Here is a 144,179-nt window from a genome sequence, read left to right as displayed (position 1 = left end):
GAGATAGAAGAAAAATACCCATAAAGGGATAATTCATAAAGCTTCTGTCTACAACTGATGGGTTCCAGAAAAAAAAAAGTAAAAATGGATGGCACATGTGTGGCCAAGGATTAGATGAGAAAATATGTCCCGTGGCTGAGGAAAGATTTAATGATTCACATTGAAATGGTCTCTGAGAGCCAGACAGGGAGAATGATGTCTACATTGTCCATATCACTAGAGAATTTTAATGTGCTAAAGACTTAGAGAAGATCCTAAAATAAAAGCCCAGTGAGAACAGTTATACGTTAACAACAAAGCAATGAGAACCAGATTGGAATCAGGCTTCTCATGAGCAACATGAGATGCTAAAAGGTAATTCCATGCCGTCCATTCATGTGCTTCACAATAAATGAGGGTATTGATTGTGTGACCTCTATTTGCTGAGCCACAACAGTCCAGACACAAAAATAAGACCATAATTGTAGTGACAAAATTGTTTTTTTTTGGGGGGGGTGGTTTTAAAACTTGAGCAGAACTCTAACTATGCTTCAATTTCCTCCCAAATATTTTAGGATTTCCCCAGTGTGACCTGCAAATTAGTCATCTTGGACCTTTCCTGTGCACACCACTTTGAGGTTTTTTGGTACTGCCAGCCAGTGTCTGCTAGAAGGCCCACCTTTGATGAGTATCTGAGTGAGGCAGGAAGTCAGAGCACCTAACTGTACAGGGTACAGCAACAGAGTGACTGGACTGAAGTTCCAGTCACATCACACACCAGAGTGTAAGCCTTGACCTCTCTAGGGCTCGATTTTAGCATCAGTAACTTGTAGACAATGATAGTATTTATTCCAGTGTTTTTGTGATGACAAAATGTGATAATTCCATTTCAGAATTCAGCACAGTAGTTCTGAATAAATAGTACTCAGTAGAGTTTCAGTGTATTATCAGAAACAAAACAAAATCTCACAGGACTGTCACCAACACCTGCCAGTGTACACCGCAGCCTCCTCAGAGCACTGTTGCCCATCAGCACTGCAGCCGCGGTTGCCCTAGGTAACATTTCACTCAAGTGAGCAGTCAGTGCGATTCTCTTGATTTATGACTCCACTTAAGTTCTACTTTGAGCACCCATTTGGAGTGGTGATAGAAACTGAGTAAATTTCTGACTGAGCCGTGCTCCCACTTCCCAAGTGACACGCATATTTTCAGAGGATTATATATAGTCTCAGTAATGTCTAGAGGTGGAAGGAGGTGACTCCTACACTTTGGTTCCTCCACTGTAATATGCTTTGGTTTCTTGGGGACCTTAGTCATCAGGGAAGCCAACTGCTGGGTGTCCCTGACTCCCAACCTAAGTCTTCCAGACCCAGCTCTCTTCCTGATGCCCCCTCACCTCTCTGAAATCTGCCAGGGCTGGGTCTGGTCCTTCACCATCACTACCCTCTTAGTGAGGGTGGGGAGATCATTCCATGGATGACGTGGCCTTCCAGGCAGCAATCACAGATCACTTGTTTCTCAATCTTGGAATAGGCCCAGAAGCCCTCTGTTCCCACAATACTTCTGAATCTGGATCGTTTTGTCTGCTTTCTCTCCTCCTTAGGGCTCTGGCTGAGAGTTAAGAGAATACTGCCCCCTTTTGGAGCAGTGCACCAGCATCTGCCTCTACAGCTTTCTTTTCTGACTCCTTGTTCTTCTCTGGGAGAAATGTTATCTCATTTTTGGAAGAGGGGAAGGAGGAGCCTGAGTCAGGCATCTTGTGCTCTCTTTCCTTGGACACACTTGAGGGCTTAGGGAGGAAGAAGGGGAAAGCATGCCAATGATATTGCAGAGAAGGGCAAAGAAATGCAAGGATCAAGACAGTATTTTAAAAAGTCAAAATGTTATTTACCATAATCTTGATAAATCACGGAATTATCCCAGATAACACTGAGAATTTACTAGAAGCCAAGCATTTCTCAGAGCACTTTCTGTGCATTAACTATTAAATCATCAGAAAAATATTGCTTGGGTAGAATTATTTACTCAGTGACTTCTTTTTGGATGGTGAGTGGTTATTCCCTTGACACTACCAAATCATCAAAACAATACTACCTATCAAGTAGTATTTATTCCTGTTACCCAGTTGAAAAAATAAAGACTTGGACAAGTTCAAGTAACTTGCTTAGGGTCAGTGGTGTGTTCACTGGGAAGCTGGAAGTGAGGCTTACACAGAGTGGCATTAGGGCATGGGCGCCCACCAACCTTTCACCTGTCTCTCCTGGAACATGAACCAAACATCTGCAGGGGTTTCCTGAAGTTTCTTATTGTGACACCAGGTATGAGTCTGTGCATGTGGATTAGGGGACAGTCTGAGAAGCAGAAGCATTCACAATCATTCCTGTCTTTCCTCCCCCAGGCACATGCATTGTCCCTGAAGTCAATGTGCCTATAGCACTCCCTCTTGCTTGGGATGCAGTTATCTCTTACCACTAGGTAAGTGACTAACAGTATTATCCCGAGGCCCTGTCCTCTGCCCTCTATACATCTCTGTCAGATAGCCATGGTATGTATTTAGAAAGTAAAACACGGCCTATTAGAAAATGCAACTTCAGAGCTGCATATAGTGGTGCATGCCTGTAATTCCATCGCTCTGGGAACACGAGGCAGCAGGATCGCAAGCTCTAGCCCAGTGTGGGCAAGATAGCAACTTATTGAGATTCTGTCTCAAAAATTAAAAAAAGGGCTGGGTATGTGGCTCAGTGTAAAGGTCCTGGGTTCAATCCTTATTATTGCAATCAATCAATAAATAAGAAAGTTAAAAAAAAAAAGAAAATGCAAGTGTAGCTTAAACCACAGCTCTCTTGTTGTAGCTGGGAGACTGGCAAAAATTTGTCATCTCTAAGCCTTAGTAGTTTCATCTCTAAAATGGGATTAAAACCTACATCATAGGGTCATTTGATACATGAAGTTCTTAGCAAAGTCACAGGCACATGAAAAACAAATGATATTTATTTGACTCCTTTCACCTATGATGAACATGTAGGTGCATTCTAACCTGCAGTAGCATAAACAAATTACTCTGTAAAACCCTCTGTTTGAGGTCCCTTGTACTGGGGCCAGTACCATTGCCTGAATGAGTCATTCTTGGTAAAGTTTTTTTTTTCTCTTAAAAACAATGACTGCTCCGTTTAAGTTCATATCTATTAATTATAATTAGAGTAAAGTCAATTTTCACTGGAACTAAATGAGCATATAAACTTAAATTAGTGTGTGTAATAATAATGCTAGTGACTATTATTTGTACACTACTCACCATGGGCCAGCTACTGTGCTAAGGTTGAGTTCATCTTCATGGTCTTGTCATCAAAGAAATCTTGCATTCATTTTAGAAGAGGTGACCCAGGTTTAGAGAAGCTAAGTATCTTGCTCAAAATTACAAAGCCACAACTTGGCAGAGTTGGACTTTGAACCATGGTTTATCCTTTGGAACCCAAAGCCTATGATCTTTTTCACTACTTTAAAATAAAAGTAATAACAATGGAGCATAAGTAGAAAACTTAGTCTCACTACTTTTTTTGCTTTCCAACAAATTCCATGCATATTAATCTAAGTCACATGACACATTAAATCCTACAATATAAATGCAATTGACATAAAATAGAACTAGTCTTAATAGAACTGTTTTTAAGACCAAGGATAAGAAAGTCTCATGAAAATTTTCTATTATCTAAGCATGTACAGTGTGTTTTGGAGAAGGACACTTAGAGCAAATTATTGAAATCTGATTTAAGTCTTCCATGAATATATTTCCTGGGCCTCTCCAGCATGGTGATAAGAGATAGTTCCCAGTTGACATCTAAATTAAAAAGTCAAATTTTCTAATTTGAATATTTCTTGTTGATCTATTTCTTCATTGGTGTTTGTTATAGTATCTAGTAGTATGCATTCATTGGGCCAATTTTCTCAAGGCTTTAGTTAGTAAATTTCCTGGGGTGGAGATTGGCAGGGGGGTGGAGGTTGGCAGGGGGTTGGAAATTAAAAAATGAATAAAGCAGACTCAACAGATAAGCAATGCCTCACTGTACAAAAAATTTTATGGCTTTTAGAAAGAATAGAATCCCTTGGCCACATCCTTTTATAGACCTGATTAACAAGAAATTTTCTCCGGGGAGATGGAGCATGAAAATTGCTGCCCCTTAGAATCAGTTGTCTGAGTTTGATATTTACATTTGATTTTCCATTGTTATCATCATTATTATTTCCATTTTAACTTACGCATTCCAACCATGGCATATGCCTCTAGGTTCAAGAGGAAGGAAAAATTCAATTTTAGTGTTTGTCTTATTTGCACTTTACTTGAAGCAATTTGGTTTACCACATGGAGTGAATAAAGCTGTCGTGTTATTTTTTTTTTCAAAAAGAACACAATAACTATAATGGACCATGCATTCATTATTGAGTAGATTATTTCTTTTCTTTCACTGAAAGACATAAAAGAAAGGATCATTTCAAATTGAATTGTGTCTGGTGATTCACAATGCACATTTTCAATCTCAGCATAAAACAAGTACCAGCTTTCCTGCTAGTGTTTTCCAAACATATACCTTTTTTTAGGGACTATCACTCAGAATTAAAAGGAATCGTATGTTTTTTTCTTTGCTCCTACGTACTAATTTTTATAGGGAAATATAAATTAAAATATAATCTGATATATTCTGTACAGGCACAAATTCCCTATGATGAATATGATCATTATGTATAGCAAAAGAGTACCAATAAAATTAATTAAATGTGTGTGTGTGTGTGTGTGTGTGTGTAATCTTTAACTTCCAGAAATTATTCTCTATATTGAATTCTTGGCTTTCTGTCTTTCTTGAGGTCCTTGAGTTCTCCCTTCTTCCTTTTCTTCCCCTTTTCATATTATCTCCTATAATTTTCTCCTAACATCTAGCTATTGTCAAGTCTTTTCTTATATGTTAGAGATCTTAGTTGTGTTCACACCAGGATTCAGACATGCATGAACTTGTCTGGAGGTTCATTGTGGGGAGCCTTCAGAGCTTTTTGGAATCAACCATTCAAGATCTCTCTAGGAAATAGCTCATAAAAGAAAGGAGAGTTGAGAGGAATATCCTTCTTTCATGACAGTGGGACATGATTAGAGCACAGGGTCATTTGGGTAACAATGTGATCTTTCAGATCATTTTTTATTCAGTCCCCTTATGGTGGAGATTCTGATTAAAATTTTTAATTTTAACTATTTTAACAAAAATCTTTAGACATTGAATGTACAGTGAAGACATATTTTGTAACCTAGGTAACCAATAATAATAATAATTAACATTTTTCTGGGCTCTTTCTAATAGTTAAACATTTAGGTACCATAATTATTGTAACTATCATCACAATGCCTATATAAAACTGTCATTATTTTTTCCATTCTATACATGAGGAAAGTGAGGTTTAGAGGGAATATGTAACTTATTTGTGAACACACAGCTAAAAATGTGGCAGATCCAGGATTCTAACACAAACCTCTCTTGATCTACAATACATACTTTTGACCACATTGCAATACAGTACTTTTTTCCATCAAGACATAGTGAAGCTCACTGGCACATGGTAGAAATTGTGGGCTGAAAAGTCATTTGCATCTACAGTGGAGATGGGAGAGTAAAGGACATTAATGCCACTCAGAATGGGTCACCAATCCCGTGGCTTCTCTGCAACTTCTCAGCTGCTAAACAAGAGAGGAGGAAAGTGCCTCCTGACAGATGGTACTCTCCAAGATGATAATAAAAGTGAAAAGACTTTAGAGTTCCCCAGGACAATTAGGGAGAGACTCAAAGGCTACAGGGTTCTCATGGAGTCCAGTTTTATGACACTATTTTAAACCTCATGCTAGTTAGGCCAAGGAAACCAGTTATGCAAAGAACCCTTCAAATCAGGACTTGGCTTGTAATAAAACAAAGAAAGTGGCCCTCTGCTTCCATCTTTTGATGCCTTTTAATTTCATTTTGTAACTTAGAGAAGTGAAAACAGAGTGTGAAAACAATTTTGGATTGCTCTGTTTTCTTCTCTCTGAACTTGCTTTGGAACAGGACACACTTTTGCCTCTTTTCTTGCCCTAACCTTATGAATTATTCAAAATCAAATGCCAAGTACAAGCCCTTTTCCAAATGAGAAAATGTTGTCATTGAGCCTATTTGGGACTTACTATGTACAAGAACATTTAGCAAGGTGATGGGGCAGTCCAACATGCCTAAGTCATGGTTTCTGCTCTTAGCTTCCTTCTCACACGAGACAAAATTAAATAGAAATAAATAGAGGGAAAGTAAGAAAATGTACTGATGTTTTCAGCATTGAGTGCCACAATTGTATGGGGGCTTTGCCCATCTTCTTTATCAATCTTGTGTGAATAGATGTATTTTTGGGGAGGTGCTTTTCACACTATTCTTTATGGCCTTTCCTCTATATTCCTTCATTTATTTCATCCTTCCTAGGCTTTCTCTATAGTCACTTTCTCTCTCCCTTTCCAAATAAATCCTTTCTCAGACACCCACTGAAATTACTGATCTCCTCAGAACCACCTTTAAATCAAGCCACTAACAGCATGTTCTTGCCAACTATTACTCTTACAGCCATCTGTCTTCTTGTCTGCTCAGAAGAGTCCAAAAGTGTTTCTAGATCTTTAACAATCTTTAAGCCACAAGGGGAAAATGCATTTAAACTTGTTAATAAGACCACAGACTAAGGGCAAAGAACTGATCAACTTTTATGTACCCAATTATGGCTTTAGATGTCAACAGTGCACCAGGGGGTTCTTAATGAGTTATGTGAGAGAAGTCTTTGAAATGGTTTGGCCTTTTCTCTCCTTTATAACCTGCTATCTATCCTACTCTGTTGGAATGAGCAGCTATAAACTACAGATGAGAGCTGCAGCAATAAGAGAAAAGCTTCGTGATAGTGGGGACTTGGCTGTTGTCCATGTTATTCACTGTTCTAGCTGCACCACCAAAACATAGTAAAGAAAGCGAGACAGAGACACAAGGAGTTAGACATTAGACCTAGCTTGTACTAGATGATCTCTGAGGTGCCTTCTGGCTGAGGTTTTATGGTCTACTAAAAATGAAGAGAATTTAATTTTGAAAAATTACATTAAAGTAATCAGGTCGCACTATTTCCTAAGCCATTCTTTCTGTATATACAAATTGCCATACAATAGTGTTAAGGCTGATACTGAGATCAAGTAAGAGAGAAAAGAATCAAGGCAATGGAAAGAATTTCAAAAGGCCTTTTATTTTATCTTCTGTTGGCAACTAAATCATCCCATAAAAGGATATAAGATGATATAATGGAAAGATTGCAGGCTTTGGAGTCAGAGGGTTTGAATTCCTGTTTTGCCATTCACTAACTGCATGACCTTGGACAATTTAACATCTTGGAGTCTCTGTTTCTCTTTTTTTAAAAAAAGCATACATACCGTAAGAAGCTTTCTCAGAGGTTGGTGTGCCCAGAACAGACTACACACGGAGAGACCTCAGAAAAATGTCACTTCCATTTATGCTCAGAATGCTGTATGCACATAATTGAATATTGTAAAAAATATGCTTTCATTCCTTTTAGATATAAACATATTTCATGTTTCTTATCCTCATAATATACAAATTTTATAATTCTGCTGAGGTGAAACATTTTTTACTTATTTTTTCTAATGTTTTATGTACTGCTAGCTAGAATATCAGCTGAAAAATATTACCACTGCCAAATCCCTATTTGTCCATTAACTCTTCATAAATTTAAAGATCATTATCAAATCCCTTGTGTGCCTGCTGTAAAACCTAACACCCACTTTGCCTCATTTGCCGGAGATTTTTAAGGAAAATAATTTCTTTAAACACTTAGTGCACTTTTGGGTCTTAACCTGTTCAAAGATGAGGCCTTGTTTTCCTTTTGGCAAAGCAGAACTTAAAACATTAATAGGAATTCTAACTATGGATGTTATATATCAAAGCCAGAGGAAAACAAAGTATATATTATCGCCTTCTACTAAATGAAAGTTAGACTCCTTTGAAAGACTTTTAAGTTTAAAATAGTTGTTACTCAGCCAATTGACTTGTAAGGTAATTGGAGACAGAGTAATCTCTCCCCTAATGTGAAGTGACTAAAAACAGAGGGTTGTAAGGTAAACCCCTTCAGGCCAAAGAGTAAGTCTTAATCTGTGGTGATTCTAAGGGACCAGTCATGTCTGGCACCCAGTGTGAGCCTGAATTCTCTATTGAGCAGATTTAAAATAGGAGCTATCATCCTCATAAAAACTACAGAACTAACCAGGAATCTTCTCAAATAGAAAACCAGATAATATAAAAGTTAAAATCTAATAAAATTAATATTATAATTATTTTGAAACTATTCTGTTAGTTTTCTAAGAAGAATGTTGCCCTTTTAAAGCAAAGAATGCCACTTTATTTTCTAAAAACCATTTAAAAATTATTTCAAGCACCATTAGTTCTAGCACAGAAGTCATTGTCTCTTTCCTGGCTCTGATAAGAATAGTCAATAAGAAGATTTATTTTTTAAAAAGTTATTTTTCTATGTAAAACAGGCTCATTTCTACATGGTTTTGCCTTTAGTAGATAGTGCCTTTCTATGACTTTGACTTTTTGAGGGAGGGTACTTAGGATTGAGCCCAGGGCCTTGTACATGCTAATCACATACTCTACCACCAAGCTACACCTCAAGCTTGGGCAAATTTTTTATTATCTCTAAATCTCAGGTTTTCAATTTGTAGTTTGGACACTTTAGTAAGTACCTTAAAACATTTTTGAGAGGACAGAATAAGATTGGTATGATTTAGAGCTAATGTCTCATGTTTTCAGAGGAAGGGCTTGCTCAGAAGAGGCATGTTGCTATAGACATGACCTGGAATGGTATATTCTCACCCTGATTACTTTCTTATTCCTCCCTCTCTCAGCTTCCTGGCTGCATGGGGTGAGCAGCTTTCTTCTGCCATGATCTTCCACCATGCCATTTCATCCTCGGACACAGAAAACTATAGACTAAACCCATTAAAACCATGAATCAAAATAGACCTCTCTTTTTAAGTTGTAGGTGTCTTATTTTTCCCAGCAACAGGAAAGCTGGTTAATACATGATGATCCACTTTAGTGCAACGTCTGTTGCTTGATACTCAATCAACATCCATTATCATCATCATCATTAGTAGTAGCAAATGTTAATTAACTTTGTACATTTCTATAGAGAAAAATTCTAAAAACACTTAGATATCAACAAAAAGTACTCATGGGAGCATCACCTAATGTTCTGCCTCTGAATATATTATTTTTATTTTTTTATTTTTTTTATTTTTATTTTTTTATAGGAATTAGTTTTTTTTGGATTAAATTCTTTTATTGGTACATTGTAGGCATAAAACACAATTACATTTCTCATTGGGAATTGTACCTTTACATAAAGCATCTTGGTTCTTATTTTTTCCCCATTCCTAGCCCTCCCTTCACACCCTCCACCCTTCCCTATTTACAAAGACTATTTCCATTTTTTCCATTTCTCATCATTTTTCCTTTCCCTTCTTTCCTTTCCCCTGCCCCTCCCACTATCCCTACCCATTTGGACCTTTTCTTCCTATTTTACATATAGATTATTCATTCTAATCATTGGTACATTTTAGGTATACAATATAATGACATTCATCATTGGAAATCTGCACCTTTACATGATCTCTCTTGGTTCTTATTTTTCACCCTTGCCCAGTCCTCCCTTCAACCCCTCCAGTCCTCCCTATTTACAAAGATTTTGTTCCTATTTTTCCGTTTTCTCATATTAATCCCATTCCCTTCTATCCTTTCCCCTAGCCCTCCCACTTCCTTCCCCCTTGCCCCTTTTCTTCCTATTTCACATGACCTATTATACATTTAGTCCTTATTTACACTTTCAGTATCTCACACCACAGAAACTATTCAGTATTTGCACATGTGTGTCCTATTTATTTCACTTAAGAGTATCGCCTCAATGTGCATCCACTTAGCTATAAATGTCTCTAATTTCTCATTTTTTATGGCTGAGTAGTACTCCATTTTATTAAAAAATCCACATTTTCTTTATCCAGTCTCCAGTTGATGGGCATTTGGGCTGTTTCCAAGTTTTAGCTATTACAAACTGTGCTGCTATGAACATGGGTGCACATATATCACTGTGGTATGATTCTTTTAATTCTTTGGGGAAGATCCCCAGCAGTGGAATAGTGGGGTCAAATGGGACTTCCAGTCCTAGTTCTTTGAGGTATCTCCAAACTGATTTCCACAGTGCTTGCACCAGTCTACACTCCCACCAGCAGTGGAGCAGGGTTCCTCTTTCCCCACAGCACCACCAGCATTTGTTATTGGTTGATTTCATGATAGCAGCCATTCTTTCTGGAGTGAAGTGGAATCTCAGTGTTGTTTTCATTTGCATCTCTTGAATGACCAGTGATGTTGAATATTTTTTCATGTATTTATTTGCTGTTTCTACTTCTTAGTCTGAGAAATGTCTGTTCATTTCAGATGCCCATTTTTGGATTGGGTCTTTAAATTTGGGAGGTCTGATCTTTTTAAGTTCTTTATAGATTCAAGATAGTAGATCTGTGTCTGAGGAAGAGCAGGTGAAGATTTTTTCCCACATTGTGGGTTGTCTCTTCACGCTGCTGGTGGTTTCTCTTGCTGTGCAGAAGCCTTTTAATAAGAAGAGACCCCATTTGTTGATTGTTTGTGCTAGTTAATGGGCAACTGGGGTTTTGTTCATAAAATCTTTTCCTACACCGATGTCTTCAAGGGTTCTACCTAACCTGTGTTCCAACTGGTTCAGAGTTTCTATTTTAATATTTAGATCTTTAATCCATTTTGATTTTAGTTTAGTGCATGGTGAGAGATACAGGTCTAGTTTTAATCTTTGGCAAGTTGAAGCCCAATTTTTCCAGCACTATTTATTAAAGAGGCTATCTTTCCTCCAGTGAGGGTGTTTGGCTCCTTTGTCGAAGATGAGATGGCTGAGTGTGTCAGGCATTGTTTCTGCATCTTCTAATCTGTTCCATTGGTCCTCAAGTCTCTTTCTTTGCCAGTACCATGCTGTTTTTATCACAGTAGCTTTGTAGTAGAGTTGCAGGCTGGGCATTGTTTTACCCCCTGCCATGTCTCTGTTACCTAGAATTGCTTTTGCTATTCTAGGTCTCTTCTTGTTCCAAACGGATTTTTGGATTGTTTTGTCAACTTCTATGAAGTATGCTACTGGGATCTCAATTGGAATTGCATTAAATCTATAGAGCAGTTTTGGAAGTATGGCCATTTTCACTATATTACTCCTTCCTACCCAGGAGCAGGGGATGTCTGTCCATTTTCTGATATCATCTTCAATCTCTCTTTTCAGAGTGCCATAGTTTTCGGAGAAGAAGTCTTTGATTTCTTTCATTAGGATGATTCCTAGGTATTTCAGTTTTTTGGATGCTATTGTGGAAGGAATTATTTGCCCTATTTCTCTCTCAGTGAGTCTGTCATTTGTGTAGAGGAAAGCTATTGATTTTTGTGTGTTGACCTTGTAACCAGCTACTTGACTGAATTTGGTTATTAAGTCTAGAAGACTTTTGGTGGAGTTCTTTGGGTCTTCTATATAGAGTATCATGTCATCTGCAAATAATGACAATTTGACTTCTTCATTACCTATCTTTATTCCTTTTGTTGCTTTCTGTTGTCGAATTGCCATGGCTAATGTTTCCAGAACTATATTGAACAAGAGTGGTGATAGTGGACATCCTTGTCTTGTTCCTGATTTGAGTGTGAAGGATTTCAGTTTTTGACCATTTAGTATGGTATTGGCTGTTGGTTTTTCATCAATGGCTTCTATCAGTTTGAGGTAGAGACCATCTATTTCAATTTTCTGTAGGGTTTTTAACATAAATGCTTGATGGATTTTGTCAAATGCTTTTTCTGCATCTGTGGAGATAATCATACAGTTTTTGTCCTTGGTTCTATTGATATAGTGTATTACATTGATTGATTTTTGTATATTGAACCATCCCTGCATCCCTGGGATGAATCCCACTTGATCAGGGTGTATGATCTTCTTGATGATCTTCTGCATTCTGTTTGCCATTATCTTATTAAGGATTTTTGCATCATGTTCATTAGTGAGATTGGCCTATAGTTCTCCTTTTCGGTTGGGTTTTTCTCTGCTCAAGGATCAAGGTGATACTTGCTTCCAGGAATGAATTTGGGAGTATTGCTTCCTTTTCAATTTCATTGAAGAGTTTAAACGGTAGTGGCAGCAGTTCCTCTCTAAATGTCTTGTAGAATTCAGCAGTGAAGCCATCAGGGCCTGGGCTTTTCTTAGTTGATAAGTTTTTGATTACATTTTCAATTTCATTGGTTGATATTGGGTTGTTCAGAATTTGTAAGTCTTCTTCGTTCAACTTTGGTAATTCATATGTATCTAGGAATCTGTCCATTTCTTCTGTATGGTCCATTTTATTGGTGTTTAGGTTCTGGAAGTAGGTCTTGATGATCCTCTGGATTTCTGCTGGGTCTGTTGTCATTTCACCCTTTTCATTCCTAATTACATGCATTTGGGCCTTTTCTTTCCTTTTTCTGAAAAGGTTGGCTAAGGGTTTGTCAATTTTGTTGATTCTTTTGAAGAACCAACTCTTGGCTTCATTGATTTTTTGTATTGTTCTCTTAGTCTCCATTGCATTGATTTTTCCTCTCATCTTTATAATTTCCTCCCTTGTATGAGCTTTGAGGTTGTCCTGCTCTTCTTTTTGTAGAAGCTTGAGCTTCAGCATCAGGTTGTTTAATTGGGCTCCTTCTGTTTTCCTAATATGTGTATTCACTGCTAGGAATTTCCCTCGTAAGACTGCTTCCATTTTGTCCCATAGATTCCGATATGTTGTATTGTCATTGTCATTTAATTGAAGGAACCCTCTGATTTCTTCTTTAATTTCCTCTGTGACCCATTGGTTATTCAGAAGTGTGTTGTTCAATTTCCATATGTTTATGAAATTTTTTGAATTTCTTTTGCTATGAATCTCCAATTTCATCTCACTATAGTCTGATAATGTACAGGGGATAACTTCAATTCCTTTGCCCTTACTTAAACATGTTCTATGTGTGAGTATGTGGCCTATTTTGGAGAATGACCCATGTATAGCTGAGAAGAATGTGTATTCTGATTTTGTGGGGTGAAAGACTCTGTAAACATCTGTTAAGTTCATTTGTTCAAGAGTTTGATTGAGTTCTAGTATTCATTACTTATTTTTAGTCTAGTTGATCTATCTATGTGTGACAGTGGGATGTTGAGGTCCCCCACTACAATTGTATTAGTGCATATATGACTTTTCATGTCTGTTAGTATTTGTTTTATATAGCTGGGTGCACTAGTGTTTGGTGCATAGATATTTATGATTGTCATCTCTTCCTCTTGGATTCTTCCCTTTACAAGGATGTAGTGTCCTTCATCTCTCTTAATCAGTGTTGGTTTGAAATCTACTTGATCTGCCAAGAGGATACCTACTCCTGCTTTTTTTTGGGTTCCTGTCACATGGAGTATTGTTTTCCACACTTTAACTTTCAGTCTATGAGTTTCCTTTTGAATTAAGTGTGTTTCTTGTATGCAGCATATTGTTGGATTTTGCTTCTTGACCCATTCTGCCAGTCTATTTCTTTTGATTGGTGAATTGAGACCATTAACGTTGATGGTTATAACTGAAATGTATTGACTTGTCATTGCCATGACTTTTTCTTTTTGTTGGGTTCTCCCCCTTTACATTTAATTTCTTGTCATGCCAGATGGGTTCATTCTGCTTTGCTTCCTGGGGTTGTGATCCTCAATGTCTGTTCCTAGGATATTGGGTAAAATTCCTTGGAGTACTGGTTTGGTATTCACAAAGTTCCTACTGTGCTCTTTGTCATGAAAGCATCTTATTTCTCCATCCATTTTGAAAGATAGGTTTGCAGGGTACATCAATCTGGGTTGGAGGATGTTTTCTTTTAGGGCTTGTCACTCCAAGCTCTTCTTGCCTTGATGGTTTGTGTTGAGAAGTCTGCTGTGATTCTGCTGGGCTTTCCTTTGTATGTGATTTGTTTCTTTTCTCTGACTGCTTGGAGAACTTTGTTCTTCTGTTGTGTTTCTGGAATCTTAACAATTATATGCCTATGTGTAGATTTTTTTTGATCAAGTCTATTTGGAGTCCTATATGCCTCACTTATCTGTATGTCAAGTTCTTTTCCCCTGCTTGGGAAGTTTTCTGCCATTATTTCTGTGAAGAGATTTTTTATGTCATCTCCACTCTCTCCTGTTTCTTCATTGAGCCCAATCAGTCTTATGTTATTCTTCTTTGTATCATCTAGCAGCTGCTGTATTGATTTCTCATGTTCCCTTATAATTTTGAAGCAATTTTTCTTTTCCTGGTCACAAATTGCAATCTTATCTTCTATATCTGAAATTCTGTCCTCACATTGGCTCATTCTGCTGTGTACACTTTCAATGGAGTTTTTCATGTCCTGGAAATCTATTTGCATCTGTTTTATTGATTCCATTTGTTTCTTATGTTGGGATTCCTTCATGTTCCTGAGCTCCTCTCTAGATTTATTAATCATGTCTTGCACTAGGGACACAATTTCTCCTGTTATCTGAGAAATTATTTCTGATTTCATTTTTTCCAGATCCCCTTTTGTTGCCAGTTCAGTGGGTCCAGGTGGTTGAGTATCAGAGTGTTCCATCTCATTTCCTTTTGGGTTGCTGTAGGTGATCTGGAAGTCTGGTTTTGAAACTTATTTATGTTTTCTCATTTCGACTGGGGCGGGGGACTGTTAGTGCCTGCACGGATTACCTCCTCTGAGCTGGGTGAGGTGGGACAAGGGCGGGGAGCAGCAGTAAGGTTGGTGACCCAAAAGCCCCTTCCTGTGGGCCAGGAGCAGCGAGACAGAAGGTGGCCCAAAAGCCCTTTCCTCTGGGCTGGGAGCAGTGGGAGGGATGGTGACCAGGAAGCCCCTTCCTCTGGACCAGGATCAGTGGGACGATGGCTCAGAAGCCCCTACCTCTGGGCCGGGAATAGTGGGATTCAGTACCTTGGTCTGGTGGTCTGGTGTCCTGTGCATCTTTGTCGTGTGGAACCAGGTGGCTGCCTGTCTACAGTGGGGTGAATCGGTGTCTTCTGCATGACTCAGGACCTCATTAGGGCATGCACAGACCTGCCTGTCTGCAGCAGGCTGATTCTTCGTGTTGGAAAAATATCTCTCCTTTTGTGTTCTGCCTCTGAATATTTTAGGTGGCATGGTAGTCGGATGATAATTCTTATTCATTAACAATATGGTTAGTGATTTAATGTGAGCTTCAAATAAATCTGAAACTTTAACTGAAATAAATTATTGCTTTCATAGAGCAATTATAAATGGAAGTAGGAGTATGAATACTGAAGGTCATTGGGAGCTTTCTCAAAATATAAAGCCCTCTCTTACAACTTTAATACATCTAATGAGAAGTTATGAAAATAGAAATAAGAGTTTGAAAAATATTCACCTTTGGCTACAATATGCCCTCTTTTCCATTCTGATACTAATTTGTTGTTAATAAGATTGATGATTGAAATATATTTTAAAGAAGATTAGCAAGTTTTGAGAGTTAAAATTTTTTTAAAAAGTTGAAGTAGACAAAAACAAAAAAATAGAAAACAATTTTGAAAGTTATTTATTTATCCTTTCACTTTGAAAATGAGGACCCTGGATCAAAATTGTGTGGGGTCATACAGCTGATTAGTTATGGGGCTTGAGCCAGGTGTGATTTCCTCTCTACTATACCTAACTCCTTATAACTCTACAAAACATAACGCCAATGGTTGATTGACCAAGTCTGAGTCCATGTCACCTAGAGAAATTGGACTATTTTGTTGTAATTTACTGGTGAATTGTGAAAATCTTATCATGTCCTTCTTGGCTGTTCATCTTTGGCGCATATTATGTCACAACCATGTATTGATTTTGTTAACTCAAAGTGGGGACAATTAGCTTAATTAATTATTTAATAAACCATTGTATTTTGTAGTGCCATGAAACCTGGGCACAAACATGGGTCTACTATAGTTTTCTCTCCTCTGAATTGCAATTCATTCTTATGACCACCAATGGGACTTGGCTCCACAGCTCTCAAAAGATCCTGAGGTTTTCTCAAGAACTATGTTTCATCTTTACAGCTTCAGACATTTTATTTAAAAATTGCATCATCTTTTAGATATAGAGAATTGATTACTGTTGAATATTAATAGAGACCCAGGTTCCATTTTCTCCAAGGGTTGTGAAAGGCTATTGTTTAATTATAGTTGTTCTATTGGCAGAAATATGCACCCCTTGTGATGGTTGGATAACTGCAGCAGTCTCAGAACATGCATCTTCTCATGTTTAGATATAACACCAAAGATAACCAATCTGTCTTCCAAAATTTCTAAGAATTTTTTCAAGGAATGTCAGTGGTGCTGATTTGGTCACATGTCTGTCTGTGACAAATTTCTATGAACAGGGGACTATGAAGCTTTGCATGACTTATCCTGACTCAGATACCAGTACTATCCCTAGGCTAGGTTTGAAGACAGCTGCATCAGGACCACATATAGTAAGAGCAGCAAGTGATGGATCTCCATTAGCAATTCAAAATGGACTGGTTTCTGATTAGCCAAAAACTAACAAATGTCTACTTCTCTAGGGAAAGTCAATGAGCCATGGGATGAAAGAATAACAAAACTGAAACTCTTTACTTGGAAAAATGAGGGCTCAGAAACACCTAATGGAAATAAATAAAACTAAACATTGTATAATTGTATATAAATGAACATCAGTACCTCAAATATTAGAAGACCACCACCATTCAAACTTTGAAAGCTATTTTAGTAGTGGTAATTACTTCTTACAGAAAAGGCAATATCTTTATAAGATTTACTTCTACCAAGAGGCCATAGTTCTAAAAATTACACTTAATTAAAAAGACTCAGGAGAGGAGCAGAAGCCCAAAAAAGGTGACGGTGGAGGTGCCATTAGAGCCAAGTTAAAATATTCTCTTTGAAATGTGAAATGCTCCCCTTGACATATCTGCTGTAGTGGACAAAGATTCCCTTGGTAAATAATTTCTGAAAACAAATATCCAATTATTGACTGAAGGCAGCACAAGGAAATATTTGATGGGCTTGTAAAAAATTCAGAGCTTAATATCATGCTGGTGGTTCTACCTAAAATTCAATTAAAGTGGCCCATTTGATGATTCAGCAGCTACACCAAGTAGTAACAATTTCTGGATGCATTGGGATGGATAAGTTTGGGGAGATCCTGAAGAAAAAAGCTGCCAAAGCCCACATGGGTGCTGCTCATTACTATGAGCAGAAAAGAACTTGTGCTGCAACATCACTGGTGGCAACAGTTCACTTATAACAAAATCTTTCTGCTGCCAATTATTATAAAAAGAAAAATCATCTTGATTTGGAGAAAAACTGGACTTCAGTAGAGAAAAGACAGTTTGTTTTGTAACAGGCATTTTTCTTACACTTTCTGTAGAAGCAGTGTTAAAAGTGGCTTACTTCGTTTCTGAAAACAACAGGGTTTTTGCTTTAAATCTGTTTGCACCGTGGACTAGCCAGTTATAGGAGGACTCACTGTTGAAAGTTGTCATATGTTGATGTACTTTTTGGAAATGAGATTGAAAGTGCTACTCTCTCTAGACAGCAAGGCTTGGAGACTTTAAGAAGTAGCTTCAAAGACACAAGTCCCCCCAAAGTAAATTCAAATAGGCAGCAAATCATTATCTTCCCCCAAGAAAGAAATGAAATACAATGGCTACAGAAAGTGCAGTCTTGTGCTCTTCAGTCAAGATCAGAAATTATCGACACAAATGCAACTAGAGATTTATTTGTTAGAGATTTTTCTGTTTCAAATGGTCTATGATGAGCTTCTGACTGAATGCATTTGTGGCTGGCCACTATGCAGCAAGTGTCACAACTAGATAGACTGGCAGCATCTTACCTGAGACCTGAGAAGCCAGACTTCCTGCATAGGACAACAGAACTCCTGAGGCCAGGAGTACAGAACTGCCATGGTTGCCACCTGAATATTCCCACACTGATAAAGAAGAAAATTACCTGCCATCTCTTCTTACTATTATAAGGGTCATTCATTCTTCTTTGAGGGTACAATAATGCCCATAGAATCTTTAGTCTCTCACTTGGTACCTCAGAAATGCCAATTAAACAGGAATATACTATTCCAATAGAAAATTCTAAAATTTCATTTTTAATTTGCAACGTACATGTATTTAGTAAATCAATCAGTTTTTCTACATTCCACTTTGAATGCAGATGTAACTTAGTATAACAAATTTTTAAAAAGAAATTAATACTTCTGGGACTGGTGGCATATGCCTGTAGTCTCAGCTACTTGGAAGGCTAAGACTCTGAGAAGGCTGTGTGCTAACATTCAGCCTGGGCAACGTAGTGAGACCCTATCAAGGAAGGAAGGAAGAAAGAAGACAGAGGTGGGGGTAGAGGGGAAAAGTAAGAAAAACAAAACAAAGAAATTAATCCTCACAAATGAAATTCAGCACACACATGCATAAATGTACCACATATATATTATAAATGGTCAAATAAAGTACAGTAATATTTATCTCACCAAGTTATTAGAAGTGATCTCAGTGTATAATGAAACATTGAATAAATTTTAAAGACTTCAATTGTGATTATTCCATTACCTATGAGTTTGAATAATTAAATAATTTCTCAAATATTAAGTTATATTACAATATTTGAATCATGGCATTCTTTTCATTTATGGCACTCTGTAATTTGACCCAAATAAAAACACTTCATATCGGAAAAGAACGTTCATGGCAGAAAGCCTCAGTTAGTACTGAAGAGAGAGGAGAAAGCATCAAGTTGTACGTCGGAGCTCAGAACAGCCAAGCTCCCAGGCCTCCCTTTGAAAGTCGAGCTAACTGACCCTGTGGAGCAAACCATGCTCTGCTGAGGCTGGGGAGTCCACCAGTCCTGTGAAGCTATTCAATGTAATCAGCGCAGTGGAAATGTTCTTACATGAAGTTTTAAATCCCTGAAAGAGCTCAGGGATTAAACAAAGCAGAGAAATGTAACCAGACTATAATGAAAAAGAAAATGGTTTTCATTGCTTTTTGCCCACATCCAACAGGCAAAAGAAAAATGTGGTTCTGATCTGCATGAGTGAACCAAAAGGGGAAAAAAAATTTCAAAATTCAAGGGAAATTTGCTAGAAACTAAAAACAAACCAAACAAAATGATTGTTTACCAGAGGTATTTATATTCAATTTTATTTTTAAATTTATAATTTAATAATATAAATGTTATTAAAGTATATCATTATGTATATAGAAAGGATTAAATATTATATATTGTTATACATAATTGATTATTTGATAACTAAGGGAACTTTTGCTTCCTTTACACCTGGCTTTCCTGAAACAAAAATTCATAAAGTCTCTGAATCATTTACTGTGGTTTGTTTCATCAAAAAAGCTAGAAATTCTTATGAGTGTAAATGTGTCCTTTGAGAAGGCTTTTGTTCTCTTTTCTTTTTCCTAGGGTATTACTGTGCTTTCTTGGTAATTGAGCCACTAAGGAATAATGAAAGAATGATCTACTTTAAGGATTTGTGGCTCATTATAGGCACTGAGGGACAAAGTTGCAGCAAAAAGTCACAGTGAGATTTGGTTTTTCTTCATGTTCTGTCACAAATAAGACTAGAAACTACATGGAACAAAACTTTCCTTTGTAGGTTATGCAAAAAGAAAAAGCATAGATAATATGTATTTACAGCACACAAAATGTTTTCAGGGACATCAGGCATGGTTGTAAATTTTGCTGACACATTTTAAAATAAGATACTTTAAAAAAATTGACCATTTCTAGAAGTTCAGTATCTATAAACCCAAGATACTTTTTTAAAAACTGGGTTGGGGGGTCAGAGTGGGGGAAGCTGCTTAATTTGTTTTTTACCTCTGTCTATTGACAATGATCAAACATATGACAACGTGAGTAAAGCTAGGAAGGTCTTTGCTCATTCACTTATTATTTAATGTGATATTTTGTGCTCCAGAAATATAACACCAGACAAGATAAAGTCTTTGCCCAGTGGGAAGTCCAGCGGGAAGGCAGAAATTAAATTATGATGGTGATAAGTGACAAAAGTAGAAACAGGAGTGTGACTGAAGTGTCCCACTGGGTACCAAACTGCTCTGAGGTGAAAGCAATAGCACTGGGACTCATCTGGAAGAAAGAGGTAAGTGAAGAGGTGAAGGTGGTGAGGGAACAGACTCCTGACAGGAAGGAACAGGGCAACACTGTAAGCGGAGGCAACTGCTTCTCTGAAGGCTCCAGGACGAGGATGGGGTGAGAGCAGGGTCTGGAGTGGAGACAGAAGCAGGGGCAGAACCCTTGAGTCCTGAAGGCTTAAGGATCTTAATCTTTATAAACCAAGAATAATCGACATTCATGGGAGAGGTTTTGAAAATTACATACCTTTGTCATATATGTTTTTCATATAATACTTATATAATATTTATAAACTTTATATGTGTTTATATTTGTACTGAAGAAAGGAGAGCTTTACATATATATTTATATATTAGTTTGAGGAATCAACCTGGAAGGTATACACAGCAGAGATATAGGAGGACCCTTTGGGTATTTATTACTGTAATTCAGAAAGTAGACAGTGGTGATTCTGCATATCAGTGATAGCAAAGATGATAGAAATAGGAGAACTTGAAAGATATTTGGGAGGCAGAGTCAAGGATATATTGGGAAGAGTAAACGAGGTACAGTGAGAAATGACTCCCCTGTGTCTAGACTGGATGGGAAGGTGGGAGGAGAGTTCTTGACATGGGGACTATCGAGAGCAGAGGATGCTTTAGGAGAAAGATTAAGTTCAGTTCTGGAAATATCATTTGTGTTATATCCAAGTGGAGATAAGGATTTAGCAGTTAATCACTTGGGTCTGGAATGCAGAGGCAAAGTCTAAACTAGATATACTTGCAAGTTCAATAAACACAAAGTTTTACCAGTCACTAAGCCCTTTGTAAATACTGAATTATTTAATCTTCCTAACAATTCTCTGAGGCAAGTACAATTGTTAAATTTATTTGTATTTTTAAATTTTATTTTATTTATTTTATAAGAAAACTGACACTCAGAATTATTAAAATCTTCTAGGGAGGCATATAAAGCCAGGAGTCAAACCAAGGTAGTCTGTCTCCAGACTCTACACTACTTTTTTATACTAAGGATTGAACCCAGGGCCGTCACACTGAGCTGGATCCCTACCCTTCCTTTTGCTTTTTATTTGTCAGACAAAGTCTCACTAAGTTGCTAAGTTGCCTAGGATGGACTTGAACTTGAGATCCTCTGTCTCAGCTTCTTGAGTAGCTAGGATTACAGGCAATGCAACCATGCCTAGTTCAGATTCCACTCTCTGAAACACTAGGCTGCCAGACTACATAGGATCTCAATGAGTGCAGATGAGTTTGCCCAAGGAGAGGCAAGAGAGTAGGACCCTAATGAATTTAGTAGAGCAGAGAGAACTAGCAGAGGGGACTTACCACTTTCATATAATTCATAAGAGTCACTTGCCTCCAAAATGTCTGTCCAGCAAGGCTGCCACACTTTCAGGTCAGCAGAGCCTATGGAAGAGTCAGATCATTCATCTCCATTTCTCTGGACACCTTTACTACCTGGCTCTGTCTCAGAGATTTATCCTGTCTGAAAACCCAGAACAGACCTACCATACCACTCTCCAGGCTCTGAAAAGCTGGCTAACTCTTTTGCCAATAGCTTGACTTGTATTATTTTTAGTGAAATATCATGTAACAAGCTGCCCCTGAAATATATCCAACCCAGAATGCTGGCAAGAAAAAGATTTTAAAAAAGAAGAAGAAGAAAGCTTGAGGTGGAAAGAGACAGTAGAAAAGGAGAAGGAAGTTGGGGATTTAGCTCAGTGGTTCCAGTGCCTGCCTCACAAGTGCAAAGTCCTGAGTTTTATCCCAGGTACAAAAAAAAAAAAAAGGGAGAAGGAATAGTGGAAAAGCAAAGACTAAAAAAATAGAAACAAAAATAATTGAGGAAAGACCCTGATCTTTTAAGTGAGAAAGCTGAAAAATCACTAACACATTTCAGTCCATCTTAATCTCAAGGAACTTCAACCTACCTGTGACTGCATCTTTTTAAAATAAGGAAATGCCCAGTAGAATTTCATTATGGAATTTCATCAGAAAACAGTGTGTGAAGTGGTAGTCAGGGGCACAGGTGCAGGGACCAGTGACTTATGTGTGGGTTCTGGCTCTGTCACATGTTAATTGTGTGACTTTTGGAGCCCACTCATCAGTGGCTTCAGATTCCCTGTCTGTAAAATGAGTATGATGATAATGATGATAATGTCGCCTTCAGATAGATCTTATGAACAATTGAAATGGCCTCTGACACATGGTATAGCAACTACTCAAGAAACTTTTGTTAATTGTCTGAAATCACTATCAATATGGTGCTTTCATAGCATGTTGCTAAAGGGATCTGAAAAGACTCAGCACTTCTTACTATAATAATAATAAGAAGATTAAAGGAAGATTTTTAAAATTTAATTTGAACTTTGCCTCTTTGTTGAAAAAATTTGGTATTTGTCATAGGGATTTGATTTGATTCAGTGTTGGAATGTGGATCAGCATCTCTGTAAATCTGCTGACTTTCTGTTTGATGTTGGAGCTTGAAGCCACAAAGCAGACTGGCAAGAAGGAAAGATGGATGCTATGTAAGGAGAATAACAACAGCTTGTCACCCACAGGGTCTAGAGCCCACCCACAAGGTCAGATCTTGAGACCTCTGACGACTGTCTTGCAGAAGTGGAGCCCCTTACTCTGGAGCCCAATACACACATGGCCCAGGAATCAGGCAAGCTGAAGAAGACCCAAGAGAAAATGAGCAGCCAGAGACCTTTCTGCTGCCTTATGACAGTGAGCTGAGCTAGAAGACAGAAAAAAACATGCACAACCTACAAAATGATTACTTCCTTGCTCTCCCTTCACACATCCCACTAGAATCCATTTTGTGACCTCTCCCAACTGGAAGAGAACAGGAAAGGAATTCTGAGAAACACTTTGCAGTGTAGGTCATTGGTGGTGAACCTATGGCACATGTGCCACAGTAGACTGTATCGTTGAAAGCTCCAAAAGGTTCGTCATCACTGGCCTAGGTGATTGTTGACATGTTACAAAGCCACCAACTGCTATTACCAGTCTTTGCTAAACTGATCCTACACACAGCACTGTGTCAACTGCTTTATATGCCTTATTTCATCTCTTTCATCACAGCCCCACAAGCCTACCCATCTGTTGCAGTTGAGTAAACTGACCAAGAGAATTCTATCCTGAGCCACTCAGCCAAGGTCAGATTTGTGAGATTTATTCATAAATGTTGAAGCATACAGCTAAGTTTTGGAATCAGTGTTTGTATTAACCAGTTTTCTATCTCATTAGAATTGTCCTCCCAATAGCTCAGATAGTAATTCCAACAGATAATCATCCTTCAATTTTTATCATTGCTCTTGTTAAAAATAATACGGCAGATGTACCTAATGATAATATTACACTCTTAAAATCTTATGAAAATAGAATACTTTTTAAAGGCAATGCTTATATATAAATATTATTCTCTGAAAAAATTAAATAGACAATGCCAAGTAGAATTATTCCTTATGGTCAAATTATTTTTTCAAAAGGTATAAATTAATTTTAGTTGCATTCTAAATGGAAACCATAATGAGTGTGCCATCATTTTATATGTGAGCATGTAATTTACATCAATTTGCACTAAACATAATCAGAATTTAAGTGAAAATCATCAGTATCTCCTAGAGTAACCAATGTCTGTGAAACTGAGATTCCTGCAGGCAAACATGGATGCCACTCATCCAAAAAAAATCCCAAATCTAGTAGTTATAAGCTAATTATAAAGAAAATATGGGATAATTGTTGAGTAAAATATTGATTTTCCTGTAGATTATAGCTACGTCTTATAGACATCATGTAAAATGTAGCTCCCTGAAGTCACCAGAGAGTGAAGGGATCAGGCAAACTCATCAGTGGTTCATGCTTATCGGAAAGGACTTGTAGAGAGCTTCCATTTTGTACTTTTGCCCTGAGAACAGGTAGAGCCACTGGGGAGTCAGAGACAGTAGGGGCATTAGTGGAGGAAATGTAATCTTTTTATCCTAGGAACCCAGAAGACTGAATTTGAGGAAACCAGTCACTTGGGAATTGGGAGAGTGGAAGAATGTGAGGGAAAGAACCAGAGTGAGAACCTCTAAATTCTGTCCACTTTTATTCTCAGTAATTCTTGAACCACATATGTGCAAACCAGACTAGTAGATCCAAAGGAGTAGGGGAAGTGGGAGGGGAAGGGGAAAGGAAAGAAGAGAAAGGAAAAATTATGAGAAAAGAAAAAAATGGAAACAAAGTCTATGTAAATAGGGAAGGGTGGAGGGGTGAAGGGCGCACAGGTAATGGGGGAAAAAATAAGAACCAAGATATATCATGTACAGGTACAAGCACCCAATGATAAATTTAAATGTATTGTATACCTAAAATGTACCCATAAAAGAATTTAAGCAAAAAAATGCTAGTAATGACAAATAATATGAATTGAATTTGGAGATGCTACCGAAGAAATGGAGTTTTCAACAGTACTGAGAATATGAAAGGGAAAATGTAATGAAAGTAATATTGAAAGAGCTTCTCAAAATGGAGTCAGAGACCATATCAAAAAGGACTTATCCACAGTTTCAGCTGCAGCCTGCAGTGTGAGCTTTGGCCACCTCTACCCTTTGAAGTGCAGGTATCTACAACAACCTAAACTACCCTACCTGGACAATTACATTGTGCCCAGAGGCCCAAGGTGTATCTCAAGAAGTTATCAAGTCTTGTTTTATGGACATTTCCATTCTGTTCATATATTTTGCTTTTAATGTTCATTAGACATGTAGCCCCTGTTCCCTCCCAGTGTATAATCTCCACCGTTCTTGCTTTTCTTGGAACACTAATTCAGAGATACCTGAGCTTGTGTCTCCCGAATGGCTAGTCCAAAAATGCCAAAATAAAGCCATTTTTTCTCACAATTTCTGAGTTTGGTTTGCTTAGCAGTACAAACCAAGACAAAAAAATCTTTTCTAAAGCAAAATAACATTTATCAGAGCAAAGCATCAGAAGCCAGGCACTACAACATAACATTCACATACTCTGATTATGTCCCTATTATCTGAAAAATGAAGAACCAGGATTATACTCTTAAGAAAAACTAACAAATAAAATAAAATTAACTTTAAAATAATCCCAATATTGACCAAGTAGACAATGATTTTATAGTTACTATCTTGCCTCTGCAATGAAGTTTTATTTAAAAGTTCAAAATAAAAGAAGGAATTGGATAGAAAAATTAAATCAATAAAGAATCAAATATAAATACTAAAACTGAACAATAATATTGAAAATAAAAAAATATTAACAGATGAGCTTAAAAGTATGGCAGACCAGAGACCAGAATATGGCATCCCAAAATATGTTTCTTTGGCATAAGGACTCTTGAGCTGAAGTCAGTTAAGAAGCAGACTAGGAAGGGTCTCTGCCTGCCCCCGATTTAGTTAAATGCAAGGTGTAAATTTACAAATAAAAACACGTTCCATTTCTCCTGTCTACCTGAAGAACAAAGATTAACTGTTGAAATTCTGGGTTTGCTTTGCATTTTTAAGGCATAGTCAGGAGCTGGAATGGAGTTAGTGAAGATCTGAGTGGTAGCCCTGATGGCAGAACACTTGCCAGGGGCAAGATGTTGTAGCGCTGTGTTCACATAAAGAGCAGGTTTTATTTGGAAATGGAAAGCCATTGTAGACTTTCCAGGAAAGGTTTGATAATGCCCCAATTGATGTTTATAATGGTACATAGTTCTATTAGACTAGCTCAAAATTGAGGAGGGCTAGAAATTTGTGTATGACAAACTAGTGCAAACCACGTGCAGGGAAGGTGGAGAAAAACCTCTAAGTCTGTACTGAAGCTTGAATTTAGAAATGTGGTCTAAATGTGGAATTCAAATAAATCCTACCAAACCTCTTAGATTCACTCACATTCTCCCTCCTGCATGAAGTCTTTCTTTTCTTACTACTACATTCAGAGTAATTTATTACCTGTGAAATCCTCACCATCTCTGATCATTTATAGAGCTGACTTTATTACTGTCTTATAATGAAATGACTTTCATATCAGTGTCATCCTAAACTGTGTCTGGTTTCAGCAGGAAATTGTACAATGATCAATTAGTGATGTCTGCCGTGGGTGAAGAGACTGTGATGTATACTACCACCCTATCGCTTGTTTTCTGAACACTGTTACATGTTGTGCAAATGTTATCTTATTGCATTCCTAAACAACTCTCTGAAATAGATATTTTCTCCATTTTGCAGACAAGAAACCAAGTTTCTGAGAGTATGTAAAAGTTTCTCAGAGTCGCACCCTCTAGAAACCATGCAATTGGGTTTCAAAATCTGAACTTCTCTCAGAACACTATCATCTCTTTATTTACCTTTTAAAGACTACTCAGGCTTGCCCAGTTCCTGGGAAGTGCTTGGCACAAAATATGTTCCTAATAAATGCTTCTTACAGAGTTAACAAAGGAGAGATATGCCAAATTGGCATGAAGGAGTCTAAAGTAGGGAAGTTTGTTTGTTTTTTTCTTAAGAAAGATTTCAAGCTGAGGATAAATCTGACTCATCATGTCAGAAATTTTTAAAAGACAGCAATGTTTGAAAATTAAGTATGTATTAGTCTGTAGTTCAGAGTACATTGTGACTAGATAAACTGTCCTTCAATGATTAATTATCGTCTGCAGTACACAAAATATAGCAATATAAAAAGTCATATGATAATCAATCTACAATTTTTTCATGGGTGAAAAATGTCATCAAATGAATATTTGACCATATAAACTCACTGGCTTCAAATTCTTTATTGAGTTATCATGCATATTGTTTTAACCAGAGTTCTCCAAAGAGACAAAACCACTAGGATAGACACAGAGACATATGACTAGAGATTAATTAGGAGAATTGGCTCATGTTTTTATGAAGGCTGAGAAGTCCCTAACAAATTTGAAACAAAGGAATCTAGTAGCATTACTGAATCCAAGTCTGAAGGGCTCAGAACCAGGGAAATGAATGGACTCTAAGGCCAAGGTCAAAGGCTTGGGAGCCCGCTGGGGGTAGGCATTGTGCAAGTCCCAGAATCCAAAGGCCTGAGAATATGGAGTTCTGATGTCTATGGGCAGGAGAAGGGTATTCCAACTCTAGAAGCCAGAGGGGCAGAATTTCCCCTTCCTCCACTCTTTGTTCCATCTGGGATGCCAGTTCATGGAATGATGTCTGTTTACACTGAAGGTGGGACTTTCCCACTCAGTCCACTAACTCACATACCAGTCTCCCTGGAAACACTCTCTCAGACATACCTAGGACAGACAGCCCAATCATTCTAATCACATGCCAGACCACCCAGCCAGCAGAAGAGCGGTGGACTCAGTGCCTCTGAGGCACTGAGAATAATTCATGCTGTGCCAGCTATCTGGGTACCCCTTAACTCAACCGAACCATCGCACATACCAAAGTCCACAGTTCAGCCCTAAATGTTCTCCATGATCTGATAAATGTATAGTCCATCCCTAAACTCACCCATCTGATTAGGTTCCCTTCAGTCACACTAAGTCACTTAAAGCTTTTATACATATCATGAAGCTTTACATCTCTTTGACTTCATATGCATTATTGTCTATCTCCAAATGGATTTTTATCTTTCTCTATTCTTCAACACTAACTTAAAGCCTCATCTCTTATTGAAACTGCTTTTCAATCCCTTGAGCCAGTTAAGAGTCCCTCATCAAGGCATCTTTTTCATTTTAACAGTTTGTGGCATTTTCACTCTCTTCTAACCATGAGCTTTTTCAAACACAGATCATGTGTTATTTTTTAACTATATTACCAGACATATTACCTGTTTAATAAATTTCAATCAAAGCTTAATAATTTTTGTAATTAATTAATATTATTTGGTAGTGAGAGACACCTGAGTACAAAGGAGGTAAGGAAAAGATCACTATTTGTGGTTAGTATGGGGCTTGGAGAAGTCAACTTTTCTATGAGATAAGGTAGTGTGTCTCCAAGTTTATATTACTCAACCTGGTATAGAATACAGTGTTTATCAAATGACATTTCTTTGCTTTACTTGTTTGTATTTGTTGGTGGGGATTTTTTTGTTACTTGATGAGTCATGATGAATAAAAAATATACAAAACTAATATAAATCACTTTCAGCATGGCTAAGAAAAATATTTCATATGCAATATCCATTCTCATTGTCTTCTTCCTATGTATTCTTGAATAATGCCAGGATAACTTTGAAATTTCCACTTAGTGGAACCACAGATGGAAATGACCTGGGTCACTGAGTCACTGCTTGGAAGAGAGCTACTGTAGCGCTGCCCCATTGGAAACATTCTCAGAGGATAGGAAGGAGTTGAGATTTGAGGGTTATTTATTATTTATAGGAAATTATGCCACTGTGCTTGACTCATTATTCTTATATGAGATTCTGTAGACATTAGAAAATGAAACTTTGAGGACTTAAGGGAAAATCATTCAATTAAGTAGCACTTATCTAATTTTCTCACTAACATGTTCACAAAAGAGGAATAGGAAGTTGCAAAGGAAAACACTTCAGAATAGAACAGCGGCCCACGAAGAGGAGGCTGGGTGTGGGGTACATGTGTAGCAGGAGGCATGACTATAGAGTGGTGCTGAGTGAGTCTCTACTTTATTTTTGGGCCTGTGTATCCAGAGAGATCAGAAATGAGTCTTGCTTGGCTCTTTATTGAGCATATGATAAAGCCAGAAAAAAGTAAAAAAGTATATGTGACAGGGAAAGGGGATTCTTCTTGGAATATTAGGCACCTACCTCTTCTCATCACACGTCCCTCTCCTAACCTTCCCTACTTCCAGTTCCTGTTTTTCTCCCTGTAAATAATGGCATTTCTTCTGCTAAAGTCACACTCTGTTTGCAGTTAAATAGTAGACAAAGTTGAATTCTAGAGCTATGGTTCTTGGTAAACAAGAAAACAGAGCAAATCAGTGTTTGAGTGAATGTGTTTATACTAACAAAATGAGCTAAAGCCAGTCATTTTAGGAATGACTTTCCTATGAGACTATAGAGGACATTTGATTCAACTCTGTTTCACTTGGTGGATCTTAAAATAGAATGTGACAAAACAGGATAATGCAAAGCTGAATGGGTATAATAGGAACGTGGGAATTACTGGGTATGATCAGACTCATGTCTTTGTGCCAGTAGGGGGCCCAGAGGCATAAATCAATTCTTATGAATTCACCTCTAAATGTTAGTGCAGAGGACATCTCTTAGGGTGACCTCATTCTGTGTGATTCGCTCTTATTAAGGAAAAGCTCTGTGGCAGCCATGAAAATGTACTTCTCAGTTCTCCTGCTAAGAGAGAAATAATTGATAGATGGCCTCAGCTGCTGCGCTCTGAGTTCATCTCAACATTCATACCTAAGGCCGTCCTGTCCGTGGGCTGGTCTCAGGCAATGACTGAGCATGGCAGGGACATTAAGGTAGGTTCATTCTTACAAGGTTTCAGAATCTTCTCACGAGTGACTTTGGCTCCCATTGAATTGACCAAAAGTTTGTTAGTGCTGCAATCTTACATCCTGCCATCCCAAACCTGCTTCTTTTCTTCTCTTTTTCTCACAGGGGTTAGACTTGCATCGTGATATCCTTTATTCCTCCCCTTTATCTTTCCCTGGTGTTTTCACCTGTAAATCTCTTGCATGTTTAATGTCTTGGTATCTGCATCTTAGGAGATAGAAACAAATACAAGCTTGCCTCTACAGGTAGAGTTCTAAAAACCAAGTCTGCGTTGGAAGATCTACCACTATTGCCATGGAAATAGAAGACTGACCCATGTGGCACCATCAGATACTCAGTCCCAGGAATTTGGGTATGGAGGAGACACCTAGTGACTAAAGTCCATGCAGCTTGGTTATGTTCAAGACCTCCTTGAAGAAAATATCTGTGGGCTTTGAATGTCCCTGAAGCTGATTTTTTTCCTACCTTCTATTCCTATAGCTTTATTTTTAGCTATTTCTTTATAAATTTTGAATCTCCAATTTCTTTCCACTGTATTCTTTTTGTTCCCTTTTGTGTATGCTAGGCAGAGTTAATTTCTGATGCTTACAATCAGACAAATCTGAACTGTTATAATGAGGTGCAGCCCCAAGTTTTCGTAAGTATTTTATGATGCTGCAAACTTTATCCAGACCCTCTCTTAATTCTGTTGTGTATCAGGCCTCTGATGATATTTCTGTGCTATTGAGTTTTGTCTTCTGCATGCAATAGGCTTTATTTTTAAATTGTGGATTTTTTCATGGTACCAAAAATAAGTCTAAAACTCCTAAATTAAAACTAAAAAGCCAAAGTCACTGAGAAGATATTTTAATAAGAAGTTACAGAAAAGGATTTGCCCTGTATCACTGCTAATCTTCCCACTTGATGAAAAGCCTCAGAAACTCTAAAATGGAGAACTTATCTTATGTGAAATAGGAAAGTCAGAGTAAGACTATCAAAAGCAATTCATTAACTTCTATCTGAATCTTAGAGAGGAGATTCTTATCAATGAATGTTGAACTGTTAACAAATAAAAAATTTCTTAGATAATTGAGGGACAAACCCAAATACTGCAAGGAGACACAAGATGAAGCAAAAATAAAAGAAAATGCCTTGAAGATTACATTCTTTGAAAACACTTTGCACCTGCCTTCAGCACTCTGACTACCTTGAGATATATATGCCTGTGAGGATTGGATTCATGGATATGCAAAGACAAAATGTTAGTAAATCCCATCAGTCATTCATTATCAAGTTAGGAATTAGAATCAGAGGTGGAATTGGAACTCTATGGAGTTCAAGGAAATCCCTGAGAGAACCCATGTGACAAAAATAGCTCATTCTACCTCTGAAGGTATAGTTGCTGATGTGCTAGTAGTATCATGAAAAAGATTTGCATTTCTTCACTCTGTTTTCTAAATGATTTAGAAACTTATGGTATAATTTATAAAATTCTTGAAAAATCTTTTTTTAGTTGAAAACCACCCCTTTGACCAAATTTTGTGGGAAAAAGCAAACATTGTTGTAGGCATAATGTACACTCAAAGACATGGAGCTTTGTCAAAGAATATGGCTGCAATTTTCAATCAAAAGAATTATGCTAGCAGCTGAGAATCTATTTGGCCTTTAGAGTTTCCTCAAGAGTTCAAAAGCATGTTTTTGAACATCAAAACAGCTCATTGTTCCAGTGTGTAACAGGTAAAATCCACATATATGTAACTCATATATGTTCCGCAGTATGGAGCCCCAGAGCCCTCCCAGGATAAGTTCAAATGCCTTCACTTGGTTTGGAAACACAGAAGAGGACAAGTGATTAGTCATCTGCTTAATCTCCAATGACAAAAGTAAGGAGCACAATTTTATTTCAGGTCTGACATACTTCTGTCATAATCTTTTTTGGAAGCAGAGGAACGATGGTAATCACGCTGTGAGACATTCTCTCCTATAGGCTTTCAGTAGAGACTAAAGCATACTTTTTCCTCAGAGGCTCAGTGACATATTTTCCTCCACAGAGGATCTGGAGCCAGATGCGAACTCATCTGGTCTATGTGTCACAGGTACGTCAGCCTTTACTCTATCATGATTTCTAAAGTTACATCATTTTGACAGGTAATTCTAAATTGCAAAGATCCTGTTCCCCACTTGTTTGATTATGAGAATTCTTAATTTCTACCTGAACCTGTTTCAGTGAATTCTAGCGATGAGTCCAGCCTGGTTTATATGTATCATGTTAGTCTACACCATTGATTTTTTTTTCCTCCCTTATGGGTATCTTCAGTAGCTTAATATCCTCCTCCCTAGTGGGCTCTATAGTTTCTTCTTTCAATCTTCTGTTAACAACTACCTGAACAAAAACAAAACAAAATTGTTCTAAAGACAAGCAATAATTTATAACCCACTTAAAGACACATTAAATCTAGAATGAGATCCACACAGTAACAAAGGAGCTAGTGTTCAAAGTGTTTCTTGAACATACACAATGTAATTTAATTTATGTAGTCCTTATTACAGCACTAGAGTCGTGTACTTTTATTAACATACATTTACAGAACAAATGGAGACACAGAGAGGTTCAAGAAATCTTCAGAGTCACAGCAGTTAGTATGTGGTAGAGCTGCGACCCGAGCCCACCCAGTCTAGTTTCAAAAGCTTGGATTCTTCATTGTGGTGTTACATTTCCTTTCTACCTTCTAATTAACAAAACAGGATCTGCAAAGAAGCACTTTTGTCATTGTTAAAATAACATTCTGGGGCCGGGGATTTAGCTCAGTGGTTCTGCTGCCTGCATCACAAGTGTGAGGTTTCGAGTTTGATCCCTGTTACCAAAAAAAAAAAAAAAAATCTGCATTATCTTTTCACTTTCTGGCACCTTGGAGCTCAAAGGTTCTACACTCTTAAAAGGGTCCAGAGTGCATATTCCACATGCAAATTTTATTGAAATATATGTATATTTCAAGGGAACCCACAAGGATGCTCTAGCTCTTGTGAAATGTAAATGATTCTGTTCAAAATTCTGAAATTACAATGTTATATTTCTGTTTTCTTGTTCTTATTTGGTTTTGTTTGTTGCTTGTTTATCAGTTTTACCTGTGAAGAAAATGAATGACTTTTCCCTGTGATAAAGCTCCTGTTTCATAAGACTTCCCTACTCACATGCCAGCGGACTTGGTTTCAGGCTGTCTACTTTTGTTTTGTTTTTAGATGGATATTTTACTGTTTCCCAACCTGGCCTCAAACTCCTGGGCTCAAGAGATCTTCCTGTCTCAGCCACTTGCAAACTAGGACTACAGATATGTACCACCATGCTTGGCTTAATCTCAGGTTCTCAAATATCCCTTTTTGACAATCCTTCTATGGTGAATAATGTTCAAGATCCATGTGTGCAGCCAGTGATAGGATCATGAAAGCACACTTTCTTGAGGAGCACCTCTTTTCCTGGTTTATCTCTACCTCTCTGAGCTTCTTCATTTTATCTTCCATTCCAGGATTTCATTCATAGTGTGCCTCTCTTCCCATTCTGAGCTTGTCCATCCCTTCAAATGGAAATAATATAGAAATATTAACCAAACTTAGGTCTTCAGTTTTAATTTCTTCCCTGAATTATTGTCCTATAAACTAACCTACGTACATCTCTGCTTGGACACCCCAAAGTCACCCTGAATTAAAAAAAAACAACACACCTCCAGGAATGGTTTAGCCCTTTCTTTGCCTGGAATTATCTCCCACTAGGTGTCTGGGGCTTTTCCTCTGAGCCTTTCCTGACAATCCTCTTAAAAATAGCAACATACTGTCTTTCACTTTCTACTAGAACATAAGTTCTATCAAAGCAAGCCCTGTTCTGTTCTGTACTTTATCCTTAACATCCTGGAACATGTTTGTAGGTTCTTAATATTTGTTCAAAAGAAGGAAAGAAGAGCAGGAGGGAGGGAAGGAGAAAGGGGAAGGGGAGGGAAGGGCAGGGAGGAAGGACCCAGCTCCAGACTAAATGTACTCAACAGTCTGTTCTTGATTTAATGAATAGTCAAGATTCCTAGAGTAACAGTTTCTATTGTTGCCACTGCCTGCCTCTAGAGTTAGGAAATAAACAGCCTATCTCCAGCCCACATAAAACACAGATGCCTCCCAAACCACAAGTTTGCCCTGGAAACTTGTTAAAATCATGCTAGCTGCCTATGTTGTTACTTTTTACAGATCTATTCACACGGGGTAATTTAATTGTTGTAGAATAAGCGAACAATTCTAAGGAAGCAAACAAAAAACAAATATATGATGCTTTCCAATTTAATAGTGGAAAATATGAGCATTTTTAAAAAGTTCACATAAAATGGGAAGTAAAGGCGTTTAAAGCTTCAGACCATCCAGCATCTGATACTATCCAGCATCTGATACTACCAGTTTCATGGAAGATAGAAAATGCTCCAAAATGGATGATGAATGGATATCCATGAAGTATGTCATATTAAAACATTCAAAAGATTCAGAAAGCAAGAGTGTGAATTTGTTACCTTGCAAGGTTGTCCAAAAATAAAAGCAAACCTTCACTTCTGGATAACAAAGTAATGATGAGGCATATCAGTGCTTTTAAATTTGTCAGTCTCCTGTTGGCTCAGCAGGGCCAAGTGAGTGGAAAAGGCCACAAAAAGAAGGGTGGAGACTGCTATCAAGTGTCTTGATATTTGTGTTAGTCATCTTTCCACTGGTGTGACAAAACACCTGGGGAAATCAACCTAAAGAAGCTTTATTTTAGCTGATAGCTTTAGAGATGTCAGTCCATGGTTAATTGGTTATGTTGCTTTTGGCCTGAGGTGAGGTGGAAATTCATGGCAGGAAGAATGTGGCAGAGCAAAGCTGCTCACCCCCATGGCAGCCAGGAAGCACAGAGAAGGAAAGGGCACAGAAACAAAATATACCCTTCAGGGGCACACTCCAAAGATCTATTTTCTCTAGCTGGGCCTCACCTCCTAAATTTCTACCAGCTTCCAATAGTCCATTAAATTGTGGGCCCCTAAATGGATTAAACCATTCATGAGGTCAGAGCCCTCATGATCCAATCACATCCCAAAGACTTCACTTGTAAACACTGCTGCACTGGGGACCAAATCTTCAACACATAAGCATCTGGAGACCATTGTGGATCAAAGCATAATAATATCCAAGTGATTAACAAGCCACTTACTGTGCTATAAGCTCGACAGTTTTTTCTCACACTTCTGTTTTGTTTTTCATATAAATCTGTTATCCCTGCCTTCTGCTTCTTTAATCAGTGCTCATTTTTTAGAATTCTACCTTAGGGAAACATAAAAAAATCAATCATTTATAGGTATCTGCAATCATTTAAATGTGTCCCACCTCCAACACTCAGGCACTGAAACTTAACAGACAATGTGATGATATTAAGAGGTGGGGCTTTTAAGAGATGATTATGTCCTGGGGGCTTCTCTCTTATAAATGATATGAAGGCCCTTATAAAATTGGCTCTCCTGCCCCTCTGCCTTTTTCTGAGTGAAGACATACTTTTCCTCCTGCAGGAGGACACTGTAACAAGGCACCATCTTGGAAGCAGAGAGCAGCCCTCACCAAACAACCAAACTTAATCCCTTGATCTTGGACTTCCAAGCCATTGTGGGAAAATCAGTGCCATTTTTTATAGATTACCAGGGCTCATAACATTTTGCTACAGCAACACAAATGGATTAAGATAGTACACCAAAGCAACTTAGCGACTTCATTGTCCAAAAACTGGGGGAAGAAGTTTACAACAGTGGTCTCTCACTAATTAGATTATTTTAAAAATTTAAAATCTATTCCATATGACTTAGCCTAACTTTAATTTTATTTTCCTAGTGTTGTCCAGGAAACAATTATGTCTTGTTATGGTACCCAAATCAATTCTGAGTTCTTTTCTTCCTCTCCCATGTTTTGGGAGGCTCCCCTGTGACTGCATCACTAGGGTCTTTTGCCTTCTGCTTCCTATTGTGGTTAGTCAGTGAGAGGCACCAGCGGGAGATCAAAAAGTGGGAGAGGAAAGTAAACAGGGTATTTCTTCTTAGCCTTCCTGCTGTTCTAGGATCTAGGTAGTGGCCACAAGCTTCCATGAGTGCAAATCCTTTTGCAGTTCCAGCTTTGCTCCTGCCCTCTTCTGGACTACAGATGGGAATGAAGCCTCACAGTTGGCTGTCACTTGCTGACACACTATTCCTCATTGATTCTCTTGAGTCTTCATCCACCTATGCAATAGTTTCTTCCATAAATTATATTTAGTTAAAGCTTACTGAGTGAGCCTTCTGACTGGTACATCATGTTAAAAGAGTTTTATTTTTATTCCAAGTATACCAAGAAACCATTGAAATATTTTAAACTTGAATTTCAAAATTATAATTGTGGCTACGGTTCAGAGAAAGAAGAAAGTAGACACAGGTTGATCAATTGGGAAATTACTGCAGTGGTACAGAAAAGAAATTCTGATGACTTAACTAAGATATTGGTACAGGTAAAGATAGATGAATCAAAAGATGTTTGAACATAAAATCATCAGAACTTAGTCATGGATTCAATACAGAGAGAGGGAAGTTGGTGAGAGATTGAGATGACAAAACTAACTCCTTGTGTTTTACTTTTCGACATACCCTGGGATAAGAAATAAAACATTGGAAGACCACTATTTTATGTCTAGATTTCATGATTTTGATTTGGGGCATGTTGATGTTATCTTTAAGATATCTAAGTATGCAAATAAATTCCCAAGTCTAACAACATAGAGAAGAAGTGTAGAGTGGAGTTAGGAACTGAGATTGGAGTTAGTTAACCCTGTCAGTTATGATCCCTAAGAATAAGAATTGCTTTCAGTGTCTTAGATAGACACTGGAGTCTTCTGCGGAGACTCTTTAGGAATCCTAAAATTGAACACAAAGGAACACATACAGAAAGTCAATCTGCCAGTTCATTTTTACTGCATATATAGTGTGCAAACATCTTAATATGAACATTAAAAATATAAAATGCTAAAAGAAATATGGTTTTTCATTAGCCTAGTCTAATGCAAAATGTCTTAATGCCTTATGGAGGGAATGCATGCTTAGTGAACAAAGTGATATACTTATGTTCTCAAAAACAGATGTTTTTATTCTAAAGTGCAAGGAGTTTATATTGCACAGTTAAGTGAAGTTGTCATGGCAACTAGTGAAGACTGACTGCTGTCATAATTTTTGCTAGATTATGTTCTAGAAGAATGGCCTAGGTTCCCATTCACCTCGCCTACATTTAATTCAAACATAAAACTCCTTCTTGATCCAGAGTCCATTCTTCAGGGATTTCCAGGGATACTTTCCTGGATTCTTATTGCTGTGTCCTCTAAGAATACTCACTGGATCTGACCAGGATATAGGATCTCATGTCTATCCATCCTATAATTAAAATGCCCAAATCTGAACACATAGAACAAAAATACCCAGTTTTGTAAAGGCAATCATGCTGAGTTATCTTTTGGTACAACAAAATCATTGTTTTAGTTCTAAGTGTAGTATATGTGCATATATATATACTGAAACATCTTGTAATCCTCTCTGAGATTTTCTATTCTATTCTTAGTTTTTAAAAATGCTGACTTTGGCCCACAAGCTTGATTCATAAACCAATCTTGTATGACAAAAACATTCTTCTAAAATTCTTTTCCCCCACCATATCATAATTCTCTGTTTCACTATTAATGCATCCTGCAACTCTCACAGTGACTTAGGCACTGTTATAGACTTTTGCTAGTTTTCACTGAGAGCCACTAGGTGAAAGTAGGAGGGAGAATGGCGGGTAACCTACGGACTGAGTGAGGCTCTGTGCAATGATGGATGCATGGACATGTGCGTGCGTGCGTGTGTGTGTGTGTGTGTGTGTGTGTGTCTCAAACCACAGCAGTTATTTGTGATGCTTTACCTGCACTGAGAAGTTGAACCCTAAAATGATTTTGTAATTATGTCACTCATGCCCATGTAGGAGAAATTCTTGGTTAGACGTCATTATAAGAGGAGTTGTGCTTTTTGCTGAGTAGTTGCTGTTTTTAACTTAAGAACATGGTGCTTTGTGAAGAGGTCAGGGGCCTCATTTTTTTTGGCTACTGAGAACTTCAAGCTGAATACAAATGTTTCCTTCATTTCTAGATCCAAGTTCCATTCTCCTGCTTATTTCCCATTCATGTGCCCTCTATATGCTATTATACATTTTGCATATCTTTGGAAGTTGCCATAGTTTTCTTTCCTGGAACATTATAAGCTATAAAGGAATAAGGAGTATAAATGAAAATGAGGAAAACCTGCAATGTGGTGGTAAAGAACAATGAAGTCTGCAATAAAGATGCCTAAGTTCAATTCCTGACTTTTTCTCTCACTGGTGGGCTCCTGAATGGCAGTTTATTACCTGACCTCTTTAATTAAGTGTTGCTTTCCTTATTTATTAAATAAAAGAAATAAGACCTTTGTTAAAGAGTTATTATGAAGATTGTCAGATAGTGCAATGAGGAATTAGTTTGTTATATGTAGTAAATGCTCAATTAATGTTAGGTACTTTTGTAAAAACAAATGTCTTTGGGCCAGTATGTATTTCTGCATATGTCTTCACACACATGTACTGGTCTACAAGCACACAACCTGAAAAATAATTAACAGATCTTTATTGATCCAAAGCTTATGGAATGTATAAACTAATGGTGTTTTTGTGACATCCTAGTGTCTTTAAGAAGATTTACATGAAATTTTTGCCAATTATGTGGTTGTATTAGTTTGCTTAAGCTTCCATAGCAGAATACTACAGACTGGATAGTTTAGCTGGGGATTTAGCACAGTGGTTCTGCCACCTGCCTTGCAAGCGCAAGGACCCGAGTTCGATCCCTGGTACCAAAAACCAAACAAACAAACAGACTGGATAGTTTTTGTTTTTTGGGTTATTTTGGTACCGGGGATCGAACTCAGGTCCTTCTGCTTGCAAGGCAGGCAGCGGAAACAGTGAGCTAAATCCCTGGCCCCAGACTGGATAGTTTAAAAACAGAAGTTTAAACAACTTGAAGTTAGAAGTCCAAGGTCAAGGTATCAGGAGAGTTAGTGTTGGGTGAGACTTCTCTTCTTGATTCCCAGGCAGCTGCCTTCTTGCAGTATCCTCACTTGGCCTCTGCTTAGTGCATGTACAAGAGGGAGATTGGTGGCATCTTTTCCTCTACTTATAAGGGCACCAGTCCTATTGCACAGGGACCTCACCCTTCTGATCTCATTTACCCCCTTAATGGACCTATGAAATAATGTGAAAATATATGATGAATGTTTAAGTTTGAAAAATTTATTGCAGTATAAGTCACATTGCCATTAGCCCTCTCAACTGAAACACATGTATCTCACCATCCTTGCCACTTTCTGAAGCTGTTCTGGAAATCTGCTTTTGTGAGTATCTTTATTAGATGTGGCCAAAATACAGTGAATGCTGCTGCTGAATACCAAGGTTGGAAAACATCATGGTGTGTTTTCATTTACCCTCTGCACCACATCCAGCACCTTTTCATTCCTTGCTCTCCCCAAAGTCAAAATGACCACAAAAGGTACATGTTTTGAATCAGTTTACAATACTGAGGCAGTCATGACAGGGCAACTAAAACCACTCATAAAAGAGGACTTCCAAAAATGCTTCAGAAAATGACAGGAATGATGGGATAAGAGTATTCCGGGAGAGGGGGAGTATTTTGAGAGGGATTAATGGCAATGTGTATTTTACTACTAATAAACTTTCTTAAATTTAAACATTTACCACTGTAATTTTTTTTTATCATATCTCCAAATACAGTCACACAAGGGTTTAGGGCTTTAACTTATGAATTTTGGTAGAGAAGATACAATTTAATCACTAAGAGTAGTCATTGTTAAAAAGGAATACAGGAATTATCAAAAAGAGAGAATAAAATCCAAATGACTGAAAAATGCGATTTTTCTAGTGTGGACGATAGAGAAAAATTGTCACCTAGGAAAAGCTGCCATCTACCAGAACAAACCAGAGAAAGGCAGGCTGAGTATTGACACTGCTGCAGAGGCTATGCCGAAAACACCTTGGCTATCTCAGACTGCAGAATCAGCACTTCAGAAACGTGAACTCAGCCAAGGCATTTCATGAGAAGAGACATTTTCCCACGACTTATATAACTGCTTCTATTCAGGCTGCAAATGCCATGGGAACAATTTCTTAATGGCTCAGCTTGGCTTAGGACCAGTAAAGTGTTTAGTATAGCCTCCAACAGCCCTACCTTGTCATTTTCTCTTGATCATTCATCATTAACAAGAGCCTTTTTTAAAGATTTTATTTGTAACACTCTTCAGGTAACACCCTTTAGGTGAAATTGTAATGGTGTCTCTGAGCTGGTAATCTACCAAAGTCTTAAAAAACTACATAGGGTTGTGTGAGCATGTGCATGTGTAAGTAAGGGGTGTTAAAATCAATCGTGTTTGTTATAAGAAAATCTTAAAACCAAATCATCTCAATATAAAAGCAATATGAAAAATCTGATTTCAAAATCTTGATATTCAAACCTTGTGTGAAATCAAGCTAAAATAAGACAAATGACCAAATCTTTTTTTACAGAAATATGACATAACAATTTAGCTAATTCTTTCTGCCTTTACCAATGATAAAATAATAGAAGATAATAAAATACATTATATGCATGTATGAAAATGTCACAATGAAATTCATTATTCTGTAAAATTAATGCAAGCTCATAAAAAGAAAATATGAAAATTTATTGAATATAGTTTCTATTAAATGTTAAAGAAAACATGAAAAAAAGACAGAGAAATAGGAAGTAGGGAGAAGTTCTAATAATTCCCCAAATTATTTATTTGGTTTCAAAAATGTTTTAATATATATGCTAATTTGTTGCATTTATACCACTAGGTCCTCTTGGTTCATTAAAAAGAAAGTTTTGTGCTATTATCTATTCATTTCTGTTTTGTAAGAGTTTTTATGTCTATGACTTGTACTCTAATATTTTGACACTCTTTTAAGATTATGGTACACAGTATAATAACTACTGTTATTCTTTAATTAATGTGTTATGAAATTTTGCTTTACTTTTGCAATAGAAGTAAGAAGACTTAAAAAATATTTTCTTTGTTAATGTCTACTTGTACTATATTGAAATAAAGTTTTTAAAATAAAAAAAGAAAATGTGAAGATGAAGATGGAGTAGGAAGAAAGAAAAATGAGAAAGAGAAAGGGAAGAAGAGAAACTGGAAGGGGAGGAGGATAAAGCTAAAAATAGGGAGAAACAAAAAGAGGAGTAAGGAGAAGCAGATGATGGGGACTGGAGAAGGAGAGAGAGGAAGGAGAGCACACAAAGGAGGCAAAGAAGAGAGAGAAAGGGGTGGGGGCTCCAGGGTGGCAAAAGAGCTGTGGGCAAGGATCCGATGGTGGTCTGGGTTCTAGGTCCAGGTGTGGGCTTTAAACTTAGGGTCTTTGAAATTATGTGAAATTTTGACACTTCTTGGGGCTCTGATATTTTTCTCTGTATAATTACATGCTATTTTATATCAGTGGTTTTAAAAGTTTGTTGTAGTTGTGGGTTTTTTGTTATTGTTCTTTTCTTTTCGTTTTTAGCAAACAAGAGGTAATAGATACCCACTGTGAAATTCAAATGAAGCAGAGTCCAGAGGTTCACTGTCTTGGGCAGCTACTTACTTGAAGGGACCCTGGAGGGGAGGTGCAGAATCTAATGTTTAAGCATTTTTCAAATCAACTCTGCCTTTATTATAATCTCTACCTACTGTAACATGAAGTCGTGCACTGGTGCTATTCACAGAACCCACACAATATGCCTATTTTCTGGGTGGCTGTGCCTATAAGAAATCCTTTCAGGGCTTCAAGAACCGAGATCTCTTTAACTGGAATCAACCCCTTCAATGCTGATCTTAACTCTCTAAGAAACAGGAAGGTTACAATGCAATTTCAAATGTTTCCCAAAATGTTAACACATTAATATCTATAGACTAGATTTAAAATACCCTGAGCATGGCAGATCCTCTTTGTCATCAGACATGGTGGCAAAGCCACAGTTCAGACTGCTCAGTACCAACTCTCTGCCACAGCACAGTCTGACTCACCATGCTATAGAAGACCCACACTGCAAAATCTGGCCTGAAATTATTGCTGAAATAGCCTCAGGAACCATTCCACTACCACCATCATGCATATGTGCAGCCTCTGAGCTGCTCAATCTGAATTCAGCAGACTGCAAAGAGAAGCCTGCCTAAGAATCCTGTAACCCAAACCTCAGTCTAGGGGCCAAACCATTTAGCTCACTGGCAGCAAACAGTTCAGAAAATGAACTAAATTTAGAACGTCAAAGTAAGCACTGAAGTTCTTTCCTTGGTGTGCGGGTCCAAAGAGCTATTCTGGACATCATGGGATTAAACAAAACAATGTAACCAACAAGCAGCTGTGGCCAAAGTGAATTCAGGCTTGGAAATGAGCGAGACTCAGATTCTCCATAGATTTGTCTGCAGCTGCCACTTACTGGCAAGTGACAGAGCAGGTTGTATCCATCCACACACATTTTTGGATCACTTCAGGACTTGCTGCATTTGGCAACTCTTGTTCACAGAGTCGGAAAGGAAATGATCTACTTTGACTACTATTTTTTTTTAACCACATCAAACTAAAATCTTGTTCTCCAAACATTTTTTTCCCAGCACAAGGTGTTTTCAAATAAAAAACAATTATATGAAGTCTACCATCAGACCAAAGAAGCCATAGTAAACACTTTATATATTTAAACAACCTGCTTGCATTTCTCTTTTGCATGGAAAACAACTCACTGACTTCAAGTATTTGTCCCCTGCAGCCATAACATGGAGCAGTTGCAAAGGCACTCAGAGTTTGCAGGCAAATTCCAGTATTGCAGAAAACCCCACAGAAAAAAGGTGGTTCCCCAAGATAAGGCAGCAGAACTAACTTTCACATGAAAGGTCTTTACTGTCGGCTGGAATTATATAATCTTAATTCAGTCAATATTATTTTTTACATCCCACTTGGATCCAAAGTTTTGATTAGCAGCTATCTCAGTCTTTGATTAATTTAAAAATGGTAAAACAATTTTTCTTCATACCAAATGTAATATGTCAGATTGTATCTTTCAAAAACATGAGACTCAGGAAGGAACAATAACAAAAAAAGAATCCTTGAGGGTGAAAATATTGGTAAGTACTGAGAAATTATTCTAAGGAAGCAAATGAGGAAAATGTAGCTGTAAGAAAAATTCTCCCATCCCTGCTTGTGAAGAAGAGAATTTTAAAGCAACCTGAAATATCAGTAATAGGGGTTATTAATAAATTATAGTATACCTATAGAATGTAAATATTAAGCAATCACTGAAAGATGCTTCAGATGTGAATTTATTAAAATGGAAAAGAATGTTCATAATGTATTGCTAACTGAAAACTAACAGATTATAAAACAGTTTAATGGATCCTAAAGAGGATTTACCTTCAGGTGGTAGATTTGTGTGTATTTTATAATTGCCATTTGATTGCCTATGATTTCTAATTTTTTAATGTTGCTTTGGTAACATGGAAAAAATTCAGGAGAAAAGATGAATTTAAAAAACCAGGTATGGGGGCCAGGGATTTAGCTCAGTGGTTTCGCCGCCTGCTGCACAAGCACGAGAACCCGAGTTTGATTCCCAGTACCAAAAAAAACCAGGTATGTCTGGTGTGAAGGCACATGTCTATAATCCCAGCACTCAGGAAGCAGAGGCAGGAAGACCACTGTGAGTATGAGATCAGCCTGGGCTACATATAGAGTTCAAGGCCAGTGAAACTATGCAGTGAAATCCCCTTCCCCTAAAAATAAAAACAAATAAATAAATTAATTAAATATAATTGCCAAGGCCAGTAGAGGAAGGAAAGTCATGATTCTGGAAAGCACATTAATTTAGGGTCACCAAAAATGCAAATAAAATAGCATTGTGGAGCTATTCAGTAAATTCGAGAAAATACAAAAGAACTTAATCTGAGAACTCCATGCCTTTGCTCAACTGATCTAGAATTTCTCCCCCTCAGCCTACTTCTATTTTCCTATGCCTGCATCTTTCTCCTATTTATCAAGTCCATATTTTAAAAATTGTCCTAATTTCTGTAATTATATTCCAGATCGTATCATGCCTTTTTTAAAGCAACCACATTCAATTTTGTCAGGTTTTGTTTCTAGCTTTTTCTATTTCCTTCCTTTATTACCCAAGTACTTTGAAAAGCTTTTGTCCATAGGAAATATCTTTATGGTTTTGATTTTATCTGTGTAGCTTATTCTCCTTGGATGTCACCAGCATATGAAACATAAGTAGCCCCATTACACAGTAGGAATTCAATAAACACCTGTCATAATTGTCCATGTGACCTCTTCCTTTTTTTACCCAACTTTAAATTCTTCTGAGATAAGTCATAGCCTACTTAGCTTCACATCTCCTTTATGACCTTATGATAATGTAAGGACACAATAAAAACTCAATAAATGTTGGTGAACAAAATGAGTGACCAAATTATGATTACTGACTCTGTGTGCTTCTGTGTTTACTAGACAATTCTAAGACATTTCTGTTTCCTGTTATCTCTGCAGTTCTCGATGGCAGCAATTAGCTCCGCAGTGGATATGTAGCAATGTAAGAAGACTTTTTTACATAATGTCATAATGTCAAGGTTAAGAAACCATGCTTTCACTCTTTATGCCCATCTAAAAGCTTTCAGCACTTTACACACATTTTTACTCTTTCACTTTTATCGCCCCCAACACACACATATGAAAGTATATCTAAGATTAAGGCAAGATACCTACAAAACTATCTGGGTCCAGTTTTGTCACCTGTTTACTGATGGATAAGATCTGCTATAATACCTTTTAGGGTTAGTGAGAGGGCAAAATAAAAGAATAAATCTTCAATTGCTTTTAGAAACAGATGGAATAGATTAACAAGCTCTGCCAAAATACATGCTGAGGGGGAAATGGGATACTTAGTAGAACATGAATCTTACTCACTCACCAATAAACACATTTATTTTCTACCCTGAGTCATCCAATCAGCATTCCTTAAACACTATCCTATAGAATTAAAAATGCTACTGGGTGTTCTATAGAAAGAAATCACACAATTTTACAATATGAAGGTAAAATTATAATCATTTCTGGACTCTTGGCAACTAGAAATATTTTTATTAAGCTGGGGAAACGCTTTTTATTATTTCTCTATATGAACATGAGCCAAACTTGCAGAAATGTGGCTGAGCTAAACCCATAACTTATTACCTGTGCTTATGTAATTAGACAGTGATCATTTCTGTGGAAGACTTTACTGAAATCTTATTTATATGAACTCTGCCTCCTTTGGTTTGGCTGCCAATATCTAAGGCTCACATTCTTCATCTATGCATCACATATGTTGAGAGCTCAAATCCAAGAAACTGCCCAAAGAAAACATAAGTGTTCTAAAGGAAGAGATTCTCAGAACTTTAGAATTTAGATCTTAAACAGATCATATGAATGTTAAAAGGGTAAGCAATTGTTTTAAAACAAACAGGGTAAGTTCATTCTTTGGTCAGGCTCCAAAGTGTGGACTCGATCTGTCAGGATGGTCTCAAATGTGCATGAGTGTGTATCAAAGAGCCAAAATCCCAGTTACTCTGGGATCCCAGTGCACTGGGATTCTATGTACATGCTTAAGAGATTTGTTTCACATTGTCTTTCCCAGTTTTTTTCCTCAATTTATGGGAAGGAATTACAAATTGGGTCACTGTGTGAATAAGAGCACTTTGGGGAGCTCTGGGGTAAGAGTGACAGTTTTTAAATACCTCTGAAAACACAAAATACCAAGCACACTTACAACAATTTCAAGTCAAATGAGTAGCATGTGAATTCACGGCCTCCCCCTGTGTTCAGTGAATATTTATAGATTGATTTTTATGTAAATATAGCAAGAGTAAGGTATTGTGTTAGAAGCAAAAGAATAAGGAAGAGTTTGCAATCTCTCTGGGAAGACACATAGATGCATGAAAATGTCATCTGAGATATGTCAACAGACAATGAATAAGATATATCAACTAAACCCAATTTCTATAGGTGGGAAAAAAGAATAGTATGAGAGTTGGAGAAACAGGAGAAAGATTCATGGTCAATAAAAGACTTGGCTTTGCCCTTGAGTAAAACATAGGTTTTAGTCAAGTGGAAAGGAAAGAGAAGAAAAATATTGCTTAAGAGGAATACTAATGAGAGAGAAGATGCAGAAGTGGAAATTAATTCATGCATTAGTTATTATGTCTAAGATGCTATGTTAACCTCATGGATACAAAACTGAATTTTAACTACACACTGTAGCCTTGTAGAATGCACAGTTTACTTAGCACAATTACAAATATCAGTACCACAATGTAATGATCTACAAAGTGAAGCACAAACCCTCCAGAGGAAGTACAAGATGATCTCATGGGGTACAAAATAAAATTTTTAAATAATATCGATTTTCAAGTTTATCATTTCTAATTACCATGTTTTATATGTGCAAAAATGAAGTACTATAAAATATGTTTAGGTAATTAAAAATAATGATTTTAGGGATTTTAGGGAAGCTCAAAAATATTTGCCGATAATAGTGTAACATTAAAAACTACTGGACTGCTGTAATTCTGTACATGCTACACAGGAAGTGGAAACAAATTCACTGGAAATCCTGACTCCTGAGGTGGGAGAATATCCATATGGTACTGCCAGATGGAGTGAGGAAGGAGAGGAGGAGAGTGGTGGGAGATAGGCTAAATAGGGTAGATTTGGGGGTTCACTTGGGAGGTCATGAGCAGCTTAATCTCTCAAAATCAGGAAGGCCTTAGAGGTGAGGTGTGGCTGCTAAATCAGGCTGCCTTGCAGACAGGGCAAAGGCGGGCAAAGTCTCACTCAAACACTCTTCAAGAATTGTAGCTGGAGAAGAACTAGCCTGTAAAAAGATCAATATCATCTTTTTTTACAAGTTTGCTGATTTTAAACCAAATGTAAATGTTTCACCCTTTACAAAAAGTTAAATATTAATAGTTCATACCCTTTTGAAACTTATATCAACAAACTGTAATCTTTTCTGGTCAAGAAAGAAAACTTCCATTAAGAAACCACCTAAGTCTGAAATCCTCCAGCCTGTTTCTTCCAAATTAGCCATTTGTGAATAGAAGACACTGCCATGGTTAAATCACCCCTGCAGCCTACCAAAGTCCTCTGTACTTTCCAGAGCAAAGATTACAGACACATTAATGCTCAATCTTCATACTCAGTTTAGCTACTAGTATTCTCCAATGGAATGCCGAGTCCCTTTCTCCTCTGCTTTATCTTTAATATGCCTGTGGGTGAAAACTAATTCACAAAATACTGCACTCAAGCCTAGAAGAAGCACTGCCAAATACCTTTATTTTGTTACCACGGATTATGAAAAGTGTTGGGAATCAACCCTGGAGACAGAAGTACAGCCCATAGCTGGAGATGCCACAGGATAGTGTCACACAGTTTTAGTGATTTTTTTTTTTTTTGTGGTACCGGGGATTGAAAGTTATAGTGATTTTATGTTGCACTAATCCTGTTGAGTGTGAGGACACAGAGAAATCAGAGTCACTTGCAGCTACTTGTTTGCTCACCTGATAGTGTATTAAGTACATGTTATTCATTGTGCAGTTTTTTAATTTCAACCAGAACCTACAAGCCTCATAAACACAACTAGAATACAGACTATCATTAAGACATCTATTTACCTGCCACTTTTACAAAGGAATTCTATTGGTTGCTAGCAAGGAAAAGAAATTCCTCTGAAAGCTTTAGGTTTCTAATTAGCTTTGGCCTCAGAAGCAAAATGTCAACAAAAAGGGGGGGAAAACCCCAAATTATTCTACAATGAACCTTTGACTTTTCATGGACTTCCATAAAAAGAAAATATTTACTAGGATCAAATTAAGAGTAATACAGTCTTAATTGTCATCATAACAGGTGTAAAAAAAAAAAACTTGTGCTGAGAAATCCTGGAATTCTGCTGAGATTCTTCTCCACCACACCACCCTCTCGCATTAGCAGAGATTTCTGTAAGAATAGAAGTGGATTAAGAAAATAAGAAAAATATGTAAATTTCTGATTGCTTTTACTATTTTTTCCTCAGCAATAAGACTTTGAAAGAGCCATTTATGCTGTTCCTCAATTCAAATATAATTATTCATTTATCATCTGTAGAAATATATTGAATGCCTTTTTCTAAGTGAGAATGTGGGAACCCATTATTGTGTCTCTAAGAGAGCTGGAACCTCTAGTAATGTACTAGAACAATCAAAATTATATTTAATCAAATGAATGCTCATCTAGAGAAGTTCTTAATTCTGCATTAGAACACATGGTAAGTAAGTTACAGGCTAGACTTTGTCACTTTTCTTAGTGGGGCTTGGATACTATAATTTCTTTTTTGTTCCATTCTCTGAGCAATTTCTTAGACTATTAGATGAACATTTAGATATAGGGCTACAACTCTCGAAACCACTTTTACAATTACTAGCTATTTTGTAAGCATCATAATTTACATTTATTAGGACGAATAGATAGATAAATTTAAGGATGCGAGTTGAGATAGATGAGAAAATTCTAGGAGAAGTAAGATAGTTTGTATACTTCTCAGCAAATTAACACCCATAAACTCACTGTGCACTTATGAATGATTTTGATTGGTGATGAGATATTCCATAAAATTTGTCTCGCGATAAAAAAATGTCTAGTTCACAAGAAAAATATTTAAAATATAGAATAGTTTAACTTTTCTAAAAACATATTCCTAAATAACACAATATGGGCCATTTTATTATAACTGGTATGTATATATATATATGTATGTATAACTGGTATATATATACATATATATTTCTTTTGTAGCTTTGGTGAAGGAAAATGTAATGTCTTTTCAGCTACAAAATGAAAAAAAAAATCAATGCAGGCTATTAATAGAAAGTATGTCCTGTAGTTGGAATCTATGAGCTGGAAATATTTTTAGAAATAACCCTGCCTAAAAGCCAACCCAATGCAGGAAGAGTAAAACATCATAGGCAGACAGTTATCTTGTCTGTCTACACCTACCAGGGATCAAGAAATGTCTTAAAAGGAGCTCACTCGTGGAACAGTCTCAACTGTTGCAAAAACTTTCCTTTTAGTGAAATATGTATCCCTATAACTTCTTGGTTATCTACTAGGTTACCTGACCTGTGAAACTATTTTTTAAGGAACCAAATGTTCTCTACCTATTAGATAAGAGGACAATAAGAAGATGGGAAAATAAAGATTCTGGACATCAAAGTTATGATGCAAAAGCATTCAAATCCTTGTATGGCATGCTGAATCCAGCACTATGACATTTAGCAGGGATAAATGCAAAGCTCTAACACAATTCAATGCACTAATTGAGTAAGAAGTGATGAAAGAGACCGAGTTGGCAGACACATATGAAAAAAAGAAAACTGCTTCTTTTTTCATTCAGACTTCAAATACTGAGATTGTACCTAATTGAAAATAATTAATAAGAAACTAGATATGAATTAGTAGTATGACATGGCTGATAAAGTTTGAACAACCTTACCTTAATATTAAGATAAATATAACTTTCTTGAGTGAAATTATCATTTTTCTTTATATCTGCGTCAAAACACATCCTTCAACTCTGCCTTACAAAGTCTTTGGAAAGAATGAATGTGTCCAGAAGTGATTAGGATTGTTAAGGATCTGAAAACTCTATCAGCTAAGAAGAGGAAACTGTGGTCAAAAAAGTCTAAAGATTGTGCTATGAAAGAAGAGTTGACCTCAGAAGAAAAGAACAAAGGACACACGAAAACTACAGGAGTCAGATATCAACTCACTGTAAGTGAGGTCATTCCAACACAGAGAATTGATGCTGCTTCATCAAGCATGAGTGGTCTCCAAGAGTAGGGGTGCTCATGCACTATCAGCTATCCTTTGACGGAAATGTGCTACAGAAAGACCAGGGTTGAAAGACAATCAAATATTTACAAATATTTTGTATTTGCCAGCTCCCAGTATTCACTAAATAAAACAGATACCAGTGTTACACACCCAGACTTGCTATTTAATTGGAAAAGTGTTGGTCCAAAGAATCTTTGGGGAAAATTTGGCAAATATAACTTATAAAACACTTTGGGTTCTTTTTAACACATCTGATTCTTGATTCAGCCTTTACTGTATGTCTATCATATTTTGGGTACTCAGCTGTCCTTTGAAGAATAACTTACACCAACAAATTAATTGAATCTCATGATATCAACCACTAGATATCAATTTCACTGCCAATGCCTTGGTTCAGGTCCTTACCCTTTATTTCATTAACGGTTTCAGTGGTATTGTAAATGGTTTTCCCTTCCTGTCTCCTTCTAATAGCCTTCCTTTTTTCTGCCATCACTGTACTTCTAAAATATTCTCAACTTCAAAATTCCCCAGTTTCTCTCTATTATCTATAAGACAAAACTCAGACTCTTCATCAAGGCTTGAAAAGTCACTCTTAATCCAGTTTGGGCACACCCCTTAGACTCTTGTTCCATTGCTCCACTACCTATATATGTAAGGGCACCCAACTGAACAGTTTGCCTTTTTCTTTGTGGTCCATGTTATCCTTTTGTGTAGGTCATACAAACCTATGCAGCTTCCTCCTGGTTATTCTGGAATGCTACTCTCAATTTGTTCCCCTTGAAACACAGATGCCACATTGTAAGATGCTCAAGCCATGTGAAGAGGCCACAGTGGAGCTGCCACCAACAGTCCTGGCTAAGCTCAGCCCAGGTGCCAAACTTGTTAATGAAGGAGGTGCCTAATGATTCTGGCCCTACATGTCTAATGTTGCTATCCATTTGAATCTTCTCAGCTGAGTTTCCAGACTTTAACCTACACCTGCTGTGGCCTATCTGAACTCCTAGTCTACAGAGTCAATGAACATAATAAAAATGATTGCTGTTTTGCACCAGTAAGTTTGAGGTAGTGTGTTACACAACAACAGATAATTGAAAAGACCTGTTATAATATAGTTTAGCCATAATGATATGGAATATTGAACTCTAGGATGCTTTTCTATATATTTCATTTTTTACCTCTTAATTATAGTGCTTTCCATAGTGTTGTAGTCCTTGGTTTCTTGGAGAATATATTTCACTTGTCTTTGCCCAGTGCCTAGAACACAGATGATTTTCAATAAATAATGTTGATGGAATCCCTTAGGCTTCTCTGTACCCACTTGCTACTGTGTCTCAACCATCCAATGGGACTTTCCTCCACATGATCTTTTGTGGATGATAGTTTGTTTATTAAACTTTTATATAGTTGTCCAAAGATCACTTTTGCCCCTCTAAATAAGTTCTTCAGCAGCTTCAGAAGTTCACCCAGCCCCTTGCAGAAGTCAGTGTAGCCTACCTCCTTCCTTGTAAGCTCTAAATACTTGGGGAAAGCATGGCACAGATTATAAGAAAAGCCATGGATCCACATCCAATCCTATAAAAAGAAGTGGAGGAGAGAGATTCACCTGAACACCAACTAGTCAGGAATCATGCTAGGTCTCCACATGGTATCTGCTTTAATCTTCTCAGCAACCCTGTAGAACAGACATTTCAATTTCCACTTTAGCTGAGAATCGGTGAAGTTCAGTGATACACACTGGGTCACTTGACTGGTAATTGGCCGAATTATGAATCAACCCAAGCCTGCTTACTCCAAAGCCAAGACTTTTCCCATTCTTTCTGAGAGATGGTTTCAGTCCAGAGACACATTAATTCATGAGATGTATTCATGATGGATATGATTGCACAAGTCAAATTTTATTTCAATGACTTTAATAACCAAAAGGGTTATCCTCTGATAAAAATGCAAAATACCTAAAATAACACAATAAATACAATCAATCATTAAACTTCCAGATGTATGTGTTTAAAGGAGGGGAGGTCTTCCTGGGGAGGGGGACCAGAGAAAGGAGGTCAGAGTGTGCTGAAGGCCTTCAGGAGAGGAAAGAGCTGTCACAAGGTGAGGTCAAAGGCAAGTTGCAGAAGGGAATGCCTGGGTGCTAAGACAAAGGGCCTTCTCCCAGAATTTTAGGTGAGGTTATGTCCTCAGGGAGATCAGAGGGTCTGAGACACCCTTTTGTATAATATAGAGAGGAAGCTAAAACTTCTTTTACCTCTGAGCAGAGAAGATTTAAATATTGTTAAAGCAAACCTATATAGGAAGAAATATACCAAAATGAAACTTCATTGGTGGGATTCCAATTTTCAATTTTCATTAATGTTAACTTTTTATCATTCTTTATAATTATATCTGAATTGATTTTTTCATGGTTGTCAAAAGATTCATGTACAGCAAAATTGATTCAGGATCAATTTCTATTTCTTTTTCATTAGATCAATATATTTCAGTGAAGGTCAATTGATTAATATTTTTTAGAAAGAAATAAGGCCTATTCCCCCTGGCATCATTGATCTATATCTCAGCCGATGAATTAACAAATACCAGTCTCTGCTTTTCGTTTCAAGTGAGTCCCTGATCTTGGGCCAAGCTGCCACAATGATGCCATTGGAAAATCAAATAAGTGTATTTTGGCAATCTATAGTGTGTCTAGCATTCTCTACTTACATTTTCTTTCTAGGTTGTCTTATGAGCATGTCCATGACAGATTAGGAAACAAGATAATGTGTTTGAAATACGGTTTCCTAAGCAAGAACTTTAGAGATTACTCAATATGAGCTGGTTATACATAATCAGTGGATTTTCCTCTAAGTCAGGACTCATTCCTCATTCCTTTCTAGATTCTTCTGAGTTGAAGCTATCGTTATACTAATGCCTTTCCCAGAACTTGTTCTGTGAGTGAAGGAAAATGAATTATCCACTTTAAGAAACATACACATATTCACACTAAAACTGAAGAATTATTTTACATGCAACATAAAATGTATTAGAAGACAAGAACTGCTGTGCTAAGCCATCCAGGTGGAGCCATACCAGCAGTCAGGACTCAACTCTGCTCTTCGATACATTTCCCAGTCACACAGCTATGAGAATCTTATGATAGGAATTTTGGTCCAAGGAAAGAGAATTTTATTTCACCTATTTTGTTTTATATTATCCTACCGCTCCACAAAAATACATAAAGCTTCCTTTATGGCATAAAGACTACCAGTCTCTGGAGGTGGGGCAGCAGGTAAAATAATCTGGTCTTCTGTTTGTATGGAACTTACGTTCCAGTGAGAGAACCAGACAATAAGAGAAATCAGTGAATGAATTAACAATACAGTTACAGATCTACAGATCGTGGTCATTGCTGTGAAGCAGATAGGCAGGGTAATGGGATAGAGAGTAGTTGAGGAGGATGGGTCTCTATTTCATACAATGATCAGAGAAGACGCCTCTGGGATGACAATTGAATTGGCCCTGGTTGTGAAGAAAAACACAGCCACATGAAGAACCAGAAAGCACTCTGGCCTGAGGCTGGAAAGTGCAAAGACCCTTAGTCAGAATAAGCCAGAACATTTTTCAGATGCTGTTAGGATAGGAGAGAAAACTTCAAAAATACATGAAATAAAAAAATCAAGAAAACTCACTGTAAAAATAGATTAATCTACAATCATTGTTAGAGATGTTAAAACATAAAAGTTCACCTTAAAAGGTAGTAAGGACATATGTTATCAGTTAGTAAGGACTTATGTTATCAGTTTCTGTAAGACAGGTAGCTGAGTGGTTCTACCTCAGGAGCTCTCACTAGATTGCCTTCCAGTTACCAACTGATGGCTTGTCCGGGTGGAAGATCTGCTGCCCTCCTATGTCCTCAGCTCCTCATGCGCTATAAGCAAGAAGCATGCACATGGATTTGTCTATAAGGTTGCTTCCGTGTCTTTGGGACATGATGACTGGTCCCCTAGAGTGAAGGATCTAAAGCGAGGAGGAAGCCAAAATGTCTTTATCTCTTCTCTTGCAAGTCACACATTGTCACTTCGAATGTATTCTGTTCATTAGAAGTGAGTCACTAAGTCCAGCTCACACTCAAAAAGAGGAAAGGAAAGATCAAAAGAATCTGTGGCCATTTTTTCAAAACACCACAAATATGTTAATTTCAAAACATGCTAGTGAGACATCCAAGAAAGCAGTAGGAAGTTACCAGTCTGAAATCAAGAGAAAGAGGTCAGGGCTGGACAGACAAATTTGAAGGTTTCCATCACAAATTATGTTAGATGGTAGGAGACTGGATGAGATCATGGAGAGAGAGAGTATATTAAAGGAAAGAAGGGTCGAGGCCTGAGCCCTGGGCTCCTCTAGCTCTCAGAGAGTAATCAATGATAACATTTATTGGGCACTTTTTCTTTCCTTCAGCATTGTTGTAAGTACTTCACACATCTTTTGTCCTAATAGTAGAGGCTATTATTAGGGAATCATCATTCCTTATTTGTAGTTGGAGAAATTGAGGCATAGAGAAACTCATTTTTCCAGTCTTGCAGGTAATTAATGAAGAGCCAAGTACTGTTCTGTTCGTCAGGTACTGAAGATATTATGGTGATGAAAATGGTTAAAAGAAATTCCTGCCCTCTGTAGTTTACCTTCCAGTGAGAGAGACAGATCATAAGATAAATAAATAAAATACATCATAGGCAAAATAATGATAAATAGGTGAAAGATGAGGGGAGGGGAGAAATAAAGTTTATGTGGAGAGGATATGGAAGTCATTTTAGGAAGGCAGCTCAGAAAAGATTAGACAGAAAGATGACATTTCTGTAAAACCCTCAAGTGAGGGATGAGCCTTGCAGATAACAGGGGAATAGCTTTCCAGGCAGAAAGATATCACTAAAGGCTGTGGGACAAAAATATGCTCGGCATGGGAAAGAGTAGCAAAGAGGCCACAGTGGTAGAAGAGGAGGAAGCAAGTAGAGTATCTGGAAAGGACAGAGAGAGCAGGGTTAGAACAGGTAGGGTCTTGCAGATATAGAGTGAACTTTGACTTTTATGCAAAGTGAGATGGAGAAATGTGGGAAAGTTCCTAAGCAGAGGATTTGCATGTTTTGACTTAGGGGTTAAATGGCTCATTCTGGCTGCTGGGTAACCTTCCACTATAGGGAGACAAGAATAGAAATAACCCAATCAGGAAGCTGTTACAATCATCTAGATAGTACTTGACACTGACTTGGCCTGGTTTGTAACAGTGCCTTGATAAGATTGATTGGACTCTGGAAATATTTTCAAGGTGGAGCCAGCAGGATGTACAGATGAATTGGAGGAAGGGTATAAGAGAGAAAAAGAAGGTTGACGACAAGAGTTTTGAAGTTCCTTGAGTTTCAAGGAAATTGGAAGTAATCAGAGCGTATTTTATAGAACTTAAAGCCATAAGACTTTAAATAAGACCACCAAGACTGCAAATACAGTAAGAAAAGGGCTAAGGTTCATGTGCTAATCTCAGGACATATCTAGAATCTATTTTTAAATTTAATTTTATTGGTACATTTTAGGTATACAATATAATGATATTCATCTTGGAAATTTGCACCTTCACATAGTCTCTCTTGGTTCCTATTTTGTCCCCATTTCCCTGCCCTCCCTTCAACCCCTCCATCCCTCCCTATTTACAAAGACTTTGTTTCCAGTTTTTCATTTTCTCACATTAATTCCATTCCCTTCTTTCCTTTCCCCTACCCCTCTCAATTCCCCTTCCCCTTTGCCCCTTTTCTTCCTATTTCACATTATCTATGTAGTCCTTATTTACAATTTCAGTTTCTCACACTAGAGAAACTATTCAATATTTACACATGTGTGTCTTATTTATGTCACTTGAGAGGATCACCTCAATGTGCATACATTAAGCAATAAATGTCTCTAATTTCTCATTTTTTATGGCTGAATAGTACTCTATTTTGTTTATTTTTTTAATTTTTTAATTTTTTATTTTTTTTGTGTTAAATTCTTTTATTGGTACATTGTAGGTATACAACACAATTACATTTCTCATTGGGAATTGTACCTTTACATAATGCATCTTGGTTCTTATTTTTTACCCATTCCTAGCCCTCCCTTTACCCCCTCCACCCTTCCCTGTTTACAAAGACTTTATTCCCATTTTTTCCATTTCTCATCATTTTTTAGCTTCCCTTGTTTCCTTTCCCCTACCCCTCCCACTGCCCCTACCCCTTTGAACCTTTTCTTCCTATTTTACGTTATCAATTATTCATTCTAATCATTGGTACATTTTAGGTATACAATATAATGACATTCATCATTGGAAATTTGCACCTTTACATAGTCTCTCTTGGTTCTTATTTTTCACCCTTGCCCAGCCCTCCCTTCAACCTCTCCAGTCCTCCCTATTTACAAAGATTTTGTTCCTATTTTTCCATTTTCTCATATTAATCCCATTCCCTTCTATCCTTTCCCCTAGCCCTCCCACTTCCTTCCCCTTTGCCCCTTTTCTTCCTATTTCACATTACCTATTATACATTTAGTCCTTATTTACACTTTCAGTTTCTCACACCAGAGAAACTATTCGGGATTTACACATGTGTGTCTTATTTATTTCACTTAAGAGTATCGCCTCAATGTGCATCCACTTAGCTATAAATGTCTCTAATTTCTCATTTTTTATGGCTGAGTAGTACTCCATTTTATAAAAAAACCACATTTTCTTTATTCAGTCTCCAGTTGATGGGCATTTGGGCTGTTTCCAAGTTTTAACTATTACAAACTGCACTGCTATGAGCATGGGTACACATATATGACTGTGGTATGATTCTTTTAATTCTTTGGGGAAGATCCCCAGCAGTGGAATAGTGGGGTCAAATGGGACTTCCAGTCCTAGTTCTTTGAGGTATCTCCAAACTGATTTCCACAGTGCTTGCACCAGTCTACACTCCCACCAGCAGTGGAGCAGGGTTCCTCTTTCCCCACCGCCGCGCCAGCATTTGTTATTGGTTGATTTCATGATAGCAGCCATTCTTTCTGGAGTGAAGTGGAATCTCAGTGTTGTTTTCATTTGCATCTCTCCAATGACCAGTGATGTTGAATATTTTTTCATGTATTTATTTGCTATTTCTACTTCTTTGTCAGAGAAATGTCTGTTCATTTCAGATGCCCATTTTTGGATTGGGTCTTTAAATTTGGGAGGTCTGATCTTTTTAAGTTCTTTATAGATTCGAGATAGTAGACCTTTGTCTGAGGAAGAGCAGGTGAAGATTTTTTCCCACATTGTGGGTTGTCTCTTCACACTGCTGGTGGTTTCTCTTGCTGTGTAGAAGCCTTTTAATAAGAAGAGATCCCATTTGTTGATTGTTTGTGCTAGTTCATGGGCAACTGGGGTTTTGTTCATAAAATCTTTTCCTACACCAATGTCTTCAAGGGTTCTACCTAACCTCTGTTCCAACTGGTTCAGAGTTTCTATTTTAATATTTAGATCTTTAATCCATTTTGATTTTAGTTTAGTGCATGTTGAGAGATACAGGTCTAGTTTTAATCTTTGGCAAGTTGAAGCCCAATTTTTCCAGCACCATTTATTAAAGAGGCTATCTTTTCTCCAGTGAGGGTGTTTGGCTCCTTTGTCAAAGATGAGATGGCTGAGTGTGTCTGGCTTTGTTTCTGCATCTAGATTTATTAATCATGTCTTGCACCATGAGCAAAATCTCTGCTGTTATCTGAGTAATTATTTCGGATTTCATTTTTCCCAGATCCTCTTTTGTTGCCAGTTCAGAGAGTCCAGTTGGTTGAGTATCAGATTGTTCCATCTCGTTTCCCTTTAGCGTTGCTGTAGGTGATCCAGAAGTCTGTTTTTGAGACTTTTTTTACATGTCTTCTCATTTCCATGGGGGGGTGGGGGGGTGGGGTGCTTCTGGCACCCACGTGGCTCACCTTCTCTGCCCTAGGAGCTTGGAATGGTGGTGGGGGAGCTTCCTTCCAGGTGCTGGGACAGGCTCAGCTTCTCTGCCCTAGGAGCTTGGAATTGTGGTAGGGGAGCTTCCTTCCAGGTGCTGGGACCAGCTCCTGATATTTTTGTTTTTTGACTAACCTCTCCCAACCCCCTGGTCTCTAGCCCTTGGTACCTACCATTTTGCTCTCTACTTTGCGAGTTCAACTTTTCTTCACTCCACTTACAGGTCAGACTATGTAATATTCTGTGGCTGGCTTATTTCACTTCACATAATGTCCTCCTGTTTCATCTATTTCCCAAAGAGTAAGATTTCTTTAATTTTCTTAAATGATGAGTAGTATTCCATTATGCATATCTGCCACATTTTTTTTTAACCATTCATCCAATGATGGACATTTAGATTGAATCTGCATATTGGCCCTTGTGTGAATAATGCTGCAATGAATGTGGGAGTGCAGATATCTCTTTCATTTCCTTTGGAGATATATATATATATATATCCCCAGGATAACTGGATCATATTTCCTTAATAGGATGAGGTCATTAGATGGGCAGAGGAGGGAAGTGTGAGATGTTGGAGGGGAAAGGAGGCAGGATGAAATAGCTGTCTTACAGAATAGGCAAGCGCACTTAGACTATGGACACAGCATGATTCCTAGCCATCTATCCATCCTTAAATGCCCATTTGAGGCTGGTTAGCTAGAATTTAAAGTGAAAGCTATCAATTTACAATTAAAGCAGTCAACTTGGTTCTGTAATTTTGTTCAGCAAGTAGCTACTGAGAAGCTGAGGAGTGTCTCATCAGGCAGATCTACAAGTATACTGGGCTCCAGCTATGAAAAGTATCCCCTCTAGTACCAAAGAAGGGTGACAGAAAGGGGGCCAGAGGGGGACACTGTGTTATTCTGACTGCTGATCCCTTCAAATGAGTTTCTATTTCAAGAGCCTTTATGTCAATAGTGCTTAATTCAATCAACTTCTTACAGGTTGAAGAAATTGGAAATCTAAGTGTGTGTGTGTATTGAGACAAGTTTTCATCCAAAGTTCAGACCAATGGGCTAAAGGCATTATAAAGCAAGAGAAGATGGCTTATCTTTCTATTCCAAAAGACAGTTATGACCTTGCAGGACAAATTCTTTGACTTGAACCCTGTTTATTTGGATTTTATCAGGATCTACTAGTTGCTTGTTTAAGGATCTCTCCCTTCCACAAGTCATCATTTGTTGGACTGGCTACAGAATTGTTCCTGCTGGTTTTGAGACCAGTTCTGACCTTATTGCAAGGAGATTTCAGGAGCTCTATTGTCTTAGTTACTTTTCTTGTTGCTGAGACAAAAATACCTGACAACCAAAGTTAAAGAAGGAAAGGTTTATTTGGCTCACAGTTTATAGAGGTTTCCGTTCATGGTTAGCTGGTTCCAAGACAGGGTGGCATGGCAGAGGAGAAACAATTCATGGTAGCCAGAGAGCAGCAAAGCAGAAAGCTCTGTCTATAGACTATGTTCCCTTAATTTTTACCCTCATAGAGTTTTGTATAAAGTTGATGGTTTATAAGAAATAATTTCATACATAATGATGATGTTCTGCTTAGACAATTATATATTATAAGGAAGACATATTTCTAGACCTAATGACCTCTGTAACCTGAAATAAAAATGCTCCCAACACCAAATATGCATTTCTTGCAGAACAGAGGGAGCTGATTGCTTGTATTTTCTAAAGAGAAAAATTGTAGGGCAATAAAATTATTCCATTCATCATATTAGTGGGTATTTAACCTGACTTGGGAAAGGAGATGAGGTCTGAGGCGTGAAAAATACTGTTTACAGTATTTTGAATAATGATTCATTCAACAATCGCGGTTCCTTTTCTCCTTGATAGAAAGCAACAGAGATGAAAAAATTCTACCCTTGCCAGACTTGCAAAGGATGCCATCCAGACAATATGGAGGAGGTGGAGGGGAAAAGAGCTCAGCTCTCTCCTAATGCTTCAGCTTACAATCTTGGTGGTGATTGGAGTAGAAATTCACTACACATCTGCATTCCAGCAACCCACTCCCACGTTTAAACTGCTATTCCCTCGTGCCTGTTACTAAATATAGCTCCTGTGATTCCTACTGACAGGAGAGCTCCTGCTGCTACACCAGGAGCTGAATCTTCACTTCACACACTCCTAATATGGTCAGCCCTGCAGCCAGCAGCCTGGGAGCCAAAGCCTCCTCCTGCCTCCCAAGGTTAACCCTTTGGTGTAGGAAAGAGGGAAACCAGAATGACGGCTGATAGTTACAGAGCCTCTGATTACAAATAAAAACAAGTGAACCTGCCATGATGGAGAAACCAGGACGCAATCCACTCTCCAAATAGAAGTGTTTACAGCATGTGAACGTGAGATCAAGGAAGCTGGGCAATGTGAACTGCCTGAACCCCACAGGTCACTGAACTGAAACAGGAAATCAGAAGAAAGGCAAGGGAGAAAAAACATTCTTGGGAGGGGGAAAAGACAGCATAAACAAGAACAGGAAGGGGAATGCAGGTATGTGCTGGCCCCTCCCAACAGCCTGTATGGCTGCTGTCTGCTGGCAACTTCTACCCTCAATAAGGAAGAGAACAGGCCCAAGCAAAGGGCAGAGAATGGTTTCAAGATGCTTTCCTGCTTTTGGGAGACCACCATCCCAAACTCTGGGACATTTTGTGTTTCAGAGGATCTATCAAGGGGCAGAGCACTGTGGATTTTGCTATAATATTAAGGACAAGCCAGTCAGTAGTTAGACAGTGAATGCACCTAATAATTCGGTACTGCGGGGACGAAATACTCAAAGCTCTTCTTTCCTTTGGAGTAAAGAAAACCCCTGTGGCAGCTCTCCCATAAGAGGCTCTCAAGATGGGTGAGTTCTTTTTGGAGACAGGTGATGTGTAATAAAAGGAGGTGAGGTTCCAACATGTTAATGATCATCATGCTGGTTATTCGCAGTGTCCCACAGGCCTCCACACTTTGGGCTCTGTGCCTAAGGAAGTTGGGAAGAGTAAGGGCTCTTATAATCAGCATCAAGTATTCATTTTCCCAAGGGTTCAAATGTGAGAGCTCTAGAATGTGGTTCTGGTCCTGCTCCTTAAGGCTGCCACCAAGGGCTGAGCCCTTTTGAAGCCATACACTCTAAAACCTGCTTTCTGTATTTTTTGATCAAAGTCAGAGTTCAGAAGAAACACATTAGAAGGGGTTCCAAATTAGAAATGAGCCTGTGGTTGGGGATTATTTGTGACAAAAGGTGTAGACCAAAACTCTGCTAGCTATTATTTTCTGCCTAGTGAAATCTGGTTGCATATGTGATGTGAATTTTCCCACTGTTCTGATCCATCCAGCTATGGGTCAGCTCTACCTTATCACTGCCTCTCTGAGAGGGGAAGGACCACACCTATGAGTCCACAAGGGTTTTTCTTGGACAGGTAGGTGGCGCTCATACAAGCCTCAGGTTGTAGATTGATATTTTTGCTGAGAGCTGTGGAAGAAAGTTCTCTTCCCACACAGGGGAGAGACTTTTTGGGCTCTGCCTGGATAATGAGTAAAGGATAAAAGTTGACGACCTGAAGTTTTGGACTGCCTTCCACCTGGCTCCCTGGCCTTTCCTACCCTCTACCATCTCTGCACTCTTTCTTTTCTTCCTGAAAACCCAGGCCAGACCTTTCCAGTTCATAGCCTGCCTAAATTTCTCTGTGTTCCCAGATGAGGAAGGCAAGATCTCCCCACTCCCTAACCCCTCCAGAACTATCTTTTCATTTCCATCATTGTTGTCGTAAACTTTTATGTGGGATCTCAGTTCCTTCAGAGCCTTTGCTGTTGCTTCAAAAGAACCCTATTAGTAAATTAATGAAACAAACCTCTAATGAATTATTTTTCTCTTTTGTTTTTTGGACCTAGCAATCCTAATTCTCCTTGTATCAATGCAGAAGCCTCAAACAACTACTGAAAGTGTCAAGAAATGTCAGAAAGAAAGAGAAGCATTAAATTAATATATAAGATTCTATCTTGTATCAGTTGACCAATCTAGTAGACTGTATTATAAAAGGGATAACTGGGATCCAATTGGCAGAACAGCAAAAGAAAGTTAAAAGCATCACTTCATTTTCAATAAAGCTTAGATAAAAAGTGTTTTGCCAGAAAGCTCATATTTGTAAGCCAATTAAAAAAAAAAGAGGCAGGGAATACTTCTTGTGAGTTCGTCCAGCATACTTCACCTCAACTCTACATGCTGACCCCAGTGTGCCTGTCTCACATCCCCTTCTCCCAGAGCTGGGGGAGATGCCTACAACAACAAAAGTTGATATTACTTGGGTGCTTTGCATCTCAGTAATACCAAGCCATAAACAAATGTAAAACATCAACCTATCTGGTAGTAATGCAAAGAAGAGGAGGAGAAAGAGGAAGAGGAGGAAGAAGAAGGAGGAGGAGAAAGGAGGAGGGGAGAAGAAGACATACAATGATTTCAGTTTCTGTTCTTTAGTTGAACCTTCTTTGTTCAGCATTTGACCACTATCTTGATGGCATTTTTTTGTTTTTGTACTGGGCATCGAACTCAGGGCCTTGTGCTTGCCAGGCAGGTGCTGCATTACAAAGCTACATACCCAGCCCATGATGGGATTTTTTTATAGCTTCTGAAACCATAGGTCATTAGCTTTTAGGTGGAAATATCTACATTGGATTCTCACCTGCCTGAGTTTAACTTAACTTCTGATGACTTAGGGAGTGAAGGAAGAAGGTACTAGCTGTATTTAATTTGGAATGGGCTGAAGATGTATTTTTCTGGGTAGAAACCCTCTCTTCAAGGTTGATCACTTCAAATTTCAAGAGCTACAGATGAAGGATGACATGCTTCCTGTGCCATAGTAAGGCCTTGAGGCTCTCAATGAAACATCACTTAATATTCAAGGGGTTTCTTTCATATGTGCCTTGCTTAGCCTCTGGCTACGGAGATGGTTAGCTGAAGGTTTTTATGAACCATCGCAACGAACAGAACCATAAATCTCAAGTCTAATTAGGAATGCTATTCAGTTTTAAGATGAGCTGACACACTCTTTGTAGGTCTTTGAGTTAGTAAAGCCAGTGGATCAATATCAGCTGAAAGGCTGTTTCTTTCTGTTCACACATGGAACCCAACAAAGGAAAGAATTCTTCCTAGGAAACAGCGGAGAGACCTATTTCTTCCAAAGTGGGCAAATATGTAGACAATGACCATTTTTCACAATAAACATTAGTCAAACTGTTTCTTTTTTAAAGCATAGATTTATTGGGTGAGTTTGTGTGAATGTGTGCATTTGGCAATGTTCTCGAAGGTTGTTCTTTTTTCATGAGAGGGAAAAAATATGTCTCACCAAAGGCCAAGAAAACTATTTTAGCTAAGAGAAGAGCTGCACTGGGTTGTAATGTAACCCAGAAAATAACTGTAGCCAGAGCCAGAAAACACTGTCACTAGAGAGGCCTTGGTAAGAACCAGCCTGTGATAAGGGCCCCCTAGATGGCTGCACTTCTATTTTTATGACCTCTACTGCAAGAAAATGACCTTAAGATAACCTTCAAGTCCTAAATTTCTCTCTGAAAGAAAATATTAGGAGGGAATAAGAAAATTATGGAAAGGCCCTAAAGATTGAAAGGGAAATTCTCTTGAATTTACTTAGAGAGAAAATAATCAAATTCTTTTAAAATTATCTTTTATCTCACAGTACAAAAGAGGAAGTACTAGACACATAGTCAGACCAAGCTTTCACAAGCCAGTTGCTGAAATAGGTTAAATTAAAAGCCATCGATTTAATTAGGTCACCTCAGCACTTTGATCAGGGAACCATTTACCAAATGTGACACCGTTCAATATTTGGCTGTTACAGTGGAGGAAGAAAAGAAGAATCAATTGTAGAAACTGCCATGGATGTGCATATAGGCAAAGCATCCAACAGGTGGGTAATAGGCATGGGCACCATGTCCATGATTTCCATTTTCTCACCTTGGATTGCTTTCCCTTTCCTGTTCTGCACCCTAGGGGCAAACTGTCCCATGCTTCCAGCTTCTGGTTGGGTCTGGCATTTGTGCAGGCAGAAGAGAGCTGCCTGGGTCTTTCTTCTCTATTCTGCCCCTTACTGCCACCCCTTCTGTTTGGCACAATGACATTCACTTAAATCACTGCCTCCATGACTCCAGTCCTCAGTGGGTTCTGGGAATGCAATTTTCCTTGCCCTTGTCCTTCAGCTGGGCCAGTGATAATGGCTTTCTGCTTGTGCTAATCCCTGAATGTCTCTCCATGCTCTTTGCTCCCTTCACTCTACCACACCTCTTACAACAGACCCTTCCTTACATTTTCTGCACTTAAACTTCTCCAGCTGAACTCCTTTTCTGGCCGAGACACTGACCCAAATAGTTTTGAGTATGTTTTCATAAAAAATACTATAACTCTATTCCAAGGCAAATGGCTACAGTATGCCATTAGGCCTTTATTTAAATTAAATGCCTTAATGTGGAAAATAATGTTGAGGTGGGATAGAAGAAATATAGCTAGGAAGACAGGAGGGAAGGAAATTGAGTTTTTAAAAATGGTACTTTAAAGAAAAACTGCAGGTTCAGAACACAACCTTGGTTTATTTACTTTTTTCCTTTCTCCCAGAACAGCAAACCTGGGTGGCTCCCTTTCAGCTGTGCAAAGGTCCCCTTCACTTGAAAATGGTCCTCTTTCACTCATGAATGGACCACCCTTTTGGGATTTCCCATAGGACTAGACCATTATCTCACTAGGGGTAGGCCATCCTCTCCCTCCCTCTAAGACTAAAGATAAGACTATAGATTATAGAATTCTACCAATTTCCACCTTCCAAAACACATGAGATTCCCAGTTCCTAACTGTACTGTGCCTCATTCCTTTGAGTACCTTCACTCCGCCCTTGAGTGCATCCTATATCTACCTCTAATAAATCCTTCTCACGCCTCTTTTACTGATGCATCTTGAAAATTTTTTTTCCTTGAAGGGAATCAGTGAACCTGTATAATTTTTTTTTGTTGGTGGTGGTGGTGGTTTTTTTGAGACAGGGTCTTGCTATGTAGTACAGGCTGTTCTTGAACTCACTGTGTAGTCTAGGCTGGCTTCAAATTCAAGGCAATCCTCCTGACCCAGCCTCCTGAGTGCTGGGATTATAGGCATCCTCCACCAGGCCCAGGTCTGCAACTTAAATTTTTATTTCTCTTTTAAAAATGTTATTGGTAGATTTAGATATATACCTTGATAACATTCATCATAAGGAATTTGTATGTGTATGTGATATATCCTGCTTCTTTTTTCCCATTCCTCTCCATCCCCCCCTTCCCCTTCTTGTTTACAAAAGCTTTGTTTTTATTTTTTTCCTTCTATTCTTTTTTTTTGTCCCTTTTTCGGTTTTCTTCTCCCCCCTCCCTTGTTCCCTTTCTCATTTGAACATTTTCTTCCCATTTCCCAATAATTATTATGCATTTTGGCCCTTATTTAGATTTTCGGGTTCTCACATCAGAGAAACAACACGATATTGAAACATGTGTGTCTGCTTTATTTCACTTAAGAGTATGGTCTCAAGGTGCATCCATTTAGCTAGGCATGTCTCAAACGTATCCTTCTTTGTGGCAAAGTAGTACTCCATCATATATAAAAAAAACCACACATCTTCTTTATCCACTCATCGGTGATGAGCATTTGGGGTGTTTCCAAGATTTAGCTATTACAAACTGTCACTATATATATGGGTGTGCATATATTGCCATAGTAAGATGCTTTTAACTCTTTCAGGAAGATAGCAAGAAGGGAAATGGCTGGGTCAAATGGAACCTCTAGTTTTAGCTTTTTGAGAAATCTCCACATTGATTTCCATGGTGGTTGCATCAGTCTACACTCCAACCAACAGTGAAGAAGGATTCCTTTTCCCCTAATTCCCTGCCAGCATTTGTTATTGGTTGATTTTTTAATAATAGCCATTCTGGAGTAAGATATAATCTTAGCATTGTTTTAATTTGCATCTCTCAAATTATCAGTGATGTTGAATGTTTTTTATTGCTGTTTCTACTTCATCTGAGAAGTGTGTATTCATTTCAGATGCCAATTTTTGGACTGGGTCTTTAAATTTGGGAGGTATGAGGGGTTTTTTTACTTCTTTATATATTCCAGATATTAGTCTTTTGTCTGAGGAACAGCTGGCAAAAATTTTTTCCCACACTGTGGGTTGTCTCTTCACTCTGTTGGTGGTTTCTTTTGTTGTGCAAAAGCTTTTTAATAAGATGAGATCCCAGTTGTTGTTTCTTTGTGATATTTCCTGTGCAATTCAGGTTTTGCCTAAACCTATATCTTCAAAAGTTTACCTATTTTATCTTCCAAGAGACTTAGTGTCTCTTTTAATATTTAGATCTTTGACCCATTTTGATTTTAGTTCAGTGCATGAAGAAAGATATGGATCTAGTAATCTTTGTCATGTGAAAAGCCAGTTTTTCCGGCACCATTTATGAAAGAGGCCATCTTTCTTCCAACGAAGGTACTTAGCTCCTTGTCAAAGATAAGGCAGAAGAGTATATTTGGAGTTGTTTCTGCATCTTCTAATCTGTTCCAAGAAGACCTAATGCTGCGACTTCTCAAACTCTTTAAGGAAATTGAAAGGGGAGCAGTACTGCCAAATTAATTCTTGGAATCAGGCATTACTCTGATACTAAAACCAGAAAAAAAGAGAATCTCAGGCCAATCTCCCTAATGAACATAGAGGCAAAAATCCTCAATATACTGTCAAACAGAACTCACCAAATCATCAAGAAAGTTATACATTGTGGCCAAGAAGGATTTATCCCAGGGATGCAGGGATGGTTCAACATATGCAAATCAATAAATGTAATACACTATAATAATAGAGTCAAAGACAAAAACCATGTGATCATCTCAATAGATTCAGAAAAAGCATTTGACAAAGTCCAACATCCCATTCATGATAAAAACTCTACAGAAAATTGGAATAGATGGGTTTTTATCTCAATCTGATGAAAGCCATCTATGACAAACTAACAGCCAACCTCATACTAAATGAACAATAACTGAAAGATTTTAAAATCAAGAACAAGACAAGGTTGTCAACTATCACCACTGTTATTCAATATAGTTCTGGAAACATTAGCCAGAGCAGTTAGACAAGAGAAATAAATAAAAGGAATAAGTATAGGAAAGGAAGAAGTTAAATTATCATTATTTGTGAATGATGATAATCTACATAGAAGACCCCAAAACTCCACCAAAAGACTTCTAGATTTAATAATCAAATTCAGTAGTGTAGCTGGATACAAAGTAAACGCTCAGAAATCAATAGCATTCCTGTACATAAATAACAACTCACTGAGAGAGAAATTAGGGAAACAACTTTCACAATAGCATTCAAAAAAATGAAACACTTAGGAAGCATTCTAACGAAGGAAGTAAAAGACCTTTATATTGAAAATCACAATACTCTGAAAAAAGATGTAGAGGATATCAGGAAATGGATGTCAGAAATGTTCTTGTGTAGGAAGCACCAATATAGTGAAAATGGCCATACTTCCAAAATTCTTATACAGATTTAACGCAATCTCAATCAAATTACCAATAGCATACCTCACAGAATTGGAGAAAACAGTCCTAAAATTCATTTGGAAGTAGAAAAATCCTAGGGGAAAAAAAGCAATTCTGGACAACAAAGGCAAGGGAGGGGGTATCACAATCCCTGACTTGAAATTATACTACAAAGCTATTGTGATAAAAACAGCATGGTACTGCAAACATATTTTAACAGGTTGTGTTAAATTCCTTATTTCAGCCTTGGGACCCTCAGACCCAGCCCAGTTACAATGCGATATTAGTACAGAACTCAGACTGAAAGTGCATTGTTTGCTTTAATTATTTTCAATGGGAGCCTGCTTTCTTCATATACTCATTATGGGGATCTGGGCCAGAGCCCCCAGATAGTCAAGATAAAATGTATATTTTACTGGGGACCCAACCAGAAGGTACAAAACAGCAGAGATTAGCTATAGTAAAATTTATGATTGGGTTTAAGAAAGCTTATGGTTTTAGAAATAGTCCCCCAAAGGACCATTTACAAAGAAATAGAAATTTTGCATTTATTTTCTTCCCTGGCTTTGAGAAAGTTGTCAAGATAAGAGAAACACAAAAGACAGACAGGAGAAGAGGGGAGGAGAGCAGAAAAGGGGCTAGGAGGGTTAAAAAGAGAGAGAAGCACTAATTCTTCCCTAAATTTCAACCAGAGCTAAATAAATTTTCTGTCTTAGAAAGCTGAGTAATTTTCCTTGCAGGATTAATGCCAAGAATTTTGCTTTGAAAAAAGTGCCAGCCTACATATATATTTAATTTATAACTCGGGACTCAGAGCCCTGAACACCCAATTCAAAATGTTTCCTCTTACACTCCCCCTCCACCCTAACCCCTGCCTTTTGGCTGGCTTTATTTTTCCCCCAAGCCAGTTGGCACCAGCCATGGTGTCCATGTGTTTGTGCACTGTTGCTCTTGCCCTCTGGAACACAGCTCCTGGGGGCCAAGTGTGTTGTGACTGATTCACCCTCACCTGTGCCAGGTAGAGATGGACTTCAAGAAGTCTGAGCAGGGGAATGGCAAAGCCTGAAGCCTGGATGAGTGATTTCCCCCTCAAAGGCAGATGATGAGTAGCATTGACCAAACAGCTGTGGTCACTTTTTTCCCCCCAGGAAGTCTGAATCAAAGACACTTACTTATTCAAAAGTAATTCTCTCCTAAAATGACTTTTTGTGAAAACCTGTTTCAGGGCTTGATTCTCACTTTGTTAGTGGCATGGAGAATGAAGAGTCTATTTTCTCTTCCTTGATGTCAGGTTTTCTTCGTACAAAAATAAGAAACAAAGGTTCCAGATGGAGAGGCTCACATTGTCGGCAGATTTAGAAAAACTCCCCTGGAATCTGTATGGGTGATGCAGTTTGGTGCAGACTGACAAGTGAGTAATCTCCCATCTTATCACTTTAATTTCAGGCTTCAGAGATGCCCGGCTCTGTTTTCAAAGAGTTTTATTAAAAATTTGTGAGGAGGGAAAAGAAGTCTCTGTGTGCCTGTCTGGTTTCATTATCTCTGACAGAACGCACAAATAGAGCAGAGCCAACCAAGGGCTGGAGATGGCCAATCACGGAGCTGGATGAAGCGAAGGCCACTCAGCCTCCTGGTCCTGGCCACAGATGTCCTATCTGTCGGGATAGATCCTGAATGTGATCCTGAATCTCAGGACATAACGTAATGTGTATTTCTCAGTCACTCAACCATCAGCATCCTAGCCACAAGATGCACACCTATTAATCCCCAACTTTTAACGAGTTCCACTTTCTACAACTTCTTGTTCCTAGCACTAGCAAAACTTCATTCTCTGATCATCTTTCCTGCACCACCAATCAAGCATCAGGCTGCTGACAGTTTCTCAGCTTGCTTTGATACACAGTTGGGATCCAGCATTCCAAGAAGGCGTTCTGGTTGCAAATCAGACACTGTTTGAATGGTGCAGGGCCTCATCATATTCCTAAAGGCAGGGATTTTCAGCTGATAGCACAGCTGAAATGACCACTGCTTGGAAAGGGCAGATGGGCTCTCCTGTCCCATCAGGAGGAACAGCAGGTCATGTGACGGAGGTCCATTCAGCCAGACAATCTACCCCCTCCCATCGTAGTTTTCTCGTTGCTGAGAGGGGTGTCCACCCCAAAGAGTGGACCTGCTGAAAGATGTCACATGGAATTTTGTAAGGAGCTGGGATGGAAAAAAGGGGTGGGAGGGAGTATGCTGGAGATATAGAATAGGCAATCTGGAATGGAAAGTCAAAAGTAAAGAGCCCAGACCAGCCATCTGGATTCAAACCCAGATTACTTACTGGCTCCACCCCAAGCTTCTCAACCCTGGGGAAATGTTAGGATCAACTAAGAGCTTTTTAAAAATATTGATGCCTGGGCATAACCTCCGGAATGATAAAAATAGAGTCAAATCAGAATCTCTGCTACCACCTTAAAGTTCTAGTAGAATGTGTGAAGTTGCATGAGTTGGTATATACAAAAGTAGGGAAAAATCTTAAAAGCAGAAAATGCCAAGCTGATTTTACAGGATGTGTTTCTGTGGTTCCCCTGACACCATACTCTGGCCCTGAGAGGTATGAGATTGACTTTGCCAAAATCCAAGTGCTCTCAGCTGAAGACAAAGTTAGAGCTGGGGTGACCCTGGGCAGGGAGGGCCACCCTCACACTCCTCAGGCTCCAGGGTTCCACAGCTGCCTTGGGCTCTGTGGAAACTCCCAGTACTTTCAAGACAATAGAAAATACCTTGCCTTAGTCCTAGAAGCATTGTTCTCTGATTCTTCCTTATGATTACACCTACCACTGATGATAAGATTTCCCCTTTCCTTCCACCAAACCCTTCTACCTATCTAAGAACTTTGTCACTATCTAACCTTACTTGCTGTCTTACTCACAAGAAAAAAGAAGGGGGTTATGTTTTAGGGTCTGTGTTGAACTTGGCAATGATACTGACCTTCCTCAAGGAATCTGTCCTGTCCAGTAAGGTTGTTCAGAGCACTATCTGTGTGGCTATGGGTGACAGCCCTGACCCAAGGACCTTCGGGAGGCTGTGGACTAGATAAGCATGCCACAGGCAGGAAAATGCCAGTGACGGAATTAATAAACACACACACACACACACACACACACACACACACACACACAGAGTGGCTATCAGCTTGGCAAAGAAAGAAAAACAGCAGCAAGAAAAAAAACAGCAGAATGACCCATTTTAACCTAGACAGGGATCAAATGGCTCCATGTAAACTGTGATTTTCACTGCTTCTTTCTCAGCCCTAGAAATTATGCTTTTCTTTGAAGAGCTGATGTAGCAGTCCAAATGATACATTCAGTACTGGAAGACAGTGTTCTGTTTCTCTGTAGGATGGTAGTAGACTGGATACACAGCCTAGTGTCTAATTCTCAAGTTATATAATTAGTAATTGTACATCACACAGTTTTTTCAATGCCCTGCTACAAGATAGCATCTTACAGGAGGCAAAGCTGAAGTTGTTCTGGAAGTTTAAAATGTTTCAGTGCAAGGGCTTTTTTAGCCCCAAGTCATTGTTATTTGTTTACTTCATTTTTTTTATCAGTATTTGATAACAGCTAAGAGAATATTGCTCTAGAAGCTTGGGAGTTGGAGAATGGGAGGAAGGAGGGTAATGGCATTGAGGTTGAGTCTCAGAACTACAGCTCTTTTCAGCTCCTGAGAAACCTTTCTAAAAGGTATTTTCTTCAGAAAACACTTAGTGATTAAATTTTCTGTCTCTAATTTTCAGGAGACCCCAGTATATGTCACAGTCTGCTGTTTAGTGAATAGCCTTGTGAAGGGCAGGGCAGGCCAAATGAGAAAAGAGACCAAATTACATTAGTTAGAAGGCACTAAATCAGTAACAGGGTAAGCCAGCCAATTCCCTTTTCTCCTTTTGGTCCTTCAGTTATGTAATTATTATTTCTTCTCCTCAGGCCCAATATACCTTTTCCCAAAACATGTAATCTTGCAGCTCACTTAATAAGGCTGTGGCTCAGATCTCTAATCTTCCTGAAAGCTGGTTTAGCTAACTGACCACTTTAGGAGACTCACATGTATGCCACTGCAGGTCATAATTAGGAACAGACCTGGGCCCAGACTGGAGTCTGTTTTCAAATGTTACTTCCCATGAACACAGGGAAATTCCTCCTTTGGCAAAAGTCATCTTGGCAAAGCTAACGGTTGAGCTATTGTTTTCTTAAGAGGCATTTTATCTCCTCTCTGGCAAGGAAGAAGGAGTCTCTATCAGAGAGGACTGTCAGGCCCCTCCCTTCACTCCCCCCACCCCAGACTGGAACTTGCTGTCCACCTCTTCCCTGCTGAGGCTGCCCTTTCTCTTCAGCAACACAGAAGGGGAAAACAGTATCTACTCACATGTCTTTGAGAGTTAGAAAAGCAGTGTTGGCAACTGCAACCAAAATGGGCAGTCTGCATCTAACGGTGCAGCCTGGCCTCACACGAGAGAATTCAGGCCAATTCTCATGTTTCCGAAACACCTCTGGGAGCCAAGTGCTTGGCCTCTCAGACCAAAGAGGCAAACACTGCAGTTCTCAACTCTAGGCAGCTTTTAAACGGCTCTTATGAGTGTTTTGGTTACATAAGACCAGCACTTCACAGATCTCTCCTCCCTTCTTGGTCTAGTCTCTGAGATTTTGGGCTATGCACAAAAGACTCCATCCTCTAGCTCTGTCAGTGGATGTGATCTGGGCCTAAATGCTGAATAATGGTCATTAACATTTAATAGCACCAAGCAATGTACAAGTTGCTTTTACATCCACTGTAAAATGAGGAAGAGATGAATGTAAAATTATGTGATTTTTAAGAGGCTCAAGTGACCTGCCATTGCTGAGGAAAAGGAAAATTGGAACTCTCCGTGGGTGTCATAGGGTGAGCTGCACTTTCTTGAAGAAATTTCCAAACATCTATACTTAGAACCACATTCCTTCCGGATTTTCTAAAGCAGTTCGAACTTCTATTAATTTCTTCTTGTTACCATAATACTATCATACTTGTCATAGCATTACCTTGTATCTGGTTTAAGCGAGCATAATTAAAACTTACAGCTATTTTTAGTCCTGGCCTCTTAAACATAAAATGAGAGGTCCTAGGTCATTCTCAATTACTGAGGATGCACATATACTATAAAAAATGCTACTTCAAGGTTATAAAAGTTGTGATGATTCACATATCAGCAGTTAACAATGTAATAGTTACCTCTCCACCAGTGCCATGTAATAGAACTGTGCTATGGACATGAAACTGATATAATTGTGTGGGTACACACACATATACACAGACACCTTTGGATGATGTGGTTAGTTGTTGAACCAGAAGCGTTAAGATATGTAAACATCTTTTGGTCCTTTCCTTGCAACTCCTTATTTCTGGCTAAAAGTTCATCCAGAGATCACATTACATCTCTGTAGGAGAGAAGGCTTAGGACAGAGATGCCAAATGCCCTCTGGCCTCCAAGTAGGAAGCCTTGGGGTGAATGCTAATAATCCACCCCAAAGATTAGCCCCAGTCCTGAGTCAGCTGTCCTGCCTACAAGGACAAGCACATTCACAGGAAGAGGGGCCTAAGCTCTGTAGTTTTCCAGCCTTGCTTTGGGGCTCACGGTCAGGAAGAGCTGGGGAAACTCCGGCAGCCTGGAAACAATTTTCAGGCTGAAATATTTTTAAAACTAACTGTAGAGTTGTTGGATCTCCCAACAGGAGAGCCTTTCCAAGGTAGCTTTAAAGGGAGCAGCATGTAAAACTCCAACAGAGTTGGCTTTCAAAAGCACCCTGCCTTCCCACCTGCCATTGATGTGGGCTTCCTGTGGCAGACAAGACAGCCAACTGCTGGCTTCGGAGAGAACTGAAGTATTTCCCAATCCCACTTGAAGAACATTTGTTACAGGCAAAATGAGATCTCGCAGAGCCATCATGGATTTTTTTACATATTAAAGTATTTATTCCACTCAACTCCAGAGAAGATTTTATTTTTTCCCTCTTTTTTGCGGATAAACAAACTGAGGCTTAAAAACCAGCTCTGCACAAGATGTTAATTGTAAATTTGAGGGAGGTTCTATTTTTTGTTTTTTGTTTTGGTTTTGGTGTTTGAGACAGGGTCTCTCTGTGTAATTCAGGCTGGCCCCAAACTCACAGAGATCCTCCAGCCTCAGCCTCCCAAGTGCTGAGATTATAGGTGTGTTCCACCATGCCCAGCTTGTGGAGGTTTTTAAACACAGCCATGGGAAGTTTTATTTATAAATGTATCAGAATTTGCAATCTGTGTCTCACAGGCCCTATTCTTGAGAATTATGAAGTTATGGAAAAGAGCTTTCCTACTGAAACAAAGACAAAGCATATAATATGGCAAGAGGTTAGAGATAAGATGTAGCCATTCATGTAGAGTGGACCCTTGACTTACAACCTCGATTTGTTCCTGAAGGCTGGTTGTAACTCATGTTGGTCAGTGAAGGGTCAGGCTCCTCTACACAGCCCTCAAAATCTCTCTCCTTATACAGGCAGATCTGAGGGTCCTTAGAGAGACATTGGCCCAGGATTTCTCAAATAACCTACATAGGAAAGGATGTTGTAATGTTCCTTCCAGAGCTCTGTAAGGGTTAAATCTATCCTAGACCATCTGGAAGCACAAGTGACCAGCATTCAGGTCATAACTCAAGACTTTGTTAGTTAAGTTGAAACTAAAATTCCAGTCCTAACCCAAGTTGTTCATATGTCAGGCCAGTTGTAACTCAGGGCCCACTGTATGCTCCTTCTCTTCCATCACCCCTCCACAAAAGCAGGCTTCCTGCACTATCTTGTCTCCATTGTGAATGCAGCACTCTGCTTGTCAACAGCTGTCCAGGGTATGGGTCACTTTATTAGGCAAAGCCTTGGGCCAACTGTACAACTTACCCCTAACCTCATGTTTATTTTAGTAATTAATACATGAAGTGGAAAGTACAGGATACTGAGGTTTAAGTACTGCTTCAGATGGACTGCAGAAGATATCATCAAATAGTCTGAATAATGAACATGGCATTGACCATGCAGCCTGTGTCTGAGCTTTCACACATCTGCCTGTTCATGACATTGAGGGGCAAAAATATGGCCATTAACGATGATAATGGCTTTTATAGAGCACTCATTACATGCCACACACAATGTTAATTTTTTTCTTTTACATATTAAACTTTTTATGCTGCTCGGCTCCTGAGAAGTTGCCATTTTTCCCCTTCTTTTTGCAAGTAAACAAACTGAAGCTTAAAAAGGACAAGTGATTTATCCAAGGTCACACAGCTTGCATCAGTGAATTTAGGCTTCAGATTGACTCTAACTCGAAAGACCAAGATGACACAAAGAGAAATGTGTGCCGAAATTCTCATATGCACCCATTCCTGTCATTCCAGACGTAACATAGTCTTCATAACATAACATAGTTTTCATAATCCCACTAAGACTGCAAATTCCTTGAGGTCAAAGACTGAGTTTTCTACTTTGTGTTTTTCAAAGTACCTGGTACATCAATTTGCACAAAACAGGCAATTAATAAACGTATACATTAATAAGTCTAAAAGAGGTGCATACAATTAGTAATTACCAAATAAGTTTTTTAAAATGAGCCTATTTTTTTTCAAAAACAAAAAAGGATGAAGAATTTTCTTCCTTGTTTCCCAGAGTATGCATCATTTTTAAAGGGCAAATTCCAGGTCTATTTCAAGCTCCAAAGGAAGGGCATATCGCAGTCAGGTTAATTAACTTTCGAAATAACTATGTTGAAAATGAGGAGGACAGTGGAAGTCACCAACAGAATCCTAAATGTGTCAGTGAGCAATGATTCCCACAGAGCTCCAATGTAAATCAAGCTTGGCTCCCCAAATGCCCAGATTCATACAACTACAGAGGCTTGTCCCTTTAATCCTCTCATGCTCTCCCTGGGGCTTATAAACCTCTCCAAGTAACTAGAGGGTCGGAGCCACTCAGCCCTGCTGCACATGTGAGCAGAAGAGGGCTGTGTTTAATCAGAAGTGAGTAAAATAAGTCACAAAATCCCTTAAGCAAAGACCCTAGGGCAGAAATGCAAGAGATCAAGGTACCTGAAAGTTTATGGATTCCAATCAGGTTGGAAAAGCATAGCCTCAAAGAAAGCCTAGTGTTAAGAGCCATGCTATTTTCCTCCCAAAAGGGGTGTGTTCTTTACACTGCACCTTTTTGAGAAGTGAGGCCCACATATATGCACATAGGTGCACCTGGGTCCAAATACCCTGACAGTACTCAAGTCCCTCTTTCCATCCTTATCCAAGTACACAGCTGCAATTCTCCCAGCAGGCCTGGGTTCCTGCCCTGCATCTCTCTTCCTGTGGGAGGAAAATAATATCAATACATTAAGATGAATACTAAGGCTGTCTTCTAATAATTCAACAATACCTGTCACCTAGATTTTGGTCTTCTTCATTCATATACATTAGTAATATGTATCGTCTTTTAAGACATATTCCTACAAAAGAGGGATTTTTCTTTTAATATTTGTCTGGGACCATGTCTGACTACAATCTGTAGCCAAAGGCTACAGCCTTTGAATATTGTGTTGCTCCCAGACCTGTGTTCAATTCAGCAGAGCCACAGTCAGCAGTAGTGCTCAACTGTCCTCATGGCCCAGGAGAGGGAGGGCCAACATGGATCCCAGGCTTCTTCCACTGAAACATGAAACACTGCCATGAGTGGCCTGGCACTGTGTCTGCTGCTTTAAAAATGAAAGTTATTTGCTTCTAATTCTAGTTACCATGTGTTGGTAACCTTTACTCCTATCCATATGTCAACTTGAAACTATCACCGTAGACTTTGGGTCTCCCTGAATTTTTATGACAGACCAGCTATCAGCTTCTCAGAATGGTTTGAATCACAAGGGCCATTGTCTCAAGCCGCTCCTCACCACAAGCATAACCAACTTTGTTAAATGGCTACAGTTGTGTGCCCCTTCCAGAGTTCCACGGTGAGGGGCAAGAAAGGTCAGAAATTAAAATGTAAGGACTTAATAAACCCACAGATTTTATTATAACCTTTGGACTATAACTGGGTAGCTTGAAAAAAACTGTGCACGCTATCAAAGAAAGAAAATGGAAAAAACAAAATAGAATTTGCTTAATATTTTTGGATAACAATGATACAGCAGAAAAGGGAAAACCTTACTTAAGAAGTTGTAAACCTATGAAAATTTAAAAACTTCTGAGGATAGGTAATATTTTATAACACTATCTCCAAGAGGAAATGAAATGCTAAGCAATATAATAATGACATGTGTTGGATATCAATATTGCAGATCTAGATATAAAGCAGGATTCAATTACAAATATTCAGTTCTGGTAGTAGGCATCATAGTCAGAGCCATGGAAGACATTTTTGAAATTTAGTGTCCACATAGATAAAAGCTCCTCATTGTCTAGCCAGTTGCTCATACTTCTTCTTCATTATTTTTGGTTTCCAAGAAAATTATCAAAATATGAGTTTGCTTTTTATTTTAGTTAGGGTTCTTTAAAGAGATAGTCCAACAGGATATATATAGAGAGATATATAAGAAGGGAATGAGCTCATTTGGTGATGAAGGCCAAGAAGTGCTACAACAGGCTGTCTGTAAGCTCAAGAACCAAGGAAGCTCGTAGCATGCCTCAGCCCAAGTCTGAAGTCTTCAGAACAAAGAAGCTGATGGTATAATTCTCATTCTGAAGTCCTCAAAATTCTGGTTTCCTCTAGTGCAAATGTTGGAGTGCAAAGGCTGGGGAACCCGGAGCTCTGGTATCCAAGAACAGGGAAAGCATGGCAGCCGGGCTGTAGAAGAAAGAGCAAGAAGTCATCTTTCCACTTAGTAGGGCTACTAGCTGATCAATTGCTGTCTGCCTACACAGATGGCGATCTTCCCTATTTAGTCACATGCCAATCTCCTCTGGAAACACCTTCATGGACATGCCTGGGGCAGCTCAGTCTTTCTAATCAAATGCCAGCTACTCAAGTTTCCTTTTCAACAGGAGAGATGGGCTTGATGCGTGCTGAAGCATTGAGAATAATTTATGCTTTACCAGCTATCTGGGTGTCCCTTGATTTAGTCAAGTTAACATGCAAAATCAACCATCCTACTCTGGCACAATGGAAGGTGGGACCTCAGGAGCCTAGATTTGATGGGACAGGATTGGGAGAAAGGAGGAGCTAAACCAATTTATCCTTCATGGGCAGCTGAAGAGTCGGAGGTGTAATGTGGAAAGGAGATGCAATATTCCTGTGTGATTCATCTGCCCTGGTGCAGAGGGGTCCACAGAGACATCCAGAAATCAGATAACAACAAAACTTCACAGGAAGTGGCCCCACATTTCTAAGCATAAAGCAAAACAGTAAAACATAGAATTTTGTAGAGCATTTGCTAGGCTCTGTGCTAAGAGCTTCACAGATGTTATTTTGCGGAATCCTCAAAACCAGCCAATAAGACATTATCATTTTACTACATGGATAAACTTACATTTGGAAATGATACCATCACTCTCATTTGTCAAGAAGGAATATGGAAAATAGCTGTTGTTTTTTTTTCTAGGGAGTCTTATTCTTTAACCTCCATCCTACCCCTTCCTTACTGAATACCTGCTATTGTTGGGCCAGAGTGCTGAAGGAAGGCCCAGTCAGGCAAGATTCCCAAAGAAAAAGAACATGCCTGTAGCAGACATTACAAAGCAGGAACCAAACTTTAATTTCCAGCACATAACCTATAGTAGTTTTTTTATCAGCTTACTAAGACAAAACATTCTGGGCAATCTTGCAGGCAGTGTGTTCAGGTATGGTTGTCTATGCTGATTCATTAATATATAATGAAGCTCCATCATGCGCCTGCACTAAATGATGAGATTATGTCCTCAGGTGCTCTCAGGCACCCTGAGATGCCTGGACTTTGACACATTTCCCAGTAGCCTCCTACAGATACAGAGACAAAAATAGATACTATTATTCGTAGTTAATTGTGGTAATTTATTGACCTTTGGTTGTTTAGGAACTTAGACTTTGACTAATCAACATTTGACATCTCTCAACTGTAATTATCAATGTAAAAGGGGATATAACTTAAAAATTCCCAGACAAATGAAAAGGAATTATGTGGTTTAAAAGATCAGGGAGAAGTGCTCTTTCCTTCCAAAAGTGAATCAAAAAGCATATAGCACCAATTGTTACTCAAAACCACCATATTACCAAGAAGAGAATTTACTTTAGGTTGAACTATTCTTTGTAGATGGCTATGCAGAAAGACAGAAAGGACCTACGACATTGATGACATAATTATTAGGATGAATAAAACATGAGGCTACCTTGCCTCTAGACTCCATTTCATTTGAATCCACAAATATCCTCACCATTTAAATACCTATTAATATATACCCTAGAAGTCTAAGTCAGAGAGGGAAAAGAGAACCAATCAGAACCCCCAGAGGTGATCTCAGGCATGTGCGGGAATCCTAAACTGGCCTTTTCATAGATGAGAAAGGCAAAGTCCACCAAGGTTAAGCAACTTGCCTTAGGTCACACAGTTGGCACTTGATAAGGCTGGAACTTGTACCTAGGACTGTCTGACATCAAAGCTCAGATGCTTCCCAGTACATTCAATGGAAACATTGGCCAGCAGTGGAAGGTATGTAGATCATATTGCAGTCACATGTAAAAGTGAGGCAAGGAATTCCCAGAGGGTAAAGTCTGATAAGTAATCTGGTTGTCAGAGCAGAACAAGTGTGGCAGCAAGGAACTTATATCATGGTCGGGAACAGCCCCTTTGTCCCTAGGCCAGAGTGGCAGGAGAAGAGAAATGCTGACTCATAGGGCAATCCCCAGCACATTTGAGCCTGGGTAAAAGGTGAAAGCGTGACTTTCAGGCTCTCCCTGCAGGTGTGTGAGAGGCTCCTGGCAACTTGTCTGCCTGGTCAGGACAGCTCAGCCACCAATGAGGAGAATGTACAACAGCTCAACTGAAAGTTTTGAGAAGACAGAAGATGGTAAAATAAAATGAAATAAAATAAAATCAAGGAAATAAAACAGGAAGAGAAGAATCCACAGATACTAGGAACACGATCACTATACATATAACAAAGTGAGTTCATCTGGATCAGCCAGTGCTATACAAGATTTTAGTATCTCTGTCTAGTGAATATTAAAAAATTAGTACATGTTTGTTATATATAATGAATAATTTATCTCAATGCCTAATAAATTTTTATACATAAAATAATATTTTCCAAAAAGTGCTTACCAATCTGTCTTGAGCGCTTGCTCAAAATTTACACTTGTATCTGAAAACTCAAAATTTGGTGATACCTGACTACATTTCTCAGTCTCCACCTGTTCCAGAGCAAGCACACTTGGCTGCCTGACACAGAACCCTGAACTATTTTGAGGGCTGCCACTGACGGTTTTCTCTCAAATGATGTGGTATACAAACTTGCCTGATTCTGCTGGCCCTTTTCCACAATTCATCTAAGCCTTTTTTCTTTTATTTTTTAAGAGTAGGAAAAATTTATTGAGAGAAAGAAAGCTTCTGTCTAAGAGAGACAGAAGGGGAACTGGAAAGTGGGTTGCCCGCCCACTCAACTTCTCAAAGGTGTTTTATAGGACAAAGCCATGAGGTGAGGTGGATTCAAGGTGGGACAAAACTATAGCCAACTAGTAAGATTATAAGTACAGTCACTTAGGTAATATTTGATCCAATGAGAAATCACAAGGTGGACAAAACTATGAGCAACTATATGTGTACCCATGTTCATAGCGGCACAGTTTGTAATAGCTAAAACTTGGAAACAGCCCAAATGCCCATCAACTGGAAACTGGATAAAGAAAATTTGTTGTTTTTTTAAATAAAATGGAGTACTACTCAGTCATAGAGAATTAGAAATTAGAGACATTTATAGCTAAATGGATGCACACTGAGTGATACTCTTCAGTGAAATAAATGGGACAGACATGTGTAATACTGAATAGTTTCTCTGGTGTGAGAAACTGAAAGTGTAAATAAGGATCAAAAGGTATAATAGGCAATGTGAAATAGGAAGAAAAGGGGCAAAGGGGAAGGGGAAGTAAATGAGGTTGGGGAAAGGAAAGAAGGGAGTGGAATTAATACGAGAAAAAAGAAAAAATGGAAACAAACTCTCTAAAAAGGGAGGAGTGAAGGGGTTGAAGGGAGGGCAGGGGAATGGGGAAAAATAATAACCAAGGTATATTACGTAAAGGTACACATAATAGGTGTTTCAAGATATTTAATTAATCAACATTTACTTGGCACTTACTATTTGACAGAATTGCTCTGCTTCACCAGCAATTCACAGAGCAGTTTAGGTCAAGGAACACTTTAGAGAGGAGGATACTGAGGTTCATGGGTGGTGATTAATTTTCTGAAGTACACATATCTTGTTAGAAGCAGAGTTGGGATTATGCTTCAGTCTGGCTCTGTAATCTGAGCTCTTTCTTGCTCCATTTACTGAAAAATAAATGAACACTTGATAGTTGTATTCTCTGTGTCAATACTTCAAATATGTGAGGTGGCTGCTGAATTTCTAAACAATAAATTTCCAAGTCCTCCAAAAGCTCAAGCCATATCATACTTTAATAGACAAAGCAAGAGAGAATACAGTTTTAGAGTATGTTTTAGTTACTTTTCTCATTGCTGAGACAAAATACCTGACACCCAAAGTTAAAGGAGGAAAGGTATATTTCAGCTTACAGTTTGTAGAAGTTTCAGTCCATAATTGGCTGGCTCCAAAGCAAGGTAGCATGTCAGAGGGGTGTTACAGAGGAGGAAAAGTCCATGGAAAAGCAGGGCAGGCAGAAGGCAGCCAGGAGTGACATAGCAAAGCAGAATTTTCTTTTCCTCATAGTCCATTCAGGCTACCTGCATTTTGGGTGGTATGATCCATACTCAGGATGGGCTACCCTTAATCCCAGCATCACGTCCTTAATTTCAGCATCAGATATATTAATCCAGCCACCTTCAAAACTCCCCACCTATGACTGCATGAGGCCTTGGGGGAACATCTAGATGCAAGCCATAACTCAGTACTTTCTATTTTTTTCTACCTAATCGCACTTATTTCCAGATACCACCAGGATGGTAAGGTATTTGAAAACCACTTACTATCAAGAGAGATTGAAGAATCTAGACATTTGCAACCTAGAGAAAAAAAACCAAAACATAGATGTTTTGTATGATATTCACAAATTCAGAGAGAGCAAAAAAAATTCTTTTTCACGTACCTAAGTCTTTGGAATGGTAAAAAAACCCCACACACTTTCTAGAAGATTCAAGAAATTATCTGTGTTAGGCAGGGCCCTTCAAAAAGTAGATGCCAAGATGGAATTATATATGCCAGGTCTTCATGGGGAAAATGCAAATGTGGATAGAAATAGGAAGAGAGCTAGGAAGGCTTGAAGAGTAGTCAGACCCGATGCAACTCTGAAAAAGTGAAGAAAAAAGCAAAGCGTTTGGGTAGAAATGTTTTATACTGTCCAGTTGCAGTAGAGTCTTAGGAAAATCTTTTAGCTAAAATCAGCTAACATGGCTGTTGTGTTTCTCAGAAACTAGTCTGAGTTAATAACCCTTAGGGATCACAAACTTGGGGATAAATTTGAAAGTGCAGCATCAATTGTGCAGGTATAATAGGAAGTGTTCTGGGTACATTTTCATGACAGCTACTTCTCACAACTCATTGATCCATTATTAAATCAATTCTTGTAAAAGGGGATTAAGGGCACTGATTGGCTGAGGCCTGGATTCTCAGATCAATCACTCTGGCAAAGAGTATGGGATTTCTCAGAGCCCCATTAAGTCCATTATCTGGGTCAGTTCCCCTGCAACGTGTGGGCTGTGGCAGAGGAAAGGCTGATACCTAAATAAACATGTAGGCATCCTTAGGAAAGTTAGAAGGAAATCTATCTGATAGAATCCAATCTGTCTGGCAGCAAAACCTATGCTTGTTTCTCTGTAATACATCATCTCTTAAAATCTGTGGTGATCAAGGTTTGAAAAGTCATAGTTTTGGGGGTGGGAGGATGCGAATCAAATTCTATGCTACTGAAGGCATCTTGTTATTTATGACATATGTGTTGCCAGCTGTCTTAGTTACTTTTCTCTCATTGCTGAGACAAAATACTTGACACTGAAAATTAAAGAGGAAAGAGTTTATTTAGCTCACAGTCTGTAGAGGTTTCAGTCCATAATCAGCTGGCAGAGTGGCACGTGGCAGAGGGGTGTCACAGAGGAGAAACAGTTCATGGTGCCCACATGGTGATAGCGATACAACAAGGGACCTTAACGGTGTCTTCCTGCCCTTTTTATCTTATCCAAACTACCTGGAGGGTGGTGCCAAACCAATCAGTGTACTAGTTTAGTAATCATACACACTTACTCCCAATGCCACACACTGTAGATTCAGCCACCTCTGAAAAAGCCCTATGACCACATGAGCTTTGGAGGGATATTTAGACACAAACCATAATACCAGCCTAGTTTTAAATCATTGCATAAGTTGTTGATGAACTGACGTGTTCTAGTAGAAATATAATAATTATAAGTGCTAATAATTACTGAGCAATACTCACATGCAGACATTGTGCTGTATATGTATATACATTGAATGCCCTAAACACACTATTTAGATTGTCTAGGACACTAAAGGCTGGGGGGGGGGGGTTAAGAAACTTCCCTGAGAACACAGGTAGGTAAGTGACTGATTGATTGTAAAATTATAACATTTCTTCTTCCTTCCATTTTTACCATGACTATCTCCTCTCCAGGTTGGTCCAATAAAGCTTTTCGGGTTTTTTTCAGGACATATTCTCTTGTAGGTGAGAATGAGAGAGGCTTGTGTTCCTCTAGGCACTATACTGTGGCACTTCACCAACACTAGCTTGAGATGACAAGTGAAGCTTGAGGCTGGCATGATGACAACTGGAATGGAGGGTTGTCCACAATGGCCAGTAATTGCAGGTAGCCAAATACAGTGCAGAGGTTTGGAATTACAGCATTTGATTGACTTTAAAGAGAACTATTTAATGTATCCACTTTGGTTGCCTAGTTTTGTGCTGATACACACACACACACACACACATCAAGATCATGTATGTTAGGGAGCCAATAGAAAGACAGACAAGGACTAAAATGATGAGGGACATGGAGAGACTGTCAAAGGTGATTCCAATGACAACCAAGTTGATTACAGTAATCTTTACTGTGGATGTGGCCTTCTTTAAAGAATACAAATTGACAATGCTGATAAATGAAGGGGTGATTGTGTTTTGAAAAGCCATAATGAATGTACAAAAGCATTCACTGTAAGAATCCCATCAATATCATTTAAATGCATTTAAAATGAAATTCATTACATATAATATCATTTACTGTGTTTTAAAGAGTAAAACCATGGTTAAGAGCTGTTCATATGCATGTTCTTTGAATAAATATAATTAAGATAAGATTGATAAAAATCTAATTTCATCTATCTATATGTAATATGCATGAAGGTTTTACTATCTTCAAGGCACTTTACTACTTTATTTTAATACATTGACTGTGTAGATCTGGAATGATGCACAGATTCTGTACTCCTACCAAGTTCCTACACAACACTGAGTAGCAAAGTTTTCTAGAAACTCAAGCAGGAACTAAAAATGATAATACATTGAGTCTCATGGCCCCAAACCACTGCATCATGAGACTGCAGAGGTTGCCACCACCAGCTAGTGAGCAGGTCTACCCTACCATGAGTATTACCGTGAGCACTAGCTGCTACAGTATCTTGGCTTCCACTGCTACAGCTGGCCACTGGGTGCTGTAGTCCCCATGCCCATTTGCAGAATTTGATCCATTCTTTAACCCTTGGTTGGCCAAGCCAAGGTAGCACACCAGCACTTTATTCCCTGGAGAGTTCAGAAGAACTGATATGCTCCTTTCTGCTTCTGTAATGAAAGACAGACCCTGCTTCCCCCATGACTTACTGCAGGAGAAATTTCTCATACCTAGGAAAAAATATCAGCAGCTGGACAGTAAAAAAACAATAAAAGTGTACTATATGAATTATGTGAGCTTATATATAAAATATTACTTAATGATGTATCCCACTTTTATATGATCCACTAGGCAAATTCCCAGGAGCCTGGGCAGCCACAAGACTTTTGCTTTGATCACACCATACTTTTCCCCAACTTCAATGGGAGAAAGGGCTCTCTCATGTTACTTGCAGTGTTCATTTGACCCATTTTTTATTTGCAGTATAAAACATTCCACATTCCAATTTTCATTTTGCTTTATCTTATTTTCCTTTGAACTACAAAGTTTTCTTGTTTGAGGATGTTTTTCTCTAAATTTAGTTTATGAGAGCCAATGAATTCCCAAGGTGTTTAGTTCATTCTCATGATGAAATTTCCAGGGAAATTTCTCCAATATTAAAAAGTAAAGGTAAATCTTATGTTGTGGTTAAGAAGAATGAGAAATGTCAACGTATACCCGTTTGTTTTCCTTCTAGAATCACTATCCCCAACCAAACTCTAAGGTGGATTTCATTAAAATGTGATATTTATCTTTCCAAAGTGAATTTGTCTTCCTGTGATAATAGATAAATGTCACAATTTGCTGCAAAAAAGTGGATATAGGAAAAGATAAATGATAATTTTTAATGAAAATCATTATTTGAAAATAATGCCTTTCTTAAACATAAAATAATCTCATAGAGACCCAAAATGATGTGATAATTCAAATAAAACAAATTTCTGCTGGAGTCTTACCCTGGTAGTAGAATGTGTCCTCAGCATACGTGAGGCCCGAGGTTCGATCCCCTGCACCACAAAAATAAATTCTAAATGTCCTGTAAGAAGACTTTGGACTAAATGCTCATCGAAACATTGCAACATAGACTCCATTTCCACTTTGTTTTCCATTGCTAATCAGTGAAGGGAAGGAATGATGTATACATTTCTTACCTGAGAAGTGAAGGCAGTAGGTTTAGAATTTGTGGGATTAGACAAGGAAAAGAGACCCAGGAAAATCAGTCATTTGATTCAATTTCCCACTTTTTTTAACAGATGTCGGCACAAACCATCATCAGAAGGGTGCAATTGGAGGAATGAGCAGGAATTCTCAGGGGCTTGATTCAGATCAAGTGTCACACATAGCACAGACAGAGAAGGTATGTTTACTTCTTGCTCCTAGACAAACAATAAGTACTTATCTAACATAATTTAGAAACTAATTATAGTGCACTTCAACAGTTCCTTCACAAATATATCAAATTGGAAATGGATTGGTTGGGGTTCAGTTCAGGACCTGATTTTAATTCTGATTCTGATATTCATTCCTCATCTAGGAATCAAAGTATTAGAGTAAACAATAATATTTTATTTTCCTTTACCGTCATGTAAGTCTAAAGATCAAAATAATTCTGTCTACAACATGCTCTGTTAGTGGAATTAGGAAAAGACCTTAGAGATTTTGAGAATTAAAAAAATGTTTAACAAATTCCTGAAGAAAATGGCAAATACAGAGAAGTCTTCAGCAGGTAGTTAATAAGAGGAACTCTAGTGAAAATACCCTGCTGCTATTTCCCCCATTGCCTGGGGCTGTGAATGGAGGGAGATACCTTGACATAATCATTTGCTGATTCATTCTCAGCAGCTAATATCTATTCATTGAGTAGCTTTACTCTGAACGAGATAGTTAAACCCACCAGGAGGTGAAAAAATTTTCTGGTTATTGGTGGAGATAGCCAAAACTGTCACTTTATGTGCAATTGAAGGATCCAGTTTCTCTACTCTTAATCTATATGGTCTTCCACTTGAAAAAGCAAGGATCACCATATTTGAATCTACAGAATATGATTCAGAGCCAGGAAAAAGGTAAGAATCGGGAACTAGACATTAGCTACTGACTTGGAAATGTCTGAATAGAGATGCTGCCCTTTTTTATTTCTTTATGTTGAAAAATGAAAAAAAAAAGCTGGCTTATAAGAAAATAATTATTGTTAAATTCTCTGGTAGTTGAATATTACACAGATCTGTATGGATTTACTTATACAGTTTTTGGATTTTCTTTTTTGGCTTGAGCTGTGAAAGGGAAAATGCAGATAGGAGTTTTATTCTGCTTTGGCACTGAACACAGTAGATCCACATAACACTATGGTGTACCAATCTTTCATACTCAGAATTTAGCATAAAAACTCTGTGAGATTAATGCTATAGCTCTTCTTTTAGATGTAAATCCTATGTTGCAACTCTGAGTTGTAGGTAAGATCTTCAGGGTTACTTAGGGGTCAGAATCAGGTCTTCTCATTTCAAGTCAGATGTGGTTAGATCTGCTATGTGTCTTCTGGAATCATCAGCTTCTGAAGGCAGCTTGGCTGTGAGAGGGAATAGATTTAGCTCAAATACAGATCAAGACACCAACCAGCAAAGACCTAGAAATATAGGGGCTTTTCTATCCCGAAGACATCATTGCATTTTGGGACCATGGACTGTACAGTCGTCCCTGTTGGGATAATGTTAGGTACCTCATTGCCTATGGATTGAATAAATGATTGAATGATGTGCATGCATGTGTTTCTGGAAGTTAACTGTATGACTGACCAGGCAGACACATTTTCCAAAAGAATGAATCTTCATAAACATAAGAAGTTGAAATGCTTATCATTTAAATTGGTTTATTTTCTGAAAATGAATTTTGAGCTAACTAATCAGGTTGGTCCTGTAATTTAGGTAAATTTCTCAATTTACTCAAGTTTACTTCTGAGGACTAATATAATGGTGAATGATCAAATATAGCAGGTCTTGAGCTCACTGACCTGTGCAAAGGAGAATTTGGGGGGAGAATGAGCATACCTACTCTTACATAATTTATCGAAATTACCAAAAACTAGCACAAACCAATAATTTTCTTTTAGGAAGTAAATCTTAAATTGTTTGCTCAACACAAAAGTCAGTTAAAAACAACATATTTTAATAAACATTTTGCTTCCTATAGTTTTATGCATTGTCAAGAAATAGCAGACTTTCTTATAAATCAAAGACATCAAACAAAGTATTCAGAATTGAGTAAGACTGTCACCAGAGAGACTCTTAGGAGGTTTCTGAATCCCTGCTATCCACAGAATTAAGTTGCAGGTTCATAGATTCGCATCTTGCAGAAAAAGAATTTTTAGGATGCATCAATAAGAGACACAAAGGGATTCATTAGGCAGCAACTTAAAGTGCAAATTTAAAGAAATAGACTGCAGGCCCTCAAGAAAGAGGTATCTTATGATCCACAGCTGGGTGTATTTATGGGGTTTGGGAGTGTCTTCCAGATGAGTGATCTAGGTGTGTATATCTACTGTCTGTCAGTTAACTGTGAGGTGGGGCTTTGTCAAATGTAAACCATTTACATGGGTTTGAAGTTGAGATATGCTGCCCACTAATATTCTTCTCCCTTGAGGATGGAGGAAGCTCAATTTATAGGTGAAAAGAGGTGGTTTTATTCACAGGTGAAAAAAGGCTAATTTTTATGTGAAAGGGAACTGGCCAGGCTTATTGTGGCTTGGGAGAAGAGAGAAAAAGATTTAAACTGGGCTTAAGTAAGTTTTGTGTCCTGAGCTGCAATTTAAAAATTCTGATTTTCCTTGTCTCTTTCCTACCTATTTTTATTTCTTCTATCCCACTCTAAGACCAGGACTGTAAGAATTCACTTTCTCATTTTGTAAGATATTTCAGTCTGTAGATAAGAGTTGAACTTAAGATAAAAGCTACAGATAGGTTAATTGTTTTTAAATTTGGTGAAAAAAAGATCTAACAAATTCATGTTATGAAATATTAGAAACAAACATCAGTCACAAGATAAGGTAAAAAATATGGCATGTCAATGCAATGTCATAAAATACTATATCATTATAAGATACTGTCATGGATATCAGCAACTCTCTACCTTGTTGCTTGTCTCCATATCATACCACATATGCATTGTACTCTTATCCAGAAGACAAAGGAAATAATGAGAGTAACAGCAGAGCTATACTATTGGCATAGGAAAATATGCAAACATATCACTGACTGGAAAAGCCAGGTTTTAGGACATCATGAAGAATTACATCTACAGGTGCATATTCATAGAGACCTGTCTCCAAGGATATTCAGCCACATGTAAATGGTGCCTATTTTCAGAGGGTAGGATTTCAAGGGATTCTATTCTTTTGTTTGTGCTTCTTTGCACAAATAATTTGAATTTTATATAAGAATCTATCATTTATGCTAAGAAGAAAGAAAACTAGAGAGCATTTTTTAAAGCAAAGGTAATACTATAATTATTAAAGCCAGGCATGGCAGTGCATACCTGTAATCCTAGCACTCCAGAGACTGAGACAGGAGAAACACCCCAAGTTCAAGTCCAGCCTAGGCTATATTGCGAATTCAAGGACAGCCTGAGCTATATAGTGAGAACCTGTGTCACACACACACACACACACACACACACACACACACACACACACCGAGAGAGAGAGAGACCTGTAATTATTAGCAATAGTAAGCAATTGATTTAAAAATCTGAAAATAATTTTTATTCTCAAGAGTTTACAACTTTTTTAAAGACACCTCTCATTGGGTGGTCTTGAATTTAATCACTTTTTGTATCCTTTGAATGTTATATATAAATACAGGCTCTAAATGGAATCCATCAAGACTTTCAGATGAAAAGCAAAATCTAAATATACAAGTTAGGTCAAATATCTGAAACTGTAGTCTAAATAATACCAAATGTTTAGCTGTTTTGTATCATGTACAAAAAGTATGTAAAGAATGACATTTTCATTTGTCATGCAGCCATTGTGAGAATTATTGAGATTCAGCCTAGAGAGAAGGGGAAGAGACAAGGACATTTGATTTTACACCTGCCTTTTCAGAAACATTTGTATGCAAGAGAAATAACATTGCCAGTAGCATCTCAAACACAAAGGACATGGAAATGTACAGGACACATCAGAATTGGTGACAAAATTCAAGCACTCCATTGTTAGAAGATTACCAAACTGCTTTTTTCTCACATTTTACTCCTTTTTTCACAGTTACTCAATATTTCTGATGGCAGGTGGGTAGATGTGTTTCCCCTATACACCAAGCAAAGCAATTTTCTAGCAGATTCTTCAGCAGACTCCAGCTGGGTGTCCTCCAGCTCAATTTAATTCCAACACCATTTGCCTGGAGGTAGTGTCCTATTCCCTGAGACCTCACTCCCACAATACCTCCTCCTCCCCAACTTTAAATACAAGTGGCAATCACAGGTTGTGACCTATACTTCTGACTGAATGGTACAAATCAGGGATCCTATGAACCCTTCCTTGGGTTCAATTAATTTACTGGGGTGGCTCACAGAATCCGAGAAGACACTAATTATATTTACCAATTTAATCATAAAAGATACAAGGAAACAGCCAGAAATAAAAGACTCATAGGTCAAAGAATGGCAGATGGGCACAGAGCCTCCACCCTCTCCAGCGGGGTGCCACCCTTTGGAAACCACCACCCATCCAGCCATCTGGAAGCTCCCTACCCAAACCCAGCCCTTTTGGGTGTTTATAGGAACTTCATTCATAGCGTGATTGATTAAATCATCGGCCACCGGTGAACAATTTGATCTTCAGCCTTTCTCCTTTCTTTGGAGACTGCAGATAAGAAAGTCCTAATCTTGTAATCATGCCTTGAGCTTTCCAGAGAATAATCCTATTCTGAGCCCCTTAAGGGCTCCCAGGCCTCAACCCTCTTGTTTGCCTAGAAAAGACACTTACTACCCCAGAGATTCCAACATTTCTAAGCATTGTGTGCCAGGAAATGGACAAACATCAAATATACCTATCTTACTCTAAATCACAACCTGCACAAGAAGTTTAAAATTTAAACGGTTCTCTTTTACTAGGCATCTTTAGAAACTTGGTATGTGAGAGTTCAGTGTTGAAAGATCAACAGACAACTGCAGAGAGCCAGTTTTTGGATTAAGCAGAAATGCCTGTACTCTCTGCAGACTTCTTATTCTCTGCAATGAATGAGGGTTGGCATTAGAAAGCTAAACCACATAACACATACAGGGTATTAATATTCAGTAAACATGACTGCAGTCACCAAGCGCTGAATGTCTGCAGCAAGAGTGTTCCCAGCCTCCTTGAAAATAGTGCAGCTGTTACATTAATGGGCGAGAATCCAGAGTAATATCAAGGAATAAAAACTGTGTAGTTTGATTAGTTCTAGTGGATGTCATCTTCAAAATGCGACTAATTTGATAATACCAGAGTGTTTCTGAGGGAAGAAAGGAAATAAGGATAATGTTATGTAAATAGATACATTATTATTTTCATCTCTTTTGACATCAACCATCCTAGAAGCAAAATGACAGAGAGGAAGTGAGAAATCAGGGAAGCAGCCTTTCTGTCTGTACATAATTGCAGGATGGGCTGACAGCTCCAGGCTGGAGGATGGAGAGTGGGCCCAGCACAGGCTGGCTTCCCCCTCGTAACTGTAATAGGAGCTCACACTCACGGAATGTTTAATATGTTCTGAGCCCTTTGCTAGCAGCGTCACATAGATGATAGCATCATTTAATCTTCACCACCACCCTGCAGAGCAAGTACTGTTATCACTGTCATTTTACAGATATGAAAATTGAAACGGGGAAAAGCTAGGCAGCTTTTCAAGGTCACACAGCAAGAAGTACAGATTGGCACTGGATAGGGCCATGGCTCCCTCTACTATTACATTCTTTTGTTTCTCAAAGTTGCCTAGGAAATGAAGGCTGTATTATAGGTAATCCACCTCATTCTCTTGTTCCAAGTTGGGTCATTTGGGAGGAAAGATTTGTTAAAATTTTTATGTGGTGGAAATACTTTCCATCAAGTGAAATCAAGACCTTTTTTATGTTGTTATCTTTAAAGCACCCTCCACTCCTTTTTCCTTATCTCCTTGCCTGTGTCCCCCCATTCCACCACTGGTCTACAGAAGAACTAAATACATATCTAATTAGAAAGTAAGGGAGAAAAGATGGGTCTGGAAATGTTTGGAACTGAAATTTGAGGTATGAATCCACCTGATAGTATTGTGGTCTGGATAAGTATCCCCTAGAAGCCCATATGGGAAAGGCCTGGTCCTCAGGCTGTAGGGCTACTAAGAAGAGGAGAAATTTTTAATTTTCTCCTTCTAGTGGGAATAAGTTAGTCACTGGTGGTATGACTGTGAAGGAGGTATTTGGATTCAGGCCCTTGATGTTTCTCTCTGCTTCTTAACTACCATGAAGTAACTAGGTTGCTCTATGACGATATAGTTCCTCCTCACAGGCTCAAGCCAACAGAGCCTTATGATCCTGGTATGGAACTTCTGAACCCATAAGTCAAAAGAACACTTTCCATTTTTTAAGTTGATTACCACAGGTATTTTGTCAGAGTAACTATTATGGCTTTTAGCTAGATGTCCCCCAAAAAATCCTCATGCAGTCATGGGTGGGGCTTTTTCAGAGGTGGCTGGATCTAGAGTGTGTGATGATGGGATTAAGGGTGTGTGGTTACTAAATTAAATTGCTTGGTTTGGTACCTGCTCTAAGGCATTCTAAGCAGAAAGAAACTGCTATTGTCACTTGTGGCTTGTAGCTTGGTCCCTTCTGCCTTCCATCTTCTGCCCTCCATAAACTATTTCTCCTCTGTAATGCCCCTCTGCCATGCCACCCTAACATGGAGCCAGCCAACTATGAACTGAAAGCTCTACAAACTGAGCTACAATAAGACTTTCCTCCTCTAACTATGGGTGTTGGGTATTTTGTCTTAGCAATGGGAAAACTAACTAAGTAATGAAAAGGAGACTAATGCAGACAATAAATACTCTTCCCTTACTCTGTGTAGTGACTTGAACACAGCCAGTGAATACTGAATGCTCCTTGGGACTTAAATCCTTATCAAAGTCCAACTTCTTCTTGCTTTGAATGCTTTATAAAATAAGACTAAACCTCCCTTAAAGTGAGAAAAAAGTAGTAGTACATTTTTAGCACTCCAGTCAGGCTTTATTATCTCCACTAACCTAGAAGAAGGGTGTTGGGAGAGTGTTTACCCAAATTTATTTTACTGTCATTGAGAGATATTACATGTAGACATTTTATCCCCAGTTTAAAGGACTTAACTACCTACTTCTCCATGAAAATACACACTTTTGTTGCTTTTGGTTGTATATCTAGACTAGTATATATAGTACAGTACTCACTAAAGGTACAGTACTCACTAAAGGTAACTATAATAACCATTGCAATTACTGGAATTCATTTATAGAGAAATTTTTATATGACCTCAAGATATCTTCTAAGTGGTCACAATTCTCTTAAACTAAGCATCAAACTATGCTATACTACTGAGATTTTAGATAAGAAATTATTCTTAAAATTTCTGCTATTGAGCATTATATAATCATTTTCAAAGATAATATAATTTAATGATGTTGTGTTGAACAATGAAACCCTTAAAACATTAATGTATGACAGCTAGATTAGATCTAGAATTGCTGAAAAGTCTATAGTTTGATGGATAAACAAAATTGTGGTTTATATTATTAAACTAGAAAGCATCACTAAACATACTTTTTATGATTGAAAGTCTTCCTCACCCTATTCAGCTTCTATAATGATCCATTTATTACTGCTTTAGTCTTTATATCTTGTCCAGATTTTTCTCAAAATATTAGCCAAGTCGTGTATTACTAGTGCTTCTCAGTATTTAATTAGGTTCAAAATCTAAACATTTCAGCCATTCCACCACTCCCAGACCAGAGGAAGGGGCTTCTGGGCTGCTGTTTCACTGCTCCCAGCCCAGAGGAAGGAGCTTTTGGGCTGCCATTCCACCGCTCCCAGCGCAGTGGAGGTGAGCCGTGCGGGCACCAACAGCATGCACCCCCCGGCATCGAAATGAGAAGACATGTAAACAAATCTCAAATCAGACTTCCAGATCATCTACAGCAACCCAAGGAAAAGGAGATGGAACAATCTGATGCTCAACCACCTACACTCCCTGAACTGGAAACAAAAGAGGATATGGAAAAAATGAAATCAGAAATAATTTCTCAGATAACAGCAGAGATTGTGTCCATAGTCCAAGACTTGATTAATAAATCTAGAGAGGACACCATTAAAAAAATAGAGGAGCTTAGGAACATGATGGAATCCCAACATAGGAAACAAATGGAATCCATAGAACAGATGCAAACAGATTTCCAGGAGATTAAAAACTCCATTGAAAGTCTACACAGCAGAATGAGCCAATGTGAGGACAGAATATCAGATATAGAAGATAAGATTGCAATTAGTGACCAGGAAAAGAAAAATTGTTTCAAAATTGTAAGGGACCATGAGAAAGCAATCTACCAGTTGCTAGACGATGCAAAGAATAATGTAAGACTGATTGGAGTCAATGAAGAAACAGGAGAGAGTGCAGATGACATAAAAAAAAATGTTCACAGAAGTGATGGCAGAAAACTTGACAAGCAGGGGAAAAGAACTTGACTTACAGATAAGTGAGGCATATAGGACTCCAACTAACCTTGATCAAAAAAATCTACACATACGTATATAACTGTTAAGATTCCAGAAACACAACAGAAGAACAAAGTTCTACAAGCAGTTAGAGAAAAGAAACAAATCACATACAGAAGAAAGCCCATCAGAATCACAGCAGACTTCTCAATGCAAACCCTCAAGGCAAGAAGAGCTTGGAGTGACATATTTCAAGGCCTAAAGGAAAACAGCTTCCAACCCAGATTGATGTACTCGGCAAAACTATCTTTCAAAATTGATAGAGAAATAAAATACTTTCATGACAGTGAGCACCTTAGGAACTTCATGAATACAAAAGCAGCACTCTAAAAACTTTTAAGCAATATCGTAGGAAAAAACAATGAGGATCACAACCCCAGGATGCCAGCAGATTTAATCCATTGGGCACAACAAGAAATTACATGCAAATGGGGAGAATCCAACAAAAAAGAAAAAGTTATGACAATATAAGTCAATATGTATCAGTTATAACCATCAATGTTAATGGTCTCATTTCACCAATCAAAAGATATAGACTGGCAGAATGGGTCAAGAAGCAAGATCCAAGAATATGCTGCATACAAGAAACACACTTAATTCAAAGAGAAACACATAGATTGAAAGTTAAAGGGTGGAAAACAATACTCCATGCGATGGGAACCCGAAAAAAAGCAGGAGTAGCTATCCTCTTTGCAGATCAAGTGGATTTCAAACCAACACTGATTAAGAGAGACAAAGAAGGACCTTACATTCTTGTAAAGGGAACAATCCAACAATCCAACAATCCAACAGGAAGAGATGACAACTATAGAAAACCAATACTAACGGACATGAAAAGTCATATATGTACTAAAACAATAGTAGTGGGGGACCTCAATACCCCACTGTCACAAATAGATAGATCAACTAGACAAAAAATAAGAAATGAAATACTAGAACTCAATTGAACTCTTGAACAAATGAACTTAACAAATGTTTACAGAGTGTTCCACCCCACAAAATCAGAATACACATTCTTTTCAGCTGCACACAGGTCATTCTCCAAAATAGACCACATACTCCCTCATAGAATGTGTTTAAGTAAATACAAAGGAATTGAAGTTATCCCCTGTATATTATCAGACCATAGTGTGATGAAATTGGAGATCAATAGCAAAAGATACGGCAAAAATTACATAAACACATGGAAATTGAACGACACACTAGTCAATAACCAATGCGTAACAGAGAAAATTAAAGAAGAAATCAGACAGTTCCTGCAATTATATGACAATGACAATATAACATATCAGAATCTATGGGACACAATGAAAGCAGTCTTATGAGGGAAATTCATAGCAGTGAATATGCATATTAGGAAAACAGAGTGAGCCCAATTAAACAACCTGATGCTGAACCTCAAGATTTTAGAAAAAGAAGAGCAGGGCAAACCCAAAGCTCATAGAAAGGAGGAAATTATAAAGGTCAGAGCAGAAATCAATTCAATGGAGATTAAGAAAACAAGAGAAAAAAATTAATGAAGCCAAGAGTTGGTTCTTCAAAAGAATAAATAAAATTGGCAAACCTGTAGTCAATCTTATCAGAAAAAGGAAAGAAAAGGCCCAAAGCCATGCAATTAGGAATGAAAAGGGTGAAATTACAACAGACCCAGCTGAAATCCAGAGGATCATCAATACCTACTTCCAGAACCTATCTGTCAATAAGATGGAAAACACAGAAGAAATGGACAGATTCCTAGATACATAGGAATTACCAAAGTTGAATGAAGAAGACCTAAAAATTCTAAACTAACCAATATCAACCAATCAAATTGAAAATGTAATTAAAAATTTACCAACTAAGAAAAGCCCAGGCCCTGATGGCTTCACTGCTGAATTCTACAAAACATTTAGAGAGGAGCTAATGCCACTACTGTTTAAACTCTTCAATGAAATTGAAAGGGAAGCAATACTCCTGAATTCATTCCTGGAAGCAAGCATCACCTTGACCCCAAAAGCACAGAAAGACCCAACCAAAAAAGAGAACTATAGGCCAATCTCACTAATGAACACTGGTGCAAAAATCCTTAATAAGACACTGGCAAAAAGAATGCAGAAGATCATCAAGAAGATCATACATCCTGACCAAGTGGGATTCATCTGAGGGATGCAGGGATGGTTTAACCTATGCAAGTCAATCAATGTAATACACTATACCAATAGAGCCAAAGTCAAAAGACATATGATCATCTCAATTGATGCAGAAAAAGCATTTGACAAAATCCAACATGCTTTTATGATAAAAACCCTTCAAAAAATTGGAATAGATGGTCTCTACCTCAGTCTGATAAATGTCATCTATGAAAAACCAACAGCCAATATCACACTAAATGGTCAAAAACTGAAATGCTTCACACTAAAATCAGGAACAAGACAAGGATGTCCACTAACACCACTCCTGTTGAATATAGCTTTGGACACATTAGCCACAGCAATTAGACAAGAGAAAGAAATAAAAGGAATAAAGATAGGTAATGAAGAGGTCAAATTGTCATTATTTGCAGATGACATGATATTCTATATGGAAGACCCCAAGAAATCCACCAAAAGTCTTCTAGACTTAATAACCAAATTCAGTAAAGTAGCTGGATACAAGGTCAACACACAAAAATCAATAGCTTTCCCCTATACAAACAATAGACTCACTGAGACAGAAATAGGGCAAACAATTCCTTTCACAATAGCATCCAAAAAACTGAAATACCTATGAATCAACCTAACAAAAGAAATCAAAGACCTCTTCTCTGAAAACTGCAGCACTCTGAAAAGAGTGATTGAAGATGGTATCAGAAAATGGAAAGACATCCCATGCTCCTGGGTAGGAAGGATCAATATAGTGAAAATGGCCAATAGATTCAGTCCTATCCAATCCCTATTGAAATCCCAGCATCATACTTTACTGATCTTGAGAAAACAATCCAAAAATTCATTTGGAACAAGAAGACACCCAGAATAGTAAAAGCAATTCTAGGTAACAGAGACATGGCAAGGGGGTATCACAGTCCCCAACTTGAAACAATACTACAAAGCTACTGTGATTAAAAACTGCAGGGTACTGGCAAAGAAACTGACCTGAGGACCAGTGGAACAGATTATAAGATGCAGAAACAACTCCAGACACACTCAGTCTTCTCATCTTTGATAAAGGAGCCAAACACCCTCATTGGAGGAAAGATAGCCTCTTTAATAAATGGTGCTGGAAAAATTGTGTTTCAACATGCCAAAGATTAAATCTAGACCTATACTTCTCACTATGCACTAAACTAAAATGGAAATGGATTAAAGATCTAAATATTAAAATAGAAATGCTGAATCGCCTGCATCAGACATTAGGTAGAACTCTTGAAGACATTGGTGTATGAAAAGATTTTATGAACAAAACCTCAGTTGCCTGTGAACTAGCACAATCAACAAGTGGGATCTCTTCTTATTAAAAAGCTTCTACACAGCAAGAGGAACCACCAACAGTGTGGAGACAACCCACAATGTGGGAAAAAAATCTTCACCTGCTCTTCCTCAGGCAAAGGTCTACTATCTAGAATCTATAAAGAACTTTAAAAAATCAGACCTCCCAAATTTAAAGACCCAATCTGAACATGGGCATCTGAAATGAAAAACATTTCTCAGACAAAGAAGTAGAAATAGCAAATAAACATGAAAAAATGTTCAGCATCACTGGTCATTCGAGAGATGCAAATGAAAACAACACTAAAATTCCACCTCACCCCAGAAGGAATGGCTGCTATCATGAAATCAACTAATAACAAATGCTGGCGGGGCTGTGGGGAAAGAGGAACCCTGCTCCACTGCTGGTGGGAGTGTAGACTGGTGCAAGCACTGTGGAAATCAGTATGGAGATACCTCAAAGCAGTAGGACTGGAAATCCCATTTGACCCAGCTATTCCCCTGCTGAGTATCTTCCCCAAAGAATTAAAAGAATCATACCACAGTGATATATGTGCACCCATGTTCATAGCAGCACAATTTGTAATAGTTAAAACTTGGAAGCAGCCCAAATGCCCATCAACTGGAGACTGGATAAAGAAAATGTGTGTGTTTTTTTTAATAAATTGGAGTACTACTCAGCCATAAAAAATGAGAAATTAGAGACATTTATAGCTAAATGGATGCACACTGAGGTGACAGTCTTAAGTGAAATAAACAGGACACATGTAAATACCATATAGTTTCTCTAGCGTGAGAAACTGAAAGTGTAAATAAAGACTAAAAGTTATAATAGATAATGTGAGGTAGGAAAAAACAGGGCAAAGGGGAAGGGGAAGTGGGAGGGGTAGGAGAAAGGAAAGAAGGGAATGGAATTAATATGAGAAAATGGAAAAATGGAAACAAAGTCTTTGTAAATAGGGAGGGATGGAGGAGTTGAAGGGAGGGCAGGGGAAGGGTGAAAAATAAGAACCAAGAGAGATTATGTAAAGGTGCAAATTTTCAATGATGTATGTCATTATATTGTATACCTAAAATGTACCAATAGAATAAAATTTATAAAAATCTAACCATTTGATTAAATACAGATGAATCTCCAATATATCTGTATAAAAGACTCTTGGGATGTAGTAAGCAAGGGAGACTTCTATTAGAAGAAAGTGTTAAATTAGTGACCTGAATCTATATCTCTATTTCTAACTTTAAAGTCAGCCTGGTTCTTTATGCTTTTTGGAAATCACTCAATTAAGCAAGAGATTTTTATTGAGCATAAAATATTCTGGCCAAGGTGACATACTAGGTTTATAGTAATATACAGGAAAGGGTAACACATACTGTAGTTTTAAGTGTTCAGATCAGGGGATTAGAAATATACACAAAAAATATTATTATTAAGAATAAAAAGGATTTCCTAGGGCAGAGAAGGTGAGCCGGTCCCAGCACCCAGAAGGAAGCTCCCCCGCTGCCATCCCAAGCTCCTAGGGCAGAGAAGCTGAGCTGGTCCCAGAACCCAGAAGGAAGCTCCCCCGCTGCCATCCCAAGCTCCTAGGGCAGAGAAGGTGAGCCACGTAGGTGCCAGAAGCACACCCCCCTGCCCCATGGAAATGAGAAAACACATAAACAAGCCTCAAAAACAGAGCTCAACCCCAAAGGGAAACTACATGGAACAATCTGATACTCAACCACCACCTGGACTCTGAACTGGCAACAAAAGAGGATGTGGGAAAAATGAAATCCAAAATAATTACTCAGATAACAGCAAAGATTTTGCTCATGGTGCAAGACAGGATTAAGAAATCTAGAGAGGACACAGATAAAAAATAGAGGATCTGAGGAACATGGTGGAATTCCAACATAAGAAACAAATGGAATCCATAAAACAGATACAAACAGATTTCCAAGAGATTAAAAAATCCATCGAAAGTCTGCGCAGCAGAATGAACCAATGTGAGGACAGAATGTCACATATAGAAGATAAGATTGCAATTAGTGAGGAGGAAAAGAAAAATTGCTTTAAAATTGTAAGGGAACATGAGAAATTAATCCAGCAGCTGCTAGACGATGCAAAGAAGAATAACATAAGACTGATTGGAGTCAATGAAGAGAGAGGAGAGAGTGCAGATGACATAAAAAAAATGTTCACAGAAGTGATGGCAGAAAACTTCCCAAGAAGGGGAAAAGAACTTGACATACAGATAAGTGAGGCATATAGGACTCCAAATAGCCTTAATCAAAAAAATCTACACATAGGCATATAATAGTTAGGATTCCAGAAATCCAACAGAAGAACAAAATTCTACAAGCAGTGAGAGAAAAGAAACAAATCACATACAAAGGAAAGCCCATCAGAATCACAGCAGACTTCTCAGTGCAAACCCTCAAGGCAAAAAGAGCTTGGAGTGATGTATTTCAAGCCCTAAAGGAAAACAGCCTCCAACCCAGATTGATGTACCCTGCAAAACTATCTTTCAAAATTGATGGAGAAATAAGATACTTTCATGATAAAGAGCACCTCAGGAACTTCATGAATACCAAACCGGCACTCCAAAAAATTTTAGACAATACCCTAGGAAAAGACAATGAGGATCACAACCCCAGGAAACCCAGCAGAATGAATCCATTGGGCATGACAAATTAAACGCAAAGTGGGAGAATCCAACAAAAAGAAAAAGTCATGACAAGGCTTTTAAAACTTTTAACTTCATCTCCCTAATGAGTGTGTAATTCAATCTTATTATTGTACTGATTAGTATTTTTCTGATTCTAGAGTTGCACACCATTCCTTGTGCTATACTGGCTATTTATCATTTTCTTATGTCTAGATTTTAATTGGGTTGTCTATTAATGAGCTCTAAGAATTCTTTATATAGTCTGGTCATAGGTTATATGCATTGTAAATATGGTCTGTTTAAGGACTACTTTTCATTTTAATGATGTCATTTAAAGTTCCAAATTTTGATGGAATCTCATTTATCAATTTTTTTCTTTTATACATCATGTTTTTTGTATCCTAGGTAGTTCTTGCCTACCCTGAATTCATAAATATTTTCCCTTATAATTTCTTCTTAAAGTTTTATACTTCTTGGCTTTCTTATTTAGGTTCATAGATCCCATCAAGTTAATTTCATGTATGGAAATAAAGGGTTGAGGTTAATTTTTTATTTATGGATACCAGGTGTTCTAGTGCCATTTGCTGAAAACACTATCTCTTCCTCGGCTCTTGAATTGAGTTTATATTCTATAAAGTGTTAATGTTAAATAATCTTTCAAAACTCAGTGGACCATATATGTGTGGTTCTATTTCTAGATTCTGTTTTATTCAAATGATCTATATGTCTTTCCTTACACCAACACTACCTTGATTACTGTAGCTTTAGAAGAAGTCATAAAATTAGGTACTAAACGTCTTCCAATACTGTTTTTGTTTTTAACTTTTCTAGGTCCTTTGTACTCCTACATAACTTTTAAATTTCAATATCCAATTCTTCATTTATAGCAAGTATACACAGACCTGAATTTTTATATATACCTTGTGTTTTCTAATCCTGCTAAATTCAAGTACAAGTTCTAGGGGCTCCTAGAGATTTCTTAGTATTTTCTCTGTAGATGATCATTTCGTCTACATATAAAGATTGTGCTTCTGCCGTGCCAATCCTATCCCAGTTGTGTCATTTTATTGCCAGACTATTTTGGTGGGGACTAGGTTTCAAAGTTTAATGGACAGATAAAGATAAAGAGTAAGCATATCTGCCCTTGTCCCCCACCTTAAGGAGAAAGCATTGTATCTTCTCTATTCATATAAGGCATTCTCTCTGGAAGTATGGAGTACATGTCTTTAATCTGTTGAGAAGGTTCTGTTCTACTTCTAGTCTCCTGATAGCTTTTACCATGAACAGCTGTAGAATTTAGTCCAATACTTTTTCTCCAACTAGTGACAGGATCATATGGCTTTTTCCTTTCCTCTGTTAAAATGATGACTTTTGGGGGTAGACCTTCCAATGCTGAACCAACACTGCCATCCCTACAACAAAACCACTTTCTACATACTGTCAGATCTGACTTCTAATAGTTTGTTTTGTTAAACAAATTTCTATCTATGTTCGTACTTTTTTCTTCTATTATCTTTATCCAGTTTTAGGATTAGCACAATGTTGATTTCCTAAAATGAGGGGAGAAGTGTTCCTTCTTTTTTCTGCTTTAATTGTTTGATATAATTTATCAGTTAAAATGTTTATGAGCCTGCTGTTGTCATATAGGTAGCTTTTCAAGCTAGGAATATACTTTCTTTAATAGATACTATTCAAATTTTATATTTCCCCCAGAGTTAGTTTCATTAATTTGTCTTCCAAGTTACTTCTTAGAAGTTGTCAAATTTATTTCAAAAAAGATTTTTGTAATATGCTTTCTATATCCTTTGAAATTCTGTAAAATCTGCGATAATGTCTCCTAGATCTTAATGTTGTAATTTAAAAAATGTATAACTGATATTGTGTAACAGGAAGAAAAGGTGTAAAAGAGCAGGGGAATTGGGAGGGGTAGGGGAAGGGGAAAAGGGGAAAGGAAAAAATATGAGAAGAGGAAAAAAATGGAAACAAGGTCTTTGCAAATAGGGAAGGGTGGAGGGGGTGAAGGGAGGGCAAGGGAAGGGGAAAAAAATAAGAACCAAGAGACTCATGTAATGGTACAAGATCCCAATGATGAATGTAACTGTATTCTATACCTAAAATGTACCAATAAAGTTAATGGGGGAAAAAAAGAATAAAAGGAAGTGTGAAATTTCAGTTAGAGCATTAAGTGCTGTAGAAATCATGAGAGGGAGCATTGGCTTCTCGTTGGAGTAATCTGGAGACGCTTTATGAAGGAGGCGGGATCTAACTGGCACTTGGAAGGGTGGTGCAGTGGACAACATTAGTTGCCTAACCAATGTATATTCACCTTTTGTTCTTTTATAGTTTTTAGAAACCTTTTCCTACGCAACATATATGTCTCAGGCTTGCCTTTCTAGCATTTATTTCAATTTTTTCAATTCCAACAATAGCAGCCTGGATTTCTCTGAGGCTACTCTTCCACATTTTTCCGTGTGTTTTAAATGCAGAGTCATTATTTGAGTTCTGGGTGTGGGGGCTATTCCTTGGATCCCTGGTTGATGCAGGCATGGTCTTCACAGGAGTGAAGAGAGAAAGTTGCTGGAGGAAACACTATTCAATCCAGTATGGACCCTTGAATACTTGCAGCCAGTTTTGCTATCATGAAGAAAGCTAACCTGAGAATGAAGTGAGCACAGGAGCCGTATAGCATCAAGATAATCTCAGAATAAATACATCATGAACCTTTGGATGAGCCTGTGCCTGAAATTTGATTTACTTTAGAGTTCTGAACTACTTGCACCAAGAAGTTTCTCTTTTGATTTAAGCCATTTTATGTTGGGTTTTCTTTGAGTAGTTACAGAAAGACTTCTGATAGATATTGATATGAATATATAGGGAGGAGGAAAAAGTTCATGTATAATAGGGAATGGCATGAAAAAATAGATCAATAGAATAAAATAAAAGGAGTATTGAAGTAGAGGTTTTAGCTAGGGGATAACATTCAGGATAGTAGAGAGAAAGCGGTATGTTGGTTAGTGTAAGTTTCTGGAGGTCGGTAAATCTCAAACTAAATAATTTGAAAATTTTCCTAAATATATGGTATATGTTTTTTAAACAAAGAATTTCAATCAAATAGTAAGATATTTTAGGTAATTAATAGTTAAATTCAGGCTGTATTGAAAAGAGACACAGAGGAAGAAAAACTAATTGGAAGGAATCAGAACTCTGATGAAAATTTAACCCATTAGTATTTCCCAATTCAATCAACAGTATAGCAGTAACTCCTGATTTCTGAACTAGGATTTATTTTATTCACTTTCAAGCTTGACTTTCTTCTTGTTCCCAGAGCTTACCACCCTCATCTGCATTGGTGACATTGTACTGGTGGTCCCCTCTGTCTGCAATGATTCTTTTTGATCTTTGCAAGTCTGGATTCTTCTTACTCAATTTTCAGCTCAACTACTGCCTCTTTGGAGAAGAGGACAAGTCAGTTTACATAGGCCTCTGTCCTTCTCTATCATACTGGCATTTTTAGATTCTTTGTAACATTAGCATCATCCACTCTTTTTCTTGTTTATTTATTAATTTTAATAGCCCATCTCCTCCCCAACTACAAAGAAACTTAAGAGTGAGCGGCTTTTTGATGTTTTCATGACTGTATCCCTAGTTCCTTGTAGGAGCACAATAATTACATGTGTAAATGATTAATATATAAGTTTGACCATAAAGTTTTAACACTGCTGAAATATTGAAGCAATAATTTAAATAAAATTTAGAAAGTTAGAAAAATTAAATAAGTAGCTAATTAGGAGATGAAGAAAAAATTTGTTTTCAATGCTGGAGATTGAACCCAGGGCCTTCACACTGAGCTACAACCTCAGCCTATTTTATTTGTTTATTTTGAGACAGGCTCTCACTAAGGCACTAAATTTTCCAGGCTAGGATGAAATTTTCAATCCTCCTGCCTCAGCCTCCCAGATTGCTGGGATTACAAGTGCCACCACACCCAGCTAAAAAAAATATATAAATAAATTTTACTCAAAAAGCAGGCAAAAGTGGAAGAACTAAAGTATGTAAGTATTTTTCTCAATGTTGCAAAAAGACGAGGGTAATTGGCAGATTGAAATCCAGTTTTCCCAACACCATTTATTAAACAGGCTTTCTTCCAATGATGGTGGTTGGCTCTTTTGTCAAAGATAAGGTGACTGAGTATGTCTGAAGTTATTTCTGCATCTTCTAATCTATTCCACTAATCCTCAGGTCTGTTCCTTTGCCAGCACCATGCTGATTTTATCACAGTGGCTTTGTAGTATAGTTTCAAGTTGGGGATTGTGATACCCCTAGCCATGTCTCTGTTGCTTAGAATTGCTTTTGCCATTCTAGGTCTCTTCTGGTTCCAAATGAATTTTTGGATTGTTTTCTCTAGTTCTGTGAAATATATTGTTGGAATTTCAATTGGCTTTTTCAGAACAATGCTGTTGTTTCTCAAGGCTGTTTCCATTAGAAATACCTTGGGCATAAAGAAAAGCCCCAGGGAACTTCGAGAGAATATATGTAAGCTTTTTAGTTTCCATTTTCCCCAGTGGCAGCTTCAAGAGCAGTGTTCTATAACTAGCTCTTGGTTTCTGGAGCAACTCATGTCTCTGAAATGATTTGGAATAAGAAGCATCCTCTTCGCTGTACCAGAATGCAGCCTCTTCCTCCCCTGGCTTGTTCTCTAGTAAGTAGAAGCCTCTGTGATATTTGCCTGCACAAAATGCTTTTGAGTTCAGCTTGAAGGTATCCCATTATTAATAATTATCTTGTTTTCCTTAAAGTATGCTAAAGTTCATTTACTAGTCCATTATGAAAAGTCTACCTGGCATAGAGTGAAGATCAAACACAGCTCGGCAGAATAATAAAGGGGCACATTCTGTGATGCAAAGGACTCTCTAAGCCCACTTTCTCCATTAGTTTCCTAGGCTACTGTCTGAATGTTATACCATGGTGATTTTTTCTGAGATCATAATGAATGAACTTGTGTATTACACCAATTTACTTCTTTTGACTGAATTGGCTGGTAAATTATTTGAAGTTGCCTATTGAAGCCATCAGACAAAAAAATATCAGTGTTATCTTAAAGAACTGGCCAGTCTGGGCAAATTGACTATTAAATTCAAATTATTAACATAATAACATCTCAAAAGATATGCACATCTTATTTACTGTCAATAAAGTTAGGAAATTAAACTCTAAGGAACTGATAATTTACTACAATTTTTGTAGTGAATGCCATGTCAATCCATTTTCTACTGCTGTAACACAATGTCACGGAAAGGGTAAATTATGAAGTTTATTTGGCTCATGGTTCTGGAGTCTAGGAGGTCCAAGATCAGGTCCAAGATGGAGAGGTTTCGTCTGGTGAAGGTTGTATTTCTGTGTTATGCCATGATGGAAGGCACCACATGGAGAGAGAGCATATGAAACACAAAAGTCTTAATCACTTTCCAGTCACTGAGACATAATACCTGACACCTGCAACTTAAAGGAGGAGAGGTTTATTTTGGCTCACAGTTCCAGTCCATACTCAACAAGGCTCCAAATAGGATGGCAGAGGGGGATATTTGAGGAAAAGGTGCTCAGGCCACGGCAGCCAGGAAGCAGAGAGCATGAAAGGAGAAGCTGGAGAGGAAGATACACCTTCTAGGTCATGCTGCGAGTGATCCCCTCTTTCGACCAGGCCCAGCCTCCTAACTGCATTTTGGTATGAGCCCACCAGTGAATTCCACTGATGAGTATAGCAACATCCTGATTCAGTCACTTTCCAAAAGCCCTACCTCTGAACACATGAGACTTCTGGGGAGCATCTAGATCTAACCCATAGCAGGGTCCACTTCTACCAGAACAGCCTTAATCCATTCACAGGGTGGTGCCCTCCATATATTAATCACCTCTTAAAGTCCTATTTCTTAACACTATTGCATTGGGGCTTACAGGTCCAGCACATGGACTTTGAGGAACATATTCAAAGCATAGAAATACTATGTGAAATTACTGGAAGAGTGGCTGAAATTTAGAAGTCTTAAAGTTCGTAAATGAAACTCTAAATATTTCTGATTTAATTTTCCTCTCTACTTTCTTCTTTCTTTCCTGCCTACCTCCCTCCTCCCTCTTCTTCTCTTTCTTACTTTCTCTCCTCTTTCTTCTTCTTAATAGATTTATTACTTGTAATATCATGTAATTAGGGCTGTCTCGAGTTACTAGTATCCTTCTGAAGGAAGGCTTATTTTTAAAGTAAAAATCTCAAGAGAATTAATAGAATCATAGAATACTGTAGTAAATTTATTTTTATAACTATTTGCATATTTTAAAATATTTAATCCAGCATCATACATTTCCAAATTAGTGAATCTCTCCCCATGGGATATATGGTTGTTACAAATTATTTGTAAAACTTATAATGAACCACTTTTAATTGACTGAAATATGTGTGTGTGTGTTTGTATAAGTTCATTTTAAAGTACAGTGATATCTCAGTTCATGAACTTACTATAATTATTTCCACAATTCTGGTCACAAACTGAATTGGATAAGAACTGAATCAATTTCAGTGGTTAGGTTCAATGCTGACCTTATGGGGAAATCTGATTCAATTTTCATCCAATTTGGTTTGTGACCAGAGTTGTGGAGAGAATTAAGTTCATGAAACGAGGTACTACTGTACACTTAAACTTTAGAAACCTTAGCAAAATTTATGCATTTAATTGAATGGTCACATTGGGAAGCTATCCATTTACTTCAGTATGATACCTTTTTAAAAACATTTTCAGACTGGTCTCTGAAATTAAAGAACTTACAGCACATTCTTTTGAATGTATTAATGGTAGATTTCTTCCATTAAAGACTGATTTGAATTTTGGAAATTGTCAAGAGTCATTTGTTTTAAAGTCTATTTCATAAAATAAATGATCAATTTGCTTTATAATGGGATTATTTAAGAATTTAAGAATATGGGATTCTAAAGCAATTTGATTTTCTTATGTGGTTCAGAATGTATTTGAAGTCATGTTTTATAGTACAGTAAATATTTGTTTTTTATTTAGTTACTATTTCATTTACTTCAACTCTTTAGAGGGAAATGTTTTAAATCACCAATAATCTTTTGGCTTCATTACTCTTTGGAATTTAAGAACCCCTTCTACTACTTTAGTACCATGAAGAGGTCATTTGCAAGAATTGTGAGATGCATTTTAAAGACATTTCATCTCCCACCCCTGCATAACTCAAATGTATGTAATAGCAAGGTGAAGAACACAAAATAAAATGGAAGCATAACTGTTAAAATCCATGTCCCAGAGATAAATATCATATTTCAGAGAATATGCATTTCAGAGTACCATACAATGAACATAAATACATTTATAAGGGGCCATGACTCATCACTGGTGAAAGAAAAAAAGAAATATATGCAAAAAGCTAATAAGAGCACTAACCATCTCATTACTACTGATGTTATCAGCATCCTTGGTTCATTTATCCAGCAAACATATATTGAGCATTTCCTAGGCACCAGACAGGGGAAGTTCTGTCATTGAACCTACTGTCTCTGTCCTTGTGGATCTGACATTGTGGTGGCAGTGACAGGTCCAATAATTAATTAATTGTGTAGAAAAGTTATATATGTAAGTGTATATATGAAAAAATAGAAGAAAATAAGATAGAAAAAGTGGCAGAGAGAGTAATTTAAGTCCAGCAGAGTAGGAGAAAGAGAGCAATGGGGGCTTTGTTTTAGAGAAGCTCTTGGAGACAGCTCCTCTGCACCACCACTGAGACGTGTTTGAGGTGAAGCCTGTGGGACATTAGGCAGCCAGCCATGCTGATATCTGAGACAAGCATTCCAGGCAGACACAACAAATGCGAAGTGGCTCTGCTCTGAGCCACTCCAGGTGCCTGAAGTGGAGGAGATCAGTGTGCATGGGGTGGGTGAAGCAGGCTGGGCTGGCAGGTGATAAAACTGGAGATCACAGAGAGTTTAGGTTCTACAGGGTGGTGGGATCCCTAAGAACTTGGAGTTCTCTTGGACTTGGAATTCTGCTGGAGAGCAGAGAGAAGGCAGAGAAAGGATTTCAGCCAGGACAGTGACAGGATCCAACTTCATTTTGTAAAAGATCCTCCTGTTAACTTTTTGAATTTTTTGGAAACTACCTGGACAATAATGATGCTTGCTCATTTCTTGTGGTTTACCATGTGCCAGGCTCTGTATCAGGCGTTTCATTTTACCTGGGTAGTTAGAATAAAACCCAAACTACTCTCCATATCCTACTGTTATGGCTTGACTTACAGCCCCTGGAAAGCTCTATTGAAGTCCTAATCTCCTCTTCCTCAGCATGTGATCCTATTTGGAAATGGGGTCTTTACAAGAATAATCAAATTTACATGAGGCCATTCGGGTGGGTCCTAATTCAATGACTGATGTCCTTATAACTAAGGGAAATTTGGACATAGGCAGCCACACATAAAAGGAAGATGATGTGAAGCAACAGGGAGAATACATGTGAGAGAAAGGAGTGGAGTGGTAAGTCTCTAAGCCAAGGAACACCGAAGATTGCAGGGAAACCACCAAGAGTTTGGGTAGAGATAGGGAATAGCTTACCCTCACCACCCTAGGAAGGAACCAACCCTGTGGACAGCTTGGCTTCAGACGTTCAGCCCCCAGAACTGTGAGAAAGAAATCTATTTTTTTTTTTTTTTGTACGGGGGATTGAACTCAGGTCCTTGTGCGAAACCACTGAGCTAAATCCCCAGCCCAGAAATCTATTATTTTAAGCCACCCAGTTGATGGCGCTCTTATAGCCAAGCCTCAGGAAGTGAATACAACCCCTTTCCTCAGCCCATCAGTCAGTCCCACTGGTCTTTTCCTGCCTCACAGCTTCTGCACCCACTGTGCTGCACCTGTTGTGCTGAATGCTCCAGGGTGGACACATGCCCAGCTCCTTCCTGTCCTCCAAGCCCTCCCTTATTTCCTGATCAAAGCAGCACCCCACCGCACCCACCCCATCCCTGTACTGAAGGACTCATAACACACACCTTGTTTTATTTAGTTTTATTTGGCAATACTTTCCACTACCTGAGGCTATCTTGAAAGTTTCTTTTTCTTGTTTATTGTCTGTCTCTCCTCTGCCTTGTTCTTGCCCCCACCTGGAAAGTAAAGTACAAGTGCATGAAGATTGCCTTCTTCAACCCTTTAACCCCATTGTCTATAAGATATTCTGGGATATAATAGACTAATAGACATTCAATAAATGTTAATTGAATACATGAATAATCCAGATACTATTACTCTTTGAGATTTGATTGAAATTGATGGAGTCTTCCTTAGAGTTGTAATTTAATTTCTGGGGATTACATTTCTTTTTTCTTTTTCCTTTTTCCTTTTTTTTTTTTTTTGGAAGTGCTTGGGATTGAACCCAGGGTCTTGTACAAGCACTCTACCAATGGGTCATAAAACCAGCCTGGTAGTCACATTCTGTGGGACACTTCTGCCTTCAAATTTCACCTGTACTCTACTTTATCCAACTTGTTTCCTGTGGCTGGTGCTCCCTTCTCCTCTGCGCAAATGTGAATCAGGGATGTGGCCCTTTTCTTTGCCTTCCCTCTCAAGCCACTCAGCAATATATGCATGTGTGCCCTGAACCTTTCTGGAGGCTTGAAGCAATGGAGGAAGTGTGTGTCGCGGGGAAGAAACCCTCACAGTGGATGGTAGACATTCATGTCCTTGTTGAAAATCTTAGACCTCTTCACCCTGAGAAATTTCTTTTCTTGGCACTCTCTACTGAGACTCCCAGCTTCCTCCTCTATTCTCCTTGCTTCCTTTCCTCTCTTCCCTTCTCTGCTTTCCTCAAATTGCTTTGTGTGCAGCAAAGTTTATTATTTCTATTGTTTCCTTACTTTGTTCCATCCTTTACCCCCAGCCCCATCTCAAGCAGCCTGGTAAATCATCATCCTACATAGACAGTTTTGTCTCTCAGTATAACTCTGGTGCCAGATGGTGAAATTATTTCTATTTTATCACACTTCAGAGAATTATCTCATTTAATTGCCACAATAACAACCCAGTAGAATAAATCCCATTATTATCCCCATTACACTAGAGGAAATGAGAGTGGTTAGAAATTTTAAGTAATTTTTCCAAGGACAAACATGAATTGACAGTGTTAAGGCTTGAACTAAATACTTAGGCTTGTAATACAAAATATATATGTTTTATATGTACACAAACATGTATATTTGTGTAAATATATATGTATTTTGATAACTATCACAATTGTACACAATTCATTTGAAAATACAAATTTAGTTTATCTCAAATTCTTATTTCTCTTGTCTGTATAGAGTCTTAGCTTCACAACACTTAGGTATTTTTAAAGGACTTGAGAGAATCCAATGACATATACTGCTATTATCTTGGAGCAAGACTGAGGAGACCAAGTAGCCTCAAGAAATTTGGGCTCTAACATTAGACATACTTGGACTCAAACACACATCTGGTCTTGTTGCCGCATGAGTATGTGAACTTGGGCAAACATCTTAACACTTACCCTCAGTTTCTGCTTCAGTAAAATGTGAATAATGACAGATATTATCTCATCAGGTTGTTCAGAAAATTACATGAGATGGTGCATGCAAAGTGCTATTAACTATGCAGTAATATTTGAGAAATGGCACCCTATACATGTAATATGGACAACCTTATCTAGAAGCTCTGTGAAATAAAAACTAAAAAGCCTTAATTAGTATTGATCATATTGCATTTTTAAGAGGATCAAATCAAAATCAAGTTCAGAAAATTTTATTTTATAGATCTGAGTAAAAAAATTAGCTGGTTTCTCCTCAAGTCATTGACTCTTCATATAACCTGCAGTTTCACCATGTTGCTTAGCAATAGCATCACATCTCATGACGCTCAACCACTGAAGCCAAAGCTTCACCACTCACATCTGGGAATAGAAATCTCATTTAAGAGGAAATATGCTTTCATACTTGGGGATTGAAGCCACCAGGATACTGAATAAGCTACTGGGTGTTTTGGTAGCAAATTTTTACATATTATTTATGTTTTCAAAGGGAAACTTCAATAATACTTGTCAAATTCATAGAAGTTATGAAGGTGAGAAATTCTTACAGTTAATCCTTGTATTCATAGCTCTCTATATTAATATGTGCATCATGGATTCTCACATATTTTATTTCTTAGTTGGATATAAGAAAATTTATATAAGGAACAGCTATTTTAAGATATTTATTTCCTATGAAATGTAAGAAACAAGTGGGAAAAAGGTTTCATAGGAGAGAAGTAAGATTTGTAAGTTGGAAAATTGTTTAATGAATTCAGATTTTCCCAGGATATAATGGGTTTAAACCCAATTACCAAGAACTCATAGTATTTTATGGTAATGGATAAGAGAATAGATAATCTCCATATTATCAAAAAACCTAGAAGTCATTATCACTAGGATCTAGCAAAAATGAATAATGAATATTTCTTCTATCATCACTTGGCCGACGCCAAGGAACAGTAAAGAGAGGGAGAATGGAAGAGACTGGAGTTGCAAGCCTGAATACTATAGGAGCAATGACACGGTTAGTGTAGTAAACAGTAAAACATGTGGCAAAAAGTGCTTTATAGATCAAAGAATTTAGTTATTATTGTTGCTTTGTATTATTTGTATTATACTGCCTTGAATGGCTCTCCCTTTCTAAGAAGAGATTAACAAGAAACAAGCTTAAATTCTCACAAGTGAAAGCCAGTAGAAAACTGAACAGGGATTTCTTCTCTTTTTAAATAAGAGGGTTGTTTAAACAACACAGGAGTAATGATAAACTTCAGAAACAATCTATGAAAGCCTTCAAATTTTGAGTCTTTCTGGGATGGTTTAACTGCAGGCTTTGCTAGAGGAGGGAAGCTAAGTTTGCAGGTTATGATGACCTTGTTTTGCTTAAAGTCATCCAACTCACTCAGAATCAAGGTAGTTGCCTGAAGTGTGAAAAAGCCAGAAGAAAAATGAATCATCATTATATATGTTTTATAGAAGAATTGGTAGTTTATTTTGAAAGGCTTTGTAAAAACTTAAATCATCAGATTAACAATGCTCAAGAGACCCTCTGCAGCACAGTTGTATTATCTGCACCAAGAGTAACAATGAAACCTATCAATATTGAAAAACCTTGAATTCTCATAGATGAATGAAATAGATGTACTGTACACATATGTTCATATGCTATTATGAGGCAATATTGCATGTCACCCCTCAGGACTGTGCATTTTCTTCCAAAACTCTTACTGTTTCATTAATTGAGGAGATACGTACTTAGCAATGACCATATATGAGTGAGTTAGAAATTACAGGAAACAAAGGAATCAGTTATGAAGTTCTTTCAAGAACTTACAATCTAGTGCAAGGTTTCTTAATCTTGCACCTATTAACATTTCTGTGCTGGGGGGGTTGGTATTCAATACATTGCAAGACATTTAGTAGTATGTATCTTTAGCATCAATCTCCTAGATGCTAATAGCACCCCAGTCCCAATTTGTATCAACTAAAGTAATCTGCATACCTTGCTGAATGTCCCCCAGTGGGCAAAATTGCCTCTGGTTGGGACTCACTGGTACAATTAGTACAAATGATAAAACATGTGCCGACAAAACACAAAGATAGCAAATGATGACTAATCATCACAATATACAGAAAAGCACTATGGAAATTCATAAGGTACTTATGATTCTTGCTATTTCTCTCCTATATATATTAGAGTTATTCTTTAAGTGACAATAATGATAATAGCAATAATAATAAAGAGCTATCATATATTAAGTAGCTATTAAGCAGGAACAATTGTTTCCTGCTTTTCTTTTTCCTTCATCGGACCAGCATGTTCCTTCAGCGTATCTCCTATCCACAAGCCTCTTTAATTCCTTAGAAAAAAACACTTTTCAGTATTACTTTTCTTATTTAATCCTTGTATAAAAAAAACATGTAAACTCAATATTTCCTCCCATTTGCAGATGAGAAAATAGAGGCCCAAATGTATTAAATTAGTCTCTATGGGCCATGACTCATGACATAGAGAATTCACACATTCTTCTCCTTCCACTAGAAGGAGAGCATTCTTTTTCCACTAGAACAAGGGTAAACAAATTACTACCCGCAGGCCAAATATGACCCTCTATTTGTTTTTCTGTAGCCTGTGAACTAAGAGTAGTTTGGGGACATTTGAATTGTTACGGAAAGAAATCAAAAAAATATACCCTTTTGGAGCACAGGGGTGTAACTCAACGGTGCTGCGCCAGCCTAGCAAGTGTAAGGTCCTTAGTTTGATTCCTGGTACTGAAAAAAAAAGTATTTTGTAACATGTGAAAATTATTTGAAATTCAAATTATAATATTCATTTATAAAGTTTATCTGGGAAAAAGCCATGCTTACTTGTATTAGCTGTGGGTGCTTTTACCCTACAGTGGCAGAATTGACTAGATGCTACAAGACAGTGTGGGGCCCACCCACCTGACAATACTTGCTGTCTGGTTGCTATGGTGTGGATACAGTTCAAATGTGTTCTTCAAGTGTTTGTGTGTTGAAATTTTAACCCCCCATTGTGAGGTATGAAGAGGGTAGAAACTTATCCAGCTATGGTAGTTAGAAGTGAGGCCTTCGGGAAATGATTAGGATTAGATAAAGTCATCAAGGATAAGGTCCTATAATTGAATACTGGTGACTTTATGTGAGAAAGGCGAGAAAACAGAACACACACACACAAATGGGCACCCATGCACACATATACGTACCCTGCCCTGCCTCTTGCCATGTAATGCCCTGTGCCACCCTGGGACTCTGTTATCAAGAAGGCTATCAGGAGATGAAGTCCTTCAGCCTTGGACCTCCAGATATGAACCAAAATAAACCTTTTAGAAGTAAACTCACCTCTCTTGAGTACTTTTTATAGTGACATAAAATGGACTAATTCACTGGTTTCTTATAGAAAAAGTTTGCTGTTCCCACACAGTATGCTTCTTCTGGACTTTTTATGTAATCTGTGGATCCACATATCACCTACATGAACAAACTTTCAGGCTGAAGTGAAAAAGAAAAAGGAGATAATAGTATTCCCACCCCTCCACATTATAATAGTCCCACTAATAATGTCCTTTTAACCCAGACAGGTACACTTTGCACCTGTCCAAAAAATGACAAAACATGAAGCATGGTAGTAAATGAAATCAGCTGCATTAATTATGACACACAATTCATCATTGTATCTTTTTCTCAGATACAGTAAGCACTATAGATTTTTAAAGATGCAAAACAAAACCCTGTAAAATTTATGATTACTGACAGGAGAAAATAAGTCTTCTATCTGTAAAGTTGTAGGGTTTAACAGATTCTTTGAGTGTTATTGCACTGAAAGCACAGAGTATAGTAGGACCTCAAAAAATATTGGTTGAAGAATAAGTGAATGAATGAATGAATGAATGCTGAAAAGAGCTAAACCAGTATAAAGTCATAAGAGAGAAGAACATCAAGGAGGTGGGACTATGCTTTGGACATTCCTTTTCCATGGGATGAAAAAGAGTAGCGAGTTGGAGGAAGTAAGAGGACACATGAGTGGGGAAAAGGAAGGCCAAACAGGAGACAATAACAAGCTCCAGTATCCCAAGAAGTGGATTCATATTTCACAGCTTCTGAAAGCAGCCTCCAAGGTGCCAAGAGTGCTTCTGAGTGCTGCTTCTAATTTTCCAGTTTTTGTCTTCCTTCACTGAAAACAATTTGGTCACCATTTTCTGCAAATGAGAAGACAGAATGCAATACATATTCCAAAGGCACACTTGAAAAACTGTTTCCCTTTAGCTTTAGGATTATTCTTTAACTGTTTCAGGGGCTGGTTCATCATATTTGATTCAGAGATGCATCCTAAATATTAATTGATATTGTTGCTATTTCATTATTGTTCTTAGCAAATTTGCTATCTACTTTTATAACTGGAATTTTTTATTATTCATTCTTTTCCTAAAGAGAATTTTAATATTTTGGCAGGATATACTTTAAAAAAAAATCCAATCAATTCATTTGCTAAGGGGCTACTGTAGCCTTAGAGATAGGATCCCCTGGCAGTGTTTGTTAGGCAGAACAGACAAATCACCACTCCCTGTGTGTCTTGACAAGATTTTCCTCAAATGTGTCTTCTTTTCTCCCTTCTAATCCATTTTCTTTTCTTCCTTCCACCTTCTGAATTCCAAAACTAAGATGTCACATTGTACTAGATCTGAGGTTGGCAAACTTCCTCAGTACAGAGCTAAATAATGACTACTTAAGGCTTTGGAGGTCATGCAGGTTGTGCTGCAGCTATGTGGTTTTGCCATTTGTAGTGTGAAAACAGCCATACACAATGTGTAAATGAGCAGGCATGGCTATGTTCAAGCATAAATTCATTTATAGACACTGAGATGTTAGTTTCTTATACTTCTCTTGTCACAAAATGCTATTTTTCTCTTAATTTTTTGAAGCACTTAAAAATATAAGTAGCATTCTTATCCCTCAGACTATGATTGGACCTGTGAGCCATGGTTTGCCACCCCCTGTGCTAACAGAGCAAAGTACAAGGGAGGCTTCTCATCAAGGATGAGGTATCAACCCCAATTGACAGTTCCAGTGATGAGTAAACAGTTTGGAAGAACTCAGATGGAAATATTCCTACTTACATGGTTACAAAAGGTGTTCTGGAGCACAAGAAACAGCCAAAACATCACAAGCTGGGGTTCTTCCATAATGGCATCAATCTTTGTTGAGCTTGTTTTATCTGAATAAGGTCTATGCCTTTCCTGTCCTCTCTCTTTACAAATTTTGGATAATAATTCTGAGATCATAGCAGAATCTTGGATTCCTTCCTATATCCTCTGACCCCTTTGAAGGATATTTACTTAGAATATTTGTATCATTCTCAACCCCTCCCTCCCTCCCTCCTTCTTTCCTCCTTCCTTCCTTCCTTCCTTCCTTCCTTCCTTCCAAAATAACTCTCCCAAAGGGCAGAACCCATTAGAATTTTATAAAGAAAAAGAAAAAATAAATGTAAGGAGTTGCTGATATATTGCTCTTTAATATGAATTCTTAACAATTATCATCAATGGCCTGTCCCTGAAGATTTGGGAGTAACCTGTGGTTACCCATTGGCATGGATCAAGAAACTGCTTTAGAATCTCAGGAATCAGGCTACAACAAAACCTTGTGCTCTCCTTTGTGCCTACTATGAGGCTATATCTCTGTCTTGTCACTGTTGTATTCAAAATCTCGATCAAAACAAAACAAAAACACTGAGTCCTGCCCTTTACCTGATTTAACTGAAAATGACAGAAATTCAGAATAAAAGTTGTTTAAACAAGATAGAAATGTATTTGTCTTTTACCTAAATGATATCAGGAGTCATACACAATTCACAGTTGATATGGCAATTTAACAGCCAGTTTCCCCTGGTTTCTCTCTCTTATCTCCAGAGTAGCCCATGTTCCAGTCCACAACTGGAAAGAGGACTTAAGGACACATAAAGTTATCTTTTAGGGAAGGTACTCAGAAGCTGCCAGACATTTCTGCTTACTCTCACTGGCTAACATCACAAGACCTTATCTAGACAGAGGGAGGTTCCGGAAACCTATTCTCCCTGAAAGACAAAGAAGTTATCTTTAGGGGCCGACAACCATACCTGCCATGCTGATAATGTAAGAGCACCACCAGCTCAGGTTCATTCTCTTTGATCCACCTCTACTTAAGTCCTTCAAGAAAACCAGAAATCAGTCTCATGCAGACCTGGAGGATCAACTCTAAGACTAGACAATCAGTGCCACCGGAAGTAGAATTTACCAAAGATCAATACCCTGAAGGATTTTGGTGTGACTTGATGATTCTCATTTTGAACCCCAGGAGAAGTCCTACCACACAGGAATCTCTACCTCTCAAACCTCATTTAGAAGTCATGATATGTTTTAGGCATATGTTCTTATTTTGAAAGAAAATATGCAGAATTTCTCCACTTCTCCAACCTCCATTTCTAAAATTCCCCCAGGATAGTTTATTTGATCTAAATGTAACATCCATTAATTTTCTTACTATATATTTTGGAAGTGTTTTGCATTTGTAGGATAACAACTTTTGGTTTAAAATTTTTTAAAAAGTGCTATCAATGGCTCACCTTTGCTCTGAGTATAAGGTACAGTAAAATAAGCAAATACATCCAAGTCATTTGGATACCATTAAAGTAGTATTACTCTGGTAAGGTAAGATGAAGAGGCCAGAGCATGATTCATGTACTCAGATAAATGAACCTGCCAGAGAGATAAAGATTTTTATGGTTTGTATTATCTGATAGCTTGTTCACAGTGAGCAAAGGAGTTACTTCCCTAATCTTTAATTCCTATGTTTTTGCTTAAAGACAGATTACAGTCCCAGAGATTCTAACATACAAACGATGTAGACTAGAGAAATAAATGCATACCTCTAAGCTAGATTAGTTTTGGGCTTTCTTTTTACTATGTTTTCTTCTAAAATGCCTCGCCAGGCATAGTGGCACGTGCCTATAATCCTAGTACTCTGATGCATTCTTTTTTTTTTTTTTTTTTTGGTACCAGGGATCAAACTTAGGACCTTCCACTTTCGAGGCAGGCAGTGGCACCACTGAGCTAAATCCCCAACCCAAGCACTCAGGAGCCTGAGGCAGGAGGATTGCTGTAAGTTCGAGGCCAGCCTGGGCTACATAGTACAGTAAGCTCAGGACCCATCCGAACCACATAGCAAGACCCTGTATAGAACAAAACAAAACAAATCAAACAAACAACAAACAACAAACAACAAACAAAAAATAAAATACTTATAGGATGGGTAGAGTAAGGACTACTTCTGAATTGGGGGAATTTGGGAGGAAATCACCTGGCCTCCATAATCAAACACTAGCATGGTGACTGAAAAGGTGAAAGCGGATGGTCCAGGTGTTATAAGGTGAATAGACGTAACCCTCAAACCTAATAGATATCAGAAATGCTGAGTTCGTGTTCCCCGGAGTCGAAGAATGAATTCTAAGGCACAATGGAGGTTAAGAGTAGGAAAATTTATTGGGGAATATGAATGAGGGAGAAGAACAGCTCCTGAGAGACAGGAGGGGTCCCAAATGGGTTGCCAATGAGCCCTCTTCTCAAATGAAGTTTTATAAAGTCGAGAGGGGTGGGTACAATGTGGGTATAAACTATAAAATCAATCGATAAAATTAAAACTATAGTCACTTAGGTAATATTGACCCAGTAGTAACAAGGGTATATAAATGATATCATTAACCTTGGTCTATAATCTGTAGTCTCAGTCTTAGCGGTCTTAGTCTTAGTGGGTGGAGAGGATGGCCCACTCCGAAGAGATAATGGTCTATCTATATGGTAAAGCCCAAAAGTGTGGTACCAGAAATCCCAAGCTTTTATTCATCCCTTAGAGAAGTATCCAAATCTTACCATTGTGACTTTTCAGATGGACCTCCAGCCAAAGGTTCTCATCCTCTGCACTGAGTTCGAGGGCCCAGCCCTGTCTGACTGCCTACAATATTTCTACATAATCTAGCTGTCTATATCACATGTGCCCCACTATAATCATATTTAGAAATATTTTATACCATGTGTTCCTAATTCTAATTAAAGTTTGTATTTGAACCCATCTTACGTAATTTAGCAGACAAATTTTGTTTGACAAAAAGCTAGTACTGCATACTGAGTAAACTATATATATTTGCTACCTTTAGTTTAAGCCCAAATGTCTAAAGTACACAGACATAATTAAGAAGTACTTTTGAGACTAATTTTCAATCCTTCTTCTCCAGGAAGCTTGCAGTTTTCTGCCAGTCTGTCTGTTTGTCTGCCTGTCCATCTAATCTATCTACTTTACAAAAGGAACAGGCTGTTCAGTTCCACATATACAAACACCCCCTCCACCCAGCACACCCCACTGATATCCCTTGCCTTTTCCCCACAAGCAAGTTTTGCAAAGATGTCAGGCTCAGTGATCCTTGCACTCAAAAGCTCTATCCTCCTGAAGTTTTCTCTTAAGGCTTGAGTCTCTCTCCTCCCCCCATACAGGCTCTCCACTGAGTAAAATCTGGGTTTCTCTTTGATGACTTGATCTTACTGTGAAAATTGTAGAGAAGTGATGAATAACAGCATGAAGATACTTTAATTAATTCTCTTTCTCCCATTAGGCACTGGACCTGTCCAATCTGTGCTGCAGCTAAAGCTAAATAACCAGGAAATGTCAGAAGAGAAATGTGTCATCCCCATTTCTAATATGGATGGCGCAGGGAAGTACCTATCTGGGGCTTGAAAGCCTGTTGTTCCACTGTCTCTCTTTCTACCACTGACACACTGATAACTTCAGGTGAGGCCCTGATGATAATGTGCATAGTACATATTCTTCACAAACTGTCTTCAAATCCATCAGTACATTGGATATCTGTCTTACCCATGTCCAATCCCCCTCCCCAACAAACATTATCATTATCCCCATTTCCTCTAGCTTGCTATACTCGAAGCAGATGATAATGGCATTTTAAATTACTCTTAGCTTTCTCTATGTGTGTTTTCTCAACTCTGGGGAATATTCATGGCAGTCCACAGCTGCTTCTCTACCACCGCGATGTGCAGTGTAACTAAGGATGCACAGCTTGGTTGTTTACATAAATATCTTACCATCACTAGGCATCCACCTAAGAATGCAAAGTTGTATTTTTAGTCTATGCTGAACATAGCTATACTCATAGAAATCTTTTGTTGGAAAAAAATAATTCACTTTAATAAAAGTAACTACATGTGATGGTTAATCTTGGTTGTCAGCTTGACTGGTTTGAGAGACACCTAGAAAACTGGTAAATCACTTTTCTAGGTATATCTTGTGGAGATGCTTCCAGAGATGATTGGCATGTGGGCCAGCAAACTGATTGGAGGAGACTTGTGTTGAATGTGGCAGCACTGACCAATAGGCTGGGGTTCTGGATGGAACAAAAAGTAAAAGGGGGGAAGCTCCCATGTGCACTTTCACATGTTCAACTGCCTTTGTCCCCAGATACCAGACTCCAGATTCTGAGGCCTTTGAATACAGACTTGCTCCAAGAACTCTGTAGAGGGATCCCAGGCCACCATCCTTGGGCCAGGACTGCATCATCTGTTCCTCTTGTTCTGAGACTTCCAGCTCCCTGGACTGGGCAGCTACTGATTTTCTCAGATCTGTCATTTTGTAGACAGCCCTTTGGGGATGATTCAGCTTCTGACTATGTAAACCGATCTAATACACTCCTTCACATATATACATTCTATTGATTTCCTCTGGAGAACCGTGACTAATATGCTTAAGTTTATACAGCGCCTACTCTGTGCTACCCATAGTATATTAGGTGTCTTCATTAATATAATATTCTAGTGAGGTAGGCATCATCATCATCACATTCTAGAGATGAGGCCTTGGGCTTATATGTGTTGTAAATTCAAGTTACAAATCTAAGAGGGGAGCAGAATTTGAACCTGGCTGTCCCAATTCTTCTACAGTGCACTAAGTATCGAATATCTCTCTGATTTTATTTTCTACATAATGATATCGTCCTTCCTTTAATCTTCTTGCTCACATAATTGTCACCTCTTCTTTAAACTGCCACTCTCACCATAAGGGAAATGATTTTGTAAACTTCAGGTAGGTTAAAGCAAACACTACTGGCATCTGAAAGGAGCATGAGGTGAGCCCATCTTCCCCACTTCTTTCCCTTTTCTCTTGTGAGTATCCCAAGACATCTCATGTGTGTTGTGTGAGTCCTGAGATGGAGGGCAAGGTGGAAATTGTGGACAACTGTGACTTTACAAGGATCAAAGTCTGTCTTCCAGAACTGTGACTAGAAAGGCGGATGTTTACCCAATGGCTCCATGCTGTTTACGCAGTGCCCACCTTCCCTCCTCCCATCTGAGTCACCAGGAAGTCCTGTTTTCACAGGTTCCAATCTAGCCATCTCAACAGAGATGGCACACTGGTAGTAAAGTGTCTCAGGAAAATAGTGTGTGCTTTGGATGGGAACAACCTTGGGTTCAAATCCTACTTCTGTAAAGAGAATATGACACTTCTCCCAGTCATTTGGGGTTGCATCTAAAACCATGGCAACTTCATTGCAAAGGGTAGGTCTCTGACAAATATCTATATCTTTTGCTTCCCTTCCACCTCTTCCTCCCATTTTTCCAGGAGTAAAGGAGTGGGGTCCTCTGTGCCTTACCCTAGGTAAAAGCTAGCCTCACACAGGACTGCCAGGCTTCTGAGTCAGCCTCTTACCTTTCATGTGAGGAGTTCTTTTCCCCTGCTCTTTTGCCTCTCCATGTCATTTCTGTATTCACTTCTCAACCTATCCCTTATACCTTCAGAAAAGTTTGCATTTTCATAAATCAACATGAAATACACTTTCTGCTGCTGCTGGATTAATATACCATGTTGTTTCCTGCTTATCTTCCTCTCTGAGACAACTTGGACTCTTGACCTGGTGCCACTTAACACAGCCATAAATGTAGCAAGTGGTAACACATCACATGATCCCATTTATGTGGATGGCTGTTGTTTCCTGGATGTACAGCATAACCACCCCAATCCATTGTCTGGTAAAGATACACTGACTGAGCTTGAAGCTTAACCTGAGCCTGACTTTTCTTGTCTTCACATTGCTAGGTAAGGTTTCCAAGAAGCTACACCTTTGAATTGCCCCTCTTTGGTGGCAGGATTCAGGAAGAACTCAGGAATAGGCCAATGACCACCTAACTCTGTGATAACCAGGCTCCAAAACAGCCCCAGTGATTCCTCCTTCCCAATATTCATGCCTTTGGGTCGTCCCCTGACACGCTACATCAGTGTTGGTGTGTGTAACAAATAGAATATTGAAAGAGTGAGAGTGTGTCATTCTGGAGGCCAGATTACAATAAAAAAGTTGTTATGGCCTCTGTCTTGCTCTCTCTTGGACCACTCGCTCTAGTGGAAGCCAGTGCCCATGTCCTGTGGTCCATGCAGCAGCCTGACTGCAACTTCTGGGAGAACCTGAGACAGAACAACTTACTAAGCTGTTCTAAGACTCCTGACCCTCAGAAGCAGTGTGAAAGACAAATGTTGTCTTAGACTAGTATACTGTATGCAGCAATAACTTAATTAATACATGTTCTATTTGCCACTATCTACCTCTCCTTGCAGATAGGCCTACCATTCCCAAATGTATAGCTGAACCAAACCATCCTTATTTATTGTTGAAAACAAATTATATGCATTTTTTAAATATTTGAGGACTGGGGGTGTAGTTCAATGGCAGAGCACTTGCATGAGGTCCCAGATTTGATTCTCAGAACTGCAGAAACAAATTATTTGACTACCATATTATTATCAAATGACGCACCAACAAGATTAAACAACCTAAGTTACCTTAATAATATCAGATTTGACACTGCAGTATTATAACCAGTAATAGAAGATAAAATATATTTGCATTTGTATCTCCACAGAGACCAAGGTTTTAATGGGATGCATTATAAAAATTTGGAGAAAGCTGCAACCAGTGCTGAAAATCAAATATCCTGAGCTACTATAAATCACAATGAATAAAATAAAAACATAAATCATTTATAAGAATTTTTAATCATTCAAAGAGAATTTCTCTTACAATAGATTGATATACTGGTTGCAGTATATCAAAGGATATAGTGAATGTTTACATTAAAAATGTATTACAGAAAACGTCACATTGACATTAATTCCCTTCAAAACGCTTCCCTTCACTTCCAATATACCTATTCTATTATTCTTGCTACTTTCTGAAGCAGTTCTGGAAGCCTATTAGTTGCACTGTTGTGGCTGCCTTGATGTCCTGAATCAATTCAAAACATTCACCTTTCATAGCCATTTTGACTTTGGGAAAGAGCCAGAAGACTCACAGTGCCAGATTTGATGAATAAGGTAGATGAGGACACACTGATGTTTTTACGAGCCTGCCTTTCCATGGGATGGCACTTGACAGCAACATTCACCTTATTTTTGATCACACACTATAAAAATATTCATAAAACAGAACTTATAGAACTGCTTCAGAAAGTAGCAAAAATGAGGAGATAAGCGTGTTCAAAGCAAGGGGGAGTATTTTGAGGGCAGTTGATGGCGATGTGTCTTTTACTGTAATAATTTCTTTTTAATGTAAACATTCATCATATTTTTGGTCGTGTACATGATGTAGTTCACACATTTCACTACTTTCCATTAACAGTCCACAATGTCTCAGCTACTTGTGTTAGGAATGTGAAAAATATTTCCTTCAGGAAAGCAGAATCTACATGGCCTAGAGCAAAGATTGAATCACTGAATCAGTATTTTACATTCTACTTTATTTATAAAATGTACCCAAAACCCAAATATATATAGACAATTTTAATCAGAAATTTGAATTTATAATTATTTACTATATTGAGATACTCAAAGCAGATGATGAGAAATGAAGCAAATTGAAAAGAATTTAAAAGCAGGCATTTTGTAATAAGTTAGAAAGAAAGGACAGGCAGCACTGGTTACCTAATTTGTAGGGCCCAGTGCAAAATGAACATGTAGGCATCTTGCTCAGAAATTCCTAGGAATCTCAAGATGAGAGCAGAGCATTAAACTTAGCATAGAGCCTCCAAGCATGTGTGTAAGACTGCACAGGTCACCTGCCTGTGAAGCTGGCCCTAGGGACAAGATATATTTTGTAGCATTTTGAAGAGAGCTCACTGGAGTTAGACGCTAAAAGCAGAAGGCAGGTCAGCCTAGAAGGTATCCATATACATGCCATGGAGTGACACAAATAATCATCTGTTTATTTAACAGTAACTAATATTTCTTCTGTAGTTTGTAGTTTACAAAGCATTTCTGGTAGATGCAGTATCTCACTTAATTAAAGAAATAGTGATGCGAAATATTAATGTTACTTATCTTGTATAGAGAGTAAACTGGGCCCCAAAGAGGTCAAGGGTCTCCTTGAAGCCCACTCAGCCAGGACAAGGCCTAAATGCAAGCCATTTGACCTTACATTCAGCTTTCTTTTCACAAAATCAACATAACCTGGTGCTAGGAGTGGGGGGTTGCACACACAGAACTTTACATCTATAGCCTAGAATTCACTACTGAAAGGTGAGAGGTGATGGTTCAGACATGAACTGACTGCTTTTTGTGGTTGCTGTCACATCTGTGGGTCTAACACAAAATTAGAGCAAGCACCAGACCAAAGTCCATCCTCCTGATCCTGATTCTGATCCTCCCCTATTCGACTCCCTCACCCACCCCAACAGCATCAGGACTCTGTTATCCATCGGTTTCTGGTCTGGACCATAAAAGTCACATCACCCTAGCAGTCTCCCCATCAGGCCTGCCTTCCTGTGTCAGAAGACCTGGGGATCTGAATTTCCTATATTTGACTATTGCACAAAGTTCTTTTTAAAAGTATTTAATAGCAGCTTATAACACTCTTGAAAATTATAGATGTCATCTTAACTGATCCTTCATTCTTTCCAAAAAGGCAGATGATGGCTCATATGCAATGTGTCAGTATAATTCTGCACTTGAATAGGACAAGTTTAATAATCGTACTTAAGATTATTTCATTTTCTTCACTCAAATACTAAAACCATGAAAATTTATGTTTCTATGACAAATTTAATTATGAGACATCAAGAAGCAAATTATTAAAAAATCACATTGTTCTATGTTAGTACTACTTTTAAATGGCATTACTTATGAAATATTAGCTTTTAATCAGAAAATATATAAACTTGATTAAAATACTTCCTCAATTCTAATTTATAATTTCCCCTCTTATTTTATTATGTTTCCCTGTGCAGGAAGTCCAATGTCCAGTACGAGATATTTCCCTTAAAATTCCAACTTTAGTTCTGACTTGCTGTAAAGCACTGGATTGAGCTCTTACTCTGTGTGTTTCATAATGTTTGCCTGGCTTATGAGAATGCTTGAGAATTCCTGACTGTAGAAGTGCAAGCCCCTTTCAGTGTACAGGAATCACTATATTTATGATGACAACTTGCTCAACATTTTTCTTGTACTAAAATATAGGGAATTTTGTATTTCAAAATAATGCTAACAGAAATTTTACAGGTTTGAGGATGGATAGTCTGAGATCCAGCCAAGAGTTAGAATGCCTGCAACAAAGTGTGGGCGCCTGTGTTACCCAGGAGGCTGAGGGGGGCACTGCTTGAGCCTAGGAATCTGAGGCCAGCCTGGGCAACACAGAGAGATCCCATCTCAAATGAAGCAAGGAAGCAGGCAAGGAAGAAATAAACATTTCAAAAGGATTGTGAGCCATCAAATGTCAATATAAAACTGAAATCGAGTCATTAAAATCTTACATTAAAGAAAGAAGATTCTCAAGAATGGTGTATGCTTATCTTCAACTGCTAAATTAATATTAACACACATTAACACATAGACTATAGAATGATATGTATTATATAATAAATGGTATGATGATATGTAATGTGTAATTATATATGTTTACCGTCATCTTTGTTTTTATATTATCCTGTATCTAATGCATATGCCTCATGGCAATTGGATAAGGAAAAAGAAATAACCAGAAGTGGGAAAAAAAGGGAAATTTCCATAAAAGAATGGAAAGGCAACGCAGAAAAACCAGAGAGGAAATGTGCAGGGGTAAGAGATGAAATCTCAAAGAGATTTTTCTCTTGAAGACAAAAAGGACTCTCTTGAGAGACTTCCTGAAGGAGCTTTACACTTGTGTTTGGTATTCTTGTTTCTGCTCCTTTCCTTGAGTAGAATTCCTCAAGGCATGGTCCTAGCATTAAATGAGGAAGTCAAGGTACAAGCCTTTGCAGAAGAGGCTTTTCTAGTGAGTCTAATGTCCCCTGCCCATCCCAGGCATCACACAATGTTATGGCTTTCATTGTTTTTTATAAGCTTTTTTTTTTTTTCCTCCTACACTTTTCCCTGGCTTGTCCCCAAGTAGTTGCTTCCTCTGGACTCATCCTGTGTTGTGTCCCCTCCCTATTTCCCTTCATTTGTTTTTACTGTAATTCTCCTACACTCTCTCTTGTTTATCTTTTGAGCCACCACATCCACTATTAGCTGAGGTTATCGCTGAGTGTTGACTCCCACCTGGACAGCATTCATTTTCTTCTGGCCCTACTCTAAAAGGGAACCTCAATTAATTATTTATGCATTTTTTTCCTCCCAAAGGGCTAATCACTTAGCTTTTCTAAGGTCCCTGCTGTCCTGCCTACACTGTCATGAAGTTTCCTCAGCTAGAAGGCAGATGGCAGAAGCCACAGCCTACCCCTCTTTTTTACTAAGGATAAAGGTGACTGTGCAGGCTGCCTCTGTGCTCATCCATCCCTGGCTCCATTTTCTGAAAATTCCTTACTTGATCATGTGGCATTGTCAGTTGCAAATTCAAGTGTGAAAGGGAAAACCCAATGCTGAGCTCCATTCTTTCTTAGGACAGTAGATATCAAGTCCACTTCAGCCTTAATCCTATGATAGTATTAACTGATGACTTTAATTTCATTTTATATAAATGTATATGCATAAACCTGTGTTCCTACTCCAGCTGCTGAAGTGAACATGGAAGCCACTATGGAGGAATTGCATGAAAGCAAAGTGACATTTCCCTTCAATATCCTTTTCTTAGGGATCATGTCTCAGTAGCTTTGGGGTGCATTTGGCACTATGGAAATACTCTCTTGGTTTTTCAAGGATACAGCATTTAAAAGGGGTTAAGGAAATTTCTATGATACCTCTTTTTAAATGAGCCAAGTCAGTCAGAGGTTGTCTTTTGTTCCAAAAGTTTAAAGCACTTGAGAGGATTCTTCTCTTAAAATGAACATAAATGCCAGAATCATAGGATGAGATCTAGAAAGGTGAAGCCACTCGTTACAAATGGTGCTTGAGGCTCAGTATTGTACTGATAAATTACAGTGGCTTCCACAGAGGATAAAGGACTTCCTGAACCACAGAAGGCTAAGATTACCTCTTGTAATAGCACTCTGGGGTCTTTTCACCCCCACTTTATTCAGTTACAATTAAAAATATATTTGTGGTTCAAGGTGGTGTGGAGGAACTAGTGGCAAAATGGGGCTACTGACCAGAGAACAAAAAAGGCCAAATTAAAAACGGAGAGTAGTGGGAGTGGCTGAAGCAAAAAGAACGAGAGGGGATGGTGGGACAGTGTGGAGCCTCACAGAAGTGAATCGACTGACCCCAGCATCTGCTTCCCAGCGGGTGTTGCTTGATGGGGTCCTGGCAGAAGCTGGGGAAAGAGAAATCAGAAAATTCCTACAATAGAAATAGGGGCCTCAAAAACACAGTTGGAATTCTCTTCAGGACATTTGCTAAATTGGGGACATATCGGGATTTGAGGTTCAAAAAACAGAAGTTATAAGCCTCTGAAAAACATCAGAATTTCCAATAGTCTCCAGAGATGGAAACAGAAGTCCTGGATCTGCCAAGAGGGGTCCACATGTAGACATCAGCTTGTCTCAGCGGGGTCAAGGACAAAAAATAGAGATGAATCATAACCCAAATACAAAAGATAATATAAATTTTTTTTAAAGACAACAAAAAAAGACCTTCATGATCTTGGGATAATTGTTTTTCTCCTCCCAGTTTTATTTTAATAGCACTCAATTTTGCTTCAAAAACATTCTAGCATTCTGAAAGAAATTAAGTGTATGTGTTAGGAGTGGAGTAGAGGTTGGCTGGGGAAGAGGGAGGCACTGGAACTGCCAGGGATCCTGAACCAAGGTTTCTCATGCTATGTGGTCGTCACCAAGATGAGTTCATCTTCCGAAATCTCCTTGAGCTCCATGCTTAATTGAAATGTGTGCTTCTGAATTGTTGTGTTTCAATACAAACATCAATATGAAAGTCTTAGTGTTTTCACCATAGCAAAAAAAAAAATAATAATAAAGGAAAAAATAAACCAGAATGGTGCAATCTGTGTGCTTAGATCAGGAAAATGTACGCACCTTCCTTGAAGCACTGCCTATTCACTTTCCTGGTGTTAAGGTTTGGATCTGAAATGTCCCCCAACCCCCAAATCTTATGTGTTCAGAGGTGGGGCTTTTGGAAAGCAATTGGATCATAGGGGTGCTAAACTCATCAGTGGATTAGTTCATTGATTCATTCCTAGCTGAATGTGCCCTTAGGAGGTGTAGCACAGTGGGAGGAAGCAGGTCAGTGGGGGATATCTTTGGATGATGTATCTCTTGTCTTGGTGCCTCTACTCACTCTCCACTTCTGGCTACATGAGGTGAAAAGCTTTCCTTTGCTGTATCCTTCTGTCATGACATTTCTGCCATGGAGACAGCTGGCCATAGATTAGAACTTCTGAAACTGTGAGCAAAAATAAATCCTTCCTCCTTTAAGTTGTGCTTATCAGGTATTTTGCCTCAGTGACAGAAAAGCTGACTGATGCACCTGTCAATGAAGAATTCTGTCATTTGCTTTAAAAGCCCCAGATTTAATTTAAAATAATCAGGGTATTTTTCATGCCAGCCAATATTCCCTTTCCACAGCTGAGAAGGTACTCAGTGATAGATTTCCCTCACCTTAAGATGGCTACTATATATAATAGCTGCCTTCTTCTTCCCATAATACCTTTCCACCCAAAGTGGTCTTCTCTTTCCCATAATGCCCTGCTCCCACCAAAAAACCAACCCCAAGATGGCTTCTCCCACCAAAGGGCAATCTTCTTCTTCCCAACATGCCCCTTTCCCCACCAAAAGAGTAAACTGATACTTGCTCTCCTCCAGTTCCTAGCCACTACATCACTCAACCCCACCCCAGCTCCTATAAGAAGCGCTCCCTGTCCTGGCCTTGCTTTTGTCTCTCCTTTGTTTAGAGACAGCCTGGCAGATAGTCCCAACAATAAAGGCTTGTTGTGGTCTGGTCTTGGTTTTCAGCTCTTTTACCTGACACCCAGAATATGATGTCACTATATAGAAAAACAAGAGAACTTGAGTCAGTGTCATGAGGTCTAGCCTCATCTCTGAATAACAGCTATGTCCAAAAGATGCCACTTCCCACTGCATCATACCACCGTGCGTGGAGAGCCTGTATGATTTGTCTTGCTCTTTTTACAGACTATACAACTGGAAACTTAGGGTTTTTAATAAATAACATTACCTTACAAATTGTTTAAAATTCCAGGAACATTTTTCATCTGCTTTCTCACATAGATCTCTAAATTCATGGAGTAAAAACAACAAGAGAGTGTCTTTTCACTGTAAAAATGTTGAGAAATGTGGACAATTCTGGTAGATTTTTCTGAGTGCTTATGTTACCCTTTAACACAACTTAGGAACCATTTAACAATGTTTAGAGCACTTCAAGATCTATGATACAGAATGATCATATGCCAATTGTGGAATTAAACCCAGTAAGGACACCAGATGCTTCCTGTCCTTGTCCCACATGCATTCATATGGAGACAGCCATATGGTTTTACTCATTCTTCTCGTTCTCTTCTTCATCTTTTTCTCATGTTTTGATGTTATTCCTCCATATTTCTTCCAAGGAGTGTTAGATGATCTCTCTATCCCATCACTTCGCTATAGATTACAGTTGAAACATTCTTTTCATACATCTCCTTCATATTTGTTTCCTCATTATAGGATGGCTTTTTACAATCAAATTATTCTGCATTTTATTTTTCTATCACAGTGTAACAAATTACCACATACTTAGCAGCTTCTAACAATATCTGTTCAACTGCTTGCAGTTCTGTAGACTAGAAGTCCAGCCCCATGTTTCTCAGTTCTCCATTCATGGTATTGCAAGGTGGAAATCAAGTTGTCAGCAAAGTCAAGTCCTCATCTGCAGGCCAAATAGACATCACTTCCAGGCTGGGTCAGCTTGTTGCCAGAAGTCAGTCTCTGCAGTTGTAGGACTAAGGACCCTGTATCTTTGATGTCTGTTAGCAGGAAATCTTTTTCGGCTCCTTAAAGTTCTCATCTGGCCTCCTCCTTCAAGTCAAAGCCCCTTTATTCTTTGACATCTTCCTGACTTCTGCCACCAACTGGAAAAGCTATCTGTGAAAAGATTTCTTGTGATTAAATCAGGCCCATCCAGATTATCTCCTATCTTCAGGTCAATTCTATATCAAACAGAAGACAATCATAGCACTGAATGACATTTCATCTCATCATATTCATAGATGAGAAATATTCTGGGAGAATGGTAGGAATTCTGCATACAATCAGCCAGTTTGTTGTGTTTTGTTTTGTTTTGTTTTTGCTTGTTTATTTTTTGGCTACATCTTGAGTGGAAATGCCTAGGTTTGTGGATTTGATCTCTGGCAGAAGTTGAAGTAGAAACAACCAGACAGGGTATAAAAGTGTTGGGATGCTATGATCACACTTCTTGCCTCCCTTTGCTTTCTTTTTTACAATCTTTACAATTCCCTGTCCATAGGGAACCTTACCACTTCATCAAATTGCATTTCTCTTTCCCATGTATGATATTCCACCTTTCACAGTACATCATGGAAATGCAATTTACAGGAAATTCTGGGCTTATCTTTGTGTGTTCCAGCATGTCTTCACAAAGAAAGTACAAACAAACCTTTTACCTTTTGGTTTCTTGGTGTCACCTTTAGCTATTCTGTCAGTATTGCCTCATGAGGCAACACAGTATATAACAATTTTCCATCCTTGAGTTAGATGTCTCCAGAGAAGTGACTCAGGCAAAGATTTCTTAAGAGATTAAAAAGTATAGTAATAACCAAAGATAAAGAGGGAAAATATTGATCCATTGAGCTACATTAAAATTAAGAACTTCAGTTCTTCAAAACCATTTGAATGTAAGCCATAAACTGAGAGAAGAGATTTTCAATACCTATATCTGAAAAAGGGCTCTTATCTGAAATATGTAAAGCATTCCTTCAAATCAATAAGTGAGATAATAGAAAAATGGGCAAGTGTCGAAATACTCTGTAAGTGAACACACTCAAACAGAAAATAAGCATGTGAAAAGGCACTAATCATTAAAATCATAATCCAGAAACCACAGCACACGGTACCCTCCAAAATGGCTAAAATGGAAAACACAGACAATATAGAGAACCAGAGCTCTCATAGTCTGCTGAGTAGAGAGTAAATTATTAGAACTGCTTTGGAAAGCTGTTTGATACAATCTGTTAATACTGAACATACCTTATCCCTATCCCTTATACTCGGCAATTCCACTCCTAAGTGTATACCCAGCCGAAAGAAATCCATATATCTAATAAATGGCACAGACATGAATGTTAACTGCAACATTATTTATAATATCACCAAACTGGAAACAACCCAAATAGACATTAACAATACAATAGATTAAAAAAATCAAGGTATATTGGAATAAATACACAGGAATGAGAATGAACAAATATAGCTATACATAAAAAAGAATGAATCACGCAAACAGTTGGGTAAAAAAGAGTCACAAAAGAAAAGGTTATTATTCCTTCTTTAATAAAGTTAAATAAATTTAATAAAGGTAAAATTACTTACAACCAGTGTAAGTAATTTGTGATTTTAGAAGTCAGAATAGTATTTACCCTTGGAGGAGTGGAAGGAAGTACAGAGAGGCATCTAGAGTGCTGGTAAGTTGTCATTATTGATCTGTGTGCTAGTTGTATGTGTATGTTTATTTTGTGAAAATGAACTGAGCTGTATACCTACTATTTGCACATTTTCTGCATGTACTTTATACTTCAACAAAAAGCTTACATTATACAAACCAATTTATGAATTCAATATATTTCCTACCCATGAGTGTTTGTTCACTACAATACTGGCAATCTCTGGACAGTGCCTAACATATATTGTTGAATACTTGATTAAATTAATTTCTTAAGAATTTCCTTAATACGGCTGAACTTTTTCTTCCTCATCATTGGAGAACCTTTTCCCCACATTTTATCAAATACCTTTAGATATTACAACGCAGTTGTTAGAAGTTGAGTAGATTGCAGTGGGGAAGATGGAGAGCAAAATGCCATGAAAAAGATGGAATTTGAGATCCCTGAAGGCAAGAGCTTCTATATTGTTTATTCACTGTACAAAAGGACACTGCTCTGATAATTTTATATATACTGGGCAAGTCCTTTTAAATCCTCATAACAACCAATGACTCACAGATGAGATCACTGACACGAGAACTGAGGCTTTGAGAAGCTCTGTGACTCAAGGAGGGAATTGCTGGAAGAGTCAAGCTCCGAGTGTGAGTTTAACCATGACACTATCTTCTGACCTCTGCACACAGTGAGCATTTGAAAAAATATTTGGGAAAGGAGCATAAAATGTACTTGCCTATCATCCCTTATCTTTCTCCTCCCAGCTTCTCCTCACAGTCATAATGGCATACTAATTGTCCAGTCCCTGTGAGGATGCGTGGAAAGCTGGGAGAGAGGGAACATGAGAGTCTCTTAGCTCAACCTTCTGGCTTAGTCAGAGTCTCGGATAGAGACATTTGGCATCATTCCCAAATGAGATTATATGTCCAGCAACATTCACTCATAGGATGGAGAATCAGCCTTTCCACGATCTTACCTGGGGTACCACTGCCTACAGTGCACCCTACATCAATGTTGCTTATCTGTGTTGTGAAACTTTTGGAAAGTGAAATAATTACCTTGTCCCTATTTGAATGTACATGTTACAATTACTAATTTCTTAAACATCATACATTAAAAATGTACCACAATATTTCTCTCCTTCTCTCTCTCTCTCTCTCTCTGTATTTCTTTTTAACATACTGGAAATATTTTTAACGAATGAAAGTGGCTGAGGCCCTTGACTTTGGAGAGAGTCTTATTAATGACCACTCAGTTTCTGTGTACACAGCAGGAAGGAACTCAGGATGTAGCCACTGCTGCATGGTAGCCCTAGGGCTGATTTGAACCACTGAAGCCCTCAGAAAACCAAAAGCCTCATTTAGTTCCAATTCTTTACCCTACAAGGCTTTTTCCAAGGGTGGCTTTTAAATAGTAGCAGAAATGCTTGATTTTACTTTCACTTCCTGCTGTAGCTCAGGTCTCCAGTGAGGTTCTTGGGAGATTTTGATGACAGCCATAGGCCACAGTGGCATCCCCCCCCACACACACTTAGATGGGCTTCACAACTCAGTTCACTCCCTTCAGTCCTCTGAAGAGGCCTGTCACCAGCGATTACTGCTCTATTTGAAAAATCCTGCTCCTTTACAACCTTCCCCACTTGCTAAAATGTATACCTGACTTGTCCTAGGGCACAGAACTACTAAATGGACAAACATGGATCTCATTTCCTACCATGAGGATGAGAAACACACTACAGTTCACAGGCTCAAAACATCCCTGCTGCTTTAAAACTGATGTGCTTATTGAGGTCTCTGCCTTTAATTAATGAAAAAAATAAATTAATTAGAGTTTGGCAATTTTGCTATTTTCATCTACTGAAAAAAAATCTATTTCAACCTCTTTCAACAAGTACAATAAGCTTGTCAAATGGTTCACGTGAACCAAGTGAAGACATTTATTTTCCTTTGGGCAGAAACCAAATAGGGGGAAAAAACTTCTAACAGAGAAGGAAGCTATGCTATTTCAAAAGGAGAAAAGGGGAATATAACATAGAAGGGAAAATATTTCAAATTTGTAAGGAAAAATATTTTTCACTAGAACAATTTCCTCATGCTCTCATTTATTGTTTAGCCTAGCCTACCCGTGGCATTCCAAGCAATCTCTTAGCACCACAGCTGTGGAATATATGTATCAGGGAGATGCGCTCAGTTTCAACCCCTCCCTCATTTTATTAGCCTCTTAGCCTTCCTGGTCTCACTGTGTGCAATGTCTTGACAGTGGCTCTTGCACTGTGTTGTCTAAACTGTTTCATAATTCTATTTTACAGGATATTTTTTGTCTACAGAAATTAACACAATGGCGGAAAAGCTCACAATCAGAATGATATACAATAGCAAAACTATGTTGCAATTCATTGTGGCAATATTATCAAGGCTATCCTAGAAGAATGGGCTAGCTTAAAAGTAAAAAGTAAACTCACCAGGAGACTTTATAATGGAAATTTCCTTCTACTAGATTGGGAGTTGGCAAACTTTTTTTTTTTTTTGTAAAGGGCCAGACAGCAAATATCTTTTTTTTTTGGTACCAGGGATCAAACTCGGGTCCTTGTGCTAAATATCTTAAGCTATATAGGCTAACTGCCTCTGTCTCAACTCTACTATTGGAATGAAAGCAGCAATAGACAACTGACAACATAGAAATGAATGGTTGGGTGGTGTTTCAATAAAATTTTATTTACAAAAAAGTAGATCGTAGTTGGATTTGAAACATGGAGCTATAATTTGCTAACCTCTGACCTACATGATGGATATTTGTAACTGTAATACAAAGGTTACTCCTAGACTCTTCTTATAATCCATTGGCTAATTTATCTGAAAAGTTGTAATTTATTTATTTATTTATTTATTTTTATTTTTATTTTTTGCAGTACCTGGGATTGAACTGAGGACCTTGTGCTTGCCAAGCAGGTATGACACCACTGAGCTACATTCCTGGCCCAAAAGTTGTATTTTTAAAGTTAGAATTAATATAAATGCTCTAGTTAGAACATATTTAAAAGAGTAGGCAATTTCCAGGTACACTGAAGGACTGGTTATTTTTCTATATTGCAATAAAATTAATATGAAATAAATCACTAAAAAATGACAATCTTTTCAATTCTTTTATATTGAATAAACTGGCAGTGCAAAGTTGATCCTGTTGACCTTCAGCTTGCAGCTTTCCCCACACTCTGACTGTCCCATATAGGAAGTCCAGTGCACAAGTCAGTGTGACATGTTTCCAGGATTAGCTTCTCCTTTAATCTTGGTGGCATTATAGTTCATTCTACTGACTGTGCTTTTCTGAAGGCAATGTATAAAGCTATTAGAGACTCAGTCTGACTTTTTAAAATCATTTGAAAATGACTTTATTTCCAATTTGACATTGATGATGACAGTCCTTTCCATTATTTAGGTGTTTTCCCTACATTTTAATTTAACAAAAATTTTCCAGCCATGATTTTATTTAAATTTCAAACAACAAATGAACTGAAAACCATTCTATGTCAGGTGGCACATTGTTAAGCATCAGTGGAGAGCAGTGTTACTCCCTTGGTTACCTAATCTTTTCCTGAACTGAGCTCCAGCATTAGACAGAAAACACTGGCAAGCAGTTTAAATGACTGTGTCCCAATATTAGTGTCTGCATATTAATAGAATGTACTCCAAAATACACAAATCAGTTGCACACAAATTGAGAGCTGTTGTACTGCTTGGTCCTTAACTGCCTTGTATGCTGCCCTGCTGAGTCCCTGGAAAACACCAGACAGCACCTGAAGCAGGTATGGGAAAAGGGATTCTATCTCTGGAATTCCCTACCTATGTTTCCTTGGCTGACCCTGGCTTATATATCTTTCCATGTCTCAAACCGAGTTTTTCCAATGGCATAGCCATCAGGACAGCTATTTTACACTAGCCTTTATATGTAAACCTGACTACACATTTATTTTCTTCTTTGACAGTGTGCTTTCATTGTCCTCCCTCCTTGAGGTGTTCATACCGAAGGTGGGGGCTGGCTCAGCCTCCATGTGGTCAATGTCTCTTGAATAAATGAATGAAGTAACGTCTTTACTTATTTATTAATCCACTCCATGAATATTTATTGAGTGCTGACTATGTACTAGTGAACAAATCAGGTAAAAGTCCTGTCCTAGTGGAGCATAATTCTAGTGGAGGGAGTCTGAAAATTAAAAGTAATGGTATTAATTAATAAGTGCTAAGTTCTGTTGGCAAAAAGCAAAATAGGAAAGGAGAAAAGAAATCACAGAAGAAGGTGGTATGCAGAAAATTTTAATATGGTATCCAGGAAAGGCCTCAGTACGAAGGAAATTTCTGATCAATGACCTAAAGAAAAAGAGAAGACAGGGTGGATTCTTGGGAGAGAAACCCCATGCAGAGACAACAGCAAATTGGAGGCTTGGGTGGAGAAAGCCTGCCTGTAGGGAGAGCAGCCTGGACAGCTGGGCCTTGCCAGAGAGTATAAAGAGAACACAGAAGAAAGGGGATCAGGCCACCAAAAGGACTTAGGTATTTAGTCTAAGTAACAAGCCTGTTATTTGCTTTTCTGGGTTTTCAAAAGTCTGTTTGGATGTCACCTGTTCAGTGGCCTTGAGCACCTCTTTTCCATACAGAAAGCTGACCCCAGATTTCTGCCTATTTGTTCATTTTCTGGGTATAATTTTCTTATATGTGAAATGGGAAAACAACCCCTGACTTTCCTTACAGGGGCTTTTGAAAGGATCAAATGTCCCTCACTATGGGAGGATGGGTTTAAACAGTTCAATAAACTGGTAACAACTATATATCATCAACAACTCTTTATTGAAGACCTATTATGAGATAAGGAGGAAATCAAAAGATTGGACCAGGATGGAAAGGAAAATAAAAATCAGTAAGACAAGGGAAGAGAAATAAGAAAATGGAAATGAAGGTGATAGTTCCCTGGTTCTAGTCACAGGGTAAAGAACAGGGGTGAGATGACCTGGTTTTATATCTTAGATATTTTACTTATTGGATGCATGACATTGGGTAAGTCATCATTTGAGCCTCTTTCATTCTACATAAAAATAGAATTTGACATTTGCCTCTCAGCACACTATCTGATTAAAACACATATTACACACAAACACTTAGCATAATACCAGCACCAACTTGATTACCTTACCATCATCATCATCATCATCATCATCATCATCATCATCATCATCATCATTCCAGAAGCTCAGGGAACTGGAGGCAGCTCTGCATCTCCTGACCAAAATGGGGGGGGGTGTAAAACAAGCAAGACCTCTTGATGAGAAGTCTTTTAAGGATTCATTTTTAAAGCAATTGACTGTAAATTATGCATTGGAACTCAATTTATTGCATAAATTGAGATGAGCCTAAAGGAACATCTTTTCAGTAACTCAAATCCCTAAAAATTTGGCTTATCTGGGAAACAGAATATGTATCTATAGGACAGAGGAAAGAATTCTGGGAAAACTTGTGAGGATTCCACATTAAAAACAAATATAGGGGACCTTGTGTGACTTGGATAAAGACTGTAATGTATTAGCAGTTCCAGGAAAAGTAGAAGACAGATTTGGAACTGTGCAGTACAAAAATGAAATAGTGCTGTGCCATAGAAGAAGGGATTGAATTAAATTAGCTGCCAAATGCTTTTCCATTTGGGACAGACAAGGTTTATAGCTGGCAGCAGGAGCAGCAAAAGACTTGATATACATAAATCTCATAAAATTATCTGAATTTATTCTGCACTGTAGAGGGCATCTGCCACTTATTTGTCTGGCATCCCTTATTGCAGAGAACTGCCCCTCCCCAACTTTGTATGATTTTCTTGAGTCTATCAATAAAAGAATTTTGCCTCCCTCTCTACAAGGGTTGATTTGTGACCCAGAGTGTCCAAAAAGAACACCTCACATATGGACTTGTGCTCCCATTTCCAAAATATTCCTATCAACACACATTTAAGGAAAAATCATATCAATACAGAACCCCCAGAAGCAGCAATACTTCCTGAAGAGTGAGAAGTATGTGGACTGCATGGAACAGAGGTAAGGCACACTACATAAAAATACTCAGTAAACAATGATGAATCAGTTGATTAGTACAGATGAAGAGATATAACCTGAGCATGCCAGCTGTCAGTACCACATAACTCCAGAGCGCCTGGAGCTTTGCTGCTACTCTGTGAAACAAAACTAAGAATGAACCCAAAACCTAGAAATAAGAGGGGAAGCAGGGGGAAAGAAAGAGACCGAGGCAGAGGAATGGGAGCTGGAAGTGAATTCCTGCTAATATTATTTGATTGTGTTAATTCCTTGAATTGGCCATCTCTGAACCTGTGACTTCCTGTAACTTTTCAACCATTTGAACAAATAGTTTACTTTTTTTCCTACTTCTGTTTTAAGTTATTTGAATTTTTAAAGTTATAACCACACCATCAACCAAGGAAAGTGTGAAAGAAATGAAGTATATCTAAAGTGATAAGGACAATGAGTGGCAACCTAAACAAGATACATAATTCCGTCTACCCAAAATGTTTTAAGATATTACAACAGCTTCAGGTAAAGGTGTAATGGAGTTGAAATGGCCAGTGGACACAGTCTGCCAAATCAGTCCCAACAAGAGGAGAGGTGCTTGGCACTGCATAGACAGCAAATAGAACCATAGTCAGTGTCTGTCTGTGGCTTGGCTAGAATAATCTCAGAAGTTTGTAGCCTTTTCACCCATCCCCTGGTGTAACTGTATCAGTCTTTGCACATAGTAACAGCCCCATATATGGATGGTGAAACTCCTCCCTTCCACTGTAAAGTGATTTTACAATGACATGAAGACTTTAAACATAAAGACATGATGTAAATCTGATCCACAGTATTAATACTGCTTAATAGTATTGATAATATTTAATAGTATTACATTTAGAAACACAAGGTATAATTTGTGCAATGAAAATGTTTTTCAAGTTTAAGAAAAACTAAAAGAATTTGACACGTTTGACCTCATGATATCAGTTTCAAATTTATAACTGATTTTACTGTCTCCATCTTATGTTGCAAAGTTTTGATAATTTAACCAGGTTTATAGAAAGTATTTGAATGTTATGATCCACTTTGGTTTTAGTGGTAAATTTTTAGATTTGCAAGGCTTTTGATTTTGCTTGTTGAAATTTAAGTCATGCTTGTTAGGCACCTGAGTTGTTTGATAAATTATAAATGTTTTAAAAAGTTTAGAGGAATTTAATTGATTTAATTGATTTAATAAAATGACCAAAAGGATTTTTAAGAATTATATAAAAATCACTTGTTTTATAAGTAAAATAAGAATTACAAAATGAGTTTAAAGTCCTAAGAAAATTATACTTTCAAATTTGCAACTTGTTAAATATCTTTTTTTCTAGTACTGACGATTGAACCCAGAGCTTTTTGTGTCTTTGAGCTACATCATCAGCCTTTGTGAGACAGGCCCTCACTATGTAGCCCAGGCTAGACTCAAACTTGCAGCGATCTCCTGGCTCAGCCTCCTGAGTACTGGGATTACAGGTGTGCCTCGCTACACTCAGCTAGTTAAATATTACTTTACTACTCAAATATCTATAAATAGTTCCTTTCTATCCACAAAAGCCCAAAATATTGAAAGAAACACATCAACACACATGGTCATAAAAATCATATAGATACAGAAGTCCCACCAGCAGCAACCCTTCCTATAGAATGAGAATGGTCATGTCTTCCCATAACTCATAGGCAGCCAGCCAGAAAATGAAGTGAGTGGTGCAAACAGTGATGTGTGGTGGGTGTCATTTTGTTCTAATGCTTTTAAAAATATCCCTAATGCCTAAGTAAAATATATTCATTCTAGAAAAATTAGTTAAATTAATATAATCAGATAAAATATAAGAAAATACTGCAGGGGGCATGAGGAAAGGCAAACTACATAAAAATATTCATAGCAAACAATGATGAACCAGTTTGATCAGCCACTAGGGGCCAAAATAAAAGTGAAGAATCAAAAACTGAGGTGGTAATAACCAATCAACCATTCATTCATTTATACATTTATTTATTCAACAGATATTTATTGAACACACGCGATGTGATCAATAAATGTGTAAGCTCTGTTCTAGCAATTCTCAGACACAAGTGAAGAAAGGGAAATGGTTACAAATTGGATGTGACAACTGCCAAAAGAGAGAATGTAAAACAACTGGGAATGAAAGAGACACACCAGAAGAAGGCTGCTGAGAGAGAAGACTGGGCAGTCTCATCTCAGGTTTCTTCAGAAAGAAGGAGTGCGAGCATCTCACTGAAGAAAAGGAGAAAAAATTTCAAAGAATATAAAGACAATATTTTCAATAATAATGGATTCCAGTTACAACAGAAGTGAAGTTGGGGGAGTAATACAGCCCAAAACAAATGGAAAAAGTGGATGGCAGCATCACCATCAAAAAGAAAGAAAGGGGAGGAGGAGCTCAAAGTCTTACAGGACTAATTTAAATGGCTTAAATATGGGGAAAACATCATAAAGTAGGAACCAGCAGTACAAATAACAAGGAGAAAAAAAACCCTAAAGGGCTCAGTCTGTGGTATTCTGAGAAAATCTGGATATGAGTTGAGGCACAAGAAACAAGACTGAACACCAGAACGCCTTGTTCCAAAAGACTGGGACTGGGCTGTTCATGTTGATCTGGAGAGGAGAAACACATGGTACAGCCGCAGCTGAAGAGGAGACACACATGGCCAAGCTGTAAAGAAAGAGGGTGGGTTTGGTCCTGGAGCCTTAGTGCCCACTAAAGTACAAGCCTTTGAAAGCCCCGCTGCCTACACCTCCGCCATATCTTCCCGTAACTCACAGGCAGGCAGCCAGAAAATGGAATGAGTGGTGCAAACAGTAATGTCTGGTGGGTGTCATTTTGTTCTGATTATTTTTAAAATATCTTTAATGTATAAATAAAATATGTTCATTCTAGAAAAACTAGTTAAATTAATATAATCAAATAAAATATAAGAAAAGAAAAACTGCCACCTTAAACAATTATATTCCTGAGAAAATAAAGGCCATTGACGTTTCTAATTGGTCAAAGTATTTTGCAGTGTGTTAGTTACTTTTCTCTCATTACTGAGACAAAATACCCAACACCCAAAATTAAGGGGTGGAAAGGTTTTTTGGCTTACAGTTTGTAGAGTTTTCAGTCCATAATCAGCTGGCTCTAAGGCAGGGTGGCAGAGGGACAATAGTTCATGGCACCCAGAAGGTAGAAAAAGCCACAAGAGAACTTAACAACATCCTTCTGCCCCTTTTATTTTATTCAGACTACTTAGGACAGGTAGCACTCACACCCTTAATCCTAGTGCTCTCAGGCATAGCATTGCACCACGAATCAATTCCAGAGTCACACACTGTAGATTCAGCCACCTCCCCCACCTATGACCACATGAGGTTTTGCAGGGACATCTGGACACAAGCCTTAACATTCAGGAACAGCCAACCTCTCCCCACCCCACCCTGACTATTGACAGTGATAGACCATATACAAGAAATACAATGAATACAACTGCCAAGACTCAGTCAGGTTCAAAGTTTTTAATCAGCTAAATAAGATACTTTTTTGAGGTATTATGAAGATATGGTAGCAAGATCTGTAAAGGGTTCATCTTACATAGTCATGGGACTACTGATCAGTGTATACATATGAGAAAACAACCCAAGGCCAGGGAAGGAGCCTCCTAAAGGATTAGAAGGAATAATATCAAATTCTTACATATGGCTGGGAATAGTGTCCATTCTCAACAGCCATACTGCAAAAGGTAAGTCATGGCTCATTGGGTAGAGTACTCAGTAGTGGGGCAAAATTAGCTGTAGTCTAAATACTGCTCTGGTCTTGCCTTACAAATCTCAAGAAGTATGGCCTGAAACAATCAGTTTCTGAGTAACTTAGCTGCATTCCAAAACGAAGCTGAAAAATATTTATAATAATAATTATTTTAAAAATCTAACACCAAATAAGGAAATGTACCCAGTGTCTAGCATACAATAAAGAAATTATCAAGAAGGCAAAGAAACAGAAAAATATGACCATGTTAAAAAATAACCAGTTAATTGAAATGAACTAAATCCGAGGCAGATGTTAGAATTGACAAGAATATTAAATAGCTACTACTGTTATATATCATATATTTTCAAAGGTAAGTAGAGATATGGAAGATATTAAAAGATACAAACTAAACTTCTAGAAATGGAAAAATATCTTTGGTATTTTCAAACTTACACTGTGACATTAACAGCAGGTTAAAACTCACAGAAGAAAAGCTTAATGAACCTGAAGACACAGCAAGAGAAACTATCTAAAATACATACAATGAAATATATATAATGGCACATAAGAAAAGGATAATATCTCTTGAATATAAACTATAATAAATTAAAGATGTATATTACAAGCCTTGAGGCAACAACTATGTTATTCCTGTAAAAAATACAATTTGCATATAGAGTAGAGTAAGTTAAATATAAAATTATAGAAAAGATATACAATAGTGTTATAAACAGAAATGTGTCCCTCTAAGATTCACATATTGAAGCCTTAACTCAGGGTGTGACCATATTGGAAAGAATAATTTAGGGAGATAAATAAGGTTAAATGTGGTCATAAAGTGAGAACCCTTGTCCCTAATCCAATAGGATTGGTATCCTTATAAGAAGAGCAAAAGACACTAGACTTCCCCCTTTCCTTTCTCTCTTCCTGCACACACAGAAAAGGCCAGGCAAGGACATAGCAAGAAGGAAGCCAAGAAGAAAAGGCTCACCAAACAACTTGGCTGGCACCTTGATCTTGGACTTAGACTCCAGAACTGTGAGAAAATACATTTCTATTGCTTAAGTCACCCAGCCCATGCCATTTTGTTATGGTGGTCCAAACACATTAATCAGCAAGAAGATGAAGTGAGTATATTAACATAGGACAAAGTACATATCAGAACAAATAATATCACCAAGGACAAAGAAGTTCATTTTATAATGAAAAAGGATGACTTCATCAAGTCTATATAACAATCCTAAATGTTTACATATTTAATAAAAGGAATTCAAAATACATGAAAAAAATAGAACTACAAAGAGAAATAGACTAATCTACAATCATAGATGAAAATATTAATATTCCTCTCTCAATAATCCATAATGGAGAAGAAAATTCAGTAAAGATAGAAGAGTAAAATTATTCACCAACATTAATATAAACTTTTACAAAACATCCTACCAAACAACAGCTGTGTACACATTCTTCTGAAATGCATATGGACTATTAACAAAGACTTTATATTCTGAACCATAAAATATAATTCAATAAATGCAAATGAATTCAAGTCTAAGAAAATGTGTTCTAACTATTAATGGAATTAAATTAGAATCAATAACTAAAGTTCTCCGGAAAATTCTCACGTTTTTGTAAACAAAATAACATACTTCTAAATACCCATATATAAAAAAGAAATTAAAAGTAATATTAGAAAGTATTTTTTGAACCAATTCAAAGTGAAAAAAGAACATCAACATTTGTGGGATGCCACTAAGGAAGTACACAGTACTTGAGGGTGAAATTCATAGTATTAAATTCTTTTATTAGAAAAGAAGAAATTTCTTAAACCAATGACTTCAGCTTCCTTTAAGAAACCAGAGAAGGAAAAAAAATGAAACCCAAAGTAAGCAGAAAAAGGATATAATAAAGATTCCAACTGGAATTCAATGGGCTGAGTATTAGAAAAACAGTAGAGAAAAATCAATGAAGCCAGAAGTTGACTATTAAAGAAGATCAAGACAACTGATCAGTTTAGCCAGACTGATGGTGGGTGGGAGGGAGACAGCAGACATTAACCAATGTCGGGGATGAAAAAGGAGACATCACTACAGATTGGTACACATTAATAGGGAGGGGAGGAGAGGAGATGAAAAAAGGAATTAAGATGTGCATTGCACATGTACTAATTCTACACAAAGAAAGTAAACATTATGTACTGCAAACATGTACAAATAAATAAATAGTATATGACGAGCAACTTTATCTCAAAATAAATGACTTCGATGAAATAAAGTAATTTCTTGAAAAACATAAATGACCAAAGTTCATTTAAAATGAAATAGATAACATGAATAATCTTATATCTATAAAAGAACTGGACTTGTAGATAAAAAACGCTCCCACAAAAAAACCTACAGATTTAGATACTTTCATTGGAGAATTCTATAAAATATTTAAGGAAGACATAATATCAATTCTACACAAAGTATTTCAAAAAATGAAGAAAGGGAAATGCTTCCCAACTCATTACATGTATCACCCTGATAGTATTATAATAGGCCAGTATTAACCTGATACCAGTTAGATCCCTGGGTGCTAACTAGACAATGACATTAAAAGAAACAAAACTATAGACCAATATCTCTTATAAACATACATTCAAAAAATTTAAAACAATATACAGTAACACCTTGGTTTGTGAACACAATTCATCCTGGAAATATG

The 144,179-nt window shown here is 38.0% G+C and overlaps 1 long non-coding RNA gene and 1 pseudogene across 1 annotated transcript; both read left to right on the top strand.

Annotated features, from left to right (window-relative positions):
- The first annotated feature begins 17,044 nt into the window (after positions 1-17,044).
- On the top strand, positions 17,045-17,989 carry LOC101707065 (adenosine kinase-like; annotated as a pseudogene).
- Positions 17,990-59,795: 41,806 nt separating this feature from the next.
- On the top strand, positions 59,796-134,700 carry LOC147823736 (uncharacterized). Its single transcript, XR_015443403.1, has 4 exons — positions 59,796-68,708; positions 85,414-85,517; positions 119,223-119,398; positions 134,548-134,700. It is a non-coding gene; the product is annotated as an uncharacterized LOC147823736 (long non-coding RNA).
- Positions 134,701-144,179: the final 9,479 nt, after the last annotated feature.

This window comes from Heterocephalus glaber, unplaced genomic scaffold (assembly GCF_053883595.1).
Source record: "Heterocephalus glaber isolate CG9 unplaced genomic scaffold, H.glaber_assembly_v1.0 deba00001569, whole genome shotgun sequence".
Classification (NCBI taxonomy): Eukaryota; Metazoa; Chordata; class Mammalia; order Rodentia; family Bathyergidae; genus Heterocephalus; species Heterocephalus glaber.
This window is presented reverse-complemented; position numbering and strand designations above follow the sequence as displayed.